The sequence below is a fragment of the Macaca thibetana genome, chromosome 12 (assembly GCF_024542745.1).
Source record: "Macaca thibetana thibetana isolate TM-01 chromosome 12, ASM2454274v1, whole genome shotgun sequence".
NCBI lineage: Eukaryota > Metazoa > Chordata > Mammalia > Primates > Cercopithecidae > Macaca > Macaca thibetana.
In genome coordinates, this window is record NC_065589.1 from 73,359,814 (window position 1) to 73,503,992 (window position 144,179).

The following is a 144,179-nucleotide window of genomic DNA, read 5'->3' on the forward strand; positions in this document are numbered from 1 at the left end:
TTTATTAGCGTAGCAGTAACAGCCCCAAAATTTGTACTCCCACTTACATAGTAAGGGGTGTCACTGGGAAGTGTCTGTTCTGCTAAGAACTACATTTTTTAGCTGTCCCCTTTGTATCTTAGTGTCTTGAAGCAACATTTATTATCCCATAGGTAAGGATTTAAAAATACATTTTGGGGCCGGGCATGGTGGCTCATGCCTATAATCCCAGCACTTTTGGAGGCCGAGATGGGTGGATCACGAGGTCAGGAGTTCGAGACCAGCCTGAACAAGATGGTGAAACCCCAGCTCTACTAAAAATACAAAAATTAGCCAGGCACGGTGGTGGGCGCCTGTAATCCCAGCTACTCAGGAGGCTGAGGCAGCAGAATCTCTTGAACCCAGGAGGTGGAGGTTGCAGTGTGCCAAGATTGCACCACTGCACTCTAGCCTAGGTGACAGAGCAAGACTCCGTCTCAAAATAAATAAAATAAAATAAAATTTAATTTAAAAAATACTTTGTGTCAGTGGAAAGTGAGCGGAAATAATGTGTATTACATCCAGGCCAAAATGTTTGTGAAGTGCTATGCCTTCTCCATTCCCTCTCTTCCTGTTTTGTCAGCTGAACCAGAATGTTTTAAGGCCCTGGGGAAGGGCCTGTGGAAGAGGTCTACTTCCCTGAATCTTTGTTTGGAGAAAAGTCCTCTTCCACTGACTAGGGATATCCACATTGGAATGTGGTATGACTGAGAAATCAAATTATGTGGGTTAAATCACTGATGTTTGGCTTTATTTGTTACACCAGATACCACTACCAATCTAATAGGCTGTGGGCCTAAAGTACTAGATTTGGGCTAGCCTAGATCATTTCAGTCACTGTAGTGTGAGGAATGGGATTTGATACCAGAAGCAGGAAGGTAGGTTGGCTGGGCTACTGCAATTAATCTTTACTTTACCTGTGACTTTAACTTTAGAGTAATAAAACTTTTTGTTTCTACCCATTGATCAACAACAAACTATTGTTTGTTCTATTAATAGTTATCTACTGTATCACCAATACTATGTTTAGTTTTTTTAAAAGCATGCCATTCTCTGATTGTGATGGATCAAGAATAAAACCAGACGCTTCCATAATCTTGTTTCAGACAGAAACAAGAACATTTTACAAACTATAAAAATGACCAGCCGGGCACGGTGGCTCAAGCCTGTAATCCCAGCACTTTGGGAGGCCGAGACGGGCAGATCACAAGGTCAGGAGATCGAGACCATCCTGGCTAACACGGTGAAACCCCGTCTCTACTAAAAAGTACAAAAAACTAGCCGGGCGAGTTGGTGGGCGCCTGTAGTCCCAGATACTTGGGAGGCTGAGGCAGGAGAATGGCGTAAACCCGGGAGGCGGAGCTTGCAGTGAGCTGAGATCAGGCCACTGCACTCCAGCCTGGGCGAAAGAGCGAGACTCCGTCTCAAAAAAAAAAAAAAAAAAAAAAGGCCAAACGTCGGCTGAGCGCGGTGGCTCATGCCTGTAATCCTAGTACTTTGGGAGGCCGAGGCAGGCGGATCACAAGGTCAGGAGATCGAGACCATCCTGGCTAACACTGTGAAACCCTGTCTCTACTAAAAATACAAAAAATTAGCCAGGCCTGGTGGCGCGTGCCTATAGTCCCAGCTACTCAGGAGGCTGAGGCAGGAGAATGGCGTGAACCTGGAGGCAGAGCTTACAGTGAGCTGAGATGGCACCACTGCACTCCAGCCTAGGCGACAGAGTGAGACTCTGTCTCAAAAAAAAAAAAAAAAAGACCAAACATCCCTCTATCCTTGCTGATATGAATGGCGGTTGTTTCTTTATCAATTACCGCTTTAACCTCAGTTCATTCTTCCTGCCTTCTAGATCAAAATTATTAAAACAGAATTACCCTTGCTTACTCACAGCATCCAATCTAGAGAAACTACTCTAAAACTCTCCAAAATCACTTAACACAAGGCTAAAAAAAAAAAATTTTTTTTTGAGATGGAGTCTTGCTCTGTTGCCCAGGCTGGAGTGCAGTGGGGCAGTCTTGGCTCACTGCAACCTCTGCCTCCCAGGTTCAAGTGATCCTCCCACCTCAACCTCCCAAGTAGCTGGGATTATAAGCATGTGCCTCCACGCTCAGCTAATTTTTGTATTTTTAGTAGAGATGGGGTTTCACCATGTTGGCCAAGGTGGTCTGGAGCTCCTGACCTCAAGTGATCTGCCTATCTCAGTCTCCCAAAGTGCTGGGATTACAGGCGTGAGCCACTGTGCCTGGCCAAGACTCAATGCTATAATTACATCTTTCTAACACCTTCTTATGGAGACACCTCTTAGGATACAGCCTACTTCATTGCAACCAGTCAATAAACCCAACTTTATTTAACTATATGTGTTCCTGGTGTTTTTTGACTGGAAGGCAATGACTCGGATCATGCTATTTCATCTCTATGTTTTTCTCACATTTGTTTGAAAACCCCTTCTATGCTGTGCATTCAGATTACCTTCATCTCAGATCTATTATCAGTTGATCTAGTTCCAAGCAACCCAAATCACTGCTGTACAAAATTATTGCCTGAGATTAGTGGTTGTCTAGAGTATTGGAGGACAGGAGGGGGTGAGGGAGACATGGGGAGTGACTGCTAATGGTTACAGGGTTTCTTTTTGGAGTTATGAAAATGTTCTAAATGTTAGCGATAGTTTCTCAACTCTGTGAATATACTAAAAAGCCATTGAATTGTACACTTTAAATGGGTGAATTTTATGGGATGTAAATTAAATCTCAGTAAAGCTGTTTAAAAAAAAAAAGTGTGGACTGCCAGCTGTCAGGAAGTGAGCATCTAGAAGCTAGATGTGTCTCAGCGCCCAATTGCATTTGCTGCATTGGCATCATTTGCTACAGGCATGAGGTTCGGTACAGGCGGTTGTGTGAGCTCTGAGGCATGGACCACTGGACAGACTGACAGATGATGGTGGACTCCCACAGGCTCTGCCAATCATGGAGTCGCTGCCATGGAGCCCAACTCTGTCGGTGTTCTGGCCATGACTTTCAAGATTTTTTTCCTTTTTGCAGGGTTTATGGTTAATGTTCCTGTGCGGTTAAATTTTTCCTATAGATTACTTCTCTGAAGTCTGATGTTAATGTCCCCTGAAGACAGTGTCTTTTAGCGACCATTATTGCAGTGGTCAGGCTTCACCTGGTGTTGGTAATTTATGTCTTCATAGTGTGAAAGGAAGGCTTGCCTCAGTGGTGGGAAAACAAAACTGAATAGAGCAGGTTTTCCTTTGGAGCGGCAAACGTGGGGGGTAGGCAAGTACCTAAAGGGTTTTTCTTTTTGTCTCTTGTTCACATTAAACGTGATTTACCTCCCACCCCCTGAAAGGTAGATGGGGAGGACAATTAAGTATTTACTGCAGCTAAGATTTTAGAAAAAATGAGGGTGGGGAGGGTGACATTTTTCAATCATCTGTTAAGTGCCAAGTGCTTTTTGTTAATGATATATTTTTGACTGAGGATCATGTTTGACTGATGTAATTTTTTTTTTTTTTGAGACAGAGTCTCACTCTGCTGCCCAGGCTGGAGTGCAGTGGTGCAATCTTGGCTCACTGCAACCTCTGCCTCCCGGGTTCAAGCGATTCTCCTGCCTCAGCCTCCCGAGTAGCTGGGACTACAGGTGCATGCTACCATGCCTGGCGAATTTTTTTTTTTTTTTGTATTTTTTAGTAGAGACAGGGTTTTGCCATGTTGGCCAGGGTGGTCTACAACTCCCGACCTCAGGTGATCTGCCTGCCTCGGCCTCCGAAAGTGCTGGGATTACAGGCGTGAGCTACGGTTCCTGGCCTGGCTGATATAAATATTAATGCCAAAATTGGAAGCTAAGATGAAAGTGACACTAATTAGTAGGAGTATAATTTATTTCATATTAAAATGTATTGTGGTGTGATTTTGTTGTTGTTGCTGAGACAGAATCTTGCTCTGTTGCCCAGGCTGGAGTGCAGTGGTGCGATCTTGGCTCACTGCAACCTCCGCCTCCCGGGTTCACGCCATTCTTCTGCCTCAGCCTCCCGAGTAGGTGGGACTACAGGCGCCCGCCACCTCGCCTGGCTAGTTTTTTGTATTTTTTAGTAGAGATGGGGTTTCACCGTGTTAGCAAGGATGGTCTCAATCTCCTGACCTCGTGATCCGCCCGTCTCGGTCTCCCAAAGTGCTGGGATTACAGGCTTGAGCCACCGCGCCCGGCCTTTTTTTTTTTTTTTTTTTAGTAGAGACGGGGTTTCACCATATTGGCCAGGCTGGTCTCGAACTCCTCACCTCGTGATTCCCCTACCTTGGGCTCCCAAAGTGCTGGGATTACAGGCGTGAGCCACCACACCACCCTGTGTTGTAATTTTTACGGCTTGGCTAGAGCAACAGTTTTCAGGGTGCATCTCCTTGGTTTTACTCACAGAGATGTGATGTGCTGTTGCTGCTTTCTAACTCTGCCTACTTTGTGGTCTCTTAAGACGATGAAGTTGATAAAGCAAACCAATTTCAGTGACTAAGTCTAGAAGACCTAGAAAACATAGTAATAGGTCCTGAACCTATTGCTCTTGCAATTGCACTACAGACATAAAGAAGCAAGTGGTTATTTCCACACACTGAGAGCTATAATTTGCAGTCCAGTAGATGATGAAAAAAATACCCCTTGGTGCATTGCAGACATGCTATAAATCACCCAGTAAGCCATGGGATTGGTTGTACCTGTAATTGAGAAGAAAACTTGAAAGGAAGAGCAATAAAACTCACAAGGACATCATTGGTATCAGATCTCAAAACCACAGCTCTTTGGTTGAGGGAAACAATGTTTTAATGAGTAAATGTTCATCTCCAAACCAAAAAGTGAAGTAGACCATATTCCACAATGTAAATATTGGCAACCTATGAAAGCTAGTAAATTTTACAAGACTTCAAATGAAAGTTAATTTTTCTTTTTTTCTTTTTCTTTGTCTTTTTTTTTTTTTTTAAGACGCAGCTATCAGAGACTATGTCTATGTCTTAGCAGGCTAGCCAGAAAGGAAGTCAAATGACCAATCAAGTTTTTAATGAAGAAATCCAGTCAGGCCAGGTGCAGTGGCTCACGCTTGTCATCCCAGCAATTTGAGAGGCTAAGGCTGGGGGATCACCTGAGGTCAGGAGTTTGAGACCAGCCTGATCAACATGGTGAAACCCCTTCTCTACTAAAAATACAAAAATTAGCTGGGCATGGTGGCGCATGCCTGTAGTCCCAGCTACTTGGGAGGCTGAGGCAGAAGAATTGCTTGAACCCAGGAGGTGGAGGTTGCAGTGTGCCGAGATTGGGCCACTGCCCTCCAGCCTGGGTAACAGACCGAGACTCCATCTCAAAAAACAAACAAACCAGCTATTTTAATTTTGACGGCTTAACCATTCCCTATGTCTTCATGGTTAATTGAAGGTTACTGACAGTAGACAAAAAAATGTATTCTCATTTGACTCTAATTTTTCCCATATTCTACTTGAACAAATTTAAAATATTCTGCTGCCTATACACCCCCAAATCTAGGAGTATTAAGACTAGTCAGTCATAAAGTAAACCTGATACATCAGATGAATGCCAGCACCTATTCAATTTCTTTTTGCTCTGTTTTCAGAAATATCAGAATAAATATGTATCGGCTACTGGAAATTCTAGAAGGAAATCTTCAAGTTTTAATTTTTTTCCAGTGGGGGGCATGCCTCAACATCTTGCATAGACTGTCAGAACTATTAAAAATTTAGGCTGGGCAAGGTGGCTCATGCCTGTAATCCAAAGCACTTTGGGAGGCTGAGGTGGGTGGATTGCTTGAGCCCAGGAGTTCGAGATCACCCTGGGTAACGTGGAGAAACCCTGTTGCTGCGAAAACTACAAAAATTTAGCCAGGCGTGGTGGTGCGCACCTGTAGTCTCAGCTACTCGTGAGGCTGAGGCAGGAGAATCGCTTATACCCAAGAGGTGGAGGTTGCAGTGAGCCGAGATCGCACTACTGCACTCCAACCTGGGAGACAGAGTGAGACCCTGTCTCAAAAAAGAAAAGAAAAGAAAACTGTGCTAAAACTGGTTTTATGACGATAACCGTGACCACATAAACCAAGAGCCTCCTTTGTAACCCACACAATAAGAAAGTTTCACAACATATTCCAACAAATATCAGTTTGGTGCCTTTAGAGTCTTACTCTGTTGTAGTGATTATCAGCTGAAAATTATGTCTGTTGTAACTTTGGTAAGCATTCCACTTTGGTTATTTATTAGTGGTTTTTTTTTTTTAAGTGTCAAGTGTCAAATCTTGGGACAATTAAAATACCATGATAAGTAAAAAAGAAATATGTTCTGAGAACTGGTACCTATCCACGACATAAGTGCAGAAATTGAGAGTAAGGGTTTGCATACTTTCAAAGCTACTCGACAGAGTTATTTCGTATACGCTAAAAAAAATAAGAAAAATCTGTACGTGTCTTTTCCATGTTTACATTTTTAAATTTCATTTTCCTAAGTATATTTTTGTGTATATTATAAAAGTATTAGGCCTCCAAGGACTAGGAGAAAAACCTCAGATAGTAGAGAATAGCCGAAACGACCTATATCTTCAACAGCTTAAACCATCTGCGCTAGAGCCTCCCTCAATGAGGAACTACAATGCCCAGAATTCCCCCCAAAATTCGTGAGCGACGTCCATTTCACCCACCTCGCCGCGACGCCCCCTGGGATATGTAGTGCTTGACTTCCGCAGTGCACGCTGCGCCAGCAGGACATTTTTTCCTGGTTTGGGGGCAAGGTCTCATGGGAAAGGTCATGTCTCTCGAGGAAAGGTTATAAACCCTTTGATATGAGGGTTGGGCGAGAAACAGAGCCTGTTGCGTTCCGTGTTGGGACCGGGAATAACCCTGACTTCTGAGCCTTCATAACCCCAGGATACTCCAGAAAATTTGCGGCGCGCTGAGGGAAAACCTTGCTGGCAAGTCGGGATCGTGTCGCAGCGGCTGTTTTTCTTTTCCCACCCAGCACGTTTTCGGGCTGGCGACAGAGGGTTCGGTGGAGATACAGAGGTTCCCTTAGGGATATTGGGTTCTCCGAAGTGCGGATGGACTAGGGCTGGGCTGAGACCACATTCTTTCAGTCATTCAGCTCTCCTGTATGCCCGGCGCAGAGGATACCCCTTATGGTCCCAAGGCCCCTCCTGTAGTTAAGTTCCTTCCTTAAAAAGTCATTCAGCTGGGGCGAAACTGGGGACTCGACACCTTTCTATGCTAACCTTTGAGCTGCCTCCACTTTGAGCAGCTCAGTGGATGGATACAGTATCTTGAGAAAACCTTTGATTTGTGCAGGGATTTCTTATGCGGGTGTGTGCAGGTCAGCTTAGGTCAGGATGCTGTACTGCTTGCCACAAAATAGCCTGTGCTGTCGCGTCGTTTTTTTCTTGTGAACAGACTGTTTGGCATAGCCGTGGAGAGGAGTCTGAGACATGCTTTTAGTGATACAGTGTTGATTTGTTGGTGTAATGAGGCCGTTCAAGTGGAAAGAACTGGGTTGTAGTCCCTGCTTCACTAGTACTAGCACAATTTTTTAAACCTTTTTGAACCTGCTTTTCCTTATCTGTAAAATGGAAATAATATCGACCTGGAAGGTTAGCTGAGGGAATTTAATGAGATAATGTGTTTCAAACGTTCTTTGTAAATGGTAACATGTTGCAGAAGTATGAGATTATATGACTTTAGTCCCCGCTTTTCTAAGCATTACTTCTCAATTATAAATGTAAGCATTTATAGCATATTTTAAAAACAAATTATTCTTGGCCGGGCGCGGTGGCTCAAGCCTGTAATCCCAGCACTTTGGGAGGCCGAGACGGGCGGATCACGAGGTCAGGAGATCAAGACCATCCTGGCTAACACGGTGAAACCCCGTCTCTACTAAAAATACAAAAAATTAGCCGGGCGTGGTGGCGGGCGCCTGTAGTCCCAGCTACTCGGAGGCTGAGGCGGGAGAATGGCGTGAACCCGGGAGGCGGAGCTTGCAGTGAGCCGAGATCGCGCCACTGCACTCCAGCCTGGGAGACACAGCGAGACTCCGTCTCAAAAAAAAAAAAAAAAAAAAAATTATTCTTTTTCATAATTATCTTTAGTTCTTTTATTGTTTCAGCATGACTTGCAACATTACTTAATTTCTTAGTATTTCTTGATTAGTGCTTTAATTGTCTCGTTTATTGATTAAAACCTATCCAAGGCCAGTAATGATTAACTTGCATGACTTATTTATTTATTTACTTCAGGAAGGAATTATTTGAGCTCTTTAAGGGCACAAGAAAAAGGAAGAAATTATCCTGAAAGCAAATAAACCAGAGACCATACTTTTTTTTTTTTTTTTTTTTTTTTTTTTTTTTTTGAGACGGAGTGGAGTGCAGCGGTCGATCTCGCTCTGTCGCCCAGGCTGGAGTGCAGTAGCTGGGGCTACAGGCGCCCGCCACCATGCCCGGCTACTTTTTTTGTATTTTTAGTAGAGACAGGGTTTCACCGTGTTAGCCAGGATGAACCAGAGACCATACTTCTGAAAAATGTAAAAAAAAAAAAAAAAAATCTCTGAATTAAGGCATACACTTTTAAGACACTTTAAAGGTGATTATTTATTTTAAACAATTTTCCTCTTTTTCGAAAAGACAGCTCTGAGTTTGTGGGCTTTTTTTTTTCCTTTTATGGTAAATTTGAAAACTATGTAAATGTCAGATTTAAAACACTTTTAAAATGGAGTGCAGAAAGAAGTGCCTTTTTCTGGACATTTATTTTTGGATCAAATTCTGCTATCTGGTTTAGACTAAGAAAAAGTCTTTAGTTAATGCAGAAAAAATGTATTACTTTATTTTGAATTTTGAAATCATTTTGATGTTAATGATGTAAGCATAACCATGTTAAACCAATTCTTTTATAGAAGCTGTATATTGGAATGGGTTTACAGTCATCGTAATGGAAGCAAAATACATGAAGGAAAAACAGTTCTTTGTATCCCTGCTTATTGCACCTGACGACTAGTTGCAGATGATTTTGTTTACCTAAGAAAACTTGTGATGTAAATGAAAAAAACACCTGTTTTCCTAGACTCATTGGTTACAGATATGCTTCGTCTAAGAGCTATTTGTCCATTCTCCTGGAGAGTATTTCAATTTCGACCCATCAGTTGTGAACCACTAATTATTCAGATGAATAAGTGTACAGATGAGGAGCAAATATTTGATTTTATTGAAAGAAACAAAGCCATACTTTCAGAAAAGCAAGTGGGATGTGCGTTTGATATGCTTTGGAAGCTTCAAAAGCAGAAGACCAGCCTGTTAAAAAATGTTGAGGATGTCAGAGACCATCCTCAATTTCTTACTCTTCATAATTTAGCTACAAATAAATTCAAATTAATGAATGACGATACACTGGTGAATGTGTTACACATCACACAACAGTAAGTAATTTACTTTTATATTTTATGGAAATGATTATTTAGTTTATATTTTAGTTTTCTAAAAATTTCTTTATTTTATTTTTTATTTTTTTTGAGGAGTCTGTGTTGCCCAGGCTGGTGTACAGTGGCAAGATCTCAGCTCACTGCAAGCTCCACCTCCCAGGTTCACGTCATTCTCCTGCCTCAGCTTTCTGAGTCGCTGGGACTACAGGCGCCTGCCACGACGCCCGGCTAATTTTTTGTATTTTTAGTAGAGATGGGGTTTCACTGTGTGTTAGCCAGGATGGTCTCGATCTCCCGACCTCGCGATCCGCACGCCTCAGCCTCCCAATGTGCTGGGATTACAGGCGTGAGCCACCGCGCCCGGCCTAAAATTCTCTTTAAAATGAAAGATAACTTTTTCCCCAGTAGTTTTCCTGATAATCTAATTTTTTTTTTTTTTTTTTTTTTTTTTTTGAGACGGGGTCTCTCTGTCGCCAGACTGGAGTGCAGTGGCGCTATCTTGGCGCACTGCAAGCTCCGCCTCCCGGGTTCAAGGGATTCTCCTTTAACAACTGTAATACTATTGTTAACTTTGGGCATTTGAAATTGGATTATTGTGGAATTTTGTAAAAATGTGGTTGGCTGCAGAAGAGAATATAGTAGGTAAGCAGTTGTATTTAAGATTAATGCCGGTTGGGTGTGATGGCTCACGCTTGTAATCCCAGCACTTTGGGAGGCTGAGGTGGGTGGATCACCTGAGGTTAGGAGTTCAAGACCAGCCTGGCCAACATGGTGAAACCCCGTCTCTACTAAAAATACAAAAATTAGCCAGGCGTGATGGTGGGCGTCTGTTATCCCAGCTACTCGGGAGGCTGAGGCAGGGGAATCTCTTGAATCCAGGCGGTAGAGGTTGCAGTGAGCCGAGATCACCCTACTACACTCCAGTATGGGCAACAGATCAAGACTCTGTCTCCAAAAAAATAATAATAATAATAATTAATGCCTAATAACAATCAGTAATTAGTAAATTGTGTCTGTGATAACTTGTTTGCCATCTGGTTCTTGTAATTAAATGGATGGCAGATATGTTTTCTAGGGGGTATTGTTACAATAGGTTGTTTCTCAATAATAGCTCTTAAAAAAAGGAAAAAAATTAAATGATTTTGTAGGCCGGGCGCAGTGGCTCAAGCCTGTAATCCCAGCACTTTGGGAGGCCGAGATGGGCGGATCACGAGGTCAGGAGATCGAGACCATCCTGGCTAACACGGTGAAACCCCGTCTCTACTAAAAAATACAAAAAACTAGCCGGGCGAGGTGGCGGGCGCCTGTAGTCCCAGCTACATGGGAGGCTGAGGCAGGAGAATGGCGTGAACCCGGGAGGCGGAGCTTGCAGTGAGCTGAGATTCGGCTGCTGCACTCCAGCCTGGGCGACAGAGCGAGACTCCGTCTCAAAAAAAAAAAAAAAAAAAAAAAAAAGAGATTTTGTAGAGTCATTTATATTTGATAACAAAGTTGTACGAATTATGTGGATGACTGAATAGGTGTTAGGTAAAAAAGGGCTTCCTTGGTGTCCAAGGAAAAACTCAGAGATAAATGTTAAGAAATATTATATTCCAATTTTGGAATTTGTGAAGAAAAAACAAATGAAGAGAGCAAAGAAAAAAGGAAAAAATAAAATAAAAAGAAATGTGTTCTTTGCAAGGAAATCCAGCCTTCAAAAGAACTGGGTTCCCTGAATGAAGGCTTCAGCAGTTGTACAAGGGGGAAAAACACAAAAAAGTTACACCTAATTTGTTTATTAGTCTCACTGGTGAAAAAGAGCAGTTTTCTCACATGATGACCCAACCTTCAAGGGTTATTTAAATGGGTGTAAATATCAGCATTACGTAAGTTAGAGATGTGTAAGTTGGTTTTGTAAGAGAATTAGCATTTATAGGAAAGGGGCTTAAGGCTTATATTGGGGATTGATGTTAAACTAAAAAAGGATGATTCCATATTTTTTGGTGGTCTTTCTCAGGTTACAAAGTTGTTTTCTCTGAGGTACTTGAAGGGGATGCTTGAAGTTTTATGAATAAGGTGATTAGTGACTATTAGCTTTTTTTTTTTTTTTTTTTTACAAACATTTTCTTTTTTTCTTTTCTTTTTTTTTTTTTTTTTTTGAGACGGAGTCTCGCTCTGTCGCCCAGGCTGGAGTGCAGTGGCCCGATCTCAGCTCACTGCAAGCTCCGCCTCCCAGGTTTACCCCATTCTCGTGCCTCAGCCTCCGGAGTAGCTGGGACTGCAAGTGCCCACCACTGCGCCCGGCTAATTTTTTGTATTTTTTAGTAGAGATGGGGTTTCACCATGTTAGCCAGGATGGTCTCGATCTCCTGACCTTGTGATCTGCCCGTCTCGGCCTCCCACAAACATTTTCTTATAAAAATATTTTATTTATTTATGTATGAGACGGAGTCTCACTCTGTCACCGAGATTGGAGTGCAGTGGTGCAGTCTCGGCTTACTGCAACCTCTACCTCCGTGGTTCAAGCAATTCTCTTGCCTTATCCTCCTGAGTAGCTGGGATTCCAGGCACATGTCACCACGCCCAGCTAATTTTTGTATTTTTAGTAGAGACGGGGTTTCACCATGTTGCCCAGGCTGGTCTTGAACTCCTGACCTTAAGTGATCCACCCACCTCGGCCTCCTAAAGTGCTGGGATTACAGGTGTGAGCCACCATGCCTGGCCAAAAATATTTAAATCAGAACAAAGACATATTATATGTACTTTTAACATAAATATATTGTTGAACATTATCATTGGTCAGTTGCATGGGTATTGAAATGAGCAGATAAAAGGGTGAGAGGGCATGGGATAAAGTATAGATGTTTATTAGGCTGTACCAAAAAATCAGAATACTGAAATAAGAGTGGACCAGAAATAAGGACTGCCTATATAAAAGGAAAATAACTTGAGTTTCACTTTTGCATTATAATTCTTATTGCATATGTTTTGAATGATTTTAAAATGATTATGTATGGAGGATTCTTTCTTTCTTTTTTATTAAGGTTTGCTGGTGAGTCCCACGACCCACTAGTTGAAGCACTAGTTACAGAAGCATGGAGAAGGTTAGAAAGGCAAGTACCCCTGCGTTCATCTTGAGGGTCAGGGTTATCCTTTTAAGGGTTAACAGAGTGAAATCTTGAAGGAAAAGAGCAGGGAGCTGATGCCTGTCAAGCTTCATTGAAAAAAATGTGTTTAAACTCAGTTTCGTATTAAAGTTTTTGATTATGTATTTTTTTGGCGGGCGGTGGGGGGGTGCGGGGGGGAACAGAGTCTCACTCTATCACCCAGACTGGAGTGCCACGGGGTGGTCTCGGCTCACTGCAACCTCTGCCTCCTGGGTTCAAGCAATTCTCTGCCTCAGCCTCCTGAGTAGCTGGGATTATAGGCACCCGCCAGCATGCCGGGCTAATTTTTTGTATTTTTAGTAGAGATGGGGTTTCACCATCTTGGCCAGGCTGGTCTTGAACTCCTGACCTCGTGATCCATCCGCCTCAGCCTCCCAAAGTGCTGGGATTACAGGCGTGAACCACCGCTCCTGGCCATGTCTTTTCTTTTTTCTTTCTTTTTTTTTTCCTCTCTTTTTCTCTCTCTCTCCCTTTTTTTTTTTTTTTTAAGAGACAGGGTCTTGGCATGTTGCCCAGGCTGGTCTTGAACTCTTCGGCTCAAGCAATCCTTCCTTCTTGGCCTCACAAAGTGCTGGGGTTATATGCATGAGCCACCATGCCTGGCTGTGTATTCTTCAAGAGAGAAAAGAAAGTATTTCATATTTTCCCTCTTTAAGAGTGGGGAATAGTATACTTTTCCACACATGTAATTAGTTGAAATATAAATAAGATAGAGTCACAGCTATTCATGAACTAGCCTTTTTGAATCTTCTTTTCTAGAAGATTACTTCGGAAAGGAAAGATTCTTGATTAATTGGCTATCAATAAAAACCTAGAAGTGCAGGAGCCAGGAAAGGAGAAAAAAGGAGACCCTAGTTTAGTAGAGAGGAAGGCCATTTAACACTTTTTTTCTGTCATCCAGGCTGAAGTGCTGTGGCCGGATCTCAGCTCACTGCAAGCTCCGCCTCCCGGGTTCCCGCCATTCTCCTGCCTCAGCCTCCCGGGTAGCCGGGACTACAGGCGCCCGCCACCTCGCCCGGCTAGTTTTTTTTTTTTTGTATTTTTCAGTAGAGACGGGGTTTCACCGTGTTAGCCAGGATGGTCTCGATCTCCTGACCTCGTGATCCGCCCATCTCGGCCTCCCAAAGTGCTGGGATTACAGGCTTGAGCCACCGCGCCCCGCTTAACACTGTTTAGGAGCATCTGTCGCTACTTGCCTGTTACTCCATCTTTATGGAGAGGCAATGACCAGAGCTTATAGGTGACTTAGAAGCTTTTTAAAGAAAGTGAGTTTCAGGTCCACTGCTGTGGACAGTATTAATTCAGATATATTTCCTATACTATATACAGCTCTATTTTTAGCATGTTGCCATACTTGATAATACTTCAGAAAAATGGGAAATCTTGTGAGTATAGAGAAATTTATTCTCTAATTATATATCAGAAGTTCTTTATTTATAAAAGGGCTGAGATAATAGCAGACTCATTTTGGGACATCTTCATCTATTTTTGAAAACTTTGAATTTTTTAATCTCGAAATTCCGGATGATTGTAGTCTGTTGTTAGTGGAATAAGGCACATGTTAGGGAGGAAAGAAAAAAATCAGGGTGAGGAAGAGATAGGAGGATATTAAAAACTACAGAGCAACTCTCCCTCTAAATCAAATAGAAACCAGACAGGAAAGACTTGGCTAAGATGAAGTAGAAACAACAGGCTACTTGTAGACAGAGAGGAGTGACCATTCTGATTTTTAAAATATTTTTAACATATTGCCTCTTAAAGTTTAAACTATGATAAATACTTATAGACATATACTGGTAAACTCTGTAGGCCTTTTTTACATGGACTGGATTAAATTACGGGATAGAACAGTTCTCTAGATTTAGAAATTCTGTATTAATCTACTAAGTTGTGATTTTAAGTTAATCGTATTAGCTAAACCCATCTGTCTTTTATACTCTCTACCTATAACTACATTGAGGGTAAGCAGAGTAATCTTACTCCTTTTGCTAACAGTATGAATTATCTATCTATTGGATCTTTGGGGTTAAATTTGGTCATTGTTGATAATAGGTCACAACATTTTATTTCTCTTCAAAGCAACAATATATTATGTGTATTATGCAGCTTGAACAAATCACTTGTAAAATAGGTGGTCTTTTGTGTTTTACAATTACTGTATTAATTAAATTACATGTATGATTGTATTTTATAGTGAATCAAGCATTTCTTTTAAATTTTTCTTTATTTCAAAATAACTCAGAAGTACAATGATCTTGCTAAAATATCTATGAACTTATGTTTTATAAATATAATTTTTTTTTTTTTTTTTTTTTTGAGACAGAGCCTTGCTCTGTCGCCCAGGCTGGAGTGCAGTGGCGTGATCTTGGCTCACTGCAAGCTCTGCCTCCTGGGTTCAAGCGATTCTCCTGCCTCAGCCTCCCCAGTAGCTGGAACTACAGGCGCCTGCCAACACACCCAGCTAATTTTTGTATTTTTAGTAGAGACAGGGTTTCACCATATTGGCCAGGTTAGTCTCAAACTCCTGACCTTGTGATCTGCCCACCTCAGCCTCCCAAAGTGCTGGGATTATAGGCATGAGCCACTGCACCTGGCCCGTTTTATGAATATAATTTTTAATGATTTAAATGGGGTCGATTATTTTGGGTTACTACTATATGATGAAGTCGGCAAGGATAATTAACATGTGTTTGAAATCCATATATATTTTTTTCTTTTGAGATAGGGTCTGGCTCTGTTACCCAGGCTGAAGTACAGTGGTGCAACCAGGGCTCACTGCAGCCTCAAACTTCCCGGCTCAAGCCATCCTCCTATCTCAGCCTCCCAAGTTTCTGGGACCACAGGTGCATGCCACCACGCCCAGCTAGTTTTTATATTTTTAGTAGAGATGCAGTTTCGCCATGTTGCCAGGTTGGTCTTGAACTCCTGGGCTCAAGCAATCCTCCCACTTTGACCTCCCAAGAAATCCAAATTTTTTAAAAAACTTTTTATTATAGAATATTTTTAATATTTACAAAAGGAGAAAAAATAGTACAATGAATTCCCATGTATCCATCCTCCAGCTTCAACAATTGTCAACATATAGCCAGTCTTGTTTTATCTGTATCACCTCCCACTCTCAGTATACTTCAGTATATTTTAAATAATGGTATCATTTCATCTTTAAATACCTCAGTATGTTTCTCTAAGGACTTTTAAAAAATATAGAACCATGTGGCACATGCTTGTAGTTTCAGATACTCAGAAGGCTGAGGTGGCACAGCGAAGGATATAATCAACAAAGTGAAGCGAGAATACACAGAAGGGTAGAAAATATTGGCAAACTACCCATCTGACAAGGGATTAATAACCAGAATATATAAGGAGCTCAAACAACTCTATAGGAAAAAGTCTAATAATCCGATCAAAAAATGGGCAAAAGATTTGAGTAGAGATTTCTCAAAAGAAGATGTTCAAATGGCAAACAGGCATATGAAAAGGTGCTCAACATCAGAAAAATGCTATCAAAACTACAGTGAGACATCATCTCACCACAGTTAAAATGGCTTATATCTAAAAGACATGCCATAACAAATGCTGGCGAGGATGTGGTGAAAAGGGAACCCTGTACACTGTTTTTGGAAATGTAAATTAGTGTAAGCACTATGGAGAACAGTTTGGAGGTTCCCCCAAAAACTAAAAATTGAGCTAGCATGTGATCCAGTAATCCCACTGCTGGGTATATACCCAAAAGAAAGGAAATCAGTATATTGAAGAGATATCTGCACTCTTATGTTTATTGCAGCACTGTACACAATAGCTAAGATTTGGAAGCAACGTAAGTGTCCATCAAGAGATGAATGGACAAAGAAAATGTGGTGGCTGGTGGCTCACGCTTGTAATCCCAGCACTTTGGGAGGCTGAGGCGGGTGGATCACGAGGTCAGGAGATCGAGGCCATCCTGGCTAACAAGGTGAAACCCCGTATCTACTAAAAATACAAAAAATTAGCCAGGCATGGTGGTGGGCACCTGTAGTCCCAGCTACTCAGGAGGCTGAGGCAGGAGAATGGCGTGAAGCCCGGAGGGGGAGCTTGCAGTGAGCTAAGATCGCACCACTGCACTCCAGCCTGGGCGACAGAGCGAGACTCTGTCTCAAAAAAAAAAAAAGAAAATGTAGTACGTATACACAATGGAGTAATATTCAGCCGTAAAAAAAAAAATGAGATCCTGTCATTTGCAACAACATGGGTGGAACTGTAGATTATTATGTTAAGTGAAATAAACCAGGCACAGAAAGATAAACATTGCATGCTCTCACTCATTTGTGGGAGCTAAAAATCAAAACAATTGAAGTTATGGATGTAGAGAGCAGAAGGATGGTTACCAGAGGCTGGGAAGGGTAATTGGTGATTGTGGGGAATGGTTAATGGGTAAAAAAAAATGGAATGAATAAGACCTACTATTTGACAGCACAACAGGGTGAGTATAGTCAATAACTTAATTGTACTTTTTTTTTTTTTTTTTTTTTTTAAGATGGAGTCTCGCTCTGTCGCCCAGGCTGGAGTGCAGTGGCGTGATCTCAGCTCACTGCAACCTCCGCCTCCCGGGTTCAAGCAATTCTCCTGCCTCAGCCTCCTGAGTAGCTGGGATTACAGGCGCCTGCCACCACACCCACCTAATTTTTGTATTTTTAGTAGAGACGAGGTTTTACCATGCTGGTCAGGCTGGTCTCAAACTCCTGACCTCATGATCCACTCGCCTCGGCCTCCCAAAGTGCTGGGATTACAGGTGTGAGCCACTGTGCCCCTGACCTCGTGATCCACCCACCTTGGCCTCTCAAAGTGATGTGATTACAGGTGTGAGCCACTGTGCCCAGCCCCTTAATTGTACATTTTAAAGTAGTTTAGAATGTAATTGGATTGTTTGTAACTCAAAGGATAAATGCCTGAGGGAATGGATACTCCATTCTTCATGATGTGTTTATTTTGTATTCCATGCTTGTCTCAAAATATCTCATGTACCCCATAAATATGTATACCTACTATGTACCCATAACAAAATTTTTTTTTAAAATTTTAATAAAAATGCTGAGGTTAGAGGATCACTTGAGCCTAGATGTTCAAGTCCAGCCTGGGCAACACAGTGAGACACTGTGTCTTAAAAACATAATAAAATTGATAAATTCAAATTTTCAGTATTACCTAGTACCTTGTCTTGAAGGGATGGCCTACCCCTCCACACCTGTGGGTGTTTCTCGTTAGGTGGAACGAGAGACTTGAGAAGAGAAATGAGACACAGAGACAAAGTATAGAGAAAGAAAAAGTGGGCCCAGGGGACCGCTGCTCAGCATACAGAAGACCCACACCAGTCTCTGAATTCCCTTAGTATTACAGGCTTGAGCCACCGCGTGGCCGCTTTTCTTTATCTTTACTGCCAACATCCGCCAAAAGCCTTTCTTTCATCTTGTACTAGTCCTCCTCAGCACAGACCCTTCACGGGTATCCGGCTGGGGGACAATCAGGTCTTTCTCTTCCCACGAGGCCATATTTCAGACTATCACATGGGGAGAAACCTTGGACAATACCTAGCTTTCCTAGGCAGAGGTCCCTGTGACCTTTGGCCGTGTAAGTGTCCCTGGGTACTTGAGATTAAGAGAATGGTGATGACTTTTAACCAGCAAGCTGCCTTCAGGCATTTGTTTAACAAAGCACATCTTGCACAGCCCAAAATCCATTAAGCCTTCAGTCACCACAGCACATGTCTCGTGCAAGGACAGAGGTTGGGGGTAGGGTCACAGATTAACAGCATCTCAAATACAGAACAAAATGGAGTTTCTTATGTCTACTTCTTTCTATATAGACACAGTAATCATCTGATCTTTCTTTCTTTTCCCCACATTATCTGCGTTGAAATTTTCTTGATTGTCTTATAAAGGTCTTTTTATAGGCAGTTTGTTTGAATCAGTTTCTGAGTAAGGTTCACAATTACCGTGTCTCAAGGTTTTTTCTGTTTCTTTTTTTTTTTTTTTTTTGAGACGGAGTCTCGCTCTGTTGCCCAGGCTGGAGTGCAGTGGCCGGATCTCAGCTCACTGCAAGCTCCGCCTCCCGGGTTCACGCCATTCTCCTGCCTCAGCCTCACAAGTAGCTGGGACTACAGGCGCCCGCCACCACGCCCGGCTAGTTTTTTGTATTTTTTAGTAGAGACGGGGTTTTACCGTGTTAGCCAGGATGGGCTTGATCTCCTGACCTCGTGATCCACCCGTCTCGTTGTCCCAAAGTGCTGGGATTACAGGCTTGAGCCACCGCGCCCGGCCTCTGTTTCTTTTTAAGTAAACTTTACAGAAAAATAATGTATAAAAATTACACTAATCATAAGCATGTAGCACAATGAATTTTAATATACTGATCACTTCCATGTAACAGCACCAAGATCAGGAAACAACGTCGTTAGTTCTTTTCATGTCCTCTTCTATTCCTCTCACCCAAAGAGAATCTTGACCTCTAACACCGTAAATTAAGGTTTCTGTAGAAATGAAATGCTATAATATATACCCTTATAGTTTAGTTTGCTCAGTATGTTTTAAAGATTTATCCATTATGTTGTATGATTCCATAATTTTATTCTATTGTATGAGTATGTGCAGTTTATCAATTGTACTCTTGATGGACATTTGGTTTTTTTGCAGGTTTTTGCTATTACATATGTGTTGCTGTAAACTTTCTTGTGCTTGTTTTTTAGTGAATTCAAAGTCGTAAAATCTATAACAGTTCCTTTTTCCTCTCTTTTGTCTTGTCATTTTCTTGGGTAAGAAATTTCTCCTGTTAAAAAAATTCTGGAGTTTTTCATAGCACTGTTGTAATAGCAGCTATTATATTTCTTAATATGTAATCTTGAGTCAAAATTGTTCTGTCATCTAAAAAAATTAAGTAAATAATTAAAATAATTTGTAGTGATTTTCCCCGTTTTAAAATATTTCTACAGTATCTGACTTTTTAACTGTTTCCATTTGTTACTTTTATTATAATAATAAACATTTTAGAAAAAAATAATTTTATGTAATATGTTACTATTTTGATTGCTTTTAGTTTTATAACCATGTATTATGTGTTTTAAGTGAAAGTAAATACTAATGTTCTCCTTTGTATGTTTCCTTTAATAGGTTTGATATTAAACTGCTCTCAGAATTTTCCTCTTGCCTAGCAGATCAGCGTTTGTATTTTAGTCCATTAATGGGAAAAATAGCTGATATTGTTCATAGGAACTTGGAAACCACACAGGACTTAAGGTAAATTTATTTGGGGAATCTTGTGTTGTGGTGGAAAGATCCTGGGCTTTGGATGTGGATGCAGTCAGATTTGCTACTCTTAGTTTATGTGACTTAAGGGTAATTTACTTAAGCTCTTGGAATTTCGTTATCCTCATCTGCAAAAGAGGGAAGGTAATAGCTACTTTGCAATGTTGCTATGGGGATTAGACATAAGGTGCATAAAGTGTAATACAATATTGTTGAGGTTTGTGGAGGATCTGAGATTTTACCTTATTTGCAAGCTAAGTTTGTCTGCCTAGGTGCTGTAGGAAGGCCTGAGACTCCGAGGTCAGAGACAGGGGACTTTGTTTTTTATAGCAATAGCAGTAGCAGAGTACTAGCATTTTCTTGCGTTGATTCCCTGAGCTCTCGTTCCCACAATGGGTTGTGTTCCAGGAGAGGAGCTCTGAGCTTAGAAAACCTGAATCTTTTATAATAAAGCATGCCTACTCTGCTCCAACAGAAGACATTGTCTCTATTCTCCTAGGCTGTTTGCTACACAAACATCCTTGAAAAGATAGTTCTGAACAAAGGCAGTCAGAAACCCACTGAAAATGGTCTCTGAATAAGTATCTAGAACATAGAAGTTTCTCAGTATTGAATAGTAGATATCATTATTATATCATAAAGTAAACCCAAGAAGTACTTAAATTAAGTATGAATTCACTGGCCAGGCGTGGTGGCTCACACCTGTAATCCCAGCACTTTGGGAGGCCCAGGTGGGTGGATCATTTGATGTCAGGAGTTCGAGACCAGCCTGGCCAACATGGCGAAAACCCCATCTCTACAAAAAATAAAAAAATTAGCTGGGCATGGTGGCGGGCACCTGTAATCCCAGCTACTCGGGAGACTGAGGCACAAGAATTGTTTGAACCTGGGAGAGGAGGTGGAGGTTGCAGTGAGCTGAGATTGTGCCACTGCACTCCAGCCTGGGCAACAGAGCAAGACGGTCTCAAAACACCACCACCACCACCAAAAAAAAAAAAGCAAAAAAAAAAACCGCAATAAAAAAATTAATAATTTATAATAAATTAATAAATTCACAAATTTTACATATAATTATGTCTTTCTTATTCTTTCCATCTGGGAATACTTTCTTTTCAGTTTCATAAAGGAGAGTTAATAATTGCATTTCCTGAATATCAAGGAACTATTAATTTGAAAGTAACATTTGAGGAGTTTCTCTGGTTTTCATACCAGTGGTTTGTGGGTTTGTTTTGTTTTTAACCTAAGATTACTTACTGTCAATGCTCACCTTCATAATCCAGTACTGATTGTCTTTGGCATTTCAGATACAGCTTTTTCTAGCATATTTACAAAGTGATTAGCACTTTGGTAAAATTAAATTATAGTAATTTCCTGCTTTCCTTGCCCTACTCCACCCTACCTCCCTGCATTTTTTTTTTTTTTTTCTATTGAGATGGAGTCTCCCTCTGTTGCCCTGACTGGAGTGCAATGATGCAACCTCTGCCTTCTGGGTTCAAGCGATTTTTCTGCCTCAGCCTCCCGAGTAGCTGGGATTACAGGCACCCGCCACCACGCCTAGCTAATTTTTGTGTTTTTAGTGGAAATGGGGTTTCCCCATGTTGGCCAGGCTGGTCTCAAACTCCTGACCACAAGTGATCCACCCACCTTGGCCTCCCAAAGTTCTGGGATTATAGGCGTGCGCCACCATGCTCAGCACCCTGCCTTTTTTTTTTTTTTAAATACACTTATGTGGCTGGGTGTGATGGCTCAAGCCTGTAATCCCAGCACTTTGGGAGGCCAAGGCGAGTGGATCACCTGAGGTCAGGAGTTAGAGACCAGCCTGGCCAACATGGTGAAACCCCATCTCCACTAAAAATACAAAAATTAGCTAGGCATGGTGGTGAGTCTTGTTCTGGTGTCCAGGTTGGAATGCAGTGGTTCAATCTTGACTCACTGCAACCTCCGCCTCCCGGGTTCAAGCGATTCTCCTGCCTCAGCCTCTCAAGTAGCTGGGACTACAGGTGTGTGCCACCATGCCCGGCTAATTTTGTTTTTTTTGAGACGGAGTTTTGTTCTTGTCACCCAGGCTGGAGTGCAGTGGCATGATGTTGGCTCCCTGCAGTCTCCACCTAGCGGATTCAAGCGATTCCCTAGCCTCAGCCTCCCGAGTAGCTGGGATTATAGGCGTGTGCCACCACGCCCGGCTAATTTTTGTGTTATTGGTAGAAACCAGGTTTCACTATGTTGGCCAGGCTGTTCTTGAACTCCTGACATCAGGTGATCTGCCTGCCTCAGTCTCCCAAAGTGCTGGGATTACAGGCGTGAGCCATCGTGCCCGGCCCAGTGTTCTAATTTCTATCACCCTACCCAAGTTCTGCCCATTCCAGAACTTCATTTAATAGGATCATACAGTTTACACTATTTTCTGTCTAGCTTCTTTTACTTAGCATTATGTTTTAAGATTTATCCATGTTGTTGCATGTATCAGTAGTTTATTTACTTTTATTACTGAGTAGTGTCCCATTGCATAAATATACCACAGTTTATTTATCTGTTGGTGGACTTGTGGGCTGTTTCTCATTTTTCATTATTATGAATAAAACTGCAATGAATATCCTAATACAAATCTTTTTGTAGAGATACATATTTATTTCTTTTGCGTAGCTACCTAGGAATGGAATTGCTGGGTCCTAGGATATATGTATGATTTTAAGAACTTGCCACATAATTTTCCCAGTAGTCATAATATTTTGCATTCCTACCATCAATATATGAGTTTTAGTTGCTACATAGTCTGGCCAACGTTTACGTTGTCAGTCTTAGCCATTATACTGGGTGTGTAGTGGTATTTCATTGTGGTTTTAGTGTGCGATTTCCTGTTAATGATGTTGAACATTTTTTCATGTGCTTATGGCCATTTGTATATCTTTCTTTCATGAAGCATTTGTTTAAGTCTTTTGCTCTTTTTTTTTGAGACAGAATTGCCCTCTGTTGCCCAGGCTGGAGTGCCGTGACGCGATCTCGGCTCATTGCAACCTCTGCCTCCCGGATTCAAGAGATTCTCCTGCCTCAGCCTCCCCAGTAGCTGGGATTACAGACACCCACCACCATGCCCAGCTAATTTTATGTATTTTTTAGTAGAGACAGTGTTTCACCATGTTGGCCAGACTGGTCTTGAACTCCTGACCTCAGGTGATCCACCTGCCTTGGCCTCCCAAAATGCTGGGATTACAGGTGTGAGCCACCACGCCCAGCCATCTTTTGCTCCTTTTAAACAATTGTGGGGCTGGGTGATGTGGCCCATGCCTATAATCCCAGCACTTTAGGAGGCTGAGACAGGAGCATCACCGGCAGCCAGGAGTTCAAAACCAAGCTGGGCAACGTAGTGAAGACTCTGTCTCTACAAAAAACAAAAAATTAGGAGGGCATGGTGGTGCATGCCTGTAGTCCTAGCTACTTGGGAGCTGAGGCAGGAGGATTGCTTGAGCCTGGGAGATCGAGGCTGCAGTGAGCCGTGATCATACCACTGTACTTCAGCCTAGGCGACACGATGATACGCTGTCTCAAAAAAAAAAAAAAATCATGGTATAGTAATTATTTTAGCTTATTGTTTAAAAACTCTTATAGACCACTTTGAGAAGCTACATGTTTAAAAAAAAATCATTTTGGGCTGGGTGTGGTGGCTTATGCCTGTAATTGCAGCACTTTGGGAGGCCGAGGCGGGCAGATCACGAGGTCGGAGTTCGAGACCATCCTGGCCAACATGGTGAAACCCCGTCTCTACTAAAAATACAAAAATTAGCTGTGCGTGGTGGCACGTGCCTGTAATCCCAGCTACTCAGGAGGCTGAGGCAAAAGTATTGATTGAACCAGGGAGTCGGAGTTTGCAGTTTGCCGAGATTACGCCACCGCACTCCAGTGTGGTGACAGTGTGAGACTTCGTATTAAAAAAAAAAAAAAATCATTTTGGGGGATTGATGGTTAAATTAAAGAGCAATGTTAGGTTGATAATTAATGCTAATTAATCTTGATATTAAACATTGTAACTGGAGAAGCCAAAGTATTGTACAACTGGCACGATTTATTAAAAAGATTAGAGAAATTTGGAAACAAAAAATAGCACGTCTCACTATCCTAATGGGTAAGATTATTTTCTATTATATTTTTATCTTTTTTGTAGATTGTTTTCTAATTCTCATCCCTAAATGTTTATCTTATATCTTTTCTGTTTTGCATGCTTTTCATTAAAGGTGTATTCTTATAGTTTTCTGATTTTTATATTATGTAAGAACAGTCTTTTGAAAATAGGGACCACAACTTAGTAATTTTGATGTCTTCCACAGTGTCTATAAAGGTGATTTATGCTCAAGTGCTTATTGAGTGAAGAAATGTTGAATGCCATCCCGTGTTCAGTACTGTCTTGCTGTTGTATATTAATGTCAATTAAGCATAAAGTATTTAAAAATCTGAAATTATTCACTAGTGAGAAAAATTTTGCCAAGTTTTTATTAGCAAATTATAGACACACAGAGAAAGGAATAATAAAAAATGTCTACTTCTAAAAAAATGAAATGAAACTTTTAATGTTGCATTCATGCGTTGTTGGTCTAAAGTGATTTCTTTTTTTTTTTTTTGAGACGGAGTCTCGCTCTGTCGCCCAGACAGGAGTGCAGTGGCACGATCTCCGCTCGCTGCAACCTCTGCGTCTCGGGTTCAAGCGATTCTTCTCCCTCAGCCTCCCGAGTAGCTGGGACTACAGGCGCCCACCACCATGCCTGGTTAATTTTTTGTAGTTTTAGTAGAGACAGGGTTTCACCATGTTAGCCAGGATGGTCTCGATCTCCTGGCCTCATGATCCACCCACCTCAGCCTCCCAAAGTGCTAGGATTACAGGCGTGAGCCACCGTGCCTGGCCTGGTCCAAAGTGATTTCTGAATAAGTTTCACTAAAATATTTTCCACCGAAGTAGTTTTTGCTATAAAACAAGGCATTTGATGCTCTCAATGAAAAATATTACTCCCATGCCTTTTGTCTGAAAGGATTTGATTACTAAGAAATCTGAATTCAAGTACCACTAGTATTTAAAAGAAAAATTTTATGGCCTAAAACTCATAATATTCTTACCACTTCCTTTCCATATCTAATTGTTTAGTTTTAGAGTTGATTATTCTTGGCTGGGTGCAGTGGCTCATACCTGTAATCCCAGCAATTTGGGAGGCTGAGGTGGGAGGATTGCTTAAGCCCAGGAGTTTGAGACCAACCCTGGCAACATACCAAGACTCTGTTTCTACTAAAAAAAAAAAAAGATCATTTTTAATTGATGTAAAAATCTTTGCATCTGTTTTCTTTTTCAGTTCCTTGTCTGTCTTGATGGTCAACATATCTTCTTTAATATCACGACATTTTCAACAACAACTGGTGAACAAAACAGAACTTCTTTTTGACACCATAGATTCTTCTGAGGTCAACGTTGCAACAAGAATAACACGGTTTCTTCGAAATATTAAATATTGTTATCAACCATTATTAGAAAAGTGTAATAACGTATTTTTAAGTAATGTGGACCAACTTGATTTGGATTCCATCAGTAAAATACTTAGGCTATACAAGTTTCTACAGTTTAATAGTTTTGAATTTATTATGATGGCTAAAAAGAAGCTAACTGAAATGATTCCTCTGTGTAATCATCCTGCTAGCTTTGTAAAATTGTTTGTAACATTGGGACCCATTGCAGGACCTGAAGAAAAGAAACAGTAAGTTCAGTTTAAAATGCATTACTTTTTTTGTTGTGAATATGTGGAGCCTTCAAGCTTACGTCTCCTTGCAGCTCTGGGAGGTACAAATATCACCCCATTAGGTTGTGGAAGGGAAAAGAATCTCTTATGCTCTGCTCCTTGATTCTTTTTCTGATTATTCTAATTTACATCTCAAACTCTTAGTCTATTGCTGTGTTCTGAAAGGTAAACCTCTGATACTGGGCCAACATGAAAAAAAATGAGGGGAAACGCCATGTGTTTTTATTCTCCTTTTCTATGCTACGTGACTTGGATTTACACACATGACTCCCCCACCCAGTGTAAGTCTGTGGAATATTTAGAATTATAGTAGTCATAGCAGAGTACCATTTTATGCTTTGTTGTCTTCATCACAATAGTCATCAAAGCATTTATTATGCACTCAGCATATGTCCCCATGTCAGGTTTGAGCAAATTTTATGTGGCGTCTCTCATTTAGGAATTTCCAGTTTTGCTAGATATTGATGTAGGTAGTAATATTTGAAATAATGAACAAATATTAGATTAACATACAAGTATGGTTAATAGATAAGATTCTCTCTTCGTAGGCCATGTGACTGGATTTATACTAGACATAAAATTCCCCCACCCAGCATAATTGTATGAATTATTTAGAATTACAAGCTGGGCGCCGGGCGCGGTGGCTCAAGCCTGTAATCCCAGCACTTTGGGAGGCCGAGACGGGCGGATCACGAGGTCAGGAGATCGAGACCATCCTGGCTAACACGGTGAAACCCCGTCTCTACTAAAAAATACAAAAAACTAGCCGGGCGAAGTGGCGGGCGCCTGTGGTCCCAGCTACTCGGGAGGCTGAGGCAGGAGAATGGCGTAAACCCGGGAGGTGGAGCTTGCAGTGAGCTGAGATCCGGCCACTGCACTCCAGCCTGGGCGACAGAGCCAGACTCAGTCTCAAAAAAAAAAAAAAGAATTACAAGCTGGGCACATTGTTGCACACCTTTAATCCCATCACTTTGGGAGGCTGAGGCAGGTGGATCCCTGGATCCCAGGAATTTGAGACCAGCCCAGGCAAGATGGTGAAACCTTGTCTGTACAAAAAAAATACAAAATTAGCCGGATGTGGCAGTGCGCACCTAGAGTCACAGCTACTCGTGAGGATCACCTGAGCCCAAGGAGGCTGAGGCTGCAGTGAACTGAGATCACTCCATTGAATTCCAGTCTGGGCACAGAATGAAACCTTGTCTCAAAAAAAAAAAAAAGAATTTTATATAATAATCCTAACACATAAGTATGATTAGTAGATTTACTTAAGCAGGGGTTCCAAGAGTTGCATAATAGGGGAATCATTACTCGGTTAGGAAAAACTTTATGGAGAAAGTTTTATTTTTTAAGAGTACTTTGTGACTGAGTGCAGTGAGTGGATCACGCCTGTAATCCCAGCACTTGTGGGAGGCCGAGGCAGGTGAATCACCTGAGGTGGGGAGTTCGAGATCACCCTGACCAACATGGAGGAACCCAGTCTCTACTAAAAATACAAGATTAGCTGGGCGTGATGGCGGGCACCTGTAGTCCCAGCTACTCGGGAGGCTGAGGCAGGAGAATCGCTTGAACTCGGGAGGCGGAGGTTGCAATGAGCCAAGATCACGCCATTACACTCCAGCCTGGGCAACAAGAGTGAAACTCTGACTCAAAAAAATAAAAAAAAAGAGTACTTTGAATTATATGAAAAAATTTAAGAGCACATCTTAAGACTATATCAAGATGGAAACAAGGTGATTATTAAAAACTATTGGGGCCCAGCATGGTGGCTCACACCTGTAATCCAAGCACTTTGGGAGGCCAGTGACGGCAGATCACTTGAGGTCAGGAGTTTGTGACCAGCCTGGCCAACATGGTGAAACTCCGACTCTACTAAAAATATGAAAAAAAAGGGCTAGACATGGTGGCTCATGCCTGTTATCCCAGCCCCTTGGGAGGCTGAGGCAGTTGGATCACTTGAGTCCAGGAGTTTGAGACCAGCCTGGCCAACACGGTGAAAACCTGTTTCTACTAAAAATACAAAAAATTAGCCGGGCGTGGTGGTGGGCACCTGTAATCTCAGCTACTTGGGAGGCTGAGGCAGGTAAATCGCTTGAACCTGGGAGGCTGAGGTTGCAGTGAGCGAAGATTGCGCTATTGCACTCCAGCCTGAGCAACAAGAGCGAAACTCCATCTCAAAAAACAAACAAACAAAATACAAAAAATAATTAGCCGGGAGTGATGGCAGGTGCAATGGCAGGCATCTGTAATCCCAACTTCTTGGGAGGCTGAGGCAGGAGAATCGCTTGGACCTGGGAGGCGGAGGTTGCAGAGAGCTGAGATCATGCCCCTGCACTCCAGCCTGGGCAACAGAGTTAGACTCCATCTCAAAACAAACAAAGAAACACACATACAAACAAACTTTATTGGAACCATTTTTTGTCATCAAGTACTATTAAAATCTCAATGCTAAAGCAGTACAAAAGTTGGATTTAACTGAGTCTCTGTCTTCAAGGAATTTACATTGCAATTGAGAGGATAGATATAATTGAAATATGTAAATACCGTAACAACATAGTTTATGAAAAAAACAATAAAATTAGTGATATGGATAGTGCTGTGAGCAGACAGAAGTGAGAAAAATATAGACTGAAGTGGTTGGGAAAAATTTGTGGAGAAACTGGTTTTGAAATGTTTGAAAAGGTTGGTGGAAAGGATGGCATGGAGTTATCCAGTGTGTATAGGCAATTAGTTTATCCTATCCTCAGATGTCACGTTTTGAGCTTGCTTTCTAAATGATTCTAAAAGACACATGTATCATGATACTTAACATTACTACACTACTTTGGATAGTTCAACTGACAACTAATCATAGTCAAAATGGACCACCTTTGTTAATTTTCAGTTTATACTGTTATATCAAGTGCTTAGTATATGAGATTTCTGATACTATGCAGGTTTATTGACTCCTAGATGATTCCTATTCAGTTTTAAAACATTTGGGAAATTGTCAGAATATCAGTTGTTCATTTCTTAGCTCTCTAGTATTGAATAATTTCACTGAATCATAGTATTTTATAACCATTATAACCTTGTATTATTTGAAAATCTTAAAAGATCTTTACCTTTATTTTTCAAACAGTTTAAGATTGGATTATACTGAGGCCTGAATTTCGTTGAAGATGACAATATATTTTTCTTTATTCAGTACTATTTTATATTCGAGTAATGTGGGGAGAACACTGGGGTTATATATTGGATTCAGTTTTTGTTTATATTCTTTTTTTTCCTATTTGTTACTCAAGAACTGTTATTAAAAAAAAAAATTGCAAGCTAATTTTCAGTTTTTCAACCAAAAACTTTTTTTTTTTTTTTTGCTTCTAGACTTAAATCAACTTTGTTATTGATGTCAGAGGACCTAACTGGTGAGCAAGCCCTGGCAGTGTTGAGAGCAATGGAAGATATGGAAAGCAGAAATTCACATCTGATTAAAAGGTATCTTTCTGAAATTTATGATGTTAAGTTTGTTATTCATAAGCACCTATTTTTTTCTGAGGAAAAATGGTTTTCTTTAATCTACCTGTTGTTTTGAAGAAATAAGGAATTAACACTTAAGGCACTGTTTATGTTCTACTTTGTTTTTCTTTTTGTCTTTCTTTTTTTTTTTTTTTTTTTTTTTTTTGAGACAGAGTCTCACTGTGTTCCCTCGGCTGGAGTGCTGTGGCACTCTCTCTGCTCACTGCAACCTCCACCTCCCTGGTTAAAGGGATTCTCCTGCCTCAGCCTGCTGAGTAACTGGGACTACAGGTACCCACCACCATGCGCAGCTAATTTTATTTATTTATTTTTGAGACAGAGTCTTGCTCTGTCACCCAGGCTTAAGTGCAGTGGTGCCATATCGGCTCACTGCAACCTCTGCCCCAGGTTCAAGCAGTTCACCTATCTCAGCCTCCTGAGTAGCCAGGATTATAGGCGTCTGCCACCACGCCTGGCTAAGTTTTGTATATTTAGTAGAAGCAGGGTTTCACCATGTTGGCCAGGTTGGTCTCGAGCACCTGACCTCAAGTGATCCACCCACCTCAACCTCCCAAAGTGCTGGGATTACAGGGGTGAGAGCCACCGCACCCAGCCCTCCATGCTGGTATGGGGCTCCTGACCTCAAGTGATCCACTTACTTCGGCATCCCAAAGTGCTGAGCCACAGTGCCTGGCCTTTTTTTTTTTGAGACAGGGTATGACTCTGTTGCCGAGGCTAGAGTGCAGTGGTGCCATCACAACTCACTGCACCCTTCACCTCCCAGGCTCAATTGATCTCCCATCTCAGCCTCCTGAGTAGCTGGGACTACAAGCACGTGTCGCCATGCCCTGCTAATTTTTGTATTTTTTGTAGAGATGTGTTTTGCCATGTTACCCAGGCTGGTCTCCAGCTCCTGGGCTTGAGGAATTCATCTGCCTCAGCCTCCCAGAGTGCTGGTTTGGTTTTCAAAGTAGAAATGACAATTGTTTGTAGCATTTTTCATTTTATTTGTGCTATTACACTCAAGCAGAGAGAGCATCATAACCTTGTAAAATAGAGACCATAAAGACCCTCCTTTTATTTTTTTCTTTTCTTACTTTTCTTTCTTTCTTATTTTTAAAATTTTTTGTAGAGATAGGGTCTTACTATTTTGCCCAGTCTGGTCTTGAACTCCTGGGCTCAAGCAATTCTCCCAAAATTACCACCAAGTCTGTAATTTTCAAAAGGAAAGTTTCTGCAGCACAGTCAGTTCTATATGAACTTGGATTGCCTCATACCACAATGTTACCTTGAAATCATACTGCCATTTGTTGGCTTTTCGGTAACTTGAGATTTCAGAAGAAAAAATATATACTTATATTTTTATGTATGCTTAACTGTATATGCTTAATTTTTCGTGACCTATTATATGTTCCTTTATTTTAATATTTCTTATGCCCCATTTTTTTCCAACTTACTGCCTTTTAGAATTTCCCTTTGCTTTTAAGCATCTTCATTTGAGGGCCAGTGGATTTAAGGAAGAAAATTAAATTAGTCTTGCTAATTATTGGTAACTCTTGGTAAAGATTTTGTTATGGGGAGGATGTGGAATTTGATCCTCTGTGAAATTGAGGAAGAAAAACTATGCTTTTCTCTTCTTGTACTATTGATAATTGAATATTATTTCATTCACACTTAATTCTTCGCTTTTACTTCATTCTGTTTTAGTTTGTTTACATTTCTAGAGCCATCTTGAGACATTTCTTCAGGAATAGAAAATCTCGTCTCATTCATTGCTATTTCTCCAGCACACAGCAGAGTGTCTGGCGTGAAAGCGCCACAGTAAATGTGTAATGAATGAATGAACTGGTTATAATATATGCTCTATCAATCCTTTTTAGAGTTACTTCAGTTCTGCATAAACATTTGGATAGCTATAAACCATTAGAGTTGTTGAAGATAACTCAAGCACTGACTTTTCTGCATTTCCAAAGGAAGGAGTTTTCTGCAAAACTTAGAGAATTACTGCTTAGGTAAGATTAAAATAGAAATTTTGCTTAGTATTTCATTTTCTAGCCACAATATTTGTTTTGTTTAACTGTGTACAGTGGTGCTAGAAGTTATGGAGGCAAAATAGTAAAAATGTTAAGACACTTTATCTCCCTCGCAGCCATTCTGCCAATGCTCATGCTGGGTATATTTTGAAATGGAAATGAGGCCAGCAGGGTGATGAGTTCCCTAGGAGAGGAATGGCAGTAAACTGATGAATAGCAAAGCCATTCTCCTTTCGTGCAAAATGGAGCCACCATGAAGAGATTGGGACTGCTGACAAAAGTTCAACTCCATTTGGGAGCATTCATATTTAGGGCCTTTCAGTCTTGCATGCATGCCTATTTTAAGGCTTATTAAATTTTTGAGAATAAGATATAATGGTGATGTTGGTGAAAAAGTGTTTTCTTTTCTTTTTTCTTTTTTTTTTTTTGAGACAGAGTCTTGCTCTGTTGCCCAGGCTGGAGTACAGTGGAGCGATCTCAGCTCACTGCAACTTCTGCCTCCCCGGTTCAAGCGATTCTCCTGCCTCAGCCTCCCGAGTAGCTGGGAATACAGGCATGTGCCACCACACCCGGCTAATTTTTGTAATTTTACTAGAGACGGGATTTCACTGTATTGGTCAGGCTGGTCTTGCTTCTGACCTCAGGTGATCCACCTGCCTCAGCATCCCAAAGTGTTGGGATTACAGATGTGAGCCACCGTGCCTGGCGAAAAAGTGTTTTCATATAGAATTTTCCCTTTATAATTTAAAATCACCTTATTTTCTACAGATATAGTTTTGTTTTTTTTTTTTTTGTTAGAGACAGGGTCTCACTCTGTCCTCTGGACTGGAGTGCAGTGGTGCAATCATAGCTCACTGCAGCCAATCACAACTTGCTGTAGCCTCGAAGTCCTAGGCTGAAGTGATCTTCCCGCCTCAGCTTCCCAAGTAGTAGTGCTACCACACTTGGCAATTTTTTTTTTTTTTTCTGTAGAGATGGCGATCTCACTTTGTTGCCCAAGCTGGAGTGCAGTGGCATGATCATAGCTTACTGCATCCTCAAACTTATGGGCTCAAGCAATCCTACCACCTTAGCCTCCTGAGAGGTGGTTTTACAGGCTTGAACCAGCATGCCCAACTAGTTTGATTTCTTACTGTGATTTCTTTTTTTTTTGAGACGGAGTCTCGCTTTGTCGCCCAGGCTGGAGTGCAGTGGCGCGATTGCAGCTCACTGCAAGCTCTGCCTCCCGGGTTCACACCATTCTCCTGCCTCAGCTTCCTGAGTAGCTGGGACTACAGGCGCCTGCCATCATGCCCAGCTAATTTTTTGTATTTTTTTTAGTAGAGACAGGGTTTCACTGTGTTAGCCAAGGATGGTCTCGATCTTCTGACCTCATGATCCACCCGCCTCGGCCTCCCAAAGTGCTGGGATTACAGGCATGAGCCACTGTGCCTGGCCTGATTTCTTAATGTGATTTCTGAAAGACCAAGCATATAGGTGAACATGATTTTTATTATAATAAAGTGATATGCCATTATGGTTAAAAATGTTTTGAACTGAGTAATATGAAATGACATATTATCAGATGAGAATTTAGCATATTAGGATGTTATAACGAAGTTTATCTTTTTCTTGAAAAATAACTTTCTTCTTATTAAGATGGTAAGATGATAAGATGCTTATTGTTTCTTCAACCCTTCCATATTTAGTATAGAATTCCACATAGACTGACTCTCAATTATGAATTTTATGTTCTAAATTAGATATTATACACTAGCCCAGGCATGATTTATGTCTGCAGAGTAGGGTTTTTTTTTTTTTTTTTTTGCATGCTTTTAAAAAATTTTCTATATTTTATTTTTGTGTTTTTATTTATTTTTATTTTTGTTTTTGTTTTTTTTGAGATGTAGTCTCACCCTGTCACCCAGGGTGCAATACAGTGGCATGATCTCGGCTCACTTCAACCTCTGCCTCCCAGGTTCAAGCAGTTTTCCTGTCAGCCTCCCAAGTAGCTGAGATTACAGGCATGAGGCACCACGCCTGGCTAATTTTTGTATTTTTAGTAGAGACGAGGTTTCATCATGTTGGCCAGGCTTGTGTTGAACTCCTAACCTCAAGTGATCCACCTGCCTCGGTCTCCCAAAGTGCTGGGATTACAAGCATGAACGATTGCACCTGGCCTATGTTTTTATTTTTTAAAAAAATATTTCAGTAGCTTTTGGGGTACAAGTGGTTTTTTATTACATGGATTAATTGTATAGCGGTGAATTCTGAGATTTTAAGTGCACCCATCACCTGAGTATTGTATTTTGTACCTAATGTGTTGTTTTTTTTATCCCTAGCTCACCTACCAACTTCCCTTTTCTGGTCTCTAACGTCCATTATATCACTCTGTATGCCTTTGCGTACTCATAGCTTAGATCCCACTTATAAGTGAAAGTATACAGTTTTTTATTTTCCCCTCCTGTGTTACTTCACTTAGAATAATGGCTTTCAGCTCCACCCAAGTTGCTGAAAAGACATTATTTTGTTCTTTTCAATGGCTGATGAAAAGTGTATTAAATATACACCATGATATCCATGGTATATATTTACCACATTTTCTTTATCCACCTATTAGTCAATGGGCATTTAGGTTGGTTAACATCTTTGCAATTGTGAATTGTGCTTCTGTAAACGTACATTGCACAGTGTATTTTTTTTTTTTTGAGACGGAGTCTTGCTCTGTTGCTCAGGCTGGAGTGCAGTGGCGCTATCTCGGTTCACTGCAAGCTCCATCTCCCGGGTTCACGCCATTCTCCTGCCTCAGCCTCCCGAGTAGCTGGGACTGCAGGCGCCTGCCACCTCGCCCAGCTAGTTTTTTGTATTTTTTTCGTAGAGATGGGGTTTCACCATGTTAGCCAGGATGGTCTTGATCTTCTGACCTCGTGATCCGCCCACCTCGGCCGCCCAAAGTGCAGGGATTACAGGCTTGAGCCACCGCGCCCGGCCGCACAGTGTTTTTTAAAAAATTAAATTATTCAATACCGATGAATACTTTTAGGTATGTTAACAGATAAATAAAAGCAGGAGTGGGAGCATCAAAGAAGATTTCATTTTCCTTGTTTTGTTGCTTTTATGAAAAGACTTGAAGCACATATGATAATGTTAAAGTTTATTAAATTCTGAGTAAGGAGAGCCTTTATGTATCACTGTGGTTTAAAATTATATCAAAAGTGTTTGAGTTATTGACTAACATTTAAAAGTTGGGAGTTGTTATATAAAAATCATAGATACTTCATGTTTCAGAATTACCTTCTTCCACTTCAGTGCAGATAATCTCAAGTGGATATTAGAAGGAATGTACTCTATTTGAACTAATAATTTACATAAATGCTTATGTAAAGAGGTCCTGAAACAGCTCAAGGAACCCAGAGTTTTCATGTACTGGAATAATGTCTGTTGTGTTTTTTTAACTTATTGAAATATAATCTACATAAAATATACATATGCCTTCCTCATTACCCTGTCCTCACCTCCAAGATTAACTATCTCTATTTGTAACTACATGGATTGGTTTTGCCTTTATACTTTATATAAATTGAATAATTCAGTATGATTTCCTTTCTTTTTTTTTTTTGAGACAGGGTCTCATTTGTTTTCCCAGACTGGAGTTGGAGTACAGTGGCATGATCTTGGTGCACTGCAACCTCCACCTGCTGGACTCAAGTGACCCTCTTGCCTCAGCCTCGTGAGTAGCTGGGACTACAGTCACGTGCTACCACACCCAGCTACTTTTTGTATTTTTAGTAGAGATGGGGTTTTGCTATGTTGCCCAGGCTGGTCCTGAACTCCTGCGCTCAAGTAATCTGCCTGCCTTGGCCTCCCGAAGTGCTGGGGTTACAGGCGTGAGCCACTGCGCCTAGTCAGTGTGATTTCTTTTGTGTCAGGCTTCTTTTGCTCAATACTACGTTTATGAGATTTGTGTATACTTTTGTCATATAGTATTCTCTTGTAAGAGTATAACAAAATTTATTTATTTATTCTATTGTTGATGGATATTCGATTTATTTCCAGTTTCGTTATTATCAACAGTACTGTTTATGAACAAATTCATGTTTTGTTTTGTTTTTTTGTTGTTGAGACGGAGTCTTGCTCTGTCGCCCAGGCTGGAGTGCAGTGGCCGGATCTCAGCTCACTGCAAGTTCCGCTTCCTGGGTTTACGCCATTCTCCTGCCTCAGCCTCCCAAGTAGCTGGGACTACAGGTGCCCGCCACCTCGCCCGGCTAGTTTTTTTTTTTTTTGTATTTTTTTAGTAGAGACGGGTTTCACTGTGTTAGCCAGGATGGTCTTGATCTCCTGACCTCGTGATTGGCCCGTCTCGGCCTCCCAAAGTGCTGGGATTACAGGCTTGAGCCACCGCGCCCGGCCTCATGTATACTTTTTAGTGAACATACATATTCATTTCTCTGTGCCAGCGAGTATAATCATTGGTTCATGGAGTATGCATGTCCTCATCTTCAGTAGATGCTACTGAACATTTTCTAAAGGGGTTATACCAGTCCCTACTCCCACTAACATAATGTACACATTCCTGGTGCTCCAAATCCTTGCCAACACTTGATTTTTTTTTTTTACTTTTTTTCCCCTATAACCCAGGACAGTGCTCATACTTTTTAATTTTAGCTGTTCTGGTGGGTATGTTGTGGTATTATGAATAAATATACACAAATATCTAAGCTTTGGAAATTGAGGAAGTATCACAAGAAAAACAAGTGGAGGTTGGAGAAATTTATCTGTTGGGGGTTTATTTGTAGAAAAGTATCTCAAGATTGGTAGCTCCACAATGATGCAGCTTTTTGAAGGCTTTCATTTCTTAATATAAACTAGTGTATTAATTTTTTGTGGTTATAAGAATGAAATATGCAGTACTAAGTGCCCGCTTGTGTCAGGCACTGGACCAAATATTATATAAAAATCATTTTGAAAATTTTGGAAAACAGAAAATAGTATATTTGAGAGACTGAGGCAGGAGGATCATTTGAGGCCAGGAATTCAAGACCAGCATGTTCAACATAGCAAGCCCCCGTCTCTACAAAAAACTAAAATATTAGCAGGGTGTAATAGTTCATGCCTGTAGTCCTAGCTACTCAGCAGGAGGCTCACTTGAGCCCAGGACCTCAAGGTTACAGTGAACTATGGTCATGCCACAGCACTCCAGCCTGGGCTATAGAGTGAGACCTTGTCTCTAAAAAAGAAAAGAAAAGAAAAGAAAAGAAAAGAAAAAAATATAAAGAAGAAAATAAAAATTATTCATAAACTCATTCATCCACTGTCAACAATTTGGTTTATTTCCTTGTTGTATACTACATATATGTATTGTTTTTCCTAGTTTACCATACAATTTTGTTTGTTTGTTTTTGGCCATTTTACCTTATAAGCATCTACATCATTAAGAATGTTTTGTAAATCTTTTATAATGGCTGGTTAATACCCATCATTTGACTGTACCATAATTCACTTATTACTATTCCCCCTCATTATTTAGATTGTTTTCACATTTTAGCCATATAAAAACTATGATAAGGCATGGTGGGGTGCACCTGTATCTCAGTTACACCCAGCTATGTTTGGGAAACTGAGGCAGAAGGATCACTTGAGCCCAAGAGTTGGAGATCAGCCTGGGAAACATTGTAAGACTCCCTCTAAAAGAAAAAAAAGATGAATAACAACACATATATTTTACCTGGATTTTATATTAGTTTATTGGGTTAGTTTCCCAGACAGGAATTGACCATGTCAAATGATATAATTAAAATACTTTTAAAGTTTTCAAAGCCATACTGCTAAATTGCTTTCCAGGAAGTTACACCAACTTTTTAAGTTTACTAATAGTGAACGAGAGTGCCTGTATCAGTACACCCTTGCTAACACTGAATATTAATATTACAATTATTTTAGTATGCTAATTTAAATATTTTAAATGGCCAGGCATAGTGGCTCATGCTTGTAATTCCAGCACTTTGGGAGGCTGAGCTGGGAGGATTGTTTGAGCCCAGGAGTTCAAGACCAGCCTGGGCAATAAAGCAAGACCCTGTCTCAACAAAAAAGAACAAAAAATTAGCTGGGTGTGGCGGCATGTGCCTATATTCCCAGTGTGTAGGGAAGCTGAGGCAGGAGTAGTACTTGAGCCCAAGAGGTCAAGGCTGCAATGAGCTATATTGTGTCACTAGCCCTCTAGCCTGGGCACCAGAGTGAGACCCTTTCTCCAAAAAAAAGTTAATTAATTTAAAAAATATTTTAAAGGTAACTCAATTTATGTATTTATTTATTTTTTTGAGACAGAGTCTCACTCTGTTGCCCAGGCTGGAGTACAGTGGAGCTATCTCAGCTCACTGCAAGCTCCGCCTCCCGGGTTCACGCCATTCTCCTGCCTCAGCCTCCTGAGTAGCTGGGACTACACGCGCCCACCACTACACCCAGCTAATTTTTTTTTTGTATTTTTAGTAGAGATGGGGCTTCACCATATTAGCCAGGGTGGTCTCGATCTCCTGACCTCGTGATCCGCCCGCCTCGGCCTCCCAAAGTGCTGCAATTACAGGCGTGAGCCACTGTGCCCGGCCTCAGTTTTGTTTTAGATTGTATTATTCCTTCCACTACTTCTATACCTAAAGTTTTTTTTTTTTTTTTTTGAGACAAAGTCTTGCTCTGTCGCCGAGGCTGGAGTGCAGTGGCGTGATTTTGGTTCACTGCAACCTCCTCCTCCTGGGTTCAAGTGATTCTCATGCCTTAGCCTCCCCAGTAGCTAGGATTACAGGCATGTGCCACCACACCCGGCTAATTTTTTGTATTTTCACTAGAGATGGGGTTTCATTATGTTAGCCAGACTGGTCTCGAACTTCTGAGCTCAAGCTATGCCCGCCTTGGCCTCCCAAATTGCTGGAATTAAAGGTGTGAGCTACCATGCCTGGCCCCCAGTTTTTTAATTTGTTTTTTTAAGCAATTATTGTCCTGGTGGTGCAACTCATGCCATGGGGATCTGGGAAAGAAGTAGAAAATGGGGTCAACTATGTCCTATTTCTTTTGTTTGTTTATTCGTTTGTTTTAAATGTTGGACTATGTGTCAGAAACAAAAAAGGAACCAGTTTTATCAGGTGATCACAGTATGCCAGGGCCTTACAGGTCATATCAGAAATTGAACTCAAGTTCTTTCTTCAGCAACAGCACTGGAAACATTGTTCTGACATGGACCTTTTGTTTCCCTGGGACTGTGGTTTTATTTTTGAATAAAAAAGTTTGGCCTGTGCTTCAGAACAGAACAGGTCTTCCTGTTTTATTCCTTTATTCCTTCCACTATTTCTATACCTAAAGATTTTTTTTTTCTTTTTTTTTTTCTTTTGAGATGGAGGGCATCAGGAAGTCTTAGGCTTTCCTGAATAATCCTTTATGGACCTATCATTGAATTTATCTGACTATTTTTTTTTTTTTTAAGATGGAGTCTTCTTCTGTTGCCCAGGCTGGAGTGCAGTGGCATGATCTCGGCTCACTGCAACCTCCACCTCCCTGGCTCAAGGGATTCCCCTGCCTCAGTCTCCCGAGTAGCTGGGATTACAGGTGCACGTCACTATGCCTGGCTAATTTTTTTGTATTTTTAATAGAGATGGCATTTCACCATGTTGGCCAGACTGGTCTCGAACTCCTGACCTTAGGCAATCCGCCCTCCTCGGCCTCCCAAAATGCTGAGATTACAGGCATGAGCCACCATGCCTGGCCTATCTAACTCTTCTTAAATTAACTTGTATTATGCCCACCTGTGATGTTACATATATTGGCTTTCGTCCTAGTTACTAGTTCATAACTTCTATAGCTCTTGCTATAGTCTTTTGTTACCATGTTGGGTGTGTTAGGGCTCTGGAAACAGAATATCTCTCCTGCCCTAAAGCAGGACTCTAATCTCCCTCCACCTTTCTGATCATGGGTCTTAAAGACACTCCCCTGAGAGATCCCACCCAACACCCTATGTGAAGAAATGCTGACATCATGAAGCTCATACAAACCCAAGAAGAGTGGGTTTGGACTGCTTCCGGATAGCTGAACACGTGGAGGTTCCTGGAGGGTGGCATGGTCAGGGAGGGCATGGAAGCTCTGCACCTCTTCCCACATACCTCACTCTACTGTCCCTTCATCTGCATTCTTTATAATATCTTTTATAATAAATCTGTAAACATAAGCAACTGTTTCCCTGAGTTCTGTGAACCACTTCAGCAAATTAAACCCAAAGAGGAAGTCGTGAGAACCCCAACTTGAAGCCAGTTGCTCAGAAGTTCTGGAGGCCTACTTTTGCAACTGGAGTCTGGGGTTTTTGTGGGAGAGGTCAGTTTTAGAGACCAAGTTCCCAACCTGTGGGATCTGACACTGTCTCCAGGTAGATAGTGTCAGAACTGAATTGGACACCCAGCTGGTGTCCACTGCTTGGAAGAACCCCCACACATTTGGTCACAGAAGTCTTCTGTGTTGATGATTGTTGTGGCTTCAGATTAGAGGAAAAACACAGTTTGAAAGAGGTTTTTTTGAATCATCATTTTATCTATTAATTGTAGTACTCATTATATATATTCATAGTTTAATACAGATATATTTTGGTTTTGTGGCTGATGTATTAATTTTATTCTTTTCATTTTTTATTTTGCAGTTATTTGAAAATTAGTTTCAAACCAACTGAGGTGTCCTTTCTGGTGTATGCTATTTCCCTGCTCCCTTCTCCTCACTTGGACGAAGTGGGGATATCCCGAATTGAAGCCGTTTTACCACAGTGTGACCTAAATAACCTGAGTAGTTTTGCTACATCTGTTTTAAGATGGATTCAGTGTGATCACATGTATTTGGATAGTATTACTGGGAAACAACTGAAACTACTTCAAAAATTAGATCACTATGGTCGTCAGAGACTACAACACAGCAACAGTTTGGATCTGTTATGGGAGGAACTTAAATATGTCAGAGGAAACACGTTTCCTGAGTCACTTCTTGAAGAAACGATTGCTACTTTACAGCATTTCGTGGATGAAATTAATTACATAAATGTTGTGGAGATTGCATCTTTTATTTCTAATACTGATTACCTCAGTACTTTGCTACTTGATAGGATAGCCTCAGTGGCTGTTCAGCAGATTGAAAAGGTGAAATTTAAATGTTACACATTAATTTTATAGAGTTGTCAACTTCTGCAAGCATAATTTTTACCATAGGCATTTTGAGAACTTGGATTGGAATCTGAGGTTTAAAAATTAAATAAATTCTGGGTCAGATATGGTAGCTCAAGCCTGTAATTGCAGTGGTTGGGAGGCTGAGATGAGAGGATTGGTTGAGCCCAGGAATTATGGCTCAGTGAGCTGTGATTGCACCACTGCACACCACCCTGGGTGACAGAGTGAGACCCTGTCTGTTAAAAAAAACAGAGAAAACTCTGGTTTCTGTTTCAGCGATTTGTTGTTCCTGTCCTTGAAGTCACTTTCTTCTTCCAGCATTGCAGATTTGGAAAGAATCAGCAATCATTTGGTTCATTACAGTATTAAGATTAGGAATCAATTATTTGAGGAAACTCATATTGGGACAGCAGAGTATGAATGATTTTTGGTTTTACTTTTTCTTATTTCTATAATCATGTGTTATCATTTTTACCATTTAAAAGCAGTTATATTCAAAAGTATGAGATAAGCTTAAAAACTGAGAAAATTGTAAGGTATCCATTGGCAACAGTATTCTTAAATTGTCATTGCATCTTCTTGCAGATTTATTTCTGGGACTTACTTGTAAAATGCCACTTTATGGATTATATGAGAAGCAGCTCACTTATAAAATCACTATCATAAATATATCAGAGCAAGGCCTTTATTTAAAAGACAGTGTTTCTCACAACCGAAAATAAAAAGTTAACTTGCTTAGTATAATGCCTGGAAGTCATTAAGTATTGGATGAATGAGTGAAAAATGAAATAAAAAAGCAAATGAAAGAAAAATGAATGCTAATGATTGTAATTTAAGAAACTTCTCTACATTATGATTATTCTATAAAATGTACTGATTATCATGGAAATTGCTGATACTGTTTCCTATTCAATTTAGTGACTAATGAATTCTGAAACCGAATTTATTTATTTATTTTAAATTTAAATAAAGACAGGGTCTTACTATGTTGCTCTGACTAATCTCAAACTCCTGGCCTCAAGCAGTCCTCCCACCTCAGCCATCCAAAGTGTTGAGATGACAGGCATGAGCCACCACTCCCAGCCAGAATAGAATTTTACACCTAACAAAATAAATTTGTAGATTGTCTGATTTACTTCTTTTTTGTTACATTAACACTTTTGGAGTTATTAATTGTGGGTGGGGTTAAATAAATTATAGCAGGATGGAAAAATTAATAAGCAGAGTGATACATTTATTATTTAACTGTAGTGATGATAGGAAAAGATTTCTCCTAAAAAATAATTAGGTTAAAATTTTGTCTTATTTTCCTAAAGTTTAAACTATAAATTTTTTTTCTTTTTATACAGATCCATCCTTTTACAATCCTTGCTATTATTCTTCCATTCAGCACTTTGAACTATGATCCACCTCAAAGGGATGAATTTTTTGGAACTTGCGTGCAACATCTTAATTCTTATTTAGGTAGGTATATTGTTTGGTAATACACTGAGTGAATAAGTCAGAGGTTACCTGTTGCTGCTGAGCTAGGAGATGTCCCTCATTTAAAGGGTAACCATAATAGCCATGAATTCTCTACTTAAAGGTTTTTTGTTTGTTTGTTTGTTTTTGAGACAGAGTCTTGCTCTGTCACCCAGGCTGGAGTGCAGTGGCACAATCTTGCCTCACTGCAACCTGTCTCCTGGGTTCAAGTGATTCTCCTGCCTCAGTCACCCCAGTAGCTTGGACTATAAGCATGCGCCACCACACCTGGCTAATTTTTTGCATTTTTAGTACAGACAGGGTTTCACCATGTTGGCCAGGGTGGCCTGGAACTCCTGACCTCAGGTGATCCACCTGCCAAGGCCTCCCAAAATGTTGGGATTACAGGTGTGAGCCACTGCTCCTGGCCCTAAAAAAACTTTGTATCCATTTTAATTAAGAAAAATGTCAAACTTGTATAAATAATTAAACAAAGAACACATACATACTCACTGTATAGATTCAATAATGTTAACATTTTATTGTATTTGCTTATCTGTTTCTCTGACTCTCTTATTTTTTTCTGAGCTATTTCAAAGTTGTAGGCATTGTGACCCTCCACCCCTAATTACTTTAGCATACATCTCCTAAGAATAATGACATTCTTCTATACCACCGCAATACTGTTGACACAGTAAGAAACTTAATCATAATTCCCTAATAACTAATACACAGTTCATGTTTCAGTCTCCCTAAGTGTTCCCAAAATACATTTTAGAGTAGTTGTTTTGGACCCAGTATTCAATCATTGTGTTTGGTTGTTATCTCTTCAGTCTCTTATAGTCTATAATTTTGTTTCCCTTTTTTCTTTTCTTGGCATTGACTTGGTTTTTTGTTTTTTTCTTAATTTTTTGCTATCCAGGTTTTCAAATATACAGAAAAATTGAACAATATAACAAACATCTGTATAATAAGTTGTAGACCCACAATTGTGATTGAATATTAACATTTGCCACATTTGCTCTGTGTATATGCACAAGTGTGTATGTGTATGATGAACCTTCCAATTGTCAGCTCTATGTACTTCGGGTTATAAGGACATTCTCCTATGTAACTACAATACTGGTATCATTACTATTACTAAAGAAAATGAACAAGTACCATCTACTACCTAGTCTGTAATCAAATTTTCCCAATAGTCACCAAATTATCTTGTATAACTTTTTTCTTTTTTTTTTTTGAGACGAAGTCTTGCTCTGTCGCCCGGGCTGGAGTGCAGTGGCCAGATCTCAGCTCACTGCAAGCTCCGCCTCCCGGGGTCAGGCCATTCTCCTGCCTCAGCCTCCCGAGTAGCTGGGACTACAGGCACCCGCCACCTCGCCCAGCTAGTTTTTTGTATTTTTTAGTAGAGACGGGGTTTCACGGTGTTAGCCAGGATGGTCTCGATCTCCTGACCTCGTGATCCGCCCGTCTCGGCCTCCCAAAGTGCTGGGATTACAGGCTTGAGCCACTGCGCCCGGCCAGCTTTTTTCTTTTTTTGAGACAAGAGTTTTGCTTTTGTTACCCAGGCTGGAGTGTAATGGCGCGATCTCGGCTCACTGCAACTTCCGCCTCCTGGGTTCAAGCGATTCTCCTGCCACAGCCTCCCGAGTAGCTGGGATTACAGGCATGCTCCACCACACCTGGCGAATTTTGTATTTTTAGTAGAGACGGGGTTTCTCCATGTTGGTCAGGCTGGTCTGGAACTCCCGACTTCAGGTGATCCACCCACCTCAGCCTCCCAAAGTGCTGGGATTATAGACGTGAGCCACAGTGCCTGACTATAACTATTTTTTTTTTAAACAACCAATATTGAGTAGTTATGTATTTTCCTCCATCTTTTTTGCTTGATATTTATTTTTATAAAATGACTGGCCATTTATTATAAATTGTGCCACATTCTGGATTTGTCTGATTGTTTTCCTTTAACTTGCTTCCCCATCTCCTGCATTTGTAGTAAACTAGAAGTTAGGTATAGATGCTTGGTTAGGTTCAGATTAAACATTTACAGCAAAAATAACTTGTATGTGGTGCTGTGTACCTTATATTTAGATCACATCTGGAGGCACATAATGTCTGATTGTTTCTGTCTATTTAGATTTTTTTTTTGAGACGGAGTTTTGCCAGATTGTTTTTTAAAAGTAAAAAAAAAAATGTTTCTTAAGAATCTTAATAGATGTTTGTCAACTGTTTGAAGGGTTGCTGCTCTTATGCTGATTATTTTGCATCTCTTAAAAAGGTATTTAAAGAAATTATCTTTTAAATTTAGAGATGGGGTCTTGCTACATTGCCCAGGCTGATATCAAACTCCTGGGCTCAAGTAGTCCTCCCACTTTGGCCTCCCAAGTGCTGGGATTACAGGCATGAGCCACCACACCTGGCCAGAAAAGTCTTTTGATAATAGTTCAGTACTAGAGAAAAGTAGAATAGAAATAGTCCTTCCTGCTGTTAGCCTTAGCAGAAGCAATATGTGAAGATAGCAGAGACAGGAAATTACTTTTTCTTTTTCCTTTTCATTTTTATTTTGGGTCTGAGTTGTGTTTGGAACAGTTTGACCTTCAAGGAGTAGAGCTTTATGAGACTTTTCTTCTCAGACTCACACTATGTACTTGTCAGTATGATATAGAAGTTTTAGAGGAGAAATGCTCAGTAGCCATTCCTTTTCACTCAACACTTTCCATGTACTTACTGTCAGGTATTCTTCTAGGCACTGGAGATACAGGAGAGAGTAAAAACAGATAAACTACCATCATGGAGTTTACTTTCTGGTAGGGGGAGATTGACGTAAACAATAAACAAGCCTCTAAGGTCAGATGGTGATAAGTACCTTCAAGAACATTAGAGCAGGGTAAGTGTATAGGCTGGAGCATCATGCTAAGTGTGAGATGGAGTAAATTTTGGATAAGGGATTCAGGGACTGCCTCTCTGAGATGTCATTTAACCATGGATTAAATGAAGTGAGGGAGTGATCCATGTCAGTAGATAGGGAAGAGAGTCCCAGGGTGAAAGAAAGGGAAGTGGAAAGGGCCCTCAGGTGAGAGCATGTTTGGTTTTTTCCAGGAACAGTGAATTCAATGTGGCAGGAGTGGATGAGAGAGACCAAGTTGGTAGGAGATAAGGTTGGAGAGACAGCCAGAGACTGGTTTCCTCAGATCTTTTTGCTCTGCCTGGAGAGTAAAAATTACCCAGTTATCTACCAAGCAACAGATACTGAGAGCTTCCATATCCAGCATAACATGTTAGGCTCTACACTAGGGATTTATATAGACCTTTAGACCTCTGGTGAAGGTGGTGTGAAACAAGTATGAATATATTAATTGTGTCTGCATCATGCTAATGGACTTTGCTACATTTTTGTGGGATCTGTGGGCCAGATAGCATCTAACCATGTCTGATACTACTGTGTCACAGCCTACAACATGAGGCTGGGATATGCATATGTATATGTATATGTATATGTATATGTATATGTGTATATGAATGTGTTTCATGTGTGGTGTACATTTATACCCCTTTTTAGTAACACAACTATATGTAGAAAGATGAGCCTTTAAATTGAGAGAGTATATTCTCCTGGTTGTTTAGTCATGTGTCAACAGCCAGAAGGAAATAAAAGTACATCTCTTCCCATATTCTCCAAATAGTCTTAGAAATTAGAAATTTTTGTTGCTAAAGAGTATAAGGGAAGAAAGATTGAGAAGTATAGCTTTGAGTTTTAAAAACTTAATCAGAGAAAGTTTTAAAAATTCCTAGGGAACTTTATAAGTAAAATTTTAAATAGCTAATAGAGTAATACTTTTCATTGTATTGAGTAATGACAAATTTTGACAGATTAGTTTTGCTGGTGGAGATCATCACTGTTATGACCTGGTCTTGCTTTATTAAATAAACTCAGTAAAAAATTGAAAAGGAAAGATTTAATATTGTCTATTCTGTCCTTAGTAAGAATATTGATAACAGTCAGGCATTTTAGGTGGCCTTTTCCCTCACGTTAGAAATGTCTCTTGGATGAGGCAAATTAGGTAAATAGTTGAAGCCTTATACTGTGGGACATCTGCCATGCTGCTGGGTGACAACTAAAGGAGGAGGTGCTAGGCAAGACCTAAGCCTCAAACATGTGTACACTCTGCTTGGAGATCTGAGATCCCCAGAGAGCAGCATGGTATAATAATCCAGGCTCCAGAGCTGGACATTCTGGGTTAAATCCTACTCTCTGCTTGCCAACTCTGTGATCTTGAGCAAGTCATTTAACCTCACTGTGCTTCCTAATGCTTCTTTATAAAGCAGAGATAATTGTTTCTACTGATATAACATATAAATGAGTTGGTATATCTAAAGTGTTTAGAATGGTATGTAACATATTCTGAACACTATTGTATTATTATCGCCAATACCGGGATCACTTCTTTTTACATGCAGCACTGTCCTTTTGTTTTGGATTCTTTTTCCAAGGCTATTTTTAAAACTTCTTACTAAAGTGTAATAACAAATGTTCATATAACTTTAGTATAATAGTATGAGTTTATTCAAATTGAATCACCCAGGGAATCAGTACTGAGGTTAAGACACAGAGTATTATCACAGTACCCTTCTCCTCTTATCCCCTTTTCCTACTTGGACCCCACCCAAAGGTAACCACTTAACCATTATCCTGTCTTGTAACAGTATAGATTAGTTTTATCAAAGCTGTGTATCATTTTCTTTTTAAAACCTAGCTTTGCCTGAATAAATTATAAATTTATATATAAGTGAGGCAGCTATACCTTTAAAAAAATCTTAATTTTCTTTTAGGTATATTGGATCCTCTTATGTTAGTGTATCTTGGTTTCTCTTTGGCCACACTTCAATATTTTCCAGAAGATCTGCTAAAGTCAATTTTTAACATCGAATTCTTATCTAGATTGGATTCTCAACTTGAAAGTATGTATCTACGTTTTAATTTATTTGTCTGTTGTACTTTATATCCAAATCTCGGGTCTACCTATACTGAAGAATTTTAATATTAATAACTTTTTTCTGTTTCTAATAGTATTCATGCTTATTGTAGAAATTTGGAAAACACAGGAATAAAATAGAAAATAAAAAATTACCCATCTTACTAACAAGTAAAACTACCACTTTTAATGTTTTGGAGTATTTCTTTTCTGTCTTTCTCCTTCTCTTGTGTGAATGTTTATATATTTGTGTTTTTTTGTTTTGTTTTGAGACAGGGTCTCACTCTGTTGCCCAGGCTGGAGTGCAGTGGTGCAGTTATAGCTCACTGAAGCCTTGGACTCCAGGATCAAGTGATCCTCCCACCTCAGCCTTCCAAGTAGCTGGGACCACAGGCGTGTGTCACCATGCCCAGCTAATTTTTTTTTTTTCTAATAGCTGGGATCTCACTCTATTGCCCAGGCTGGTGTCAAACTCTTGAGCTCAAGTGATTCTCCCTCCTTGGCCTCCCAGATGTGTGAACCCCCACACCCAGCCTGTATTTAATTTTAATTTGTTAAATTTTTTATTTTTATATTTTGAGACAGAGTTTTGCTATGTTGCCCAGGCTGGTCTCTAGCTCCTGGCCTCAAGCAATCCTCTTGCCTTGGCCTCCCAAAGTGTTGGGATTACAGGCATGAGCCACTGTACCCAGCCCCTGTATTCTTACTTTCTTTTTCTTTTCTTTTTTTTTTTTGAGATGGAGTCTTGCTCTGTTTCTCAGGCTGGAGTGCAGTGGCTCAAACTTAGCTCACGGCAACCTCCGCCTTCCCATTTCAAGTGATTGATTCTCCTGCTTCAGCCTCTCGAGTAGCTGGGATTATAAGTAGGTGCCACCATGCCCGGCTAATTTTTCTATTTGCAGTAGAGACGAGGTTTCACCATGTTGGCCAGGTTGGTGTTGAACTCCTGACCTCAAGTGATCTGTCCACCTCGGCCTTACAAAGTGGTAGGATTACAGGTATGAGCCCCCATGCCTGGCCCCTATATGAATTTTAAAACAAAATTTGGATTACTTATATGTTCACTTTTGTATGCTGCCTTTTTCCATCTAACTATATTTTGAGCAATTTTCCATGTTATTAAATATTTTTATATCTTTTTTTATTGGCTACATAATGTCCCATTATATGGATATAATAAAATTTGTCATCTTATAGATTGTTTCTAATTCCTCATCATTGTAAGTAATGAATTGTTATACATGAATCATTGTTTCCTTAGGATAAAATCCTAAGTATGGAATATTAGGTGAATGAAAATTCTTGGGAGTATTTTTTTTTTTTTTTTTTGAGACGGAGTTTTGCGCTTGTTGCCCAGGCTGGAGTGCAATGGCATGATCTTGGCTACCCGAAACCTCCACCTTCTGGATTCAAGCAATTCTCCTGCCTTGGCCTCCCGAGTAGCTGGGATTACAGGCAGGCGCCACCATGCCCGGCTAATTTTGTAGTTTTAGTAGAGATGGGGTTTCTCCATGTTGGTCAGGCTGGTCTTGAACTCCTGACCTCAGGTGATCCACCCACCTCAGCCTCTCAAAGTGTTGGGATTACAGGCGTGAGCCACCGCGCCGTGCCAGGAGTATTTTTTAAATGTACTTTTAACATTCATGATTAATGAGAACAGTGTAGGAGTTGGTCCTAATCATGTCACTGAATGTAATAATTTAAAAATATGAAGCATACATTTGTAAATTAGAAATGTAAACAGTTCTAAATACTGTTAGAATAAAAGCATCTAGTAATAGTGGGGATAAATGAATGTGAAAAAAAATGGGTTGTCTTTCCTAGGTTTCAGCTCTCAAAATTCATTAGTATTTTATTAATTTCAGTTTTATCTTCATCTCTAAGTGCAAGAGTCCAGTTTCATCTTATGGAGTTAAATAGATCAATCTGCTTGGAATGCCCTGAGTTTCAGATTCCATGGTTTCATGATCGCTTCTGTCAACAATATAATAAAGGTTTGAGTTTTCTTTTAGTCAGATAGCAAAGTTTAATTCTAAAGTAAATTATTGTGTAGTACATTGTTAATCTTGTTATACTGAAACATGACACGAGCCTTCCCAAGAGTGCCATGACCTGTTTAATATTTTATATGTGATATTGTAGATGGAACATTATAAGAATTTCTTAATATTTGGGACATAACCCTCTTTCAGTTGAGAGCAAAGAACTTTTATTGAATTTAGTGTCATTACATAAGATATTACATTGAAGCTCTTATTGGAAATATTAATCTTTGTTTTTCAATTTGTAGAATTGGAATGATTTTCATTAAAAAACTGATTAAGGCCGGGTGCGGTGGCTCACGCCTGTAATCCCAGCACTTTGGGAGGCTGAAAGGCTGGCAGATCACCTGAGGTCAGGAGTTTGAGACCAGCCTGACCAACAACATGGAGAAACCCCGTCTCTACTAAAAATACAAAATTAGCCGGGCGTGGGGGTGCACACTTGTAATCCCAGCTACTCAGGAGGCTGAGGCAGGAGAATTGCTTGAACTGGGGAGACAGAGGTTGCAGTGAGCCGAGATCGTGCCATTGCATTCCACCCTGGGCAACAAGTGCGAAAACTCCATCTCAAAAAAAAAAAAAAAAAAAAAAAAAGATTAAGTAGACTAATTCTTTGTATTTTATAAAGGTATTGGCGTCATGAATGGAGCACAACAGCAGATTTATAAAATGTTAGCAGAGGTACTAGGAGGAATCAATTGTGTAAAAGCCTCGGTTCTTACGCCTTATTACCACACAGTAGGTAAGTTATTGGTAGGTTATTAGTTACTTTCAGAAAATCAAACTAATATGAATAGAATCATCAGTTGGAATTTTTAAAAGTTTTTTGATTTTTTTTCAAGTTGTTATTATTATTAAAATTTCCAAACAGGTAGAAAGAACAATAGAATAAATCCTCAAGTTTGCATGGCTCAGTGTTGATAACCAGGAGCATTTTCTGTTCTTTAGAAAATAAAATAAAATTAAGGTCAGTCCTCCACCAATTCTAAGTAAAACCCAGATTCAGATTCACTGAATGTTTCTGTATCTTCAAAAGATTCTGTCCTCTCCATTCGGTGTGTGAAAATAAGGGAAATGACTCTTTAATCTCTATTTCATTGTTTTAAGTTCATCTGAAAAACTAAGTTGGATTATCAGCCTGGATGAAGATTTCCAAAGATACTGTGCTTGATGTTAACCTGATTAATCTTGTTTCTCAACTGTTCTAGTTGTGAAATGCATTCTAATTGAATTGTGGATTACATAAAGCTAGTGGACTAGCTTATGTTGATGGCAATATAAAATTTTCAAAGATATTGCTATATTCAAATGGTGATCTTAAATGAAAAAGATAAAATTTTAAGATAATTAACATAAACTTTCTAAATTTAGGTTTAGAAAACCTCTGCATATATACAGCATATTTAAAAGGATTATAAACTTGGTATAAACTAACAGCGTAAATGGTAGCCAAAAATCAAATACTATTTAAACTATATTGTTAATAATAACAACAAAGTTGGTAATCCCATTGTATTCTATTTTTCAGACATCTTAATATTGTATTTTTTTTTTTTTTTGCATGTTGTCCTTTTTAAGAGACAGTGACATGTAGGGTCTAGAAACAAAGGAGGACAGATAGTGAAGGATCTTGTCTAATCATGTCTTAGAACTAGAGAAGACTAGGATTGCATGGATTTCAATCCTTGAGCAAGTTCTTCTGAACCTTGTTAGCTTCTTCATCAGTGAAATGGGGATAATAATGCCTACTTGATAGGATTAACTGAGATATTGCATGTGAAGCATTTAACACTATCCTTGGAACATAGTAAGTGCTCAATACATTTATTTTTATTTTAATTTTTTTATAGAGACAGGGTCTCACTATGTTGCCCAGGCTGGTCTCAAACTCCTGGGCTCAAGCGATTCTCCTGCCTCAGCTCAGCCTCCCAGAGTGTTGGGATTACAGGTGTGAGCCACTGTGCCCAGCCCAATATATCTTACTTGGGGGGGGGGGGGGGCGGTGGGAAAAGGATGTTTAGTCTGAAAAATAGAAGTCTTATGGGGACCATAATCTTTTAAAATGTTTGAAGGATTGTTAAGTAGAGAACTAGGTATCTCTATCTTAAAGATGAACAAAATGGTAAAAATGAAAGAAAGCAGATTTAACTTGGTATAAGGAGAATTATTGGCTGCTTTCTGAAGAAGTAATGTTGAGGCAGAGGCTGAATATTCAGATGATAGATGTGTGTGATTTTTATACTGGGCAGGAAGGTGAACTAGATAATCATTAATACTCTCATCTTGTGTTACAAAACACAAGTTTCCTTTGATTTTATATTAATCAGGATTGAGTTGGGTATGAGTGACAAAAATCCATAAATTGGCTGGGCTCAGTGGCTCATGCTCATACACATAGTCTCAGCACTTTGGGAGGCTGAGGTGGAAGGATGGCTTGAGCTCAGGAGTTTGAGACCAGCCTGGGCAATATAGTGAAACCCTATCTCTAAATAAATACATACATACATAAATAAAATAACAGGCATGGTGGCATGCCCCTCTAGTCCCATTGCTCAGGAGTTTGAGACCAGCCTGGGCGATACAGTGAGACCCTGTCTCTAAATAAATAAATAAATAATTAGCAGGCATGGTGGCATGCCCTTATAGTCCCATTAGGAGGCTGAGGTGGGAGGATCTCTTGAACCCAGGAATTGGAGTCTACAGTGAGTTACAGTCACTCTACTGCACTCTAGCCTGAGTGACAGAGCAAGACTGTGTCTCTAAAACAAAAACAAAACAAAACAAGAAACAAACATTGAAGCTGGGCATGGTAGTGCAAGCCTGTAATCCTAGCTACTTTGAGAGACAGAGGTAGGAGGATCACTTGAGCCCAGAAGTTTGATTCCAGCCTGGGCAATATAGTGAGACACCATCTCTTTTTAAAATTGTTCTTGTTTTCTTCAGAACAATATGAACATAACCCCATCTCTTAAAAAAATTACACAAGACATGCTTAGCATAGAAAAACTAGAAAAGGAAGATAACAAAAAAGAAAAATTATCCATGATATAGCCACTGTTTGCTTTTGGTGTCTGTTTTTCTAACTTAAAAAAGAAAAAGACAAAAATGGTTTTCTTCTGTAGTATTTGTGTTTTAGTCCTTTTCTGCTGTTACAACAAAATACTTGAGACTGGTTAATTTATAAACAACAGAAATTCTGGAGGCTAGGAATTCCAAGCTCGAGATACCAACAGGTTTGGTATCTAGTAAGGACCTGGCCTCTGCTTCCAAGATGGTTCTTTCAATGCTGTGTCCTCCCATGGCAGAAGGGACGGGAAGGCAAAGGATACTTATTTATAGTGTCACTAATCTCATTAACGAGGGCTCTGCCCTCATGACTTAATCATCTCCTAAAGGTGCTACCTTTTTTTTTTTTTTTTTTTTTTTTTTGAAAAAGGCTCTTGTTCTGTCACCCAGGTTGGAGTGCAGTGCAGGAGTGCAGTGGCATGATCATAGTGCATTGCATCCTCTGCTTCCAGAGCTCAAGTGATTCTCCCACCTCAGCCTCCTGAGTAGCTGGGTCTACAGGCACACGCCATGACACCAGGCTAATTTTTGTGTTTTTTTGTGGAGATGGGGTTTCACCATGTTGCACAGGCTGGTCTTAAACTCCTGAGCTCAAGCAATCCTCCTGCCTCTGCCACCCAAAATGCTAGGATAACAGGTGTGAGATACCATGCCTGGCCTAAGGTCCACTATTATTTTTAACACATTGATGATTATGTTTCAACATATGAATTTTGGGGGACACATTCAGTTCATAGCAGTTTATAACTTTATATGTTGTGAATATTTTTCTATGCCAACAGATATGCTTATACAACATCTTTTTTAGTTACTGCATATTTTGTTGAGTATGCTATTATTTAATCGATCTGTAAGATTTTTTTTGCTGGTATGTCCATCTGTCAAACAATGCTGCAATTTCAAATAACAATTATAGATATATCTTTATATATTGCTTATTATGTGTTAGACACTGTTTTTTTTTTTTTTTTTTTTTTTTTTTTTTTTTTTTTTTAAATATGGAACGCTTCACGAATTTGCGTGTCATCCTTGCACAGGGGCCATGCTAATCTTCTCTGTATCGTTCCAATTTTAGTATATGTGCTGCCGAAGCGAGCATTAGACACTGTTTTAAGTACTTTATAAGTACTTGTGTGTGTGTATGCGTATAGTAAAATTATATCCCTATGAAGTATGTAAATTATTTACAGATGAGGAGACTGAAGCCCACAAACATTATTGATTGCCCAAGGTTATATACCTGGCAAAATGACAGAGCCAGGATTTGAGCTTGGCATTCTGGCTCTAGAATTCATTCTCTTAATGAGAAAGCTATATATTTCATGTTTCATAATTAACTTAAAGATGGTTCAGTGCCTTAGTTTTTCACCAGAGTTCCATCTGATTCTTTTCAAATCACAGACATCATTTCAGGATGTATATCTAAAAGATAAGAATGACTTTAAAAACAACAATATCATCTTTATCATCCTATAACCATTAATAATAATTTAATATTTTTAAAGAAATGTAGAGCAGTATGTGAAATTTAACATAAGTAGAGAGATGGGAAATTTTAGATAAAATTTAACATTTTATGTAAATGTTAGATTTGGCATACTATAATGAACTCAATGATCAAGATTGAAGGTAGTAGAATTATGGGAAATTTAACATAAGTAGAGAGATATGAGAAATTTTAGATAAAATTTAACATTTTATCAAAATGTTAGATTTGGTGTACTATAATGAACCCAATGATGAAGGACTGAAGATAGTGGAATCTATTCCTCATATGTCTCATGCACTCTACCCCTATACCTTTGCTTTTCCTGTTTTAAGTGTCTTTTATGTTTATTTTACAGTTTATTTGTTCAAATTGGGATCTTAACATTCCACTCGGTTGGTTTGCAGTTTTTAGTTTAACCTTTCCTTTCCTACTTCTCCTTTTTTTAACTTAAAATTTAATTGAGAATAAGTTTTTTTTTTTCACATTTCGAACTTAGAATTCTAATTGCAACTCTGTGATAACATTTAATATGTCATCTAACAGTTTTTAATGTTTTTACTGTAAACCTGGGTTTGCTGTAAACCATTAGTGATATCTAGAGACTTGATTAGATTTTAGGGTTTTTTTTAGGTTTTTCTTTTTGGCCAAAAACTTCGTAAGTGGCTTGTACTTCTTATTTCTTCCTATCAGGAGGCACACAAGGCTGGTTTCTTTTTCTTTTTCTTTCTTTTCTTTTTTTTTTGGGCGGGGACAGAGTCTGGCTCTGTTGCCCAGGCTGAGGTGCAGTGGCACAGGCATGGCTTACTGCAGCCTTGACATCCTAGGTTCAAGGGATCCTCCCACCTCAGCCTCCTTGGCCTGACTAGCTGCCACTACACCTGGCTTATTTTTTAAATTTTTTGTAGAGACTGGGTTTTGCCATGTTACCCAGGCTGGTCTGGAACTCCTGAGCTTAAGCACTCTGCCTGCCTCGGCCTCCCAAAATGCTGGGATTACAGGTGTGAGCCACTGTGCCTGGCCTGGTTGTCTTTTATGTATTAAGACTCATTAGTGGGTTTGTATGTTATCAGCTGATTCATTCAACAGAAAGTTCCCCTGTCAGCTTTTCACCTGCTGATTTTAGCAGTTATTAATGATCACTCATTGCCTAAATCCATCATTCAGAGGGGTGGTAAAGCAGCTATATTCTACATCTATCATGCCTTCTACATTTATTAGCTGGAATTTGTCTAAAAAGGACTTTCCCATATCAACTCTTTAGTTACCCTTATGTACAGTTCATGTAGGAAAGAGGATAAATGCTTGAATCTTTTTCTTTATTAATTTTCAGATGAGTTGGTTTAGCTTCCTCCAAATGTAACCAAGAGCCTTAAAGAGATTAAAACTCTTTAATGTGATTTGGCCTAGCCCAGTGCTAAATGTATCCTGGTACTTAATATTGTTTTGTAATTCTTCTGGTTGATTTTTTATTGATTGATTTCCAAAGAGAGGTGCCATTGGACCAGATCTTATAAAAATTACTTGGATGATTTAAGAGGTTCATCATTCTTTTGTGAGTGGGTTTGTGTACAAATATATGCATATATATTTCAAATATATCTTAAAACTTTTATCTGTAAGACTTTACCTAATTCATACTGCCAGTTTCTATGCTTCCTTAAGATTTTGAGTGTATCTTGGATAAAAGAAAAAAACCTCTTCCATATGGAAGCCATAATACAGCATTGGGACAGCTACCAGAAATGCCCTGGGAACCAAATACTGAAATAGTTGGATCAAGGCTGCCACCAGGGGCTGAAAGGTAATTTGTCTCTTAGTTTTAGATTGTATTAATATCTAAATGTTAAATTTGGGGTACTATACTGAAGTCAATGATCAAAGATTGAAAGTAGTGGAATCTGTTCCTTGTATGTCATGCATTCCACCTTTGTAACTTTGCCTTTTCTGTCCCTTCTGCTTTAATGTTCTGCTTTCTTCTGTCCAAAGCCTAGCAATCTCCCTAGATTAAAGTACTAAAAGAATTGTCCTCAACTAGAAGTAAAATAGTATCTTGTTTTGTGCTCCCATACCTCTCTACTTTTCTCATAGCACTTAGCCACTTCCTACACTGCATTACAGTAACTTACTATACATCATGTGTTCTCTGTTAGACTATAAGCTGTGTCACTTCATCTTTGTACCCCTCACAGTGGCTTATGTATAGTAGGCATGTGTAAATATATATTGGACAAAAAAAAAAATGGATGAAAGCAGACAGATATTTACAATTATTTTGTGTAACTAAATAGGTTTGTCATTAATTACTAATTTCTTAGTAGAAACATAACTGGATATACTCATTTATATTCATTGGCTTTTGTTAGTTTATAAAGATGCAGTCTTGTTTCTGAAAAGCTTGTAATTATTCAGTTTCTTATTTTGATTTTAGAAGTAAATATTTTTTATCTTATGTAGGATTGCTTTGGAATTTTTGGATTCAAAATCATTTTGTAGAAATATCCCTCATATGAAAGGAAAATTTGCTATGAAAAAACGACATTTGGAAATTCTGGGGTATCGTGTAATTCAGGTATGAAATACTCATGTAATTCAGCCTCTAAAAAGCCCAGAGACACTAGCTGTACATGTGCTTCCTTTTCATGTGAAAGTTCCAGAATTACCTTTTTTTTTTTTTTTTTTTTTTGAGACGGAGTCTCGCTCTGTGGCCCAGGCTGGAGTGCAGTGGCCGGATCTCAGCTCACTGCAAGCTCCGCCTCCCGGGTTTACGCCATTCTCCTGCCTCAGCCTCCTGAGTAGCTGGGACTACAGGCGCCCGCCACCTCGCCCAGCTAGTTGTTTGTATTTTTTTTAGTAGAGACGGGGTTTCACCGTGTTAGCCAGGATGGTCTCAATCTCCTGACCTCATGATCCGCCCGTTTCGGCCTCCCAAAGTGCTGGGACAGAATTACCTTTTTAAATATGTTTTTTAAAATGTATCCCTCAAACAGGCCAGGTGCAATAGCTCATCCTTGTGGCTACTTGGGTGGCTGAGGTGGGAGGATTGCTTGATCTTAGGAGATTGAGGCTGCAGTGAGCCGTGATTGTCCCACTGCACTCCAGCCTGGGTGACAGAGCAAGACCCTGTCTCATAAAAATAAATAAAAGTTGTCATTTATTTTATTGTCTTTAGAATATCTATATCTTATGATTTCTATATCTTATAAGAGAGGCACTGTAGAGATGGATAGAGTTATCAGAGGAAACAACTAGTGTATGAATATAGAAGACTATGTAGGAAAAAGTGTCCATCATTGGTATTGTAGGAAAAGGAGGATGAAAGGAGAAGAAAAAAGTCTTCTAGGCAATGTCAGAAGGACCCACTTGACTTCCAATAAGGCTTCACAGGCTATCCTTACATAAACTAATTTCATAGGATTCTTACAGCTTTGATCAGTAGTGCTTATATGTCTTCCTCAATGTTTTTTGTTGTTGCTTTAAAACTTTCATTGTTCTACATTACTTATTTTACAGATTTCTCAGTTCGAATGGAACTCTATGGCACTGTCAACAAAGGATGCTCGAATGGACTACCTGAGAGAACGTATATTTGGAGAAGTCAAGTCATGACTGTAGTTTTTATTTAAAATGAATGTTACCATTTGTCACATCTGGACTTATTTTAATTAAGTGGCCTGTCTCAATAAAAAAAATAATAGGTACAAATGTCCTAAGGTGGGAACATACCTGGCATGTTTCAGAATAACAAAGGATCCAGTGTGGCTGGAGCAGAACAAGTGGGGAGTGGGATGGGAGTGTATAAGAGAAAAGGTAAGAGATAACAGAGTCAAATACAACCTCTTGGCTACTCTGAGTGAGATGAGAAGCCATTGGAGGGTTTCAAGCAAGGAATGATATGAACTCACGTTTTAACTGCATTACTTTGGCTACCTTATTGAGATAAGAAAAGACTACAATGAGGCAAATGTGTAAGAAAGAAAACTCTCTATGAGGTCATTGCAATAATCCAGGCAAGAATGGATGGTGACTTGGAGAGCGTGGTAGCAGTGGAGGTAATGAGAAGTAGTCAGATTTTTTGGATATATTTTGAAGGTAAAGGCAACAGAATTTGCTCGCTGATTGGATATAAGGTATGAGAGAAATAGGAGTCAAGGATAAATCTAAGTTTTTGTCCTAAGCAACTCAGAGGATGTCATTAGCATTAACTAAGATGGGGGAGTCTACAGGAAGAGCAAGATGGGGGGCATGTGGTGAGGGTTGATCACAAGTTTGCTTTAGATATGTTGAGTTTGTGATGTCTTTTAAATGAGATTAGAGAAGAGTGTGAATGGAGGAGAGGTCTGAGGACTGAGTTTTCAGGTGCTCCAACATTAAAAGATTAAGAGGAAGAGGAGGAATTAGAAAAGGAGACTGAGCAGGGATGGCAAATGAGGTAGGAGGAAGGAAGGTAGTAATACTTCTAGAAGCCAAGTGGATAAAGCATTTCAAGGAGGAAGTGAGTAGTTGTATCAGATGCTGCTGAAAGGTCAGGAAAGATGAGAAATGGGAAATGGTTATTAAATTTAGCAATATGAAAATCATTCATACTTTGAAAATAGTTGTTTTGAAGTGGCATATGTGAAAGCCTGACTGGTTCAAGAGAAAATGAGAGGAGATACGTTTTCTCCTAAATGGAAGCAATGAAATGGGGTAGTAGTTGAGTGGACCAATCTTGACCTGGTGTAATCCTACACATGTTGAGGGAATAATGGGTTTTCCCTGTCTTACAACACATTGATTCAATAAAATAGTTACTAAGGGCCTACTATGTGATATAAATCCCCAACCCTTCTCTAAGAGTGATGTTTTGTGCTTAGCAGGCCACAGCCTAACTACCCTCACTTAGGCCACCTGGTGGTGGTGGAGGTAATTGACCATCTGAAAGGTGGCTATCTTCTGACTCCATGACCCTCTCAATTCACACTATCTCAAAATAAGTTGGTAGCTGGAGCGCCTTCTATCATAAGCATAGCTTTAAAATATGTGTCTTGCATGTAATTTGCTTCACTGATATTTGGCTTAGGCTTAGTTGAAGTACATGTTTAAAATATCCAATGACTGCATGATTTGAACTCTAATACTGAATATTTTGTGGAATATTAACTTCACAAAACGTTTTATGAAAAACAAAATCAGAATAGTAAGTGAAAGATGTCTCATTATCTCTTCCTCTTTCTGAATTTCCTCATACTCATATTAGTGGAAATGCTAAATTCAGAGTGTTTAATTTCCATGAAATGTGTTCTATTTCTCAAGCAAGTGATAACAAAGAACTAAACCCTTGAATAGGTTAAAATATTTGACTATGCAATTTTAGAATAAAATGATTAGGCTTATGAGGTTTATAAAGGGTTTCCTTTGGATATAAATAATTAAAAATTTAGTCATTATATACTTGAGGTACATGGAAATCTTGATTGAATAACCCTGGTATACCTTCACTAGTTGTTACACATGATCTAATTTTTTTACCTGTCACATCTCCTACTCTCTCTAGGCCAGCAGTCCCCAACCTTTTTGGCCTCGGGGACCATTTTTGCAGAAGACAGTTTTTCCATGGACAGCAGTTGGGGGATGGTATGGTTTCAGGATGAAACTGTTCCACCTCAGATCATCAGGCATTAGTTAGATTCTCATAAGGAGCATGCAACTTAGTTCCCTTGCATGTACAGTTCACAATAGGGTTCGTCCCTCTATGAGAATCTAAGGTAGCTGCTGGTCTGACAGGAGGTGGAGCTCAAGTGGTAATGCTCACTCGCCTGCCCACCGCTTGCCTCTTGCTGTGTGGCCCATTTGGGGACCCTTGCTCTAGGCTATCTGATTCAAATGTGTTTTTTTTTTTTTTTTTTTTTTTTTTTTTTTTGAGACGGAGTCTCGCTCTGTCGCCCAGGCTGGAGTGCAGTGGCGCGATCTCGGCTCACTGCAAGCTCCGCCTCCCGGGTTCACGCCATTCTCCTGCCTCAGCCTCCCGAGTAGCTGGGACTACAGGCGCCCACAACCGCGCCCGGCTAATTTTTTGTATTTTTAGTAGAGACGGGGTTTCACCGTGGTCTCGATCTCCTGACCTTGTGATCCGCCCGCCTCGGCCTCCCAAAGTGCTGGGATTACAGGCGTGAGCCACCGCGCCCGGCCTGTGTTTTTTGTTTTTTGTTTTGAGACGGAGTCTCGCTGTGTCGCCCAGGCTGGAGTGCAGTGGCCGGATCTCAGCTCACTGCAAGCTCCGTCTCCCGGGTTTACGCCATTCTCCTGCCTCAGCCTCCTGAGTAGCTGGGGCTACAGGCACCTGCCACCTCGCCCGGCTAGTTTTTTGTATTTTTTAGTAGAGATGGGGTTTCACCGTGTTAGCCAGGATGGTCTCGATCTCCTGACCTCGTGATCCGCCCGTCTCGGCCTCCCAAAGTGCTGGGATTACAGGCTTGAGCCACCGCGCCCGGCTCAAATGGTTTTCTTTATATAGATACTCTTATATTTTTGATTGATGATTTTTCTATCTATATAACTTAGATTGTTATAAACAAAAGCATTTTTTCATTGAGATATAATTCCCATACTATAAAATTCACCCTTTAAAAGTGTATAATTCAGTGGTTTTTAGTATATTTATACAACTATCACCCATATCTGGTTCCAGAACATCATCATCCTCAAACCCTGCAAGAAGCATTATTTTAAAACTTAATTTTACATCTACATAGATTGGCATTCTGTCTCCAAAAGTAACCTCAATCCTGATTTTATAGTAAGTACTTCTTACAGTTTTATCACCCAGATGTACATTTCTGGACACCATAATCCCTGTGGCCCCCTCTTCCTCCACCCTTTTGAGTCTGTATAAGTGCCCCTTTCTCTTCCTGTTTGTTTGTTGAAGAACCTGTAGGATTTTCCACTTTGGGAATTTCTTGATTCTGTATTCATGCTATAATTAAGAAAAGTATTTTCAATATAGAAAAGTAATCAGGATTCTACTTTAAATACCCAAAATAAAACTTGTTTCTGTTAAATATATTTCCATATTTATGGTAGAGAAAAAAAAGGTGTACGGACACTTAGATCTGTTCTTTATGAAACTCTTTGACAAATAATCATGAATGTTCCAAATTAGTCCCAAGTCAGGTTTTTCAGAAAATAATATGGGTAAGGCTAGAAGTCAAATACATGTCTATGAAAGCTATGTGAGACTCATAAGTTGGTGTGTAGCTAAAAGTGATGATTAATTGATGGACTTGCATAGATTGAATGTGATGGTTATGAGCAGACTGAGGAGTCAACTTACTATATGCACTAAGAAGAAACAGTGAATGAAGAATATCACATCCCAGAAAATGAAATAATACAGTCATCTTCCGGCCGGGCGCGGTGGCTCAAGCCTGTAATCCCAGCACTTTGGGAGGCCGAGGCGGGCGGATCACAAGGTCAGGAGATCGAGACCACAGTGAAACCCCGTCTCTACTAAAAATAAAAAAAAAAAAAATTAGCCGGGCGCGGTGGCGGGCGCCTGTAGTCCCAGCTACTCAGGAGGCTGAGGCAGGAGAATGGCGGGAACCCGGGAGGCGGAGCTTGCAGTGAGCCGAGATCGCGCCACTGCACTCCAGCCTGGGCAACAGCGTGAGACTCCGTCTCAAAAAAAAAAAAAAAAAAAAAAAAAAAAAAAAAAAAATACAGTCATCTTCCTTGCTATCAGAAATTTAGCAAATAGGTAGCCCTTTCACAGAGTGTAGCCAAAATTTAAACCAGTGAATATACATTCTCCTCCACATCACCCACTGACCCCAAGTTCTGCCCCAGCAGTTTAAAGAAAGAATCAATCCATTGTCTAAGGGTGCTCCCTCACCTTCTTGCCACAGATGCTGTAGTTAATGGCTTGAAGACTGTGATTTACTGGTTTTAAATTAAAAATTTTAAAATTTGATTTGGAAACCACAAATAATATGCCAGTGTCGCAAAAAGCATGGAGAAAAAAGACCATTTGAATTTGACTATTTTTACTTACAAGAGACTTTTCCCCATCAAATAATTCCCCATCCATTTATTAAACTTCTGAAGTACCATTTCTGAAGTCGTCTTATGGCATGTAATTCTTAGTATAATGCACAGGATTCCTGTCATTTTGAAGCACGAGGAAAGGTTTTTGATATTTAAAAAATTTTTTGAATGTAGATGCACATATTCTCCACTTCCAATTGTAGTAGAAAATCAGTGTAAGGATACCCTAACAATGCAAATGAAATGATTAACAACTCAAATTTAGGAGCCTCCTTTACAATCCATTGAGTGCAACAGATTCACAAAATAATTTGTTCAACTGAATATTTAATTTCTTATTAGAAAATGGTTTTAATCTCTGATCATTACATTGAAGAGTCAATGACTGAGGTTACCTACTGCTCATCTCTTAGACAATAACTTCCTGAATAATTTCTACATGAGTGTCTGTACAAGCTTTTAAAAAACAATAAATTAAAGCCCCATTCACCAAACAAACCACCTCCCAATCTATGTTTTGTCACCTTGTTCATAGTTTAGACAGTTTGAAGAGATTTAAACGTGTTGCTAGACAACTAGCTCCTGAAGCATAGCGAATTTCCTTCAACATCCCAGCCCATTCTTTTTTATCATCTTCGTACCTGATGGAGGAAAAAAAAGTAATCAACAAGCAGCTTTTAGTTCCATAGGTTTCCCTGTGTTCAGTATACAAATGTGGACCTTTGCAAAAACCTAGTGACTTTTACTCAGAGGAAGGAAGATGCACCTGCCTGGTAGAACAGCACTTGAATATCTCTGAAATACGCATTGTCTGGATGAGCATGTGTCTGAACTACTGCCACAGTATTTAATCTGGATGCCTAGGCAGTTCGGCCTTCTCTGGGAATCAAAGACTGCAGAGAAGAAGAATAAATAGCTAAGCAGTTAAACATTCACCTTTGAACTGATGAAGATGGCTGGTCACTTTGAGTCAAAGTAAGCAGACTCTTGCTTAAGAGAAAGAACTGGGGAAGAGCAGGGTCTATCTGTAGCCTTAATTATGCCTTCAATTGTTCCTATACACTAGTGCCTAGCATGGCACCTGATACACAGCAGTCACTTTATGAAAATTTGTTCCCCTTCCCCTTTATTGTTCTGTTTGAGGACTACTCTTAGATTTCGCACTTGACTTAGGTAAGAACTGGTCTTCATCTCTGAATATTCAAGGTTATAAAGATACAGACAACTTGAATTCCCTTGTACCATGTGTGCCGAACATGTCTGCTCTGCCTGGTGCCTGGAATGTTTTGTGTGGGAAGCTTCTAAATGCTGCCTTCTCTCTGCAACCTTTCTCACCTTCCTTCAGCACAATTTGTTGCTTTCTCTTTGTTTCTCATATATCATCCTTTATATGGTATTATAGCAATTATCACTCCATTTTCATTCCACTATTTAGGATTGACCAAGCTGAAAGTAAATATAACTGCCAGGAAGCAAACATTTTAAAACCTCATTTAACCTTGACTTCACTCATATTGTTTAAATGTGGTCACTTTCTTCAGATCATTTAAAACTATTTATCTCTTAATTTGTTGCCCTGAATTTTATATAATTAAGGTTATTCCCTTTATTAGTAGCAAAATATTTTGTGTATGCTTTCCTCTACATAAAAATCACTCAGTGCATGGTACAATTGTTGAGAATTAATTTGGAACATTGATGAAATTAAGTCAGTGCATATCTTATGTAGGTACAAGCTACTTTTAATAATTATTTTAAATCTCCTTCATTCGTTTTCCCCCCATATCAATGTCCTCAAGCCCCAAAGGCATCTGAGGACAAATAATATATTTATCCACCTTAATATCTTTCCACAAGTTGTCAAGACTTGGCACAAGACTTAACCCCAAATCAGCCAGGTGTGGTGGCTCACGCTTGTGATCCCAGCAGTTTGGAAGGCTGAGGGGGGCAGATCACCTCAGGTCAGGAGTTTGAGACCAGCTGGCCAATATGGCAAAACCCCATCTCTACTAAAAATATAAACATTAGCTGGGCATGGTGGTGTGCGCCTGTAATCCCAGCTACTCAGGAGAACTGCTTGAACCCAGGAGGCGGAGGTTGCAGTGAGCCAAGATTGCCCCTTTGCACTCCAGCCTGGGCGACAGAGCAAGACTCTGTCATCAATGTTCCAAATTAATTCTCAACAATTGTACCATGCACTGAGTGATTTTTATGTAGAGGAAAGAATACAAAAAGTATTTTGCTACTAATAAAGGGAATAACCTTAATTATATAAAATTCAGGGCAACAGATTAAGAGATAGTTTTAAATGATCTGAAGAAAGTGACCACATTTAAACAGTATGAGTGAAGTTAAGGTTAAATGAGGTTTAAAAATATTTGCTTCCTGGCAGTTGTATTTACTTTCAGCTTGTTCAATCCTAAACAGTGGAATGATTTCAAGAAAAAAATACAAGAATGGATTTTTTTTTTTAACATATCATAGTAAGAGGGCCTATGTTGAAAATGTGGTATACTGAGAGTTTTCACCTCTGCATGTGTGGTCAGAGAGGTTCGCTAGGAAATTGAGGGCAAATAGGCAGCCGCGTTTCTCTAGATCGGCGGCCTTCAACTTTAACACACATCTAAGTCACCTGGAGGGTTTGTAAAAACACAGATCACTGGCCCTATCACCCCCAGAGTTTCTAATTCAACAGATTTGAGGTGAGACCTGAGAATCTGCTTTTCTGATAAGTACCCAGGTGATGCTGATGCTGCTTTGGGAACCACTGTAGTAGATCACTGGTTCTCAAACTTAATTGCACAATAGAACCATCTGGAGATGTTAAAGCTACTGATGCCTAGGTCCTACTCCCAGAGAGTGAGTTAATTGGTATGAAGGGTGGCCTGGGCATCAGGATTTTTTAAAGCTCCCCAAGTGATTGTAATATGCAGCGAAGTTTGAGAATCATGCTTCATATCCTACCCCAAATTAGAAAATACCAGTCTTAAAATAGCCAAGCAGATAGTGATGAATGCTCCCCTCTTCTCTTTACCCAATCCAGTGGTTCCCAAACTTGTCTACACATATAGAAACATCCAGGGATCTTTTAAAATCTCCAAAGGCCAGGCCATACTTCAGACCAATTAAATCAGTCAATATGAGTGGGACAGAGGTGTTAGTATTTTTTGAAGCACCCTGGTGATTCCACTGTGCAGGCAACTTTGGGAACCACTGCCCTAATCGCAAAATAAACCACAATCAGAGAGGATCCCTTTCTTAGGTTCCCCTGAACAATGTCAGGGCCACTTTTATAGCAGGAGATTCTGTACTTTCTTTTGTTGCCTGTAACTTCCCTGCAGGGGCAGCATGGCTTTTGATAACCCTTAGGAACCAGGAGGGCTTCAGGGAGGTTCCACTGATTGACAGCACAATTACTTAATATCAGTGTTTCTCAACCCTGGCTGCTGATTAGAATAATCTGGGGCTGGGCTCAGTGGCTCACGCCTGTAATCCCAGCACTGTGGGAGGCTGAAGCGGGCAGATCACCTGAGGTCAGGAGTTCAAGACCAGCCTGGCCAATATGGCGAAACCCCATCTCTGCTAAAAATACAAAAATTAGCCTGGTGTGGTGGCGCACACCTGTAGTCCCAGCTACTCTGGAGGCTGAGGTAGGAGAATCGCTTGAACCCGGGAGCCAGAGGTTGCAATGAACCAAGATCGTACCACTGCACTACAGCCTGGGCGACAGGGTGAGACTCTGTTTCACCAATTAAAAAAAAAAAAAATCTGGGAACGTTTTAGGAACTAGGGATGCTCAACTCTAACTCCAGAAATGTTGATATAATTGGTCTATGTTAAGGCCCAGACACATTTTAAAAGCATCCCAGATGATTGTAACATATAGCTAGGGTTGAGAATCACTGCCCATTTATATACTTAGTACCTGGCCCTGTTTTCCAAAAAACCCTAACCTTCCCAGCCTTCATTAGTTCATCTTTTTTTCCTACTGCTTCCAGCTTTTCCCCATCTCACTGTCTTGCTAATTCTAGCCTCTTTGCTCTGTGGAAATCTTTTTTTTTTTCTCTTCCTCTTTTTTGGGGGGAGGAGGGATAATAGTAAATTTCCTTGTATAGTCACTTTTTTTCTTGCCCTTTACACAGCTAGTTAATATTACAACATGGGGAAATGATGTCTAATGCACAAATCATTGTTTGGTTAAGGTGCCAGCTTTTCAGCCTTTTTAGTTCAGCATCTGGGAATAAAGCATCTGCTGGGTGAGGTATAGAACAAATACCCACTTTTCACTCTCAGGCTTGGTGGTATGCCTTCACTGATTAAGTATAAATGGCACTCTTCCAGAGCTGTACTTACAAACTTAAATGTGCAAACAATTCACCTGGGAATCTTGCTAAAAAATACAGATTCTCATTCAGTAGGGTCTGGGATTCTTTCTTTTTTCTTTTTTTTATTTTTTTTTGGAGACAAGAGTCTCATTCTGTTGCTGAGGCTGGATTGCAGTGGTGCAACCTCAGCTCAAAATAAAATAAAAACATACTTTTTTTTTCATAGCCTCACTAAAATCATTCAATTGAGTAACAGTTTCAAGTGTCATACTTAGGAGAACTGCCTGGCACCTCCAGGCAGGTAAAATGGATTGCTATTTTGACTTTTTTCATTTTAAAAAAGCAATTGTTAGCTGAATCCTCAAACAATTGGAAGGCTGTTTAAATTAGATTGAAAACAGAACTAATGAAGTCATGGAAAACTCAACAGGTTAAATGTTTCTTTAGGCCAGGCGCTGTGGCTTACACCTGTAATCCTACCACTTTGGAAGACCGAGGCAGGTGGATCACCTGAGGTCAGGAGTTCGAGACCAGCCTGGCCAACATGGCAAAACTCCATCTCTACTAAAAGTATAAAAATTTGCTGGGCGTGGTGGCATATGCCTGTAATCCCAGCTACTCGCGAGGCTGAGGCAGGAGAATCGCTTGAACCTGGGAGGCGAGGTTGCATGGAGCTGAGATCCTGCCATTGTACTCCAGCCTGGGCGACAGAAAGTCTGTCTCAAAAATAAATAAATAAATAAAGTAAAAAAGTAATTTTTTTTTAGAACTCTGTTTTGTTAGGAAATAAACTACTCTGGAGCAAAGAGGCTTTTGTTCTACTGGATGCCTATAGCATCACACTCTTAGAGCTGGAATGAAGCTGAGAGTATCAAAGGTCCAACTCTCATTTTACTGTAAGAAACAGGCCCAGATAATTTCTTTCCCAGGCTCACAGCTAACTAGAAGTAGTTACTTGTTCAAGTAAGTGGCATGTACAAAAGTTCAATTAGGTTTGAAGTGTTTAGTCTACTACCGAGAAGTAGCTTGCATGTTGGGAAAATCTGGCTTATTATTTACTACAAAATAGTTTATCAGTCATCTGATTTAATATGTGATTCTGAAAATTGAAATGATGAGAACTTACTTCCATATGTCATTGACTTCAGTGGGTGCAAATTCTTTAGACTCCAGTTGAATCATAGCAAAACCACCAATTGCATACAGAGATCCAGCCAGGCTGACCAAACTGATGGAGCTTCTTTCTTGGGGAAATTCAGTCATTACATCCCATCTAGGTATCATTAAAAATATAGTCAATGTAAAACTTAAATGCCAGATGTGCTTACTGAACAATTATAGGAAATCGTAATTTAAAAATTCAAGTAGTGCCCAGGCAGCCAGGCACGGTGGCTCATGCCTGTAATCCCAGCACTTTGGGAGGCTGAGATGGGTAGATCACCTGAGGTCAGGAGTTTGAGACCAGCCTGACCAACATGGTGAAACCCCATCTCTACCAAAAATACAAAAAATTTGCCAGGCATGGTGACACGCACTTGTAATCTCAGTTATTTGGGAGGCTGAGGCAGGAGAATCACTTGAATCTGGGAGGCGGAGGTTGCAGTGAGCTGAGATTGCGCCACTGCACTCCGGCCTGGGCAACAGAGCGAGGCTCCATCTAAATAAAATAAATAAATAAATAAATAAATATTCAAGTAGTGGCCGGGTGCGGTGGCTCATGCCTGTAATCCCAGCACTTTGGGAGACTGAGGCAGGAGGACTGCTTGAGCCCAAGGAGTATGAGATCAGCCTGGGCAACAAAATGAGACTGTCTTTACAAAAAAAAAAGAGCCAGGACTGGTGGTATGTGCCTATAGTCCCAGCTACTTGGGAGGATCTCTTGAGCCCTTGAGGTCAAGGCTGTGGTGAGCTATGATCTCACTGCTGCATTCCAGCCTGGGTGATAGAGCAAAACCCTGTCTTTAAGGGGGGGAAAAAAAAATTCAAGGAGCATAGGCATCTAAAAGTAAACAACTAAGTTTGCTACTAGAAAATATTTGAAAGATGTAACTTCATTAAATATAAAGTCTTCAATATGGCAACCCTAAGGCTGGGCACGGTGGCTCATGCCTGTTATCCTAACACTTTGGGAGGCCGAGGTGGGTGGATTACCTGAGGTCAGGAGTTCGAGACCAGCCTGATCAACATGGTGAAACCCCATCTCTACTAAAAATACAAAAAATTAGCCGAGCGTGGTGGCACACACCTGTAATCCCAGCTACTCAGGAGGCTGAGGCAGGAGAATCATTTGAATCTGGGAGGTGGATATTGCAGTGAGCCAAGATAGCGCCATTGCACTCCAGCCCAGGCAACAAGAACAAAATTCTGCCTCAAAAAAAAAAAAAAAAAAAAAAAAAAAAAGTCAACCCTAGAATACTTCAGTTAGCAGTGTTTACCAAACTTTGTGTGTCACAAACAGTCGGGGGTTGTGGCACTTCTAGGGCTCCTCTAACCTGCTACTGTGTTGGATTTCATCTGAATACTCCAAATCCTTTGCAATAAAGGCACATAAGGATAGCGTTGGAACCAGGGATACAAATTTTCTTTTTAATGATTTATACTTTCATTATTTTTATAAAGGATTTAAGGGAACTTTTTAATGTTGACAGCTATCTGAAATAGGACAACTAAAGATAAAATCAATCTAATTAGTTGGAAGTATCAAGAATCTAGAATGATTTAGTCATTTTGGTAGGTATTCTGTTACTCTGGCATTAAAGTAGACTTCATAGTTTTTCTTTTCTTTTTCTTTTTCTTTTCTTTTTTTTTTTTTTGAGACAGAGTCTTACTCTGTCACCCAGGCTGGAGTGCAATGGCATGGTCTCACTGCAACCTCCACCTCCTGGGTTTAAGTGATTTTCCTGCCTCAGTCTCCCAAGTAGCTGGGACTACAGACACATGCCACCTCATCCAGCTAATTTTTGTATTTTTAGAAGAGACAGGGTTTCACTATGTTGGCCAGGCTGGTCTCGAACTCTTGACCTCATGATCTGCCCACCTCAGCCTCCCAAACTGCTGGGATTACAGGCGTGAGCCACCATGCCTGGCCCCATAGTTTTTCTTTACATAACTGTTTTTCTAATTATAAAAATAATATATGTACATTATAGAAAATCTGTACTCCAGCCTGTGTGACTCAGAGAGATTCTGTCTCAAAAAAAAAAAAAAGTTCGAGAAAATCTGGAAAGTACAGAAAGGTATACAAGAAAACAACTATCTCCATAATCACAAGCAACAATTTGGAACAATTTGGTGTAATTTTGTCATCTTTTTAAAAAGCATGTACATATAAGCTTCCATACATATAGATGAAACTAAGAAGATATTTACAATTTTGTGTGTTGCTTCTTAACTTACATCATGAGTGTTTATCCATATTACAGTTTTCAAAAACATTATTTTTAATGATAATTTAAATCACGTTCCACAAAAGTTCCTTGTAATTTTCAGATACTAAAGTCTGTTTTGTAGTCAGGCATACATGTTTCTAAAAAGACTAATAATAGTTACCTTTTTTTCTTCATTGCTAAACTAGGAATATAAAAGGTATGTACTCCTCCAGATGTGTGAGCTCAAAAATGTTTAAAAGACCAATTTTATATTAAGAATAGCTGTCAAATATCTTTTCACATTAAGTCAATAAAAGCTTAAAAATGAAAATTTTAATAAAATTATAAACAGCATAAAGGAATGAAAACTTCTAAAGCATTCATACTTTACAGATATCAATCATTAACAAGTGAAGATCTTTTCATACTTAAAAAAACTACATTTAAAATCAAATAATTCCACAGAGACATATATATCCATCTACACCTAGACAATTATTCAGGGCCAGGTGTGCTGGCTCACACTTAGAATCCTAGCACTTTGGGAGGCCAAGGTGGGAGGATCATTTGAGGCTGGGAGTTCAAGACCAGCCTGGACAACATAGTGAGACCCTGTCTGTGGAAAAAAAAAAAATAACGAAAAACAAACAAACAAAAAAAACCACAAAAATTAGCTGGGCATAGTGGTGTGCACCTATAGTCCTAGCTACTCAGGAGCCTGAGGCAAGAAGATCACCTGAGCCCAGGAGTTTGAGGCAGCAGTGAACTATGATTGTGCCATTGCATTCCAGTCTGGGCAACAGAGCCAGACCTTGTCTCTTAAAAATAAAAAAATTAAAATTATTCACAAGTATTACCTTTGCATTTCTAAATTTACAAAGTTAATAACAAGGACAAATAGAGCATGACAACACGAACTTGAGGACCCTCAAAATGTTCCAAATTACAAACATGTAATGCATCAGAATGTTAGAGGAGATTTATATCCAGTAACAACAAAACAAATCCAGATGAAAATACTTCCTCTGTAATCTGTGGTTCTATACCCTCCCCTCTCCACATCCTAATTGGAAAGATTACTTTTCATCCAAAGTTAACAATTAAAATGTATAGTTGTTCATATGCTATATACTAAGATGTGGCAACTCACTTATTGGTTGTAAGATCAAAAGCTTCAACTGAAGCTGAAAGACCATCTTCAGTGACACCTCCTGCAATCACAATTTTGCCTTTATGGACTGCTACTCCAAACATGGAACGAGGAGTTTTCATTGGAGCCAGATCTTTCCAATCTCCTTTTTTGGGGTTGAAGATAAACACTCTGTTTGTACATTTTCTGTAAACAGAAAAACAAATGTTCCTTTTAGAACCTTCTTTTTTCGAAAGCACTTTCACTAATAATTTGGCTTTACTTGTCATAAGAAATATGTAGTAAGGCAGAAGATCAGAAAAACTCCAAAGAATTCTTAATTTGAACATATGCCACTAAGCAAAGGACAAGCCCAAATGTGGGGACCAAAACTATAACTTAATTATACTATTGGAAGATAGGGTACCTTTACTTCTGGATAGCTGCTTAGAAGCCCAGGCACAGCTGATTTTAATCGTTATGTACTAAATTCAATTGAAGTTTTTTTACTCTATTTTAGTAAAAAATAAAATCATAAACCTTTTATTGCACCTCAATAACAAATGGTAGGTTTATTTATTATCTGAATATCCTAGGAATGAATAAGTTAACTTAAAAAAATAATTAGGTGCAGGCCGGGTGCGGTGGCTCAAGCCTGTAATCCCAGCACTTTGGGAGGCCGAGACGGGCGGATCACAAGGTCAGGAGATCGAGACCATCCTGGCTAACCCCGTGAAACCCCGTCTCTACTAAAAAATACAAAAAAAAAACTAGCCAGGCGAGGTGGCGGGCGCCTGCAGTCCCAGCTACTCGGGAGGCTGAGGCAGGAGAATGGCGTAAACCTGGGAGGCGGAGCTTGCAGTGAGCTGAGATTCGGCCACTGCACTCCAGCCTGGATGACAGAGCGAGACTCCGTCTCAAAAAAAAAAAAAAAAAAAAAAAAAAAAAAAAAAAAAAAAATTAGGTGCAAATATACCTACTTTAAATTTTATATGATATATCATTTTATATTAGCACTAACATAGCAGTGCATTTTAAGAAATCTGGGACTATGGATTAGACAACGAATCATTTGAGCTGATGAATCATGAGAACAGTTTTACATGCTAAATGCTACCAGAAAGACCTGGACTCATCTGAATTATTATTCACTGTGCCACCCAGGCTGCAGTGCAGTGGTGCGATCTTGGTTCACTGCAACCTCTGCATCCAGGGCTCAAGTGATCCTTCCATCTCAGCTTCCCAGGTAGCTGGGACCACAGGCGTGCACCATTGCGCCTAGCTAATTTTTTGTATGCTTGGTAGACACAGGGTTTCGCCATGTTGCTCAGGCTGGTCTCGAACTCCTGAGCTCAAGTGATCCTCCAGTTTTGGCCTTCCAAAGTGCTGGGATTACAGGTGTGAGCCACTGTGCCCCGCCCTTAGTATGTTTCTTATGGTTCCTTGAAGTTATCTATAATTTGATGGGAGTTCAGAATTTCAAATAATAATTGATTAACCGGATATATCTGGTGATGAAAAACACCTCAACTTTTTTGTGAGGACAATTTTTTTCTTAATTGTGTAAAAGATCAGTTATCTGGAGTAGAAGCATTTCCTCTAATATTTGACTATTGGTATCATTTGAACACTTCTTGATAAGAACATTATCCAAAATCATGTTCTTCAAATTCATTACTGGGAACTGGTGCAATTCAGCATTTACTTTTATTTGTTTATTTATTTTTGGAGATGGAGTTTTGCTCTTGTTGCCCAGGCTGGAGTGCAGTGGCGCAATCTTGGCTCACTGCAAACTCTGTCTCCCGGATTCAAGCGATTCTCCTGCCTCAGCCTCCTGAGTAGCTGGGATTACAGGTGAATGCCACCACGCCTGGTTAATTTTGTATTTTTAGTAGAGATGGGGTTTCTCCACGTTGGTCAGGCTGGTCTCAAACTCCCGACCTCAGGTGATCCGCCTGCCTCGGCCTCCCAAAGTCCTGGGATTACAGGCATGAGCCACCACACCCAGCCCAGCTCTTACTTTTAGATAATGACTCATTTCAAAGTTCTTGACTTTGACATTTGTCAAGCAGTGTTGTGTTGGTTAATCATATTCTCAAGATTAATATATTCCTACTGACAAGAACTGTATGCTTCTTACTGACATATCAATTTCCTAGTTACTAATGCTACTTGAAGGAAACAATTTAAATCATTTGGAAGGGTTCCTGTGTTTCCAAACTCAGAATGCTCTTTAGTAGTGATTTTCCATTCAATTTACTCAGGAAAAACGCCCAAAATAAGATGTGACACCAGGTGAGCATATAATATACCTTCCTTTGCATTTGATAGGAATAGCTGGGATTAGGGAGGATATAAAAATTTTAGAATATGTTATCTTTGAATACAGGTAGATGTTTAAAAACCATTGCTTTTTAAAATTGCCTTTTCTGTGCTACATTTACCATTTTAATCGACTAATATCCATTAATCATTAACTCCAGAATAGAGTTCTTGACATCTAACACATTTCCATATTTTACTCTCCTTTCCTGCTTTGCCCTTACAATTCTTAATTTTGGCTCCCTTTTCAAGGTTGGACATCTCTATTAATTCAATGGCCTGGGCAAATGATGACAAGCCAAATCAGGCAGATTTTTCAGGGGCAGAATATTAGTTCTCACCATCTAAACTGAAAATGCTTATTTTACTAGACAGGCTATACTGGTTTGACTGTCTCTGAAGCATTCGGAACTCACTTCTCCACTCTCTGGGTTATAAGATCTCTTTCCCAATTACCAGTTCCTTGAGAATTGACTAGAACTCAAGTAAGATTTATATATGAAACCTCATCCTGGTTTTCTCACAAGATACTGGGTGCTACTGGGAGCTCAGTTTTGAACAGTTGGAAGCCATTTTGACTATTACCTCTGTCAAGGAGTAAATATGTGGAAGAACACTGTTGAAGAAATAACTGCCTTAAATTTTTGCTTTTCTTTTGTCTTTTTTACTTCCCTCTTTTCAATCACTACGCTTTTCTTTCAAACTGACCTATCTAAAGTCCCTCTTATGAATGTAAAGTACAAATCCATGATATTTTTTATGCACAATTGTCTTAGAAGATATATTTTAAATACTACATTAAAGAGTACATTTACATTTTTATCTACTTATGGCTAAATGAATAAGAAAGCCCGTTGGTTTTAATGTAGTAAAATACAATAACAAATCAGTGAAATACAGGACTTGATTATGCTCCTAGATGCTGCCTGGACTGTAAGGATGCTTATGATTGGGGTATTCGGCTCATTCCTAGCAGTAAGCTGAGTATCTACATGTTTACTTCAGCGACTTGAAATTTTAAGGTTTTCCCTCCACAATATGATAGGTGAGAACCATGTCCCATTTCAGTGGGCAGATCCAAATGAAAAGAGGAAGAGGGCTGGGCGCTGTGGCTCATACCTGTAATCCCAACATTTCAGGAGGCTGAGGCAGGCAGATCACCTGAGGTCAGGAGTTCAAGACCAGTCTGACCAACATGGAGAAACCCCATCTCTACGAAAAATACAAAATTAGCCGGGCATGATGGAGCATGCCTGTAATTCCAGCTACTCGGGAGGCTGAGACAGGAGAATCGCTTGAACCCAGGAGATGGAGATTGCAGTGAGCCGAGATCGCACCATTGCACACCAGCCTGGGCAACAAGAGTGAAACTCCATCTCAAAAAAAAAAAAAAAAAAAACAAGAAAAGAGGAAGAAACCTTTCTAATAAAAAGTCATTTGGACATAAATCATGAGAGTTCAGGGTACTTACTTGTCATCTGTCTTTCCTCCTAGACAATATATCATCCCTTTATGTGAAATCACATTATGGCCATAGACTTTGATAGGAAGTTTTTTTACTTCATTCCATTTTGCAGCCCTAAAATTAAATGAGACAGAATTTATACACTTTCAGTAAATTCCAGGTTCTGAAAATATGAATATGTTATAGGCACGCATATACTTGAATGCTTAGGGAACAGGAATATCATGCCAACTTACACAGGATCATAGCATAATACCGAATCCAGCGAAGCCTCTGTTTGAAGGTCTTTGCCTGCAACTACATAGATTTTATCATCTACCTCTCCCAGACCGAAGAGACACCTGGCTGAAGGCAGAGGTGGAAGTCCAACCCATTCAGATGCTATACTGTCAAGCTGAAAAAAATATATATGAGGGATTGTGGAGCTTGTTAGAAAAAAGTTACAAGTACAGCAAAAAAAAAGTTATCCTATATATGTTGTTTAGATATCATCGAGATAGTCAAATATCTCACAAGTAAATAAAACTACAACCCCAAAGTATCATATTGTAGCTCACAATTACCAAGAAGAATGATTAAATCTACCTGGCCTACCAGATAAAGATATCAAAATCTTCAAGCTTCAAGAAAAGAAAAAATAAAATACAATAGAATCACCAGAGGTTAATTAGAATCGTGAGGTTTCTTGTCAAATTTTCTCCCATATTGCCTTGTCCAACTTTGAAATACAAGATCCTAACACTTTTAGGACACTGGGGAAAGAAATGTTGTCAGAGCAGGGAGGTTCACAGAATGTGAATGACCCCTGCATGCTATATTTAACATGCTCCCCATGCCAGCAGCTGGGACAGCTGGACCTGTCGCTCAGTCCACAGACAACTAGGATGTTGGGCAATATCTTTTTTTCTTTCTTTAAAAACATTTTAGGTTCTCTATGTTTTGCTTTATTATTTCTGATACAGGCAGGTGTTAAAGTGAATTTCCTAGTGTGTTGTTGGGAGTCACTCAAAACACTCTATTTTTTTTTTGATTTATATTAATAAGTAACTGCTCATTTTTGCTCACCACCACTTCTGCAAGTTTAAGATTTTCCCAAGGAAGAAAATCTCTTTGTACCCATCATCTGGGGTAGATGATTCTGGCATAGTGGCATCTGTTTCAACACTTACTTTTGGTAATTTAAAGATTTTATACTTTGCATTTTAGCACACTAAGGCACAAGAAAACTGTTTTCTGCAAGAGTACAGTTGCAGATTTGTTGTTCTCTCTGGTGCCACTTCTAGATTGCAAAAATAAAATGAATAAAACCCAGTTTCATTGGATACTAAGAATAGATGTGCATACAAATGGCCGTGGTATAGACAGGGTTATCTGTGGAAGCCTATCTATATGTGGTCTAGTAACCTCAGTTAAACGAAGCACTAGTTAAGACTAGATGACATGAGAGGTTTAATCTCCACATGTGCATTGTTAGCTTTGCATTCACTAATTTCAACAGCTAGATTTTGATCCTTTATGTTTTCACTTTTGAAAGAAATTCTTTGATTATGAATGTGGTGTGTAATATAGTAGAAATAGTAATGAACATTTATGGGGTTTTGACTGTGGTCATAGGCTTTGAACTAAATGCTTTACACAGGTAACCTCATTTAGTTCTCCAGGATAGGCATTTCTATCATCCCCGTTTTACAGATGAGGAAACTGAGGCACAGGAAGATTAAATAAATTTCCCAAATACACAGAGCTTTTAGGTGATATTCAAATCCAAGCCATCTACATCCATAGTTGGTTTTAAAAAATGGAACAGCAGCCTTCATAATCCCATACTTCTGGGCTTAACTCTCATACTGTACAGTACTGTCTACCTTCCGATATTACCTGTTGGAGGGCACTTTCTCTAGCAGATGGAACAGTGGACTACCTGCCAGTCTCTTTTATAGAGGAGCTATCAAGCTATTTAACTTCTCTGAGTTCAACTTTCCTCATTGTTAAAATCAGGGTTTGGACCTAGATTACTTTAAGACCTGTTCAAAAATTTGATGAATCTATTAATTCATCAAATTAATGAGTGGGGGAAAAAAAACCCTCTCTTACCAAGGTAAAACATTCTCATAATCTATTTACAGCATACAATCAAAGGTCAAATTACTTCTAAATTAATGCGTTTTAAATAGATATGACAAGCAGTAAAATAGAAAACCTGAAATTCTCATATAAATATTGTCTGATGAATCACAACCCTCTTTTATGGTGAAGTGTTTTTATCCTGGCATACTGTTCCGTTAGTGCCTTTTAAAAGCAGCAAGGCATTTGCAGTGAGAGGGAGTTGACCTTCCAACTTTGTATAACTGTTATTGTGGTTATAAAGAACATTAAGTAGGTTTCTTGAACCAAAAATAAGAAGCTCTGTCAGTAAAAGTAAGGGTTTTATCAGGCTGGAAGAGAAGGATAAAGATTAAACTGAACACTTGAAAGTAAAAAGGACTGTGTTATAGATATATTCAATAAATTAAATATGAAATGAAATTTAAAACTCTAGTAATTTTGGAGAGTCATTCTATGGCAACAACTATTCTGTGGATCTGTCATTTGTAGGTATCTACCTATATGTCTGTCATCTATCTATCTGTTTTGATAACATTCTTACTTCCTGGATGTATTTATAGCCTTTTTCATTGACTTTGCCCTTTTTGAAGTTTATTTGACTTTAAAATTAGGGCTTAGGAAATTTTCTGGCCCACATTCAAATACTTACAACATTCTTCACTGGAACTTGGAAAATTAAGAAACATGATTAATATGTATTATTACAAGTACACTTTTCAAGATTAGAAAAAGTTGATTAAAGGTATAATAGTATTTTGTGAATGCAAAGTATGTCACACACTTTTTGAGAGCATACTGGACTGTGGTATGACATTGTATACTTGCTTATCTTTGGCCTTTCCAACTAAAGTGCCCGTAAGCCCCAGGCCATGATTAGCTATGACCTAAACAAACTCTTTTGAGCCAGTTGTAAGCTACAAAGTTTCAGTATTGGCATTATTGAAGACAAAGGCTAAGCCAACTCCTTCATAAACTGATAAAATATAACACATTGATAATATAAGACAAACTCCTTTCAAACAACTAAGGGTCTATTGCTTTAGGAGAATTAATTTTCTTGGAAAATTCTGTGGTTTCACAAAACAGATTGTTAAGTTCTAATAATGTCTAAGTATATCTCTGATCCAAATAAATGTGATATAATAAAAATTTCTAACTATAATTAATTCAAATTAGCGACTGCTGTGTAGACAGTTTTTCCTAGAAGATAATCCAAAGTGTGTAGAACATGTACATAAGTTTTTTTCATTTTCAACAAAATTATATTTTAGGCAGTAACTATAAATAAAGAGATGAAGTGCTACCTCCAAGAACTTCAAATGAGTTCAGGGTAACTTGGAAGAAGGTAGAAAATCTGACCAATTTAGAGCTGCCAGCAGATGAAGAAGAAAAAAATTAAAAAAGAAAATCTGACCAGTTATTACTTCTTTATAATGTGTAAGAACTTTGAGTTAGGGCAACTATTTGGGGAAAGACATTAACCTATTTTTAATAGGTAAGAGTATATAAGATTAAATTTAGTTTTTACAGCAGGGGACGGTGGCTCACAACGGTAATCCCAGCACTTTGGGAAGCCAAACTGGGAGGATTGCTTGAGCCCAGGAGTTCGAGACCAGCCAGGGCAACATAGTGAAAGCCCATCTCTGCTAAGAAAAAATAAATTCAGTTTTTACTAAAATACTGGGCTTTGAGGGATTACAGTCACCATCATCTATAAACAAGGCATTTTTGGAAGAATAGTATAAAGAGTATCTTAAGTCATTAAACATGAATTAGAACCTCATTATTCATCAAACTTTTTATTACACATTAACAAAACAGTCAAATATTTTTCTGTCAACACTCTATACAGCAAAAGTGCAAGGGACTAGAATAGGACATCAATTGGAGTACAATGCAAACAGCCTGAATAATTCACAAATTGGCTAACTGGATGGTGAGTAACAGCCTTCCCTTGAAGCAACTACGTATATAAAAAGTCCTTCTTACCTGGAAGAAGTATGACTGCAGAGGTTGATCCTTGTTTTCTTCATCCACGTATAGTCCTCCTACCACATATATCTGATTTTGCTGGGTAACAATGCTGGAATGATTTCTGGGAATCTGCTCAGCCAGTGCAGTAAGGTAGCATTCATTTTCCGTGGGGTCATAAGCCACTGCTGCTGTGTCATTAACCAAGAGGATGAGGTCTTTTACAAACATTCCATGCCTGGGAATGTCATTCAGGTAACCAGGAAGTAAATCTTCATCCCCAACATCACCATTCACCTCACCAGCCCCAGTCTTCTGCACATTTTTGCTAGGTTCTGGGAGTTTGCCTGTGAAAGCATCTTTTAGAACTTTGATTTTTTTCTGGAGGTCTGGGTTGCTTTTAATTATATCATCTTTCTCAACATGATCCTTAAAATATTTTTCTGTCATAAGGCGAAAACGGATACAATCAAACACTTCGCTAAGGTTTTTAACCCTGTTTTCCTTGTCTGTTCGCACCCATTTCATCACTGCCTCAAATACTGCTTCTTCTTTTTCCACATTTAGGCTGTCATTTGAAATGACTGAGATCAGTTCCTGTGGAGACAGTTGCATAAAGTCCTCTTCCTTACAAATCTGTACAAAGCGATCAGACACAAATTCACGGGCAGAAATGGCGAGTCTTGGGCAGTCAAGGAGAAGTCCTAATCTTAGGATGGCTAGACAGTTACCAGGAGCAAGTCTTTTCTGAAGATAAGAAACGCAGACAGTAAACACCGAGGGGATCTGAAAGCGGCTGGCCAATGCAAAAATATCTTGCACATTTCCATCATTGAGATCAATACTGGCAGAGTACAGGTATTTGATGATTAAATCAAGTATAGCAGGATCCACATTATCTAGCACTACCTCCTTTTTTTTCGCCTCATCAATTTCAGATAAAAAGTACTCACGGAAGTAAGGACTACAAGCTGACAAAATCAATCTGTGGCAAGGAAGACTTTTGTCACCTGCTTTTAGGGTGCAATCGATGAATTTTTTCTCATCCAGGAGATCTTTTAGACCATCCTGAAGAAGGGTGGATTGGTAAAGTCGCAGTTCCTCTGCAAGTTCCCGCTGGGAATCCATTCTGTGAGTAACCTGGGTAAGGAAGGGGACACTGAAGGCCTTAGCTCCTTGCAGCACACAGGTCTAGCTGTAAAAAGGCAGATCAGTGTGCTTTGCCCAGCTTGAAGCCTTTGCAATTTAATCCCACCAGCTAAATATAGATACCAACTCTAACAACGGGAATTTAGGAGAGCTGGCTTGGAAAGAAGAGTTGTTCTTGCAGCTGTTATAGATTGAAAGTAACAACTGGAACATTTAGTCACTGAGGAAACAGCTAAGAAACAAGATATTTAAGTGAAGTTGAAAGCTTAAAAATAACGCATTAGAAGATATACTAATAAAGGCTGCTACAAGAAAATGTTTATTGAATTAACAGAAAAATGAATCATAAAAATGAGTCACTCCTCTAAATATGTTCTAGTGTCAAGCTACTTGACTGTCTGAATTAATGATGCAAAGGTCAAGAATATGAGATGTGTTCATTTGAATACTCATAAGCAAGATCCCATTTCCAATAATTGTTACATACAAATTTTTACTTTCTACTCAAAACAGTGGAATATAGATATTTCTTTTAGAAGTAGTAAACTTAAAGATGTTACTTATGTACTAGTTTTACAAAACCTTTAACGTTGCCATGATAATTGAAATAAGAAATGCAGAGGAATTGCTAATTTTCTAAAACATTCCAAATTATCTTTATTCTTACATGGAAAAACTGTAATTAATACTGAATTAAATTATAAAATTATTTATTCATATCCTGCCTTGTTGTACAAAGGATCTAATGTGGCAAATTATAATATAGTAAAATAAAAGCAAAAGGTTAAAAGGAATCACAGGGCCAGAAAAAATAATTAAAAGTCAATGGTAGGGAACGAAAAAGCCCACACACATGCAAATCAGATCACAAAAGATAACCTGTAATTTTTAAAGTGTCAAAAATTATCATTCATTAAAGGTTAAAAAATAGAACAGATATAACCCCATGAGAACAATGTTGTCACTAGAACACAGCAAAATCAAGATGAAGTACCACAACAGTCATAGAGAACAGCCCCCACACCTTTTTTTAAAAAGAGTATATAACTGGGGACATAATGAAAGTTGTTGATTATAATAGAATACCACATTAATCATGGATGTAGAAGTCATGATTTGAAAGAAAATTGGTCCTTTGTTTATATATAGATGGTATCATATACTTCATTAAATACTTTTATTTATTTATTTTTGAGATAGAGTCTCGCTCTGTCACCCAGGCTGGAGTACAATGGCATGATCTTGGTTCATTGCAACCTCTGCCTCCTGGGTACAAGCAATTCTCCTGCCTCAGCGTCCTGAGTAGCTGGGATTACAGGCACCCGCTACCACCTCTGGCTAATTCTTGTATTTTTAGTAGAGACAGGGTTTCACCATGTTGGCCAGGCTGGTCTCGAACTGCTGACCTCGTGATCTGCCCACCTCGGCCTCCCAAAGTGCTGGGATTACATATGTGAACCACCACACCTGTCCCATTAAATACTTTATTACATAGTCATATTGTCACATTATCTGAACTCAAGTAGGGCTGTAGAAATACTGTAATTTCAAAAGTTGGTGTTCTTACACATGTCCCCCAAAACAAATTCCATGAAGGCAGGGATTGTGGGAGTGTCTGTTCTTTTCAAATGCTATAGCCTAGGGGTTTTGTGAGTGCTTTATAAATATTTGTTGAATGAATGAATGCCCCAGATCAAGGAATTATGTATTTTTAAACTTCAAGGTTTCTATCCATGAGTTAAGGCCTTTTCTTTTATTTTACATCACAGTGAAATCAATGGTACTGTCAGCTGCTAAAACAACAGCTGAAAGAAGAGCTCATTGACTCTTTTTCCATTTATAGATGCCACTAAAGGTTTTAACACGCTAGAAAAAACTAACAGCTGCTTCCTTGTTTAAACAATAAATGACTCATTTCTCTCTACACGTAAAATCTAACATTTGAAAAGATTAATGAGTCAGATACAAACATCATATGACATCTGAGATTATTACTTACTAGTCGGCAATTTTATAGTCTCTTCTGCTTGAAAAAAAAATATTTAAACAACAGTTATGGCAGCATTTTATCTGTGACCAGTACAAATTTTTCATACACTCTTTCCCCCCATCACAAAGGTAGTTTATTATAATTCCAACCCTTAAAATGTAGAAATCCTTTTCCATTTAAATGAAGAAACCAGTTTGTAGCTTTTGTTGATTTTTAATAAACTTAGGTTAGTACTTGGTTGTACTGTATGTCTATGGTTGTATACAGAGTTGCATCTTATTTTAAATGTTTTTACAAACTTTTCCGTCTGGAAGAAGAGGGCTCCTTTGGCTAATTTCAATTATTTGAAAAAGATTTCTTACAATGTGTTTTACATGGAAACAGTGGTCAAAAACACTGAATGATGCTAGAAGTCAACAAGTCTTAGCTAACCAAGAAATGAGAAAAATAATATCCTATTTTTGAAAATTCAAAGAAGTTTCAATAAATACAAAGAGAAAGCTAATAAACAAAACTATTTTCTTACAGAGTAAATGTCTTCTTGCCAAAACTACATTGAAATTCTTACAAAATAGCATCCAAAACACTTTAAAGGGGGGTTGATATATTTCAGAGTTAGTTGTAATTTTTAGTTTTTACAAAAATGACAGGTTTAAGGATTACAATTTGTATTAGAGTTGGTTTACATTTGGAGCTATGTGATTATTTATTTATTGAGACGGAGTCTTGCTCTGTTGCCCAAGCTGGAGTGCAGTGGTGCAATCCTCAGCTCACTGCAGCCTCCACCTCCCAGGTCCAACTGATTCTCATGCCTCAGCCTCCCAGGCAGCTGGGACTACAGGTGCCCACCACACGCCCAGCTAATTTTTATATTTTTAGTAGAGACAGGTCTCACCATGTTGGCCAGGCTAGTCTCAAACTTCTGACCTCAAGTGATCTGCCTGCCTCGGCCTCCTAAAGTGTTGAGATTATAGGCATGAGCCACCATGCCTGGCCAGGAGCCATGGGATATTTAAACCAGATTTTTACAATTAAGAAAGCAGAATTTTGATTATTCCATAAGAATAGTCTTTTTCTTTTAAATAATACTTTCAAAACGTTAAATGGTACTGCATAAATTCTTTATTAAACCGAACATGATACAGTCACTTAATATCTGAAAACTAAGACTTTACAGGTATTAAGTACAAAATAAACATTTATAAACTAGGTACATTTTGATGACAATTTTAAATATAATTTTTAGAAAACTGAAGTTTTCTAAATGACTTTTTCCTCAATCATTAAAAAAACTCTTACAAGTTTTAAATATAAAAGCTGTAAGTATAAAAACTATTCCATGACTTATGGCAGGTGACTAGTATATTTAAACTAGAGATATCTTTAATAGAAATCCATCTCAACTCAAGATCAATCAACTCATTACTTCCCAAAGTCCCTGTAGGGTGAATCCATCCTTCAATTTCTCTATTGCAAGCCCCAGTTCTTCTGAAAATACTGGTTCACGATCTTGTTGCTTTTTGGGAGACAGGAGGATAAGATGGGAATAGAGAAGGTGGGCAAGGAAGAGGAAAAAAACAAAAAAATAGGTTTCACATAAGTTTGTGAATGCGAAATGTTGGAATTTAGAAACTTTTTTCATATACTGTAGGTAAAATAAATGTCCTTACCTTATTGCCATCAGCAAAATAAGCCTATAAAGACAAAGAAAATTCTATTTCACAAACTGGACATATAATATTCTAATAGATCAGTGGGCTAAGGTACTTAATTTGCAGAATGATTTTATAACTAAATGTATTTCACATTCTGTTACTGTGAAATGTTTTTTTCATCTGTCTCTACAATGCTGGTAGCAGAATTCACTCTGCTAATGTTTACAAGAGTTACATCTTAAGTTGTAAAAAATGTGCTTTGTAATGTATGATTAGCATTGTTAACTTGAAAGGAGATAAAAAAGAATGACTTAACCGTCATATGGCAAGAAACAGGTAAAAAAGAGAAAAAAAAAAAGAAAAAGAACGACTTAGAAGCTATACAATTTCTTCCCTACATTTGGTTTAGAAGATAATACTGGCAAAACAAAACAAGTACTTCAATGTGTCAGCAAATGAATATAGTTTGAGGTAGTAGTATAATTATTTTATACTAATTTCACACCTTTGTTTCAAAGTATTTGTTACCAGACAGGTATTCTAGTCAGATTAATAGCCATAGAATGGAGAAAGCACTATTATTTTGGCTATAAGTTAAATGATACCAATTTGGAAATAGGAAGGCTATTGTTCAAATACATGTCCTTTTCAAAACAAGATCCCTATAAAATAACAGATGAACATTTCATAAAAATTAATGAAAGTATAGATTTTAAATTAACTTAATTAACAATATTTAACATGTTCTATTCACAGTATGAAAAAACTTTACATATCTAAAATCCTAAAATCCGCTGAATAACTAAGTTTTCAAAGTATTTATTTCCTTTTTTTTATTTTTTTATAGAAATGGATTTTTGCCATGTTGCCATGTTGGCCAGGCTGCTCTTGAACTCCTATCCTCAAGCAATCTGCTTGCCTCGGCCTCCCAAAGTGCTGGGCTTACATGTGTGTAAGCCACAGTGCCTGGCTTCAAAGTATTTCTGATTTTGGTAATTTAAAAGTTATTGTCACAAAAGAAATCCCTCACTAAAAATATTATCTTCAAACTCAGGTATAAGATACCATCAAAATCTCAAGTTATATGGTGTTTCATACACTTACACTATTATTTTATTAAACAAGACTGAGATAAAATCCTTAAGAAATTTAATGCTCTCCTTTGTGATGCTCACCACAAAAGCATCCGTGTGATCATCAGAGTCTATTTCTACATCATCTTGAATTTGTTCGACTGTCAGAGCTTCAAGTGGCTGGGGCTGAAAATCAGCAGATGTTAAAATGCATCAGAGACAATATTAAATGCACCATGAGAACTGCAAATACTTTTAAAATAACAATTACAAACTACTAAAGTCTATAAAAATCATGGCATAATTCACGTTTTATTAAAAAACTAACTTGAGTAATAAAACTAATCAAGTAAACCTAGGCTTTCATATCTGAAGTCAATATCATGAAAAGAACTAGAGAGAGAAATTTACACATACTTAATACTCAGATATCTTTAAAGAAAAAACTCTGAGTTGACTTTCAGTTTCTTTCACATTGTTTAGAAAAACTAAGTTTTGCATAATAGCAAATGTTCAGTTTTCCTCAGAATAGTCATTATATAGAATTTGTGAAAAGTAAAAGAACTAATATTTTTATGGAATATTCTAAAGGTAAAGAATAAAATGTAGAACTAACATTTATTTGTTCATTTTTCAAATATTTGAATATCCCCTTTGTTATATTAGGTAATATGCCAGTACTAACAAGGGTTATAAAATCCTACCCTTAAACACAAAGGGTTTATAATTTACTGAGTAGAGAAAAAGATAAAACACAATGACCGATAACTAAATATTATGTTGAACCATAAGAAACTACCATTTTTTATGTCAAAATGATAAAATATCAACACTATCATATGATTCAACCTACAAAAAGCAGTTATAACAAAGCTGAAGATAGCCTTAGTGTTTCAACCACGTTCAGAGTTGTGTGACTATGTGCAAGTAAATTAACTGAGCCTCAGTCTCCTTAACTGCGGGATAACAATAATAATAATACACCTCACAGTATCATTGGGAAGATTAAATGTGATGGTGCATATAAAGTGCTTAGAGCACTGAATGACAAACAGCAGATATTTAACACAGTCATCCAACAACTATGAATATTCACTATTATGTGCTAGTTTTGACTGGTGGAGATATAGCCATTAAACAGACAAAAACCGCTGACTTCATGGAGATCACTTATAGTGGAGGAGACTGATTAATTCTGAAAGGAAGGGAGGAAGGAGAGAGAGAGAAAGTAAGCAAGCAGAATAAAGTGATGGGAATTGCTGTTTTAGAAGAACAGTCAGGGAAGATCCTGAAGAGATGGCATTTGAGTAGGAAGTCACATGAGGTGAGACAGTGAGCTATTATGGCTAGCTGCTATTATGTACTGGGGTCAAAGAACAGGAGAAGAGAACAATCGAAACTTAGAGAATGGGTAGGGGAACTAACCTGTCAAGCATCTCCCATGTGCCAGGCATTTAATGGACATGATCAATAACTTTCTAAGAAAGATTATGTCTGTTTTTCTCTTTTATTTTTTTAAGAGAGAGGGTCTTGCTTTAAGAGATAGGTCACTGCTGCAGTGCAATGGCATGATCATAGCTCACTGTAGCCTTAAACTCCAGACCTCAAGCAATCCTCCCATCTCAGCCTCCTGAGTAGTTAAGACTACAGGCGGGCCACCACCACAGCTGGTTAATTTTTAAAATTTAAAATTAAAATTTTTTTTAAATTTAAAATTTTAAAATTTAAAATTAAAATTTAATTTTTATTATTTTAAATTTAATTTTAAATTTAAATTTAAAATCTAAAATTTTAAAATTTTAAATTAAATTTTAAAAGTTTTTAAATTTTAAAATTTTAAATTAAATTTTAAAAATTTTAAAATTTTAAAAAAATTTAGTAGAGACAGGGTGTCACTATGTTGTCTTATTATGTTGAGGCTGGTCTCAAACTCCTGGCCTCACGTGATTCTCCCCCTCAGCTGCTCCAAAGTGCTGGGATTATAAGCTTAAGCCACCGTGGCTAGCCCTATATCAATTCTGAGAAAACTGAAGCTCACATTTGCTTAGGATCACAAATAAATGATGAAACTGGGATTGAAAGTCAGGTTCTAAGGACCATGCCTGTTCTGTAACATTATTTTACAAAGAAGAAAAATAGCTAGAAACAGGGAAGAGACTGGTATAACTGAAAGTGTAAAATAAGATAATGGGAAAAATGAAGGAATACTTCAAAGTTTTCAGTGCAGCTGACTTTGACAGTGCCAAAAACATAAGTAAACAAATCAATAAATCAGCAGGTTGCTGCTTTTGAGAAAAAGATGAGGAGGCCAGTTTTAGGTATGCCAAGTTTGAGATGCTCATCCAAGTCCTAGTGTATCTTATTGACTTGCATAATTATTTAAATTACTAAGATAAATCTGAAATAAGAAATTTCACTAATGTCATTTGGGATGCTCATCTATATGAAAATATTAAAGGGTATTTGGAACCATAAGCTGAAAGAATATGTCAAGGTCAGAAGGAAAGATCTAGAGTCATCCACAAAAGTACAAGTTGAAGAAGCTGAACAAGCAGGTGATATTACCAAGGAATATACAGAGAAGGCAGAGTGAAAGGGAGACTGCTGAAAGAAGAGCATGTTGGGAAGAAAAAGAAAGGATGGTTCAGATGATGAAATACATAGTGTATGTAATACAATGTCAGAAACCCAGATGCAAGTTTTAGCTAGAAGGACAAATATATAGAATTTGACAGGGAGGGAAAAAATTAAGTACAAGGAGCACTACCAGGCAACAAGGGCCTCACTAAAGTCACATGCTGTAGTCCAAGAGCAGAAGGAGTGATACAACTAATGGCTGTGACATGGCTCAGCATGCGAAGAAGCCCCAGCAGGGGCACCGATCATAAAGTAAACGGCAAGGGCACCAACAATAGAGTGCATAATGAGGGTGCCAGTAAAAGAACAGACAGCAAGGGAGTCTACAATCGAGTGATCAGTGGTGGGACCAGGACAGAGAGGACAGCAAGGACAATGGCAGTGGAGCAAATGGCAAGGGCACCTCTGACAGACTGGACAGTGACTGTCCCAGTGATAGAGCAGACAGTGTGGGGCACCAACAATAGAGGGGACAGCAAGTACATCAGAGTTAGCGCCTCTAGCAAGAGTACTGGTGATAGAGTGGACAGTAACATAAGTAACAAAGGACACCTCTAATGGAGTGGGTAGTGAGGACACAACTGATAGACTGGATGATGAGGGTCCCAGCTGGAGAGACAAGTGAAGCCAAAAGAGAGCTCATGTACCTGGAGAGCAGGGAATACTAGCAGCAACCGGGAAAGAAATAATGAAGAAGACAAAGAGCAGACATGTGGGCAGGATATGCAAAATATTTCATAACTGATATGGCAGAAGTACGGATCAACAGGAATGGATGCAGGCCGTGTTGATGTAGCCTGCTCCTGGAGTTGCTATATTGTGGAGTACTAAGGAAGAAGATGGTATTCATGAGGCCTGTAAGTTTTGTCCATGCTCATAGGGGGCTGACATAAAATAAAAATCTGACAGAGTGAGAGACTCAAGTCTGTCTGTATCAGAGGAGCATTGCACATGGAAATTTACTTAGGTGGCTGCCCACCTCCAAGGGCAGGTATCGAGGGCAGGAATGAATGATGAAGCAGCCAACTAGAAGACAGGTGGTAGGTACCAATTAGTGATAATCCAGGAGCTGTGCCCACTTGGGCAGAATCTGTATATTCACCATTTTAAACACAGTTCAAAATGTGCACAGTGGTATTTACATCTGAATTTTATAGATTGCATAAAAGCAATGCAAACTTTATTTCACATACTCAACAAATTACCTTTTCTTCCATCTCATAATCAACTCCAAATATGGGACTGGCAGAATAGACTTTGTGAAGTGAATTGATTTCCTTAACTGATTCTTGTAGTTTTTCCACAGGATCTATTTTAAAGCCAAGAACATATCCACCACTCTACAAGATAAAATAATAATAAAAAATCCAACAAGTCTGAAGAACAGTATTCATAGTATAAGATAAATTATAGCTCAAATTGTCCTTATTTTAGAGCATAATACATAAGTTTATTTTTTCAATTAAACTTTTTATTATGAAAAATTTCAAACATACACAAACACAGAAGCGCACAAGGGAGCCTCCATGGAGCCATCATCCAGCTTCAAGAAGCAGCAACACGTGGCCAACTCTGTTTCATCTGTAACCTTGCTCTCACCTGAACCCCTCCTCCCCCAATGCAGGCTTATTTTGAAGTATATCCAAATATAAGTTCATCTGAAATATCAAAGGTAACCTTTCAAGATTTAAAAAATACACTGTAGACTGTGAAGGCCAAGGGAACTATGTTTTTCTTGAACTAGGCCTTGAAAAGGAACAGACTACATGAAAAGAAGAAAGGAAACGGGCCATCTGAGGCTATCTCCTTGAAGAATTAGGAAAGAAACTGGGCCATGATACAGTGTTTTGAGAGGAGTGTTAAAAAACTAAGTAGCATACCGTAATAGATGAGAGTATATGTTCTGGGTTAAGAGCTCATGCTTTTATGTTCAAATTCTGGTTCTACCACTAATTCACTAGCTATAGGATACTTAGAAACTTTCCTTAACCTTTCTAAGCTTCAATTTTCTAACCATAAAATGGTTATCAAGTTGTCATATTAAATAAGAGAAACATATATATGACATTTGGTACTGTTCTTGGAACAGAGTAAATACTCAATAAATGGCAGCTGTAGGCCAGGGGAAAGGAATAAGCAGACATTCATGTTTAAATTTAGAAGGTAGATAAGTAATTTTATAAATCACTTTTAAAAAGTGTATTTAAAATTTTAGCCAGTCAAAACCACTACCATGAGACCAGCATGTTTTATTTAAATGCATTTCTGCAAAAACCTGGCATAATGGAGCACAGCAGGTTATAAATAGCATATAATGTGTGTGTGAGAATGTAAGACCTCAAATCGTGTGTGTACACAAATATATGTTTGTGTTTCTCAAAGACAGTCTTGGTAAATCAGTCAGACTTGAGATCACAGCTTAGCCCCATCACTTACTAGCTGTGAGATCATGGGTAAGGTTCCTAACTTCTCAAAGCCTCAGTTTCCTTGACTATAAAATGGAGGAGAAATAGTAGCTGTATCATAGGGTTGTGTAAAGATTGAGACAATGCATGAAAAGCCCTCAGCACAATGATTTGATTCTGTCATTAATAAGTGATGATCACAAATGATCATGTCTGTCCAACAAAAATGCATAAGCAGGATTCTTCCTCTGGGGACAATTTCTGTATGACTTCAAACACTTCATATATAACTTCATATTAAAGCTAATATTCTTCTCAGATGTAAACTGATTACTATACAAGTAAAACTAAAAATCTAGACTGTCACATAGTTTTAAAAATCAAAGATTAATAAAAATAAACAAGATCTTACCTGCTGAGAGCTTTCTATGACAAGAGCTAAACCAAATTTTGAATCTCTAATCTTTATTGAACGCTAGATACAAAATGAAAAACATGCAAGTTTTTATTAATTGAATAGTGACTCTTTAACTCAGTTTTTAAACTTTACACAGTATTTACTTTTCATAATCTAAAGAACAGAATTCTCCTCCTTCCTTCATTAAACCCCCACAGAGATCAAATAAAAGAAACAAGACTGAAAATAGGTGGCAAACTTTTAAGAGGCAACGCAAGAAAGACATCTCTGAAATAGGCACAAAATTCCCTGACTCAAATATTTCTCACTTCCAGAGAGTGAACATTTTTAAAAATTAGAGACAATTAAATTAATTAGGTCTCATTCAGCCACCCAGGGCAGAGTGCAATGGTGTGATCATAGCACACCACAGCCTCAAACTCCTGGGCTGAGGGATCCTCCTCCTACCTCAGCCTCCTGATTAGCTAGGACTACTGGCATGTGCCACCATGCCCAGCTACTTTTTAATTTTTTGTAGAGATAGGGGTCTCACTACACTGCCCAGGCTGGTCTGGAACTCCTGGCTTCAAGCAATCCTTTTTTTTTTTTTTTTTTTTTTTTGTTGAGACGGAGTCTTGCTCTGTCGCCCAGGCTGGAGTGCAGTAGCCGGATCTCAGCTCACTGCAAGCTCCGCCTCCCGGGTTTACGCCATTCTCCTGCCTCAGCCTTCTCCTGCCTCAGCCTCCCAAGTAGCTGGGACTACAGTCGCCCGCCACCTCGCCTGGCTAGTATTTTTTTTTGTATTTTTTTAGTAGAGACGACGTTTCACTGTGTTAGCCAGGATGATCTTGATCTCCTGACCTCGTGATCCGCCCGTCTTGGCCTCCCAAAGTGCTGGGATTACAGGCTTGAGCCACCGCGCCCGGCCAAGCAATCCTTCTTTCTCAGTCTCCCGAAGTGCTGGGGTTATAGGCATAAGCCACGGTGCCCAGTCTGAACTTTTAAACAAAAGGCTAGGAATCTTTCAGTTTTGGTAAGCCAGTGTCTTTTGTAGCTCCTAAGGCTAGGTTAGTTTGTTAAAGTCACATGTGCCTTCTGTTTCTTCCATCATAGGTGGCTACATTCTTAAAAGAACCTCCATTCTATTTAAGTTTTAAAAAAAAGTTTGAATATTTATCACTAGACATCAAGGAAGGTTGGGATAGATCAAGTGTCATTAACATCAACTGGTAAATGTGATGTGAGGACTAAGCTTGGTCAGCGGAAGATAGGCGGTGACACCAGTGGCCTGGGAGAAGGGGAGAGTAGATGCAGAATGGCAGGTAGGGCCTGTAGAAGTGACAGAAAATGTACCTGCTGGCAGGGTACGGGAGAACCACGGAGGACCTAACACTATGACCAGGAGACCGAAAGCCCAGAGAAGGGTAATCTGGCAGGTGATGATGGGATGCCATGCTTCTAGACAGACAGGCAACTTTGAGAAACAGACTAAGAAAAAGAAGAAAGGCTTTGATGATAATTGTTATGAAAACCTGGCCTTTCACCTGGGCTACTTTACACCCCACCAAGCGTATATACAATCCCAGTTAAGAATCATAGAACACTGGCTAGGGGCGGTGGCTCATGCCTGTAATCCCAGCACTTTGGGAGGCTGAGGTGGGCAGACTGCTTAAGTCCAGGAGTTTGAGACCAGCCTGGGAAACATGGTGAAACCCTGTCTCTACAAAAATTACAAAAAAATTGGCCAGGTATGGTGGTGCACGCCTGTGATCCCAGCTGTTCAGGAGGCTGAGGTGAGAGGATCACCTGAACCTGGGAGGTGGCGGTTGCAGTGAGCCAAGACCATGCCACTATACTCTAGCCTGGGTGACAGAGTAAGACCCCTGTCTATAAAAAGAAAAAAAGAATCACAGAACACTGGCATTCTGGCTTTCAACAGGTAATCTAACTAGGTGTCTGTGGGTGACACAGGCTGGTAAGACAGAAACTGGCAAGAAGCTGATATAAATATCTATAGGAGTGGGGTCAGGGTAATGGCTGAGGTGTAGAGCTGAAGTTAGACTGACTGCTGCAGTGACAGACTGTGATGATATCAGATTGCAAGTTGTTTGGGCCAACTGAATTCATTCCAGAGGCCATATTTGGCAATTCTATTCTTAAATAACAAAAAGAACAGAAAGCACAAGGTTGTTTACTACTCAATAATTATTCAGTGTAATAGAAGTTAGGTTAGGCAAGCTGTAACACGTTAATGCAATATAAAAAAGCAATAGCAATACAAACACCAATTTGTCAAATACCTATGTAGATTTTGTTACATTGTCCCAGCCTTGATTATAAATTCTTATGTTTCTTTTGATAGCAAGAAATAATTTTCTTCCTATGAGATTCTATGGCTTTCTGTTTAAAATGCTGCTTTTCTCCATCAGACTGAAAGCCCCTTGATGGCAGGAACTGTATACTGGTTCATGATTTTCATGATTGTGTCTCTAGCACCTGGCACAGAGTAGGTACTCAAAATTTGGCATAAAAATGAATGAATTGTCAGAAATTTTAAAGAAACTCAGAAATCAAATAATTTAGCCAAAGATAGGGTTGGGAATATTTTGAAAAGAATTATTCTTCTCATGGGCCAGGAATTCTTTTCTTAAAAATGGTATTTTCCAGGTATCACATACATTCTGTCTACTCAATAAATATTAATAAAACTCTTTAGTCTTAAGACTATATATCCTACAATAAGGGCAATTATCACAGGATAACCTCATGAGATTTTCATTAACTATTTTTATGTTCCATCTAATTTGTTCTAGAATTCTGTAAGTAGTTTCTTCATATAAAATGAAATTATTTAGTGGATTGAAGTTTACAGTTTGTTTCACTGAGTCACTTATTTATCATAGCAGCAGCAGAGTGCAAAGAACTATCTTTACCTACTCTCAAAACAAACTGGTCTCAGATATAGTCAGTTCTCATTTTGAATTTTAATAGTTTTGTTTTTTTAAAAAAAATAGAGAAGGGGTCTAGCTATGTTGCTCATGCTGGTCTCGAACTCCTGACCTCGAGCAATCCTCCCGCCTCAGCCTCTCAAAGTACTGAGATTACAGGAATGAGCTGCCAAACTCAGCCGGATTTTAACAGTTTTAACTGAACTTAAGCTGAAAGTATTATCACAAAAAATCATCTTGATTCCTTTCACTAAATCTGTGGTATGAATCCAGCTTGCATTACATTCTGTATCTAAATACAATGAAAGCAGTTCATTTGCAGAATTAATAAATTCCTTCTGGCTTTTAAAAGCTTTAGAGCAGAAAGTGACAAGAGAGCCAAGAAAAACTGTGGATCAGTGTGCTAAAGCTATGCCAAGGAAGCACCACACACCTGCCTCATGAAAAAGTTACAGAAAACTTTAATAATTAAAGCCCTCTGGATGGAATCTAAGACACCTTACTCTGTATAACTATTGAAATTTTTAGAATCCAGTATATTTCTCTTCTAATAGCAAGTTGGTGCTGCTTCTCTGGAATATAGTACAATTGGATCTTTTCTACATTGAAATATTTCATAGTAAATTATCAACATCTTTAAAATATGCCCTCAGCTAATAACTGCTACCACTTAAAAAAGGAAGAGAGAACTCCTCTAATCCTAAAAGTCCAATTAACTATTGAACAAAAATATTTATTTTATGTTAAAATAAGGTCATCAAAATGTATGTACTTACAATTTGCAGATATGGTATACTGACATTAAAACTGTCATTCATATTTGCATGCCATACAATTCTCACATTGGTAATAAAAAAGGTTCCTAAATTGCCCTGTAAAAGACAGCAATGAGATACAGAAATGATCATTTTTTTGGATACCTATTCTTAATTTTCTAATCACCAGAATAACTTATTTTTACAGCAGCAAGAAATACCAAAGTTGAGTATCAATGACTTCATCATTCATCGATGGCAGTACAATTAGATGACTGACAGCCTGGACTCTGGAGTCAGGCTGCCTAATCATTAAACCATTAGTACCTACCAACTGTCTGACCACAGGGAAATTTCTCCTTGATGTATTTTGTCAAATGTAAAATGGAGATCTGATTAAATATCCCATGTAAATCAATCCCTTAGCACAGTGTCTAAATGTTAGACCTTACTAAAATTATCAATAAAAACCTTGGACAGGTGAAGGCAAAGGAGTTGTGGCAAGAGAGAGAAACAAAACATATGTAACAGCCCCCAACAATCCACATTAGATTGTATTCTTTATAAGGATAGGAGTGGAGTTACTCTGTTCCATAGTTAGATCTTTACCACCTAGCATAGCACCAGGAGTTTTTGATTCATTAATTAAGGAGACATTCCAGGATTATCAGGTATTTCATTGTATTGAATTGAAAATAGGGATGTTATTGTCAACCTAACTTGTACTTATCAAAAAATAATATGCTTTCCTATAATGCTAATTTTAACAATTAGAACTGACTACGTAAATCCAACGATGAATGGAAAAATGATTACCAAAACACTCTCCCAAAAGGTTCACGAGTTCTTTACACAGTACCTGATCACTGGATAAATTCCATACTCCATTTATTTTATCATATACATGTTCTTGTGGTAACAGTCTTAGTTGCTTGTTCTGAATTAGTGCACTTCTTAATTTAAAATCACGATACATTTTAGAAGTTTCATACGCTCTGTGAAAAAGAACAAACAAAAGACAATCTGAACTGAAAATGTGATTTTCTTGGGTTATGTTTACTTACTTACTAAAATATACAGTTGTTAATATTTATGAACATTACTCAAATAATTATGATAAATTTAATATTTTTATTTTTTAAAAATTGTTTTTATAGAGACAAAGTCTCAATACCTTGCCCAAGCCAGGCACAAACTCCTGGGCTCAAGTGATACTCCTGGCTCAGCTTCCAGAGTAGCTAGGACTATAGGCATGTGCCACTGCACCCAGCTATATTTTTCTTTTTAATAAGGTCTGGTAATTACAGTTTTTTGTAGAATTTGTCATTTTAGTGTTATTATTTACATATTTTATCTCAATAACCTATTTTTTCTTTTTTTGAGATGGAGTCTCACTCTGTCATCAGGCTGGAGTGCAGTGGTACAATCTTGGCTCACTGCAACCTCTGCCTTCCAGGTTCAAGTGATTCTCCTACCTCAGCCTCCCAAGTAGCTGGGACGACAGGTGCATGCCACCACGCCAGGCTAATTTTTGTATTTTTAGTAGAGACGGGGTTTCACCATGTTGGCTAGGATGGTCTCGATCTCTTGACCTCGTGATCTGCCCGCCTCAGCCTCCCAAAATGCTGGGATTACAGGCGTGAGCCACCGCACCTGGCCCCTATTTTTCAATACATATGGAAATTGCTTTTTCTATCAAAATGCTACCTTTTCTTCATTTCCTTGTTTTTCAAAGGACATAAACAGGCATCCAATTATTAATACTTTTTCTCAGCCAGGCACAGTGGTTCATACCTGTAATCCTAGCACTTGGGGAGGCCGAGCTGGGCAGATCACTTGAAGTCAGGAGTTTGAGAACAGCCTGGCCAACATGGTGAAACCCTGTCTCTACTGAAAATACAAAAATTAGCCAGGCGTGGTGGTATGCACTTGTAGTCCCATATACTTGGGAGGCTGAGGCAGAAGAATTGCTTGAAACCAGGAGGCAGATGTTGCAGTGAGCTGAGATTGCGCCACTGTACTCCAGCCTGGGCCACAGAGTGAGACACTGTCTCAAAACAAAAACAAAAACAAAACAAAACAATTACTTTTTCTCACTGCAACCTGAAAACATGCTCATATCTACCTCCATACAGAAAACTAGAATGAATCTGTACTGATTCCAAAAGGGACCCTAAAGGGAGAAGGGGGAAGGAGGAAGAGAAGAACGGGGAGAGAGAGGGGGAGAAAGAGGGAGGAAGAAGGAGAGGGGGAGGGAGAGAAAGAGAATTAAATCCCTATAATTTTTTCTTTTTTTTTTTTTTTTTTTTTTTTTTTTTTTTGTTGAGACAGAGTCTCGCTTTGTCGCCCAGACTGGAGTGCAGTGGCCGGATCTCAGCTCACTGCAAGCTCCGCCTCCCGGGTTCACGCCATTCTCCTGCCTCAGCCTCCCGAATAGCTGGGACTACAGACGCCCGCCACCTCGCCCGCCTAGGTTTTTGTATTTTTTAGTAGAGACGGGGTTTCACCGTGTTAGCCAGGATGGTCTCGATCTCCTGACCTTGTGATCCGCCCGTCTCGGCCTCCCAAAGTGCTGGGATTACAGGCTTGAGCCACCGCGCCCGGCCAATCCCTATAATTTTTTCAATGTCTATTGATAATAAATACAGAAACCCTGATTAACTTTTGATTAATTTTAATATTTCACATAAACAGGCTAAGTTACCTATTTAACAAAAGTAAAGTTTTCTTAGCCTTAATAACAACAGATTCATATATTCAATGTTGAACTTCTAATTTTTATTTTAATTAATCTTCTAATATATAAATTGTGAAAGAGCAGAATTTTAGCACTCTGCTTGTAAATCTTAATTTTCTTTAGTGCTGTTATCATCAATACTTAACCAGTGGAAGAAATGGAAACTATTTATGCTATAAATTTTTTTTTTGGAGAAGCGCATAGTGTTTTTAATACTATTAAAGACAAGCAGCTTCTGTTCCCTTCATATTCCATTTAGAACTTTTCATTTCACAGTACTTCTTTAAGTGAAATAAAGAGCTAAGGTTTAGGTATATGCCCAAGAGAACTGAAAACATACGTTGACACAAAACTTATACACAAATGTTCATAGTAACATTATTCATCATGGCTAAAAAGTAAAAAACCCAAATGTCCATCAACTCATAAACAGATAAACAAAATGTGGTATGCTCATACAATGGAATATTCTTTAGCTACAAAAAGGAATGAACTACTACTACTACTGATACATGCTACAACATGGATGGACCTTGAACACACTGTGTAAGTAAAACAGGTCAGACATAAAAGGCCACATGTTATATGATTCCATGTAAATGAAATTTCCAGAATAGGCAAATCCATAGAGACGCAAAAAATTAGAGGTTGTCAGGGGCTGTGGAGGGGAGGGAATGGGGAATGACTGCTATGGGTAAGGGGTTTATTTTGGGAGTGATGACAATATTCTGGAATTGGATCTTGGCAATAGTTGAACAGTACACTGTGAATATACTAAAACTATCAAACTGTATACTTTAAAATTGTAAATTTTATGAAAAATTTTATGTGAATTATATCTTAATTAAAAATTAAACTATTATATAGATCAAAACATCAATAAAATTAAAAATCAAATAAACTAGGAAACTAAAAATAATATTTGCAATATATATGACAGCTAAGGGCATAATTAAGAAATTTATAAGAAGCCAAAAAATACACAAAATATATGAAAAATGTCAACTTCACTGGCAAATACAAATTAAACAAATACACACATACATACACATACATACACAATTATATACACACATATATGCACATACATGTGTATATATCCTGTCATCTTAGCAAAGCTTAAAAAAAAAAATCATAGCACTTAGGGCTGGTTTAAAAAAGAAAAAAAGCCGAGGTAGTAAAAAGAATTTAGCAAACAACAAGAAGAAAAAATATAAAAACAAAACAGACTGGGTGAAGTGGCTCACATGTGTAATCCCAGCACTCTGGTAGGCCAAGGCAGGAGAAACACTTGAGCCCAGGAGTTGGAAACCAGCCTAGACAACAAAGTGAGACCCGGTCTCTACAAAAAAAAAAAAAAAAATTTTTCTTTTTTTGAGACAGAGTCTCACTCTGTTGCCTAGGCTGGAGTGCAGTGCAGTGATCTCAACTCACGGCAACCTCCATCTCCCTGGTTCAAGTGATTTTCCTGCCTCAGCCTCCTGAGTAGCTGGGATTACAGGCATGCACCACCATGCCCAGCTAATTTTTTTGTATTTTTAGTAGAGGCAGGGTTTCACCACGTTGGTGAGGCTGGTCTTGAACTCCTGAAGTCAAATGATCCACCCGCCTGAGCCTCCCAAAGTGGTGGGATTACGGGCGTGTGCCACCACATCCGGCTTTAGAAAAACATTTAAAAAACTGGCAGAACAGGGTGGTGCACACCTGTAGTTCTAGCTACTCAGGAGGCTAGGGCAGGAAGATCGTTTGAGCTCAGGAGTTTGAGGCTTCAGTGAGTTATGGTTGCACCACTATACTCCAGCCTGGGTGACAAAGCAGGACACTACCTCTATTATAAAAAAAAAAAAGGCTACTAACCTAAAACAAACCAAAATACCAATAAAACTCTTCGGGGAAAACACTCAAACATGCCTTCTACCTACTAGAAAAATAATCTTTTAAAGTAATTAATTATGCAACTTGTTTAGCTATATTGAATGAATTCTTTATTTCACTTTACCTACCTTGGTAGCTAATTTAATCCGGTAGAAGTTTTTAATGAATCTTCAGTAGTTTTATGTGTTTTATAAATACCTTCAAAGTGTTTATTAAATGATAATAAAACATGTTCTTCTCAATATCTTTCTGATGTTTACAACAGAGCTTGGAGGAAGATGGTACCACATTGTAAGCTTTATTCTCTACAACAGGGGTCCCGAACCCCCGGGCCACCGATAGAGGGGTACTGGTCAGTGGCCTGTTAGGAACCAGCAGGAGGTGAGTGGTTAGGGGGTGAGTGAGCAAGGAAAGCTGAGCTCTGCCTCCTGTCAGATCAGCTGCGGCATTAGATTTTCATAGGAATGCGAACCCTACTGTGAACTGCACGTGCGAGGGATCTAGACTGTGCCCTCCTTATGAGAATCTAATGCCTGATGATCTGTCACTGTCTCCTATCACCCCAGATGGGACCATCTAGTTGCAGGAAAACAAGCTTAGGGCTCCCACTGATTCTACATTATGGTGAATACATAATAATGATATAAATAAAGTACAATAAATGTAATACACTTGAATCATCTCGAAACTATACCCTCACCCAATCCGTGGAAAAACTGTCTTCCATGAAACTGGTCCCTGGTGCCAAAAAGGTTGGGGACTGTTGCAGTCTAAAACCATAAACTAAAAATATCCAATAATCCATAAAGTATTACTATACCTGTGTACTGCCATCACAGAAGTAAAAAGTCTAGGGCTTCCAGGAACCAAATTTGTAAATATAAATTCAAAACGAGTACTGTTACATTTTGTTAGTATATAAAGAGCTTCAGTTTGGCCTCGTAATTTCTGTAAGGACAAATTTATTTAAAAGTTCAGATTTTAAGAGCAATTTCTCCTTTATAGTGAAAACAAACATCGACCTCAAATATCTATTTTCTTTAATATATATATATTTCAATAAGATTTTTTAGACTTACAGAGTTAGCAGTCCTTGTTGTAATATTCAATATGCAATTGTAACCGACAGCTAAAATCCAAAAGCAAAGAATGTAAAGAGCATGATACGGCACACTGAGAAAAAATACTTTTCTTAAAAAAAAATAGGTATATACAGAACTTTTGACAGTTTAAAAAATTAAACATATATAGAAATAAACTTTTAAAAGTTTTACAGAAATAACTATAAATTTAAATAATTAAAAAAACTAGAGGGTCAATTCTGTCTCTTTGAACACATAAAAATATAACACAGGAAAAAGGAAGTCTTCATCCCTAAAGCCTCTGCAGCATTCTTTACTGAAAGTTTTAGCACTACTACTAAAAAAGAACAAGCCTAGCTGGATAATCTAAAATACTTTTAAAAAATAAGCAAAACAAAATTTGACACAATGAAAAGCTTATACTTTTATTAGAGCTTCTTCCTTCTTTGGGATTAATCAAAACAAGGGATAGCATGTTCTCAAAAATAATCAAAAAACAAGAACCAAGGTTAAAGGCCTAATCTCACATATGTCCAAGACACAAAATGGACAAACCAAAATAATAATGGATAATTTTGTTTGCATTATGATGTCTAGGATTTCTGAAGGTTTTGTATTTTTATTAACTTAAGATTTCTACATACTTCTTTGGTATCAAAGGCACCATGCAAATTCACTTGACAAAGGATTTTTTTTCTTCAGACTTATCTAACAAAGATACTTACAAACATTGACTCTTGATAATGCCAAAGAGTGCCAGAGAATTCTTAAATTTGTTACCAAGAGTCTACCTAAAAGCACACAGACAAAAAATAGGTTAACTTAAATAAGAACTCATTTTTGCAGCACTGAATGAGGTGGTTATGGAACTTCTGGCCCAGTACCAGAAGCAACACTCAGATATTTTTCATATATTTATTAACTGAAAATATTGTGCATATCCAACCTATATAAGGTATACAATATATGATTCAGAATCCCAGAGAAACAAAATTTGACAGTTATATAAGGGATACAGATGTTCTCTGCCAATAGCTTTGCTCTAACTCAAACTGACTGAGGAAAGAATTGTGTACTAGTTTTTTTGTCTTGGTAGAAGCTGTTCTGGGTCCCAGCAAGTCATATGTGTACAACTGAGAATGAATATAGGATAATTACACAGCTATTCACTGAAATCACACTTTTCAAAGAACTCTCTCACACACACTAATCCTTGCTATATGAGTACTTTCTTAGCAGTTCTCATTTAAATGAACCATATATTTATACACATAATTTTGCTGTGAGCAAACTATTTTGTTCCTAAGAAGTTATGGTCAGGCTGAAGTCTATTTAAGGTTTTACACTTTTTGATCTTAGCATCAGACTGATGTTCATACACTGAAATACAAAGTTAGATACTTCATTTCTCAAAATGTGTCCTGTACAATAGTGATCCCTTACTGATGCTCCAAGAAAAAAACAATAAATTTGAGAATGGCATACTAGGTGTATTAGAGATGTACAATACAATTATTAGCATATTATCATAGCTTTGAGATATTCTGAAATAATAAGACTCACTTTGTTTAAACACATTATTTCACCAACAAATTACAATCATAAAATTCTTTTTATGAGTAATCTACAGCCAGCCAGATTATACTATTTCTGAAAACCTCTACAATGTCTAAAATCAGAGAAACGAGGTCTGTATGAATACTTGAGTGAAACTGGATAGCAAATGTGGCTCTAAAAAAGATGAACACATTCTCAAGGGAGATTGTGGAAAATTACAGAATATGTTTGACAAACAATAAGTAACCCAGCATAGCTGGATTATAAAGTTCACACAAGATCATAGAAGACTAGGTATAGTATCCTTCAGTTATTGGTCCAGTGGAAAACAGATGGCACACTCAAGTTAAGATAACTGAGGTTTATTTACAAAAGAAGGAGCAGCAGTTCATGAAATCTGGAAGAAACAAGAGTCCTATGGAGCTGACTGCTTTGAGAGGAAAAACACAGCTAGCCCTTCATTGGGAAGGAACCAGGGCAATAAATACCCAGGCCTCATACTCCTGCCTCCTTTTGATCTTCTGCCACAGCTCTTCCAACTGGAAGCAAGAGTGTACAAGGAACCCTTAGATGTACTCTATACCAGTTATCTTTCCAGGGCAAGGGGAAAAGCGTGGAGAGGAATGCCGGACCTGGATGGACAAATGGAAGACAGCAGCACAGGTGATAAAAGTTGTTTTTGGACATACTAGAAGTTCTTCAATGCTAGACAAATAAGTTCAGACTTAGATCTATTAGGAATGGAGGCAGTAGAGTTGGGGCTGAGGTTTAGGATTGGAATTAGGGAGGACTAAAAATTTTTGAGCAGAGAATAATGACCCTACCAGTTTAGGAATCAATGTAGGCAGTTAGGTTCATCACCCAGCTACGTGACCTTGGAAAAGTAAACTAACCTCTCTATTCCTCAGTTTCCTCATTTGAAAATAAATATGACTGCATCTACTTTAAATTTTTTGTTTTACTGTTTTCATTATTGTTAAATGAGATTACATTTATATAAAAGATTCAGAACAGTGACTGTCAATAAACATTCCCCAAATAACAGTTATTTAAAAAATAATCCTTTGCAAACTCATTTTTGACCTTTTTTTTTTTTTTTAATATAGATACACCGGTTTTCCTTATGTCATTTTACCTAGGCAATATTTTATCTCTACAAATGTGCCATGGGCCCAGGACATCTATGGATTCTTTTACATTTTTATGTCAGTCCCAGGAGAAATTATGGAGTGGGAAGGGTTTGCCATATAAAACCACCAACCACCTCTGTTTGCCTTTTTCTTTGCTCTTGGTATATCTCCTACAACCTCTAGGATTTTAATGCTACCTCTTTTCTTCTGAAGAACCCCAGCCTACAGCTCCAAACCCAGTGTTCCAGACAGGGACTTTCCTCTCTATCCTGCCTAACACCAAAATATAGTTGTCCCTGTTTCTGCTAATCTCCCAAACACTGAAATATGGCTGTCCCTTTTATTCTCACACAGCCTTTTAATACAATATTTTAATCCTTTACAAACTCATTTCTATAACTGACTTTCTGATCATAGATACATTGTTTATGTTTTCCTTATGCCATTTTACACCTAAGCAACATTTTATCTCTATAACTGGGCTATGAGCTATGAGCAGTGTGCAAAGCTAATCTGATAATTTCAAGTCAGGGTACTAACAGTTGAAAATGGATTAAATGTGCTAATCTTCTGGGATACAGTTTTAACATAGGGGGCTCTTGAACTTGGCAATGTCTTAACTTGGTCATTTTCAAACTGCTGAAAGGGAGGGGAAGGAGATGGCTAGAAGGCAGGATTCCCCTTCCATTTTTTAACTCCTTAACGATCAGAAGTGCTGCGTACTCCTGTAAAATTTCTAAAGGTTTTTGAGGTCTGGCGCACACACACACACACATACGTGTACACACACACACATACACAGTTATTTCTACTTTTATTTTGAGACAGGGTCTTGCACTGTCACCCAGGTTGGAGTGCAGTGGCATGAGCATGGCTTACTGCAGCCTCAACCTTCTGGGCTCAAGTGATCCTCCCACCTCAGCCTCCCCAGTAGCTGGGGCCACGGGCGCACGCCACCACACCTGGCTAATTCTTTTTATTTTCTGTAGAGACAGGGTCTTGTTATGTTGCCCAGGCTGGTCTCTAACTCCTAGCCTTAAGTAGTCCTCACATCTTGGCCTCCCAAAGTACTGGAATTACAGGCAAGAGCCAGTGTAGTTGGCCTATTTTTATTAATAGTAGGATTTCAGGCACTGGAGATTTCTGGTCAGAGAGGCTTTCTGCCCTTCCTAGTCTAAAGTATTAGTACAGGATTCTGCACTCAATGAGTATCTGAAGAATCGAAAAATGTTCTATTAAGAGTTCCTGCCAATCTGTATGAGACTTTCTCTTGGCTTTCTCAAGTTAATTCAGATTTTGTCAAAATACAGCCATCCTGATAGCTGGGATTATTATTCCACCCTCAAAAGCACAAACTAAGACTTCTTGTTTGCTGCTAGATCTTCATATTCCACTCTTATCTGAGCCTGTCAGAAGTATGATCTAAGCATTACTTTAAGGATGGGCCCTAATCACTAAAAGGATCTGCCTGTAGGTGGTGGCAAGTAGGCAGCAGGCCCCTTTGTAAGCCTTTCTTCTCTGAGGGGAACCACCCTCACCTCTATCTCCATTATTTCCTTTGGTGTCTTCAACTGAATCTAAACAATCAATAAAATCTCCGGGTCTTGTTTTCATTTGCCTAAAATGAATATAAAAGTCTGAATTTTATACCTACCACTATACCTGCTTACCATCTATTAGGGACATATTTACTATCTAATATGTCTCTATTAAGAGACATATGTACATTAGCCAGGAGCAGTGGCTCATGCCTGTAATCTCAGCACTTTGGGAGGCTGAAGTAGGTGGATCACTTGAAGTCAGGAGTTCGAGACATATGTACATAAAAGTCAGCAGCATAAATACTACTGTACCAAAAGTTCATGCATTTAAAAATAAGGTCTCTGAGGGGAACCACCCTCAGAGAAGAAAGGCTTACAACAGGGCCTGCTGCCTACATGCCACCCCAGAGCAGATCAGAAGAAAGTCTCAGGAAGCAAGCAGCCACTCAAAGGTCTACAGTAAGCATGTTCTGCCAATAAGGGTTACCGTTCCTTCTCTATGATTTATTGATTCCTCCTTTCCTGAATGAAGTATGCTCTATTTCCCCACCTACCCCTTTCTAATAAGAGGTTTACATCCCTCCCTCCTAAACTTCTCCCCCTAAAACATATGCTGGATACATTAAGCTGCCATTCCACATCTTCTATTTTTTTTCCTTGGAAGTAATGATGCTTCCAAGACCTACTGGTCACTGGCTCCAGATAGCTGCTATGGGCAGGCTGGACTTTTAAAAGTGCCAACCTTGGGGAGATTTGGTTTGGGAGGGGCTCTAGGGTCCAGCTGTGCTGGTCCTCGGTGACAGTCAGAGAAGTCTCACAGGATTTTCTAGTACTTGACCTACAAATAGATTTCACAGTGCAGGACTAAATTTGCTCCCCACATATCCATGTCTAGGTGACAACCAGAGGTGATTGATGGTGCATTACTCCTGAATTTTTAAAAAGGAAGCATGGCTCCAGGTACTGCAGCTATGACCTACTTATATTTCACTACCCCATATCCTTTTTTTGGAAAGACAGATCCAATGGTCAGAACTAATGCCCCTTGCAAACAGGTCTACTTGAGTTTTAACAGTTACGTTGGATAAACGTAATGTTAGAACCAGGACTTACTGAATGACCAAACTACATGTTTAATACCTATCCTTTCTTCTGTTTAAATCTGAGAAAAGTCTTATGTGAATTTAACTCTCCCCTTCTCACAATTACACTGACAAATGATGCTGTTTCATATATTCTCTAGCTAATATGATTCAACATTTGTAAATTAAACCAGGAATATAAAATACATTTAAAAATATACTCACCTCTATCTCCATTATTTCCTTTGGTGTCTTCAATTGAATCTAAACAATCAATAAGGACTTCTCCAGGTCTTGTTTTCATTTGCCTAAGGTGAATATAAAGGTTTGAATTTTACGGCTACAACTATACCTGCTTACAATCTATTTAGGGAGAAAAGAGACATATGTACATAAAACAGCTAACAGCATAAATAATACTGTACCAAATGTTCACGTATTTAGAAATAAGGTCTTCAAGAACTTCAAGAACCTGCAGATCAGTGGGGCCTGGAGTGATCAGGGCCATCTGGAGTAAGCCAGATTGGCAGGACGTGTTGAATTTTGAAAAATAAAAGGAAAAGAAAAGAGAGTCCTGATTAAAGACCAGGAATAAGAAATGGTAAGGACATGGGAGAAGGCTAGTCAAGCTAGGAAAGAAGGACCATATTGGGAGGTAGTGAGAGAAATACTGTTGGATAACTAAGGAGGAACCAGACTATGGAGAACTCAGAATGCCAGTCTGATAGATTTAGGCCTTATCCTGTGGACAGGAGAGAACCTTCAGAGGTTTCTGAGTAGAGGAAAGGACATCAGAAAATTATGGAAGGAATGGTTAAAGACGAGCTGTATGGGCTGGGTGCGGTGGTTCATGCCTCTAATTCCAGCACTTTGGGAGGCCGAGGCGGGTGGATCATGAGGTCAGGAGTTTCAGACCAGCCTGGCCAATATGGTGAAACCCTGTCTCTACTAAAAATACAAAAAAAAAAAAAAAAAAAAAAAATTAGCCAGGTGTGGTGGCAGGCACCTGTAGTCCCAGCTACTCAGGAGGCTGAGGCAGGAGAATTGCTTGAACCCAGGAGGCAGAGGTTGCAGTGAGCCAAGATTATGCCACTGCACTCCAGTCTGGGCAATAGAGGGAGACTCCATCTCAAAAAAAAAAAAAAAAAAAAAAAAAAAAAGCTGTATGAAAAGCATCTTCGGAACTTGGCAAATAGATAAATAGATACAGGTGACAAAAGGAAACAAGAGCAGCTTGCTGACTGATAGAATAGATTCGACAGTGTCCAAAAACCTACCAAACTATCTAAAAGAGCCTTCTAATACACTCTTCATAGAGCCAACTCAATTACCTATTGAAAATACAGATATGACCATATCATTTCCCTGCTTAAAAGCCTTCTATATCCTCCCGCTGCCTAGAAGTTGTTAAGTCCAAAATCCTGCGCTGAAAATGTCACAATCTGGCTAATTTATCTTTCTATTTGTACCTCCAACCTCTCTCTGCAGCAGACCCTGCCTTTAGCCAATGAGGTCACAGCTCCAAGACTCTGCTTCTAACGCTTAATTATTTTTTTCTTTTCTGGAATACTCGCCTCCTGTCTAGCCTGACAAGGCTCTGCCCATTCTTCAGGGAACAGCTCAAATAGTATGAATATTTATTCTTCAAGGACTTCACCAGGCAGAATAAATTGTTCTGTTTCTATGAGTCTCAGTTTTTCGTTCCTTTTTTTTTTCAGAATGGTACTTACCACATTTATTATAGTAGTTGTCTATATGTATCCTCTGCATGAGAATGGGGGGATAAGAGTATCATTTCCCATTATTTTCTGTCTCTAGCTATCGGCACAGTAACTAGCACATAGTAAGCACTGATAAATGTTTACTAATGTTAATGAAACGGACTTTTGTTTGGATTAAGAACCCTACAAGAAAGACAAAAAATGTCATAGATTGTGCGCAATATGTTACTATAGTCCGTAATTTTACGAATTCCTTTCTCTTTCTTCTTCTTAAAAGGCCTAACATGTTAGCATTAGGTATCTAGCCTCTACTTAATCTGGGAAATGTATCAATATTTCATTTTTCCATCTTAGGAGGTGAGGTCCATGATAAGGAACGATTCCATCTAAGGAGGGGAGGTCCATGATAAGGAGCTATAAGAAGTAGCTAAGAAGCTCCATGTAATTAATCCAGGAATCTTAGCTTTAGCGTTTCTCAACACTTAGTATTAGAAATGCCAACCGGCATTTCCCGCCCTGGATTTTGGGGCAGGAGGTTTTTATCCACTTTCTCTTTACGATACTTTCCAAAAACAGGGCTTCTATTTAAAGTATGATAATTTCCAAGAACAGGCTGCAGAAGAAGGCTCCTTCTTGTTGGTAATTTATATGAATAACTAGTGAAAGCTTACCAAGGACATAAAGTTTGCGTGGTTAGGAATTTTTGAAGACTGCCTACTCCCACCTCCCTTATTTTACAGACATGAGGACTCTAGCTTGAATGATGAAGACCTCTGTCCAAGGGCCCACACTGTGTGTCGATATTACACATCTAGTTTTAGAACCCTAGTTTCCTGAGCTCCTGACCTACGCTCCTTCCATGAAATTGAAATCCCAAGCTCACGTGGGTGTATACGGGACACCAAGCGCCGCGTGGCCCCGGTCGTGCTCAGGTTCACATTCCTGATCCGTCCCGCAGGCCAGGATGGGGGACCGGAGGTCGTATGGGACCAAAACTGTGTAATCCAGATGCGCTCTTGCCGCGGCGCCCGCCTCGGGAGGGCCACAGTGGCCCAAATAGCCTGGGGTCTCTCCAGGCGTGGACTACCGGCGCAAGCCTCCCACCCTCGCCAGGGCCGCGAGCTGCGGAGGTGCAGACTCCGCCCGCGGGTCCCTAACGCGCACCGCGGCGCCCTCTACAGGGTTGCAGACCCCTAGGGAATCTTGGAGACTCACTGCGAGGACAGGTCGAAGCGGACATCCCGGTCCTCCCAAAGCGCATCCAGCACCGACATGGTGAACAAGGCCCGCGGCGGGCAGTCTCCACAGCCGTGGAGGCCCAGCCGCGTCTCTCTAGCTCCACGGCAACGGGCCGCCTCTGTCACGACGTCTACGGCGGGCGCCGAGACTCAAACTTCCCCGAGAGTGCGCGCGCGTTGCCCAGCTCTTTCGCATACTTAAGCCGATTTGAGATGCGAGGCAGGGTTTAGGAGTCTCTGAGAAGCCCAGCTGTGTCCGCCGAGGGGCGCGTGCCTGACCTCTGGGCGACCTTCCTTGCCTCCAAACAGACATCCTTTAGCCATTATACCCCTCTTCTTATTTCTCTTCGCCGTCAAGAGATTTCAGTTTTTAGCCGGGCATGGTGGCTTCTGCCTGTAATTCCCGCACTTTCGGAGGCCGAGGCTGGAGGATCACTTGAGACCAGGAATTCGAGACTAGCCTGAGCAACATAGCGAAACTTCATCTCAACGAACACAAACAAACAAACAAAACCAACCCAAAATTAGCCAGGGGTGGTGGTGCACGCCTGTAGTCTCAACTACTCAGGAGGCTGAGGCAGGAGGATCTCTTGAGCCCAAGAGGTGGAGGCTGCTGGGAGCTCTGATCGTGCCTCTGCCCTCCATCCTGGTGATAGAGATACAGGATCAACAGGTTCGTATGCCTGCTGTGCAGTAACAAACCCATTACACGAAGACAGCAGAGTTTGCAGCAGGGAACGGGTTAAATGATTGCAGGGCACCTAGCAAAGAGGTGGGAAGAGATCCTCAGATCCATCTTCCCAAGAGTTCTGGGCTGAGGTTTTTAAGAGGATCACAGGGCGAGGGGCTGGAAAATTGGGGTCGTTGATTGGTCGGAGTAAGGGAGATGAAGTCATGAGGATAGGGAAACTGCATTCTTTGCTGAATCAGTTTCTTATGGGGTTCCTCAGACCAGCTGGCATCAGTGGGATCCTTCAGGCCAGCTGAGGCAGTAGTTTCGTTGGTATGCAGGACCTGAAAGACTATCTCAAAGGGAAAACTTAGTATTTCATAATGTTCAAGTTGTTCTCTATAGAGCTATCGAAGAGAACTATGATCTTGTGACAGGGTCTGCATGATGTTAGGACGATAGGCACCAAACAACTGTGGGCAAGGAGGTCAGAGAGGAAGCTGACCTCATGAGTAATGCCCAATTGGCAGCACGTTTGGTTTATTTTTGTCCCCTCCCCCATACTTTCTTCCCTGATTACTTTCATAAAGTTTATTGGGATGGTTTTAGAATGAGGGGAAAAAAAGAAATTTAGAGTTAAAACTTCAAATTCCTTACCTGGGCCTAGCTCAATGTGGCCCTACCCACCTCTGCAACCTCAAACCACCCTCACTTCTGGCTGCTCTCTCGCCAGACAGGGCTCAGAGACTTTGGAGGGCCCCCTTTCTTTGCCTGGAACACTGTTTCCCCAGACCTCTGCATAGGCCTGCCCTTTGTCTCTTAAATCTCTGCTTGGGCTGGGCGCTGTGGCTCACACCTGTAATCCCAGCACTTTGGGAGGCAGAGGTGGGCGGATCACCTGAGGTCAGGACTTCGAGACCAGCCTGGCCAACATGGTGAAACCCCATCTCTACTAAAAATACAAAAAATTAACTGGGCGTAGTGGCGGACGTCGGTAATCCCAGCTACTGGGGAGCCTGAGGCAGGAGAAGCACTTGAACCCGGAAGGCGGAGGTTGCAGGGAGCCAAGATCACACCATTGCATTCCAGAACAAGAGCGAAACTCTGGCTCCAAAAAAAAGTCAAATCAAATAAAATCTCGGTTCAAATGTCAACTCCAGCTGTCCCTGATCCTTCTACCCCACCTGCTGTGAACAACCTGAGGACAGACACCTGATCTATCTAGTTGACTGCTTTGAACAATGCCCAGCACACAGTAGGACCCAGTAAATACTTCTTGAATGAATCAAAGTCCCTTTTCTCAATTCATGACAAGTATTTAAATTAGTGGTTCACAAAGACTGATCTGGATCCCTACAGGGGGCCCACAAGGTCAAACTATATTCATAATAATGTGAAGACATTATTTGCCTTTTTAACTCTCATTTGCGTATAGTGGAGTTTTCCAGAGGCTATATGAGATTTATTGTTGTTGTTGTCTTAAAGAGGCTCATTCTGTCACCCAGGCTGGAGTATAGTAGTGTGATCATAGCCCACTGTAATCTCAAGCTCCTGGGCTTCAGTGATACTCCCACTTCAGCCTCCTGAGTAGATGGGACTACAGGCATAAATAATTTTTTATTTCATTTTATTTGTAGAGACAGGGTCTCTCTGTGTTTCCCTGGTTGGTCTCGAACTCGTAGCCTCAAGTGATCCTCCTGCTTTAGCCTCCCAAAGCACTGGGATTATAGGCATGAGACACCATACCCAGGCATGATTATTGAATGTGGAAGCAGGTATGAGAATCCCGCTGCCTTTTACTAAACCAGGCATTAAAAAAAATTGCAAAAATGTAAAGCAATGTTCTCACAAATTTTCTGGAAAATATAATTATTTTTAAAAATGCTACATCTGTTAACACATAATGAGTTATTGTTACTTTTGAATGAATACGTTTTAAAACCCTCAGTATTAATAGATATAATCTATGTACACAAAAGCTCTTTTAGGTCCTCAATAATGTTTTTAAGAGGATACTGGGGTCCCCAAACCAAAACTTTGATAACTGCAGCTTTGGATTATTATTTAGAGCTCCTGTGTGTCAGGCTATATGCCAAATACTAGGGATACTAATGTGAAAGGCGTGAGGTGTTTTTCTCAGATTGAAGAGGGTAATGGAGACAAAGGGAAATTGAGTGTACACATATTAAGGTGGACTCCAATGAATCATGTCCTTGTATAATCTCCTCCCTATGAGTGTGGTTGGAACCTGTGAATTTGCTTCTAGTCAATAGAATATAGCAAAGGTGATGAAATGTCATTCCCATGACTGTTATGTTATAAAAGACTTGGTCTCAGCGAACTGGAGTGAGAAAGACCTTCCTGCTTGCCTTGAAAAAGCCAGCTGCTAGGCTGGGTGCAGTGGGTCATGCCTGTAATCCCAGCACTTTGGGAGGGCAAGGCAGGCGGATCACCTGAGGTCAGGAGTTCAAGACCAGCCTGGCCAACATGGTGAAACCCTGTCTCCTCTAAAAATACAAAAATTAGCCAGGTGTGGTGGCAGGCGCCTGTAATCCCAGCTACTCAGGAGGCTGAGACGGGAGAATTCCTTTAACACGGGAGGTGAAGGTTGTAGTGAGTGGAGATTGCGCCATTGCACTCCAGCCTGGGTGACAAGAGTGAAACTCCGTCTCAAAAAAAAAAAAAAAAAAAAAAAAAGAGGCCAGGTTCTATGATATGAATTAGTACCAGAGACATTTGTCCTTCGTCCTATAGGTCCAAAGAACTGAAATTTGCCAACAATTTGAATGAGCTTGGTAGTGGATCTTTCCCAGGTTGAGCTTCTGATGAGGCTGTATGTGGCCTTAGGAAATATCTGAATTGCAGCCTGGTGAGACCCTGAAGCAGAGAACCCAGGTAAGCTGCGCCTGGACTTCTGGCCTACAGAAATGATAAGATAATAACTGTTTTGTTTTAAGCTGCTAAATCTGTGGTTATTTGGAGCAATACAACACTAATACAAATGTGGGCCAGTTGCACTGGTGTGCACCTGTAGTCCCAGATACTTGGGAGGCTGAGTCAGGAGGATCACTTGAGCACAGGACTTTGAGGCTACAGTCAGCTATTGATTTCACCACCACAATCCAGCCTGGGTGACAGAGAGAGACCCTGTCTTTGGGGAGGACAAATCAGAGAATTGGCTTTGGAACTTGTGAGCAAGCAGGAGCTTTTAGAGCTAGCAAAATCCTGTTGGTAGGAAGCAGGCTGATGAGCTTAATCAAACATGTGCTACCTTCCATGAAAAAGCAAGAATGACTCACAATGGAACCAAGAGCCCAAAGCGTAGGTTGAAAGTCAAGGAAGATTATTCCCAGATCTTAAAACTTAATCAATAAAAATCCAACATTTGTCCAGATGAATGACAGAATTGTTATACACCAGTGACTCATTTTTACCTTCCATTTCCTTATTCCCTTTCCCCATTTTTGTATTGATATGTCTGTAACTGTTATTCCATGTCAGTCCCACCATTGTATGATGGAGTGTTGGGAGCAGACTTGTCTCTAGTTTCACAGGTCCACAGAAAGGAATTGTACTTTGAAGAACTGAGCTTAATGGATCACACCCAGCCTCATCTTCACCAGATATAGATAATTCAGATGATGAGAATTTGGATTTTGAGCTGATGCTGTAAGAAGATGGGGGAAACCTCAGGAGGGAGGAAGTTTTTTCCCCTTTGGAAGGAATACAGATTGTTGGAGGCCAAAGGGCCTACTGTGGTAGGCAGAATTCTAAATAGCCCCTAAGATTCTTGATTTCCTGGTGTATATGCCTTATATAATCCCCTCTTCTTGAGTGCAGAAGAATATGATAGAATATCAGTCCTCTGATTAGGTTATGTTTTGTGACAGGTGAAGTAATTTTGCAGATGTGATTAATGTCCTTTAAAGTAGTCAAAAGAAGGCCGGGCGCGGTGGCTCAAGCCTGTAATCCCAGCACTTTGGGAGGCCGAGACGGGCAGATCACGAGGTCAGGAGATCGAGACCATCCTGGTTAACATAGGTGAAACCCAGTCTCTACTAAAAATACAAAAAACTAGCCGGGCGAAGTGGCGGGTGCCTGTAGTCCCAGCTACTCGGGAGGCTGAGCCAGGAGAATGGCGTGAACCCGAGAGGAGGAGCTTGCAGTGAGCTGAGATCCGGCCACTGCACTCCAGCCTGGGTGACAGAGCAAGACTCCATCTCAAAAAAAAAAAAAAAAAAAAAAGTAGTCAAAAGAGAGATTATCCTTGCTGGCCTGAGCTTATCAAAAGGTGAGCCTTTAAAAGAGAGTCTCCTGCTGGCTTTGATGAAATAGAAGCCATGTTGTGAGAGAGTCACATGGCTAGGAACTGAGAGTGGCCTCTAGGAGCTGAGAGACTGCAAGGAAACGGAAACTGCAGTCATTTACCCACAAGGAACTGAATTCTGCCAGCAACCTGAATGGGTTTAATGAGATCACATTCTTGACTGAATCTTGACTTTGGCTGAGACTTTGAGCAGAGACCCAGTCTGTACTCCTGACCCACAAAAACTGTGAGGTGATACGTTTGTGTATTTTAAACTTCTAAGATTGTGATAATTTGCTGTGCAGCAACGTTAATATACTGGCATCAGAGTAGAACTTTTGAAATGACTGGGGAAAGACAATGACAACCTATTACTCATCAATATGCATATAACTGACTTTCACATACTTAAAAAAATTAATATACTTTATGGGTAAGGTGGCTCACGCCTGTAATTCCAGCACTTTGGGAGGCCGAGGTGGGTGGATCATTTCAGGTCAGGAGTTCAAGACCAGCCTGGCCAACATGGCAAACCCCCGTCTCTACTAAAAATAATAAAAAAAATTTAGTCAGGCATGGTGGTGCATGCCTGTAATTCCAGCTACTTGAGAGGCTGAGGCACAAGAATCTTTTGAACCTGGGAGACAGAGGTTGCAGAGAGCCGAGATCGTGTCACTGCACTCCAGCCTGGGTGAAAGGGCAAGATTCTGACTCAAAATAAATAAATAAATAACTTTATTTTTTAGGTAAGTGTTAGGTTTACATAAAAATTGAGTAGAAAGTACAGAGTCCCATGTATCCCCTCCTCTACCCCAGCTTCTCCTCTATGATTAGCATCTTGCATCTTGCAATGTGGGGTACATTTTATATAGTTTATGAACTAGTATAGATAAGTTATTAGCCAAGATCCATAGCTTGCATTAGGGTTCACATTTTTCTCTCTTATAGTCTATGGATTTTGACAAATGCATAATGACATGACATGTGTCCACCATCACTGCATTGTACAGAATAGTTTCACTGTCTTAAAATATCCCCTGTGCCCCACCTATTCATCCGTGCCTTCTGCCCCCTTGACTTGTGGAAACCACAGGTCTTTTTACTGTCTCCACAGTTTTGCCTTCTATAGAATGTCATATGGTTGGAATCATATAGTATGTTGCCTTTCCAGATGGGCTCCTTTCACTTAGTGATATGCATTTAAGGTTCTTCCATGTCTTTTCAAGGCTTGATAGTGCATTTCTTTTTTTAAAAAATTCATCTTTTATTTTAGATTTGGGGGTACATGTGTAGGTTTCTTACAAGGATATATTGTGTGATGCTGAGGTTTGGTGTACAATTGAACCCATCACTTGGGCACTGAGCATGGTACCCATTGGTAGGTTTTCAACTCTCCCCTCACCAAGTACCTTTACCGAGGTATAATTTACAAACAATGAAATGTACCTATTTTAAGTGTACACTTCGATGAGTTTTGACAAGTGTGTGCATCTATATAATCAATCCCATAATCAAGATATAGAACAGTTCTGTCACCCCAAAAACTTTCCTCATGTTACTCTGCAGTCAATTCTAGACCCCAGGAAACCACTTGTTTGTTTTTTATTAATATCACTATAGACTTTTTTCGTATTTTAAATTGTGGTAAAACATATATAACATAAATTTGCCATACCATAGTTTTGAGTGTTTTAGAATTTCATATAAGTGGTACAATAAATTATGTACTGTATGTATTGTTTTGTATCTGACTTCTTTCATTTGGCAAGTTTTTGACATTTATACATCTTGTTACATGCATCAATAGTTCGTTTCTTTTTATTGCTGTCTTGTGTTGTATTCTATGGATATACCACAATTTGTTTCACCTTTTGGACATTTCGGTTGTTTCCAGTTGTCTGCTGGAGGTTGTCAAGGACATTCATGCACAACTTGATAAAATTATAAAATTGCCAAGAGCGTGAATGCATAAGTCTTTTTGGGATATAGATTTTCACTTGTTTTGGGTAAATATCTACAAGTGAAATTGCTGGGTCATGTGATAGGTATATATTTAACTTTTTAAAAACTACCAACTGTATTCCCAGTATCTAGCACAGCATCTGGGACCTAATGGAGTATCAATAAATATTTGTTGAATTAGTGAATAAATGAATGACTTATGTAGGACTCATGAAGAAAGAATTTCAACAAGCAATTAGAAGATATTTATAAAAAATTACTTCCCAAATTCTGCTTTGTTTTTAAGTGTTTAGTAACACTTTGTGCCTATCTCAGAGCAATACTGGGGCTACAAAAATAAAAACCTGTGGCATTATGCAGATCATTCAGACCTAATAAATGATCACTTTAAATCATCTGAACATTTTGGTTGAAAATGGGTGGGAGATACAGTTTGATGGATGACGTAAGGCTCAGTGTTTGATAGATCAGTAGGGTGACTATAGTTTACAATAACCCGTTGTATATTTCTTCTTCATTTTTTTTTTTTTTTTTGAGACGGAGTCTTGCTCTGTCACCCAGGCTGGAGTGCTGTGGCCGGATCTCAGCTCACTGCAAGCTCCGCCTCCCGGGTTCACGCCATTCTCCTGCCTCAGCCTCCCGAGTAGCTGGGACTACAGGCGCCCGCCACCTCGCCCGGCTAGTTTTTTGTATTTTTCAGTAGAGACGGGGTTTCACCGTGTTAGCCAGGATGGTCTCGATCTCCTGACCTTGTGATCCGCCCGTCTCGGCCTCCCAAAGTGCTGGGATTACAGGCTTGAGCCACCGCGCCCGGCCTTCTTCTTCATTTTTAAAATAGAGATGGGATCTTGCTATGTTGGGCAGGTTGGTCTTGAACTTCTGGCCTCAAGTGATCCTCCCACCTCAGCCTCCCAAAGTGCTGGGATTATAGACATGAGGCACCATGCCTGGCCTATTGTATATTTCAACAGCTAAATGTGAAGAATTTGGATGGTTCTAACACAAAGAAAAGACAAATATTTAAAGTCATGGATATCCCAGTTACACTGATTTGTTCTCTACAAATAAACTTGTTTCTTAAGATGTTTTGGGTCAAAATATATAATATGTGTAAGGCAAAATTTTTACTTTAAAATTTCAAGGAAAACTACATTTTTTTTTTTTTTTTTTTTTTTTTTGAGATGGAGTCTCACGCTGTTGCCCAGGCTGGAGTGCAGTGGCGCGATCTCGGCTCACTGCAAGCTCCGCCTCCCGGGTTCCCGCCATTCTCCTGCCTCAGCCTCCTGAGTAGCTGGGACTACAGGCGCCCGCCACCGCGCCCGGCTAATTTTTTGTATTTTTAGTAGAGACGGGGTTTCACTGTGGTCTCCATCTCCTGACCTTGTGATCCGCCCGCCTCGGCCTCCCAAAGTGCTGGGATTACAGGCTTGAGCCACCGCGCCCGGCCGAAAACTACATTTTAAAAATATCTTTGAACAGCATGGTTCATTTATATACTTCTGGAGATATTTATTGAAGGTCAGTTATGTGCCTGGTTCTGTGCTCAATGTTGGAGTAATGCTCCTGAACAAACCAGACATGGCATTTACCCTCATGGAGTTTATATCTCAGTGAAAGACATTTCACTGAGTGGATAGCCTGGATAGCAGAGAAACACAGTCAAGTCAAAACAAGAATAAAAGCTGGTTATTAGCCTTATGTCACCGAGTCATTTCTTCTTCTCCCTACTGCATCCATCTCCTTTAAAAAATGATCAACCTTGACAACACGTATGTATGAGGGCTTAAAAAAATAGAAAAAGAAAAATAAAATAAAAATGATATCTTCTTTATTAATGTTGAGAGTTCACAGATAATAGTAACAACCTTTCCTCCAAAGTGTCAGCTTTCACCTTTCATTGGGTTCCCACCATATGTTGGATGCCCCAGTGATTGCTATTCTTTCTTCCAAGCAGACATGCCTTATTAGAAGACATTCAGCAAGTCAAATTCTATTTTACAACCTCAAGACTAAAAATAATCTACAATCTAGAGTTTATATAACATAAAATGCCCTTTGGTGCAAATATTTTGCTCTTTGTTCAGTAACTTGGCAGTCAGCGTTGACTGAAATATATTTCTTTTTTCTAGTTTTATTGAGATATAATTGGTATACAACAAACTGCAAGTAATTATTGTATACAATTTGGTGAGTTTGGACATATGTATATACTTCTGTTACCAACATTACATCCAAGACAATATACATATCCCTCACTTCCAAAAGTTTCCTTGTGTCGCTTTGTGGTTTTTATTTTTATTTTTATTTTTTTTTGTGTGGAGAGCGCACAACAAGAGATATATATATTTTTTGAATCAGGATCTCTCTATGTTGTCCAATCTAGTTTTGAACTCCTGGGCTCAAGTGATCCTCCTATCTCAGCCTCCTAAGTAGCTGGGACTACAGGCATGTGCCACCATGCCCAACTCTAAGTACACAGTACCTTATTGTTAACTATAAACACTATGTTGTACTGCACATCTCTGGAACTAGCTCATATTGTTTAACTATAATTTTGTACCCATTGAACAACTCCCATATGTTCTTCCTCACAGCCCTGGGTAACTACCATTCTATTGTCTCCCTCTATAGTACATGTTTGATTATTTTAGATGCTTCATATAAGAGGAATCATGCAGTATTTGTAACTTATTTTACTTAGCATAATGTCTTCCAGGTCTATGATGTTGTTGCAAATGGAAGGATTTTTTTTCTTTTTTAGGGCTGAATAATATTTCATTGTATGTACAGTCCTGTGCCACATAACAATGTTTTGGTCAACCACAGACTGCATATATGACTGTGGTCCCATAAGATTATATTTTTACTGTATCTTTTCTATGTTTAGTTGTATAAATACTTACAATTGCCTACATTATTCAGTACAGTCACATGCTGTACAGGTTTGTAATCCAGGAGCAATAGGCTATATCATTTAATATAGGAAGGTTGTACCATCTAGGTTTGTGTACTCTATGATGTTTACATGGCAAAATCACCTCACAATGCACTTCTAAAAATGTATGCCCATTAAGTGCCATATGGCTGTATATACATTTTCTTCAATCATTCATTTGTTGATGAACAATTGGGTTGCTGCCATATCTTGGCTATTGTGAATAATGCTGCAATGAACATGGGAATGCAGACACCTCTTGAAGATCCTGATTTCAATTCTTTTGAATATATACCAGAGGTGGGGTTGCGGGATCATATGGCAGCTCTATTTTTTAATCTTTTTGAGGACGTTCCAAACTGTTTTTCGTAGAGGCTGCACCATTTTACATTTCCACCAGCAGTGTACAAGGGTGCCAATTTCTCCACAACCTCACCAACACTTGTTAGCTTTTGTTTTTTGAAATGTATTTCTATCTAAAGACAAAATTACTGCATTTAGGAACAACTTTCCAAGTCTAACTTTAGAAAATTGATACTAAGCAAAAAGTCTTTAAAGGGAGAATTATTTTAAGCTATTCCAAGTGTTTGATCTGAACCTTACCTCTGACCTATTCCTTAACTTCTACGTGAAGACAATCAACAAATACATGCCACAAGTTCCTGAGTAGTGCTTATTGCAAATTGTTTTAAAATACAAAAAGGAGCTAATAGGGAGTTTGACTTAACTCTACACATTTTTATTTTAAAATATTTAATCTGTTTACTGAATTGTTGAATTTATTGAATCTTTTGTTCTTTTGTTGAAAACAAAGACTTTCTTACTATAAAGAAGTTGTGGAATCCATTTAAATACTTCAAGCTTATGTAAAATGAAACATTATGGTTTATGTACAAGATGTTCTATGGGGTGTGTTCCTGGATATCATAGAGGTTGTATCAATGAGAAATGTTTTGTTTACTGAAAAGGAATGCAATCACTGAAAAGGAATGCAATACACACAGAATTCTCAACTGTGATTAAATTCATCAGCAATTAATATATGCCGTTAAGAATTGTGTCCCATGCTGTAAAAGCATGCTCATTTTCTTAATGTGCCATATCCAAAGCAATGTATTCTTGCTCGGGTAGGTTGAGATGTTATTTAGTATAAAAGGTTGGCAGTGGCATAAGGGCAGGATGGAGAAGAGAGAAAGGCTCTGTGCTTATCACCTCCTATCTTCCTATTAAGATCCCCAGTTCTCCTTATAGTAACTGCAGTCCCTGTGTTTTGATGCTACTAGTAATGAGATAACTAGGCCTTTTCTCAATGTCAGCAGTCCCATTGACTTCCAATCTGGTAAACTGGAAACAAACCAATGACTCCTTGTTTCATTTATCATATACTTCAGTGACTCTTTCTTAACCTTTAAAAGGTTCACTTCTCTTTATAATTATCATTATTGGCTGGGCGCGTGGCTCATGTCTGTAATCCCAGCACTTTGGGAGGCCGAGGTGGGCAGATCACTTGAGGTCAGGAGTTCAAGACCAGCCTGGCCGACATAGTGAAACTTCGTCTCTACTAAAAATACAAAAATTATCCGGGCATGGTGGTGTGTGCCTGTAATCCGAGCTACTCGGGAGTCTGAGGCAGGAGAGCCACTTGAACCTGGGAGGTGGAGGTTGCAATGAGTGGAGAGAGTGCCACTGCACTCCAGCCTGGGCAACAGAGCAAGCCTCCATCTCAAAAAAAAAAATCTGTATCTATATCTATATATATCTATATCTTGTTATCAAGCCAGGTTACCCCAGAATTCTAGCCTTGCATTTCACTATTTGCCAATGGGCAGGTATCCTGAACTATTAAACCTAATTCCCAGTATGTGCCTTGTGCTTTCCTTATGCTTGTTCTCTGCTGGATACATCTTCTTCCCCAATCTAAACCTATCAGACCATCAAGTTGTCTTTTAAATTCACATTTATAACATTACCTCAACCTCCATTTAAAAAATGAGCAGACCTTCATGTGTTGACCTTCGTTGACAAAATGATAAACATTTCCATGGCAACCACTCTACGAAAACTAAGTACAGTTATTTATATCCATAGCATAATACCACTGTATTACACACGTAGCATGGCCTTGATCTAGTCAATCTACATCATAGTTTCTGTGTATCTTCTGTATAAAAAAAGATGAAAATATCTGTAATTATTTATATTTCATTATTAATAATTTTAATAAAGCATTTTATAAACATTTTCAGCCCACACTTCCAAAGTAGATTGATCTACTCTGATGCCTAAAGTTATTTTAATAGAATGCCATTAATAGTATATAGCAATACATTTAAAAGGTTATGATTTTGTCTGACAGTATGATCTGTACACTAAAATTAAGCTTCAGTGCTCAATGGGCTGATAAAAAGTACAACTTCTCACAGTATTAAACATAAACATTATGAATGGAATGAGTTTCATCATTATTGTTCTTTCATGCAAATCCAAAACACAAAAACAATCTGATGATGTTGGAACTATTTACAGCACATTAACCATCAGGTTAAGTTTTAAAGATCAGAGAGGTTATAGAAAGAAGAAAAAAGTTGTTTATTTCTTGGAATTTTTAGTATCTACTGATTATAACATAACTAGTAAAGCTTAGAAAATCCATTTTGTAAGCTGTAATGTTATTATCTGTACTAATAAAAAAGTAAACAGCATGAAAAATGCTTTCTGGAAGGCCATCAGCTTGTACAGATAACTTTAGGATACTCACATTATGAGGAGGGTGGGGGAAAGGAGAGGAGCACCGAGAAACCTGGTGGGAGGTTCGAAAGTATTATGAAATGACAACTTCAATACATGACAGAAGGTCATTTCAATGGCATGGACATACAATTCTCAGTTTTAAATTACCTGTTGGATTGTGATGTATACCCCATTTATCTCACAAGACTTTAAGTAAAATCTACTATAAACATGAATGCTTTGTGTAACTGTTTCTTCCCAGGTAGAAATCAGAAAAAGGGACTATATTTCATGGCTCCTAATTTTAGATACTCTAGTAGAGGTGGCTTTACTGTGGCTTTTATTACCTTTGAGTCTAACTTGCCCTCCGCAAAAATTTACATGGTGGTTGATAGAGATCAATATTATATGTGTGTGTGTGTGTGTGTGTGTGTGTGTGTGTGTGTGTGTGTGTGTGTGTGTATAAATAAACCCTGCAGGAATACTTTTTTTTTTTTTTTTGAGACGGAGTCTCGCTCTGTCGCCCAGGCTAGAGTGCAGTGGCCGGATCTCGGCTCACTGCAAGCTCCGCCTCCCGGGTTCACGCCATTCTCCTGCCTCAGCCTCCCGAGTAGCTGGGACTACAGGCGCCCGCCACCTCGCCTGGCTAGTTTTTTCTATTTTTTAGTAGAGACGGGGTTTCGCCGGGTTAGCCAGGATGGTCTCGATCTCCTGACCTCGTGATCCGCCCGTCTCGGCCTCCCAAAGTGCTGGGATTACAGGCGTGAGCCACCGCGCCCGGCCAGGAATACTTTTTTAAAAAATTTATTGCATGACTGTGGACTCTAGGCTCTAAAATAAGCTAGTCTGGACATCTCCCATTTAGCTTTTAGGACCAAGTTTGATAATAAATATGAATGTCCATAAATCAGTCTGTGCCAAATAGATTATACAACTTAGAACTGACTCTGATATAAGTTCAAATAAAAACAAAGCAGTTTTTTTTTTTTTCCCGATTACAGTTTGTGAGAACTAGAAGTATGTTCTCCTTAAGGTCTTTTAAGGACGCTGATGCAGCTGCCTCACTCAGTGAACAATAATGAGTAATTTGAACATATTTAGCAAACTCCTCTGTTTATGTAACTGTAGATTCCAGAAAGCACACTGTGATAGGGAGCAGAAAATCACAGGATTCCCCCATCACTGTTTCCTCCTCTCCTGGCAAAGCCATCCTTCCTCTTAGATTAAAGCAAAGGTAACAATAATAAAGCTGAGATTTTGATCTCTAATTTAGTCCCTAGCTGAGTCCATTTCTGAGCTGGTTCAGAACCTGGAGGAAGGTGGAGCATTCTTTAACTGAGGCTCTATCCCCTAAACACCGGCATTTCACTGCACGTGGATAACAATCTTTTAAAATATAGCAAAGTCATTTCCTCCATTAGGTTTCCCTACCCCTTCACTATTCTCCTGCTTGAGGTCAAGGCTCCTGCTCTGTTGTTCTTTCTAGTGGAGCACTGACCACAATATATTGAAATGATCTGTTCTCTCACTAGATGGTCAGCCCTAAAAGGTGCATTTTTGAATCTTGAGTCCTTAGCACAGTGCCAGCCACCTAGTAGATGCTTCATAAATGTCTGTGTGAAGTGGAAATAATTTAATGCTAAATTCAGTATTCTTTCTCATTGGTCCAATCATCTTGTAAGATATTCTTTTTTGGTTGGTAGTTTCCATTGGATTTCAGTTTTCCTGTGACAGTAAAAAGGTACACTGCTTTATAGCTAAATTATAAACTTTAATCATACTACGTTATTTCATACTATACTGAAGTAACAATTCTATCTTATTGCATACAGAAGAAAAACAACAGAATTGAACATAAGATTTTAATTTTTAAACAGATACACTACCAGAAATACGTTTTTTTTTGTAAGTTTATACTCAAACTATTTCTTCATTCAGCTAATTTCTGTTACTGGGTGTTATGACCAAATGTTCCCCAAATGACCCCCCAACCAAATTGATATATTGACATCTTAATGCCTAATGTGATGGTACTGGGAGGTGAGGTCTTTGAGAGGTAATTGTGTCAAGGGATGGAGCCCTCATGGATGGGATCAATGCTGTTATAAGGTGATGAAGGGACCAGAGCTTTCTCTCTCAGCATGTGAGGGTACAAGAAGAAAATGGCTATCTGGAAACTGGGAAGTGAGACCTCACCAGACTTGGACTTCCCAGTCTTTAGAACTGTGAGAAATAAAAGTTTGCTGTTTAAGCCACCCAGTCTATGGTAATTTGATGTAGTATGAACTGATACACTTGGGTATCTATCAGGGTTTATTTCTGTTGAGATTGTGAGAAAGGTAACTCTCACTAATTCATGTCCATTTAGGAGACCTGTCCTGAAGGCTCAGGTTGGCATGGTCTGACATAAAATATGGACCATGGGCCATATTGAAAATTAAAATTTACTTAGTAGTGAAGGGACCTCAAGGGAGACTTCAAAATATAAGGAGCCATCCTCCAGAACTGCTGAAACTGAGGAAGGACAAAAGACCCATGTGACTGCCAACTAAGTACCAACTTCCATATTTGGTTGTCTATAACTCCGGAGTCTTTGAAATTCCTGATGCCCAGGTTGCATTCCAGATCAGTGGAATCAGAGTCTCTAGGGGCATAACCTGGGGATTAATGGTTTTTAAAAACTCCCTATGTGATTCTACTGAATAGCACAGATTGACAATTTCTGCAATAAGCAGACAGATGCCCTAGATATTGGGAGAAACAGCAGAGCGTTCAAATACACAGGTGCTTCAAATTTTAGGTATTGGAATGTTAACGAGCTTCTACTTATGTGCTCAACCGACAGCTCCAAGGTCACAAATAGCAAGGATTTCTTTTATTGACTATTGATTCTTCTCCAAAACAATTCAAAGGAGGCAAACGGGAAGTTATGCAAATATAGAGATAGTATATTTTATTAAGAAAACTTGAAAGTCAAGTTTGTTCTTTCTTTGTTTTAGGGAACAGCTTTTCCCCCCTCCTCCTGAAGTTCCTTCACCCAGAAATCTAGGCAGACTTGTAGGACCAAAAGGACTTTGTCTTTTAAAAATAAAGACATTGCTGACAAAGTCAGTTGTGATAACAGTAGCATCATTATTGTTGCCATAAATCAGTTTAATTGCCCTTATTGCCTTTGGATATGAGCAGGAAACACCTTCGTGGTCATTAGTTCTTGTTATCACTTCATTGACCTGGTTTTACTTTCCTTTTTAAGAAAATAGAGAAAACTTTATTAGTCTGTATCTACAGTGACGTAATGGAGCTGTTGCAGGAGGCAGTAGCTCTTCAAACCCTTCTCCCCCATCCTTGTAATACATGTATTACAATGCATGTGGGAGCGATGGTACTTGTGTTTACTGGATGGAGGAAACAAGATACAGAAGACATTGCGTGGAGTGCGAACAGGGTGGCATCACCAGTGTACTCACTGTCCTAAGCCTGCGTACTGACTGAGAGGCTGCATTTTGCAGCACCGCGAGGTCAGCTCAGGCCACAGCCCTCCCCAGTCACCATTTTTATTTTTATTTTTTGAGACAGAGTCTGGCTCTGTTGCCCTGGCTGGAGTGCCATGGTGCGATCTTGGCTCACTGTAACTTCCACCTCCCGAGTTCAAGCAATTCTCCTGTCTCAGCCTCCAGAGTAGCTGGGATTATAGGTGCTGGCCACCATGCCTGGCTAATTTTTGTATTTTTAGAAGAGATGGAGTTTCACCATGTTGGCCAGGCTGGTCTTGAACTCCTGGCCTCAAGAGAACTGCCTGCCTCAGCTTCCCAAAATTCTGAAATGATAGGCTTGAGCCACCATGCCCGGCCCTGATTCTGTGTTTTTAATCGTTACTTAGCACTTTCACATGCCAGGGATGCAATCTCCCTTGGTTAAGTTATTGAATCCCACTGACTCTTTTATTTTTTTTCTTTTTGTTCATTTTAATAGTACCTACTTCATGGAATTGGTGGGAGGAAGATGGCTAGTCCAATGGCTGGTGCGGGTTCTCCCTATAGATGTTATTCTCCACCCCCAGGCTGGTTATTGGGTTATTGTCAGTTCACTTTACTCTGTGTACCTGTATGTAGGATTTGGATGTTTATTTAATGATTAACTAAGATAGACTAGCAGAAGCTTGTAGTTCATTATTCTTGTCTCCTACTTTAGAATATAAAATAATAGATATAAGCACTGTACCCGGACCCCACAATCTTGCAGAATATACTTTAAAAATGATTTTAGAAGATTAATTTCAGCCACTTTTGTCGTGAGCAAAACCAGCTTCACTTCAATTTGGCTGTATTGTTTAGTAAAGTTAAAAAAGAATCCCCCAAGGTAGTTCATGATTTATATTATAAGGATTTATAGATTTATATGTTAGGTCCTACTCTGGAAGCCCTTTTTTGGAAGCAGAAACTCACCCTATCAAGCCATGGCAGTTATGACAGAATTCCTGAAATACGTGACATAATTACTTTCCCTTGTCATTTAAAAATAGTTTATGCTGAGTCAAATGCAGTGGCTCACGCCTGTAATCCTGACAGTTTGGGAGGCTGAGTTTGGGAGGCAGGAGGATCACTTGAGACCAGGAGTTCAAGATAAGCCTGGGCAATGTAGCAAGACCTCATCTCTGCAATAAATTTAAAACAATATTTGGTGGGTGCCTGTAGTCCCAGCTACTAGGGAGGCTGAGATGGGAGGATCACTTGAGCCCAGGAGATTGAGACTGCAGTGAGCAATGATCGTGCCACTGCACTCCAGCCTGGGTGACAGAGCGAGACTCTATCTCAAAAATAAAATAAAGTAAAATAAAAAAATACCAGTTTATGTTGTATGATTCCATTTATATCAATCCAGAATAAGGACATCCACACAGAAAGTAGACTGGTGGTAGTTCGGGGCTGGGTAAAGGGTGAGAATAGGATATGGGGTTTCTTATTGCGGTAGTGGGTATGGGGTAATGAAAATGTTCTGGATTTAGATAATGACAATGATTGTACAACTCTCTGAATATGCTAAAAACCACTGACTTCTATACTTTTAAAGGGTGAATTTTACGGTATGTGAATTATATCTCAAAAACGCTGTTATGAAACAAAACTATCATGTGAATCTTGATGTGCCTTTGGTGGTGCCCAGAAGGAAGAAGCCATGGGGCCAGGTGGGCATTTTACAGATAACTGCTGCCCACCTTAGCAGTGATGGATGAATATTACCCCAGGCAGCACTGTAAGATATAGGATCATTATGACATCTTTCAGGTCGAGTAACTACAAGAGGCTGTTTGGGGTGACCAGGTTCTCTCTAGGGACTCTGAACCAAATCCCTATGCTATTGCCACCCTAAGCTGGGGCCTAATTATGCAGAGCTATTGTGAGAGTGACCAGATATGGCTAAATCTCCTGGCAAACTGTGATATGCACAGTGCCTATCACATAGTGGGTATTCAAAAATTCTTTAATGAATCAGTAAATGAATGGTTGAGACTTTCCGTGGATCTTCTGGGTTAGGAGGCGGTATCGGAACCCAAAGAGTGCTTTTTACAAAAAGGGCATCTCTGAAAGATTATGTTGGTGCAGTAATTTTCGTAGAATATTCAAATGGAATGTATTACGTTACTATTAAATTTATTATTATTATTTTGAGGCAAGGTCTTGCCCTGTCACCGAGGCTGGAGTGCAGTGGAGGCCATCATGGCTCACTGCAGCCTTGATCTTATGGGCTTAAGCAATCCTCCCATCTCAGCCTCCTGAGTCTGGGACTACAGATGCATGCCGCCACACCTGGCTAATTTTTAAATTTTCTGTGAAGAGGATATGACTATATTGCCTAGGGGTGGTCTCCAACTCCTGGGTTCAAATGATCCTCCTGCCTCGTCCTCCCAAAGAGGCCAGGATTATAGGCATGAGCTACTGTGCCTGGCCTTCCCCCGCACCCCCCCACACCCCCCGCCAAACAAAGCTTTTGGGATACAAAGGCAATGTTCTCATTCACTCCCTTTCTCATCACGCAGTCATTACTTAGTCCTTTTATATTAAGGAGGCTGGGAACAGTGGGTGGGGGTAGGGGTGAGAGGTGGAAGTTGTGGGGGTGGTGGGCTGTTCAAGTTTTTCCTTAGAACAACAGTGACATCCTGTGGCCAATTTGTAGAATAGAGGCAGAGTGGGTATGGATTCTCGACTTGAAGACAAAAATTACTATGAACCAAATTAATCAGACTTTGTATTAAATTCAGAGAATTTATGGAATGCTAACTATTCACAGGAACTATGATGGTGCTTTTATAGATATTATTTTCTTACATTATTTTATATTTTCCCCAGATAACCCAGGGAACTAATTCTGCATATGTTTTGTGTCGAAGAGCAGCCATCGCATTCAGAACCCCTAAAATTGTATGGAAAATGTTGTGTGTATGTATATTTCTAGGGAAACGAGCTCTTGTTTTTATAACATGCTCCTCTGGTTCCCCGGACTCTCACAATCCTTAGCATTGCTACCTTAGAGCATGTTTCTAACAATGCCGTTATGATAGACTTTGAATTAGCTTCATCAATGTGTTTTTCTCTGGAAGCTGCCATTTATTCTAGCAAACTGTGCTCATCCTATGTTAAAAACAACTTAGTGGCCAGGCGCGGTGGCTCACGCCTGTAATCCCAGCACTTAAGTCTCACTCTGTCACCCAGGCTAGAGTGCAGTGGTGCGATCTTGGCTCACTGCAACCTCTAATTCCCAGGTTCAAGTGATTCTCCTGCCTCAGCCTCCCGAGTAGCTGGGACTACAGGTGCCGTCACCATGCTGGGCTAATTTTTTGTATTTTGGCTAATTTTTTGTATTTTTAGTAGAGATGGGATTTCGCCATGTTGGCCAGGCTGGTCTTGAACACCTGACCTCAGGTGATCCTCCTGACTTGGCCTCCCAAAGTGCTGAGATTATAGGCTTGAGCCACTGCACCTGGCCAAAAGCAACTTTAAAAGAGAAAAGAAAAAAGGAAAGAAAAGCAAAGAAAACAAAAGCAAGAATAATAGGATTAGATCGCATTGCAACATTCTATAGTGGAAAAAGCATTGGAATGTAAAGCAGTCCCAAATCTATTACTTGCTGCAGGTGAGAGCTAAGTCAAGTTAGTTAATCTTTGAGTCTTGGTTTTTTCATCTGCAAAATGGAGATAAATAGTATCAGAGAATTATTTCTGTGACATAAGCAGAATTATATCAGAGAATAATATCAGAGAATCAATTGCTGGTAATGAGTTTTTCAATGCAACACCAAAAGTACAATCCATAAAAGAAAAAAGTGGTTTGTTGGATTTTATTAAAATTTAAAACTTCTGCTCTGCAAAAGATACTGTTTAGAGAATGGAAAGACAAGACACAGACTAAGAAAAAATATTTTCAAAACACATATGATAAAGAACTTGTATTCAAAATATACAAAGAATCCACTGAAAAAACTTATGCTTATGTTTGAAAATAATAATGGCCTATACAAACATAAGAATTTTAACTATAGCCAGGCGCAGTGGCTCATGCCTGTAATCCCAGTACTTTGGGAAACTGAGCCAGGCAGATCACAAGGTCAGGAGTTCGAGACCAGCCTGGCCAACATAGTGAAACCTCGTCTCTACTAAAAATACAAAAATTGGCCAGGCATGGTGGCATATGCCTGTAATCCCAGCTACTCAGGAGGCTGAGGCAGGAGAATTGCCTGAACCCCGGAGGCGGAGGTTGAAGTGAGCTGAGATCACGCCACTGCATTCCAGCCTAGGCGACAGAACAAGACTCTCGAAAACCAACAAACAAAAAAGAGTTTTAACTATAGCACTTACATGTTTTTTGAAAACAATACATGATCACATACAGAACATAAAAATGAAATGAGAAAAATCTAAAAAGTCAGTTAATCCTATCACTCAGCAGAAGTAACTGTTGACATTTTAATGTATTTCTTTCCTTTTTGCTAGATATACACACATGTATTATTAGTTAACTGATGTTTAAAGTTGCCTTATTTATCTGCCTCAGGGGACCTGGATTTCTCCTGAGAGAATGAGGACCCCCTTTCCAACACTGAGGAACAGAATATTAAATCCTGTTCTATAGCATGGCATCTGCCAACCCCTGGATTCTCACATGGGTCGGAGTTGGGAAGAGAAGGCAGATGTATCCCATTGGAGCATCCTTGATGGCTTCTCCAGCCTCTGAACAGATCTTGTTTGTATCTGGGTGTGTGTAGATTTGAATGAGCCGGTGTGAGCCGTGCACACACACAGGAAAAGAAAGAAAGAAGGCTGAGATCTACTTATTGCATTGCTGGCTGCCCACTACCTAGATGGTGTCAGGAGGCCTCTGCCCAAGGCTTTTTCTTTTTTCTTTTTTTTTTTTGAGACAGAGTTTCGCTCTTGTTGCCCAGGCTGGATTGCAGTAGCATGACCTCAGCTCACTGCAACCTCCACCTCCTGGGTTCAAGCAACTCTTCTGCCTCAGCCTCCATAGTAGCTGAGATTACAGGCACCTGCCACCACGCCCAGCTGATTTTTTGTATTTTTTTTTTTTTTAGTAGAGACGGGGTTTCACTATGTTGGTCAGGCTGGTCTCGAACTCCTGACCTCAGGCGATCCACCGCTTCGGCCTCCCAAAGTGATGGGATTACAGGTGTGAGCCACCGTGCCCAGCCTGGCTTTTTCTTATCTGTGGAACATTTTTACTGAAGTATAACGTAAATACAGAAAAGTGTAAAAACCATAAAAACCAGAATTTTCAAATTGAATGCAGCTAGATCAAGAACATAACCAACACCCCAGAAACGTCCCATGCTAGCTTGCAGTGATTACCTGCTGCAATAAGTAATCTGACTTATAACACTATAGACTACTTTTGTCTGCCAAACAGACTTAAATTCAATAATGGACTTGATAAAGAGAACTATAATAACTTCATTAACATCCTGAAAAGAGTAAAGTTGCATCTGATGATATAAATAATTTGTAATCAAATTTCACCAAGAGGATGAGTTCAACCAGGAAGGCCCATGGGCTCTGATGTGGAAAGGCATCATGGTGGTCATGGACGTGGGCAGTTCAACTCGTCTCCCTTAGAATCACTGGGGTGACACAACCTCTGATTGAAATCATATCTAACCTGTGCCTGATCTACTACTTTAAATATTGCCCTTCCAAATTCAGGTATCCAAATCCTTATCAGTTTCCCTGACTCATGTCCTGCCAGAGAAAATTAATCTCCACAGCCATCCCCTTGTTCCAATCTTTGTTAGCTTATAGTTAACCCTGTTGCCTGCCCTGATCAAGCCCACTGTAACCTTAATTAGTCCCTCTTATCCTAATTTGTAGTTAGACTTTTGAAAGATCCGAGCCTAGATAATTCACTGAGAAAACCAGAGAGGAAAATATAAAGGTTGATATTCAAAGAACTGAAAAGAGCAGGAAAGAATACAGGAATTATTTTGCATATGGTAAATTTCAGGACGTGGGGCTTCCCAGTTTCCTCGTCTAGACTAGAGCAGGGGCCAGATCAGGGAAGTCGAAATAGGTCTCAAGGCTTGTAGTAGTTCATTTTGGATCTGATACAATAACTTATCAAACAGAGCAGCGTCAAAAATTAATTCCCTTTATATCCTGGTTAAAAGTTATCTATCCATTATCTACAGACATTTTAGTTTTTTCCCATGTTCTTCAGCATATCTCTCTCCCATTGCTGGTTAGAAATCATTAAAGCAGCCTTGAAGGCTGTCTTGAGACAGTCAGTGTTAGCAGGAGTCCATGGGGATTTTGTGAGCCCTGTGTACATTGTAATGAGGTGTAGGAGTTGGAGATACACATAGGGTGAGGGTGATTTACAGCATCATTTATAACTTAGAATACAGGAGGTGGAGTTGCGAGAGACCTTAGAGGTTAAATAGATCAGTCTCCTACTCAGTGAAGTAATCCCTTTGACAATAACCTTGATAGATGGTTATTTAACATCTGCTTGAACATTTTCGGTGATTTCCAGCCAATGACGAGAGGCTCACTGCTTATCTAGGCAGGTCGTTTTATTTATTCTCAACTTGATAGAAAGCTTTCCTGTATAGTGGTTTGAGATCTGCCTTCTTGTAACTACTCCCTGGGGGACACAGTTTTTTTTTCTCAAGAGTAACACAGAACAGGGCTCAGTAAACTACTTGGACATTTTTCTAATATAGTGGGAGAGTTACCATGTCATGCCTTCTCTTCTCTAGGTTAAATAGTCCTAATCCTTTCTATCATCCTCTAATCATCGTGGTCACCTTCCTTAGATGCTGTTGATTTTTATCAATGTCCCAAATAAAACACAATATTGTAGATGCAGTCTAATTACTTTGGAGTCCAATGGGTCTTAACTTTCTTTGTTCTGGATTGAATACTTCCGTTAATGCATCTCCAGCTGTTTCTTTTGATGGTTAAGTCGTACTTTTGGCATATACTGAGTTGTATTCAACAAAAACTGTCCTGTCTTTAAAATATTTACATAGTTAAAAAACTAACATATAGTAAAATGGACATTTTTAGTGTGCAATTCTATGAGTCTTAGCACATGTATAGATTTGTGTAACTACTGCCATAATCAGCATCTAGAACAGTGCCATCACTCCAAAAACCTCCCTACCCCTACACATTTGCAGTCATAGCCTCCTGGGACCTCCTAGGCCTGGAGTCTACGAATCTGTTTTCTGTCACTAAAATTTTGTCTTTTCAAGTATGTTACATAAATGGAATCATTCAGAATGTAATTCTCAATTGTTTTTACTCACAACATTTCTGACACCTGATGTGTAGTTTTTTTTTCTTCTCACATGAACCAGTTCCCCAACTCTCTGGACACCAACTGAATGTTCTACAATTCACTTCAGGCACTGATGCTTGGAGTTGGGAAAGATCCCACGCATTAAAGGCCTAATACCACGAGACAGCCCCTGTTCTGGGCCACCCATACTTAAGGCTGACAGAAGATAAAGTCAGTGAGTTCCCAAAACCCCCTCCTCAGGTTCAATAATTTGCTAGAATGGCTCACAGAACTCAGGAAAGTGCTCTACTTACTATTGCCAGTTTATTATAAAGGATACAACTCAGGACCAGCCACATGGAAGAGATGTGCGGGGCTCGGTAAGGGCAAAGGGGTGCAGAGCTTCCAGGCCCTCTCAGGTGCACCGCCCCTTCCAGCACCTCAATGTGTTCACCAACCTGGAGGCTCTCAGAACCCCATTGTTTAGTGTTTTTATGGAGGTTCCATTCTATAAACATAAGCATAATTGATTAAATCATTGACCATTGGTAATTAACTCAGTCTCATTCCCTTTTCCCTCCCTAGAGGTCTGGGGATGGGGCCGAAAGTCCCAACCATATAATCACATAATTGGTTCCTCTGGCAACCAGCCCCCATCCTGAAGCTATCTAAGAGCCCACTAAGTCACTTTATTAATATAAACTCAAATATGGTGGAAAGAGGCTTGTTATGAATGACAAAAGACACTCCTATCATCCCCATCACTCAGGAAATTTTAGGAGCTTTGTCAGGGACAAGGGACAAAGACCAAATATGTATTTCTCACTGTATCACAGTAACCTTGTGAAACTGGCTTCTTTCACTCAGCATAGTGCCTTTGTGATTCACTCAAGTTGTGGCATATATCAGTAGTTTGTTCCTTTTTATTGCTGAGTAGTATTCCATTGTGTGGATATACCAAAGGTTACTTACCCGTTCTCCAGATTAAGGACATTTGACTGTTTCCAGTTTTGGGCAATTATAAATATAACTGCTATCAATGTTCATGTACAAGTTTTCGTGTGCATATATCTTCATTTCTCTAAAGTAAATACTTAGAAGTGGAATTGTTGGGCTATATCTAACTTTATAAAAAACTGTCAAATGGTTTTTCAGAGTAGCTGTTTTTCAATTTCCACCAGCAACATATGAGTATGCTAGTTGTTCTGCATCCTTGCCAGCACCTGGTGTTGTCAGTAATTTTTATTTTAGCTAGGAGTTTAGTGATAGTTCATCCTGGTTTTAATTGACCTTTCTGTAATGGCTGAAGATGTTAGATGTTGTACCATGCTAATTTGCTTTGTGTGTATTCACTTTGGTGAGATATCTTTTCACATCTTTTTCCATCTTTTATTTTTTATTTTTTTAAGAGACAAGGTCTTGCTCTGTTGCCCAGGGTGGAGTGCAAGGGTATGATCATAGCTCACTGCACCCTCAAACTTGCGAGCTCAAGTGATCTTCCCACTTAGCCTCCTGGGTAGCTGGGACTACAGACATGCACCATCATGCCATACTGATTAAAAACTTTTTTTTTTGTAGAGATGAGAGTCTCACTATGTTGCCCAGGCTGGTCTTGAACTCCTAGGCTCAAACAATCCTCCCCGCTGGGTCTCCCAAAGTGCTGGGATTACAGGCATGAGCCACTGCCTCAGGCCTTTTTCCATCTTTTATTGAACTGTTTGTTTTTTTTTTTAACTAATGAGTTTTGAGAACTAAAAAAATTCTGGATAGAAGTCCTTTCCCAGACATATGATTTACAAATAATTTCTCCCAGTTTGTAGCTTTTTTTTCATTCTTTTAACAGTGAACATCTTTTGCAGAGTAAAAGTTTTAAATTTGCATGAAGTCCAATTTATTAATATTTTCTTTTATAGATTGTATTTTTAGTGTCCTATCTAAGACCTTTTTGCCTAAACCCAGGTCATGAAGTTCTGTTTATATATGTATTTCTAAAGATTGTATCGTTTTGGGTTTTACATTTAGATCTATAACCTATTTTGAGTTAATTTTTATATATGGTGCAAGTTATGGGTGGAGTGTTATTATCTTACACGCGGATGCCTAACTGTTCCAATACTATTTGTTGAAAAGGTTATCCTTTCTCCACTGAAATGCTTTTGTATCTTTATCAAAATTAATATATGTGTGGTTTTGTTTCTGGACTCTATTCTGTTTCATTGATTTGTGTGTCTGTTCCTTTGCCAATATTACATTCTCTTGATTATTATAGCTTTGTAGTAAATCTTAAAATACAGTAGTGTGATTCCTTCAACTTTATTCGCCTTTTTCAAAATTATTCAGGCTATTTTAGTTCCTTTGCTTTTGCATATAAATATTAGAATCAGATTGTTTATATCTGCCAAAAATGTTGCTGGGATTATGATTGGAATGCATTAAACATATAGACCAATTGACATCTTTATTATGTTGAATCTTTCAGTCCTTGAACATGGTATGTCTCTATATTCATATAGATCTTGATATTTTAAAATCAGTGCTTTGAGGCTTACAGCATACAGATCCTGTAAAAATTTTGTCAGATTTATACCTAGGTATATCATTTTTTGGACATATTATAAGTGGTATTGTGTTTTAAACTTCAGTTTCCCATTGTTTATTGCTAGTAAATGAAAATATAATTGATATTTATGTGTTGACCTTGTAGCCTGCTATTTTGTTAAATTCACTTAGATCTAGGAGAGTTTTTTTTTTTTTTTTTTTTTTTTTTTTTTTGGTAAATTCCTTGGGATTTTCTACATGTTGTTTATGAAACAGTTTTATTTCTTCCTTCAATCTGTATGCCTTTAATTTAATTTGTTTATTTTTTGTTTTATTCTACTGGCTAGGAGTTCTAGTAGAATGTTGAATTGGAGTGGTAAAAGTCTTTGCTATGTTCTTGACTTTAGAGGGAAAGCATTTAGTCTTCATGATTAAGTATGATGTTAGCTGTAGTTTTGTCTTTTTGAGAATGCTCTTTATCAGATTGAGAAAAAGCCCATCTATTCCTAGTTTGCTGAGATTTTTATCTGAGACGGATGTTGAGTTTTAGAAAATGCTTTTTTTTTCTGTAGCAATCGAGATCTGATCATATGATTTTTCTCCTTTAGGCTACTGATATGGTGGATTACACTGATTAATTTTAAAAATATTGAATCAGCCTTGCTTTCCCAGGATAAATTCCACTTAGTTGTGGTATATTTTTCATGTTTTATATTTGCTGAATTAGATTCAATAATATTTTGTGCCTATGGTCATTAAGGCTATTGTTCTATAGTTTTCATGTAGTATCGTCATCTTCTGGTTTTGTTATCAGGATAATGTTAGCAGCCTCATAAACTTAGTTCAGAAGAATTCCCTTCTCTTTTCTTTCCTGGAAGAGATTGTGTGGAACTGATGAAATATCTTCTTTAAATGTTTTGTAGAATCTGCCATCGAAACCATCTGAGTCTAGAAATTTCTTTTTGGAAGGTTTTCAACTACATATTCCATTTCTTTAATAGTTATAGAAAAATTCAAGTTGTTTATTTCATCTTGGTTGCATTTTTGTATTTTGAGGTTTTAAGGAACTAGTTCATTTCATCTTCCTTGTTCCATTTATGTGCTTAGAATGGTAGCATCCCCTTATTATACCTTAAACATCTGTGGGGTCTGTAGTGATCCCATCTTTCTTTCCTGATATTGATAATGTGTGTCTTTTCTCCTTTTTTCTTTGTTGATCTTGATAGAGAATTTTAAATTTTATTGATCTTTTCAAAGTACTAGCTTTTGGTTTTATTTTGTCTAGTTCTCTTTCTTCCCGTCATCCTTTTTTGGTTTGGTTAGTTTTAATTTCATTGATTTCTGCTTTTACCTTTATTATTTCCTTCCTTTTGTATGCTTTGAATATATTTTGCTCTTCTTTTTCTAGTTTTTAAAAATAGAATCTTAGCTAGTAAGTCTGAGATCATTCTTCTTCTTAATATGAGCACATAATAGTATAATTTCACCTTTAAACACTGCTTTATCTGTACACCACAAATTTTTACATTTTATTTTAAGTTTCATTCAATTCAAAGTATTTTCTAATTTCCCCTGAGGCTTCCTCTTTGATTTGTGGGTTGTTTAAAGATCTGTTGTTTAATTTAAGAGTTTTAAAAACTTTTTTTGCTATTATTGATTTTTAGTTTAATTTTCTTATGGCCAAAGAACTTTGTGTGATTTCAACTCTTTTACTTTTGGTAAGGTTTATTTTATGACCTAGTATCTGCTCTATCTTGATGAATATTCTGTGTGCATATATAAAGACTATCGTGTTGTTAGTGGGTAAAATATTCAATAAATGTTGATTAGATATAGTTCTTTAATAGCATTGTTCAGTTCTGTGTCCTTGCTGATTTTCTGTCACTTGTTCTAACGATTACTGAAAGAGGAGAGTTGAAGTTTTCAGCTATAATTGTGGGTTTGTACATTTTTCCTTCCAGTTTTGTTAGTTTTTGCTTCATGTATTTTAAAGCTTTATTGCTAGGTATGTTATCACTTAGGACTGTTACATATTCTTGGTTAATGGACAGTGTCCGTTTTTATCCCTGGTAGTTGTCTTTGCTCTGAATTCTTCTCTGCTATTAAATAGTCACTCTACTTGAAAGGTTGTTTTTTTTTTTTTTTTTTTTTTTTTTTTTAAATTAAGGCTATCATTTTTCCACCCGTGTATTTTTTAAAAATTTATTTATTTATTTATTAAGAGACAAGGTCTCACTATGTTGCCCTGGCTAGAGTGCAGTGGTGATTCACAGGCATGATCGTGGCACACTATAGCCTCTGACTCGGTCAAGGACTCTCCTGCCTCAGCCTCCCAGGTAGCTGGGACTATCGTGCATCACTGCACTCAGCTCCATCCATTTACTTTTAATCTATTTATATGTTTTATTTGAAGTGAGTTTCTTGTAGATGTAATATAGTTGAGTCTTGTTTTACATGCATTCTGACAGAGAGGGAGGGTATTACATAAAGAAAAAAGCGTCCATTCACCAAGAACACATAACAATTCAAAATGTGTACACACCTAACAACAAAGCTTGAAAATACATAAAGCAAAAGCTTACAAAACCTGAAAAAGCAATAGACAAATTTATGGTTAAAACTGGGAACTTCAATCTTCAGCCCTCCGGAACCAAATATACCATAACCGTTTTTTTTTTTTGAGATAGAGTCTTGCTCCGTCACTAGGCTGGAGTGCAGTGGTGTGATCTCAGCTCACTGCAACCTCTGCCTCCTGGGTTCAAGTGATTCTCCTGCCTCAGCCACCCGAGTAGCTGAGATTACAGGCAGGTACCACCACGCCCAGCTAATTTTTGTAGTTTTAGTAGAGATGGGGTTTCACCATGTTGGCCAGGATGGTCTCGATCTCTTGACCTCGTGATCTCCCCACCTCGGCCTCTCAAAGTGCTGAGATTACAGGTATAAGCCACTGTGCCCAGCCCCATAACCTTTGAGTACATAAACAGTTAGGTACAGGCTGTGATTTCTGATTAGCCCACTCTGGGTGCGGTTCCAACGTTAGTTCAGTTTTTAAAGCCTATGCAATGCTTGTTTCTGTCCCGTGTATGTGCCACCCAGTGAACAGTCTGGGAGCTGGGCTGCAGTCTGTCCCACCTTTCAGTTCTCAAAGTCTACGGTATGCTGTTTAGGGTCAGATTCATGCACACACCAATCAGGAATAAGCTCCAGAGTCTAGAAACGACTTCCTTGGGTCACACTTCCTAGCTCCTCCCTCTCTATGCTCTCCTCAGAATTTACCAGTTTCCTTCATCTTTTTAGTTCTCCAGCCCAAAAAGCTGAGTTTTTAGTTAACCCAGCCTGCTGCACCCTTTCTGTGTGTATTCAGACTCAAATAGGAGGCTAGAGAGAGAAAAAACCAACAGGGATTTGCCCCACTTTGGGGGACCACAGCTCCTCTGATCAGAGAGGAACATTCTGTACTTGAGAGTTTTAGGGACCTTCAGCCTCTGCTGCCACCCCTGTCTTTGCTGCAACTGTTGTCATGGGATCGTCTGGCTTCTGGAGCATGACAGAAAAATGAAGAAAGGAAAATGATGAATTGCCCCCCTCTCGATGAATGTTAGAATTCTCCTTTCCCACTCCTGGACCCAAAACTAGACGGCTTTTCTTGAAGCACTCTCTGTCTACATCTGGATGCCCACTTCAGAGTTTCAGGCTTCCTTGAGTCCTGGCCAGGAGGGAATAAAAGGGCAAACTCAGTACTGGCTTGGTGGTGCTTTGAATTGTGGTGTCCTTTCCAAATCTTCCTGCTATCATTTATTTTGCAGTGTTCCTAAATAGATGCTCCATGCACTCTATCTAAGTTTTATAGCTGGATGGCTCAGCGGGGTGATGGTCGTGGTGACTGTCATAGCTTTTAAAAAGTAAGTGATTTCAAGCTGGGAGCCCTCCTATTCTTTGACTGTACATTTTTGAATATACATTTAGTGATATTAAATTTTGTCATATTGGTATTGACTTATGTCCTTTTTATTCATTGTATTTTTATCTATCCATAAGCACATTGTCTCAATATGTGTGCAATTGCAATAACTGGCAATCTCCTTTTTTAAAAATATAGCTTCAATCAAGTCATCAATTAAAATGTTAAGACTAAGAAAATAATCTTATACGAATGTTATAAAAGAGCTATAGATTTATTCATTTATTCATCACATTTAATTACATTGATTAATTAATTTTGAGACAGAGTCTCACTCACTCTGTTGCCCTGGCTGGAGTACAGTGGTGCGACCTTGGCTCAATGCAACCTCTGCCTCCTGGGTTCAAGTGATTCTCATGCCTCAGCCTCTCAGCTGGTATTACAGGTGTGTGCCACCATGCTTGGCTAATTTTTTCTTTTTTTAACTAGAGAAGAGGTTTCACCATGTTGGCCAGGCTGGTCCTGAACTTCTGGCCTCAAGCAGTCTGCTCGCCTTGGCCTCCCAAAGTACTGGGATTACAGACATGAGCCACCGCGCCCAGCCTATTCATCAGATTTTATTAAGTGCCTACTCTATGTCCTAGAGATATGGAAGCAAATAAAACCAAGTCTGTTCACATGAATCCAGAAAACAATGTACTTTGGGTATTATTGCTCAGTCATCGGTGAATGCACCTAACTATACCAAATCAGGACCCATTTTTGAGCCCGTGTCACGCTCTGTGCAGCGTAGAGGAGATATGGCAGTGAACAAGTCAGTCACATTTTCTGTCCTCATAACGTTACAAATAGGTAAATATTATCACTTTGCCTATTTGTCCCCATTTTGCCTACCAGGCTATCATGAAAGACCTGTCACATGACTTTCTGAAATCGCTAATTTACATCACTAACCCATCCCTGATCTACAATGAAGACAGCCTAACAGACCAAAAAAAAAAAAAAGTTTTGAAACTTGCTCTGAATTATCACCAGTTTTTCTAAGTATTAACAAATTTTACACTTAAGTCAGTTGACAGACTCTAGAGTCTAGGTTTTTTTTTTTTTGCTTCCAAAAAATCAAGCTCTTTGTTTATCTTTTAATCTCAAATCTTCACCGCCAACTTAAACTTTGTCATCCAACCCATTTTGCCTTTTTGCAAACCCCTCTATCATCTTTGGCTATGCGTTCTCTCTTTTCAGACTTTAGTACCTTTTTCCTCTGGGTGTATTCTCACTTACCTCTCTTAGAAGCTCCTCTCGTGGGAGGAAGTGGGTAACTGCCATTAGAGAAATTGATCTTTGCAGGGTAGGGGGAGAAGAGAACCACAGAGGTGATGAATCCCCTGTTGCTATTTGTGCTTAGGATTTATTTTGAATATAGATAATTGTATTAGACTGATATCCATCAGTGGTGTACACACCCTTGGTTTCACTGTTTCAAATCTAGGAGAGTGGATGCACATGGAGCTGTTGGCAGAAACGATTTATTTCAGGACACAGAATGAATTAAACAGAAAGTATTTACATTTTCAAGATGTGATGGTGCCTGTTCATATTATGGGCACTTTCTCAGCTCCTGAAATCCTTAACTCTAAATATGGAAAAAGCAACTACTGTTAAAGGCAAAATCTCTTCTTTCTTCTAACGATAGTGTGATCATCTCTATACAATCAAAGTTGACAAATACTGTCTTTCTTTGGATTCCAGTGCAAGTAACCTCAAAGGTTCTGGTAAACCTTGTGGTCCAGCTACTCTTTCATGACAAGTATAGCTATTGCCTTAATACAAGATACTTTTAAACAATGCAAACAACAATAAGAGCAATAGCAGCAACAACAAAACCCAGTCTCTGGCAAAATCCAGATTCCGCATCTAAATTGTGTAAACTCAAAAAGAAAAAAAAAAAAAAGGAAAAAAAGGAGATAAACTGTGTAAACTCACTATTTCCAATAATTGCCGTACGCTGTCCTCCCTTTCTCTCTCATTTCACAATACAGGACTTTCCCACTAAAATCAATCATTCTTTGTCTCAGCTCATGTTTTCCTATGTACAGGAGTTAGAATGGTTCTGGACAGTTAATTAGCCATCAATCCATCTCTAAAACACAGAACATGTCTGTTGCTTTTGTAAACCCCCAATGTTTAATTTTGCTTCAGTGCCTTTTTTATAAACCTAATTGTGTTTATGCACTGGCATATTTATTGCTCACCTTTCACCCTTTATGCTGATCCCTGGCTGCCCACGGGGTCCTTTCAGTTGATCAAAACCACAATCCCCTTGTGTAAGAAAGGTCACATTTACTCTAACAATGGAAACCCACAGCCATGTGTTGCCTCGGTGTGGGTCACCAAGGGGCACATCAAAGCAAAGGCATGTATGGATCTCTCTTAATTTTTTTACTTTCCCAGTTTCAGACACTGAGGCACAGGGATTTTTTTTTTTCTTTCTCTTGACTGCCACCTCATACTCATCATGAGGTCTAAGGGGGAAAATGGGAAGTTTTTATTAAAAAGGAATATATCTTTTCTCTACTTGAGCTTTTGTTTTTTAAAAAATCTATCTTAATTTTTGTGAGTATAAAGTAGGTGTATATATTTATGGGATACATGAGATGTTTCGATACAGGTATGTAATGTATAGTAATCACATCATGGAAAATGGGGTTTCCATCCCCTCAAGTATTTATTCTTTGTATTACAAACAATCCAGTTGTACTCTTTTAGTTATTTTAAAATATATAATTAGGCTGGGCATAGTGGCTCATGCCTGTAATCTCAGCACTTTGGGAGGCCGAGGTGGGTGGATCACTTGAGGTCAGGAGTTTGAGACCAGCCTGGCCAACATGGCGAAACCCCATCTCTACTACAAATACAAAAATTAGCCGGGTGTGGTGGCACATGCCTGTAATCCCAGCTACTCGGGAGGCTGAGGCAGGAGAATCACTTGTACTCAAGAAGCGGAGGTTGCAACGAGCCAAGATTGTGCAACTGCACCCCAGCCTAGGCAATAGAGCGAGACTCTGTATCAAAAAAAAAAAAAGTATAATTAAATTATTATTGATTATAGTCACCCCATTGTGCTATCAAACCTAGATGTTATTCATTCTCTCTATTTTTTTGGTGCTCATTAACCATCTCCACTTTCCTTCAGTCCCCTCCCCACCACCCTTTCCAGCCTCTGATAATCATTCTTCTACTATCTAAATGACTTCAACTATTTGATTTTTCGATCCCACAAGTGAGAACATGTGATGTTTGTCTTCCTGTGCCTGACTTACTTTACTTAGCATAATGACCTCCAGTTCCATCCACATTGTTGTAAGTGATAGGATCTCATTCTTTTTTATGATTGAATAATACTCCATTATGTATAAGTAGCACATTTTCTCTTTCCATTCATCTGTGGACGGACACTTAGGTTGCTTTCAAATTTTGGCTATGGTGAACAGTGCAACAAACATGAGAGTGCAGATATCTCTTTGATATACTAATTTCCTTTCTTTTGGGTATATACCCAGCAGTGGGACTGCTGGATCATGTGGTAGCTCAATTTTTAGTTTTTTGAGGAACCTCCAAACTGTTCTCCATAGGATTATGCTGATTTACCTCTCCACCAACAGTGTATGAGTGTTCGCTTTTCTCCACATTCTTGCCAGCATTTGTTATAGCCTGTCTTGGATGTAAGCCATTTTAACTGTGGTGAGATGATATTGCATTGTAGTTTTGATCTGCATTTCTCTGATGATCAGCGATGTTGAGTACCTTTTCATATGCCTGTTTGCCATTTGTGTGTCTTCTTTTGAGAAATGTCTATTCAAATCATTTGCCCATGTTTTAATTGGATTAATAGAATTTTTTTCTATAGAGTTGAGCTCCTTGTATATTCTGGTTATTAATCCCTTGTCAGATGGTAGTTTGCAAGTATTTTCTCCCATTTTGTGCATTGTTTCTTCATTTTGTTGACTATTTCCTTTGCTGTGCAGAAGCTTTTTAACTTGACGTGATCCCATCTGTCCATTTTTGCTTTGGTTGCCTGTGCTTATGGGGTGTTACTCAAGAAATTTTTTCCAGACCAACATCCTGGACTTTTCCTGATGTTTTCTTGTAGAAGTTTAATAGTTTAACAGTTGTTTTGGATACTATAGCTGTGTAGTATAATTTGAAGTCAGGTAATGTGATTTCTCCAGTTTTGTTCTTTTTGCTTTGGATAGCTTTGGCTATTCTGGGTCTTTTGTGGTTCCACGTAAATTTTAGGATTTTTTTTTCTATTTTTTTGAAGAACGCCATTGGTATTTTGATAGGGATTGCATTGAATCTGTAGATTGCTTTGGGTAGTATGGCCATTTTAACAATATTGATTCTTCCAATCCATGAACATGGAATATGTTTTCAGTTTTTTGGTGTCCACTTCAATTTTTAAAATCAGTGTTTTATAATTTTCGTTACAAAGATGTTTTGCTTTGGTTAATTCCTAGGCATTTAATTTTATTTGTGGCTATTGTAAATGAGATTATTTTTAAAAATTTCTTTTTTCAGATTGTTCACCATTGGCATATTGAAATGCTACTGGTTTTTGTATGTTTGTTTTGTATACTGCAACTTTACTGAATTTGCTTATCAGTTCTAATCATTTTTTTCATAGAGTCTTTAGGTTTTTCCAAATATAAGATCATGTCATTTACAAACAAGGATAATTTGACTTCTTACTTTGGATGACCTTTCTTTCTCTTGACTAATTGCTCTAGTTGGGACTTCCAGTACTATGTTGAATAATAGTGGTGAAAGTGGGCATCCTTTCTGTGTTCCAGATCTTAGAGAAAGGCTTTCAGTTTTTCCCCATTCAGTATACTAGCTGTGGGTCTGTCATATATGGTTTTTATTATGTTGAGGTATATTTCTTCTCTCTCCAGCATTTTTTTAGGGTTTTTTTCACGAAGAGATGTTGAATTTTATCAAATGCTTTTATTTTTTTTAATTTTTAAATTTTTATTTTTTGAGACGGAGTCTCGCTCTGTCACCCAGGCTGGAGTGCAGTGGCCGGATCTCAGCTCACTGCAAGCTCCGCCTCCCGGGTTCCCGCCATTCTCCTGCCTCAGCCTCCCAAGTAGCTGGGACTACAGGCGCCCGCCACCTCACCCGGCTAGTTTTTTGTATTTTTTAGTAGAGACGGGGTTTCACCGTGTTAGCCAGGATGGTCTCGATCTCCTGACCTCGTGATCCGCCCGTCTCGGCCTCCCAAAGTGCTGGGATTACAGGCTTGAGCCACCGTGCCCGGCCTCAAATGCTTTTTCAACATCAATTGAAATGATCAGAGGGTTTTTATTCTTCATTCTGTTAATATGATGCATCACATTGATTTGTGTATGTTGACCAATATTCATCAGAGATATTGGCCTGTCGTTTTCTTTTTGTGACCTGTCTCTGTCTGGTTTCGATATCAGAGTAATAATGGCCTCACAGAATGAGTTTGGAAGTATTCCCTTCTCTTCTATTTTTTCCAGAATAATTTGAGTAGAACTGGTATTAGCTCTTTTTTAAAAGTTTGGTAGAACTCAGTAGGGAAGTCATTGGGTCCTGGGCTTTTCTTTACTGGGAGACTTTTTATTATGACTTTGATGTGGTTACTTGTTATCGGTCTGTACAGATTTTGGATTTATTCATGGTTCAATCTCGGCAGATTGTATACGCATAGGAATTTGTCCATTTCTTCTAGATTTTCCAATGTATTGGCATATTGTTGCTCATAGTAGCCACTAATGATCCTTTAAATTTCTGCAGTATCAGTTGTAATGTTGCCTTTTCATCTCTGATTTTATTTATTTGGCTATTCTCCCTTTTTTAATTAGTCTGCTAAAGGTTTATCTATTTTGTTTAATTTTTAAAAATCCAACTTTTTGTTTTTGTTTTTCATTGATATATTTTGTTTTTGAGATGGAGTTTTGCTCTTGTTGCCCAGGTTGGAGTGCAGTGGCGCAATCGTGGCTCACTGTAACCTCCGTCTCCTGCATTCTAGCAATTCTGCCTCAGCCTCCCGAGTAGCTGGGATTGCAGGCATGTGCCATCACACCTGACTAATTATATATTTTTAGTAGAGACGGGGTTTCATCATGTTGGCCGGGCTGACCTCGAACTCCTGACCTCAGGTGATACACCTGCCTCGGCCTCCCAAAATGCTGAGATTACAGGTGTGAGCCTTCATTGATCTTTTTATTTTCTTTTTTGTTTCAATTCCATTTATTTCTGCTCTGATCTTTATTATTTGTTTTTTTTTTTAAATTTATTTATTATTATTATACTTTAAGTTGTAGGGTACATGTGCATAACGTGCAGGTTTGTTACATATGTATACTTGTGCCATGTTGCTGTGCTGCACCCATCAACTCGTCATTTACATCAGGTATAACTCCCAATGCAATCCCTCCCCCCTCCCCCCTCCCCATGATAGGCCCCGGTGTGTGATGTTCCCCTTCCTGAGTCCAAGTGATCTCATTGTTCAGTTCCCACCTATGAGTGAGAACATGCGGTGTTTGGTTTTCTGTTCTTGTGATAGTTTGCTAAGAATGATGGATTCCAGCTGCATCCAAGTCCCTTGGGTTTGGTTTGCTCTTGCTTTTAAAGATTCATTGTTAGACTGTTGATTTGAAGTTTTTCTTCATTTTTGATGTAGGCACTGATAGCTATAAACTTCCCTCTTAGTACTGCTTTCACTGTATCCCACAGGTTTTGGTATGTTGTGCTGCCATTATCATTTGTTTCAAAAAATTTTTCAGTTTTCTTCTTAATTTCTTCATTGACCCACTGGTCATTCAGGAGCATATTGTTAAATTTCCATGTATTTGTATAGATTCCCAAATTCCTCTTGTTATTGATTTTTAGTCTTATTCCATTGTGGCTAGATAAGCTTAATATTATTTCATTTTTTGAATGTTTTAAGACTTGTTTTGTGACCTAATATGTGATCTATCCTTGAGAATGACCTATGTGCTGAGGAAAATAATGCGTATTCTGCAGCCATTGGATGAAATGTTCTGTAAACATCTATTAGGTCCATTTGGTCTATAGTGCAGATTAAGTCTGATGTTTCTTTGTTGATTTTCTGTCTGGAAGATCTGTCCAGTGCTGAAAGTGGGGTGTTGACCTTTCCAGCTCTTTTTGTATCAGGGCTTATTTCTATCTTTAGCTCTAATAATATTTGTTTTAGATAGCTGGGTGCTCCAGTACTGTGTAGATAAATAATTAAAATTGTTACATCCCCTTGT

The 144,179-nt window shown here is 39.2% G+C and overlaps 3 protein-coding genes and 1 non-coding gene across 17 annotated transcripts; 1 reads left to right on the forward strand and 3 right to left on the reverse strand.

The window, feature by feature from the left end:
- The first annotated feature begins 6,219 nt into the window (after positions 1-6,219).
- Positions 6,220-58,800, forward strand: FASTKD1 (FAST kinase domains 1). Of its 10 annotated transcripts, none has more exons than XM_050750450.1 (15): positions 6,220-6,243; positions 8,940-9,458; positions 12,485-12,553; positions 19,747-19,872; positions 25,215-25,613; positions 29,016-29,126; positions 31,028-31,159; positions 39,831-40,317; positions 41,694-41,808; positions 46,636-46,764; positions 48,644-48,772; positions 49,449-49,562; positions 55,038-55,176; positions 55,830-55,944; positions 56,886-58,800. In XM_050750450.1, the coding sequence occupies exons 2-15, from the start codon at positions 9,082-9,084 to the stop codon at positions 56,979-56,981; spliced, it is 2,538 nt and encodes an 845-aa protein (XP_050606407.1). In that variant the 5' UTR covers positions 6,220-6,243; positions 8,940-9,081; the 3' UTR covers positions 56,982-58,800. The 10 variants fall into 10 exon arrangements, with proteins under 10 accessions (XP_050606407.1, XP_050606403.1, XP_050606404.1 ...); XM_050750446.1 differs by lacking the exon at positions 6,220-6,243 and adding an exon at positions 6,724-6,975; XM_050750447.1 differs by lacking the exon at positions 6,220-6,243 and adding an exon at positions 6,737-7,202.
- On the reverse strand, positions 52,879-52,985 carry LOC126933343 (U6 spliceosomal RNA). The gene has a single exon (XR_007718566.1). It is a non-coding gene; the product is annotated as a U6 spliceosomal RNA (small nuclear RNA).
- Positions 58,801-61,376: 2,576 nt separating the features above from the next.
- KLHL41 (kelch like family member 41) lies at positions 61,377-79,446 on the reverse strand. 2 transcript variants are annotated; one of them, XM_050750458.1, is made up of 7 exons: positions 78,099-79,446; positions 74,240-74,397; positions 74,010-74,117; positions 70,238-70,423; positions 66,846-66,992; positions 61,919-62,035; positions 61,377-61,620 (listed from the first exon to the last, which is right to left on the reverse strand). In XM_050750458.1, exons 1-6 carry the CDS (start codon positions 79,206-79,208, stop codon positions 61,924-61,926), a joined length of 1,821 nt encoding a protein of 606 aa, XP_050606415.1. In that variant the 5' UTR covers positions 79,209-79,446; the 3' UTR covers positions 61,377-61,620; positions 61,919-61,923. The 2 variants fall into 2 exon arrangements, with proteins under 2 accessions (XP_050606415.1, XP_050606413.1); XM_050750456.1 differs by lacking the exon at positions 61,377-61,620 and having other exon boundaries at positions 61,705-62,035.
- Positions 79,447-82,580: 3,134 nt separating this feature from the next.
- BBS5 (Bardet-Biedl syndrome 5) lies at positions 82,581-107,198 on the reverse strand. 4 transcript variants are annotated; one of them, XM_050750463.1, is made up of 12 exons: positions 107,030-107,198; positions 104,319-104,401; positions 99,509-99,574; positions 98,781-98,830; positions 98,522-98,649; positions 93,949-94,084; positions 93,111-93,206; positions 89,402-89,464; positions 87,790-87,924; positions 84,050-84,133; positions 82,890-82,913; positions 82,581-82,735 (listed from the first exon to the last, which is right to left on the reverse strand). In XM_050750463.1, the coding sequence occupies exons 1-12, from the start codon at positions 107,086-107,088 to the stop codon at positions 82,634-82,636; spliced, it is 1,026 nt and encodes a 341-aa protein (XP_050606420.1). In that variant the 5' UTR covers positions 107,089-107,198; the 3' UTR covers positions 82,581-82,633. The 4 variants fall into 4 exon arrangements, with proteins under 4 accessions (XP_050606420.1, XP_050606422.1, XP_050606421.1 ...); XM_050750465.1 differs by lacking the exon at positions 107,030-107,198 and adding an exon at positions 106,698-106,972; XM_050750464.1 differs by lacking the exon at positions 89,402-89,464 and having other exon boundaries at positions 107,030-107,176.
- Positions 107,199-144,179: the final 36,981 nt, after the last annotated feature.

What these genes read in the sequence shown, in the direction of transcription:
- FASTKD1 (XM_050750450.1), top strand. Translation starts at nt 9,082, where the DNA reads ATGAAAAAAACACCTGTTTTCCTAGACTCATTGGTTACAGATATGCTT. An exon ending in ACATCTTAATTCTTATTTAG is followed by an intron (nt 41,809 to 46,635) that starts GTAGGTATATTG and finishes ATTTTCTTTTAG; the next exon opens with GTATATTGGATCCTCTTATG. An exon ending in TGGGGTATCGTGTAATTCAG is followed by an intron (nt 55,945 to 56,885) that starts GTATGAAATACT and finishes CTTATTTTACAG; the next exon opens with ATTTCTCAGTTCGAATGGAA.
- KLHL41 (XM_050750458.1), bottom strand. Translation starts at nt 79,208, where the DNA reads ATGGATTCCCAGCGGGAACTTGCAGAGGAACTGCGACTTTACCAATCC. An exon ending in TGCAGTCATACTTCTTCCAG is followed by an intron (nt 74,398 to 78,098) that starts GTAAGAAGGACT and finishes TATTTTTTTCAG; the next exon opens with CTTGACAGTATAGCATCTGA. An exon ending in TTTGATCTTACAACCAATAA is followed by an intron (nt 66,993 to 70,237) that starts GTGAGTTGCCAC and finishes AATGATACCTAG; the next exon opens with ATGGGATGTAATGACTGAAT.
- BBS5 (XM_050750463.1), bottom strand. Translation starts at nt 107,088, where the DNA reads ATGTCGGTGCTGGATGCGCTTTGGGAGGACCGGGATGTCCGCTTCGAC. An exon ending in CGCTTCGACCTGTCCTCGCA is followed by an intron (nt 104,402 to 107,029) that starts GTGAGTCTCCAA and finishes TATTCACCTTAG; the next exon opens with GCAAATGAAAACAAGACCTG. An exon ending in ATTATCAAGAGTCAATGTTT is followed by an intron (nt 98,831 to 99,508) that starts GTAAGTATCTTT and finishes TTTGGATTTTAG; the next exon opens with CTGTCGGTTACAATTGCATA.